Raw genomic sequence first — 144,179 nt, forward strand, 5'->3', positions numbered from 1 at the left:
CAATTTAGAGAGAAGAAAACTCTTCTTTGTTCAGCAGCATTGATTCACATCGAATTTTCAAATTCTATTAGCTAAACTAGAAGTGTATGAAACAACTATTTATTAAGCTGTTTCCTGTTCAACACTAACAAGATGAAAGGGTACCTTTAAAAAATATATTTTAGGCGTTTTTTACTGTCTCCTTAGTGGTTTAAGCAATGATATACAGCCCCCCATGTGGGGGCTGTATATTATTGGTTTAAGTACTTGGAGCTTTTAAAAAATTAAACACTAGTATAACAAATTGGTGTAAAATTTAGTGATCGTAGTAGTATAGATTACTGGATGATGACAGAAAACTACAATATTCGAAAACTGATTGATCGAAACTAATGTGTGTGAGAATATCTATTGGACTTTTAAAGCACACACGAAAGTGAAATATTTTGCCTTTTGTTAGAGTATAAGTTCTGTTCAAAAGCATAATGTAAGCCTATAGGTAGGCTAAGTACTAAGTCATAGCTTGGTATGTGGTATATATTTGGTACACCGTGAAGTTTTCTGCTTTTAAAGTTTATAAATGATTCACAAAGTACATATGTTATTTCAAAGATACAAATCAAATCTTATGCCTCATATCGACACAACAAGGTACAAAAATTCTATAAAGACATTTGCAGTTTTATTATTTATGAACGGCAAAAACTGCGAATATGTGACAGCTACATCACGACAACGCGCACATTGTGCTATAGAATTTAAGTGCTTGGACAACAGCTGTACTTGCCTACGTTAATGTCTAACAGAAACTGTTTTCCGATGAATAAGTTGTCAAAGAAGTGGTGACTATTTAGAACCTTCTAAAAACCTTTTTGATAACACATCCTTATTCATCCCGTCCGCTTGGTGAAGGTAAACACTGCAATCTCTAACGAAATGTCTATTATACGCGCCTCAAAATTGGCGGTCTTAAACGGAATCTTCCGCGCATCACTCTTGTCAGATGATCAAGATAGACTTGTTTATATTTCCGGCTCTTACATTACGCGTACGGGTTTCGTTTTGAACTGTATTTTATTTGTTTGGCGTGTTATAGATTAAAACCCTTTGTTATTCTAAGGCAAAAAACATGCTTATCTGGAGTTTATGTAAGTTAATGAAATTTTTATGTACATCTATTGATAGATAGTTCAAGATTGATAGATAGTTCATTTTGCTACAACTCAACTTTGCCCGCCGCACTAAGTGTCGTTAAAACGGAAAAGTTGCGTTCAAACTTGTCAAGTGCAAGTCAAGACATGCTTGAAAAGTAATTGCAGGATGAAAGTCATCGTTAGTAAACTCGTCACTGCTCAGTTTAGTTTATCAACAGTAGTTGCATTTTTCAAGTTGTTTACGAAGCTTTTATTTTAGTTGATTTAGAAGATTTAGTAGGATTGATTGGCACATTCGATCATTGCACCCTATGAACTTGCCAGCTGTTTTGCGTATTGTTGATGGTTTTTGTTTGTAGTTAAGTGAACATGATGAGCTCTGATCAAGAGCTTCAATTGACAAACAAATTAAAAGAAGATGGTGTCGACTTGGAGAATTGTACTACGACTGAAAAGGTTTTATACGTTTGGAAGCTCTACTTAGCTTCTGAAGTTAGTAATACTCTATAACGTCATAGACATGTAGTTTGATATATATTATTCATTTATATACTTTTGTGTCATTTATAAGGCAGGTTGACACATAGAAGTGATCGGGATTATAAGCATTTGATATCTGTCAAGTGTAAGCAGATTTCACTTTGCGAAACAATGCAATTTATTTCACTTTGTAATTTAGGATGAGCTCAAAGGGGTCTTGCAACAGTTTGAAATTTGCAAGCGGCGGCACGCAGCAGAAGTACAGGAGATTGAAACTTACGTTGAGGAGATTAAGTCCCTTTCTGATGAGCGCGAAGCGCTGACATTGGAGTTTGAGCAAGAGAATGATTTGATTAAACATGAGGTCGCACAAGGTAAGATAGACATGTCTAATGTATGTGAAGTGTTCATAAAATTAAAAGCGCTTGAAGACTTATGCCTGCTCTTGAATGGAGCCTCATTGTTGTTACAACTCTCACACAAACCAAGTTTATCATCTTAATCAGCTTTCTGTTGCCATGTTTGAATAGTAGGTGAATGCCCTGCTTGTACTACTGTCATATAATGACCTGCCTATATCTGTGTCATATAATGACCTGCCTATATCTGTTTCATATAATGACCTGCCTATATCTGTGTCATATAATGACCTGCCTATATCTTTGTCATATAATGACCTGCCTATATCTGTGTCATATAATGACCTGCCTATATCTGTGTCATATAATGACCTGCCTATATCTGTGTCATATAATGACCTGCCTATATCTGTGTCATATAATGACCTGCCTATATCTGTGTCATATAATGACCTGCCTATATCTGTATTAAATTTGCCGTTAATATTGTTTGAGATTATAACCTGCTAAGAGCCACCGCTCCATATTATGATATTATTTCTTTCTGCGAATTGAATATTATACACTTTTTGCATTTTCAGTTCTCTAAAGCTTTAAGTAAATCATTTGGCTGTATTCGCAGTTTCAGTTTGAACTAATTGTTTGAAAGCATCATAGTTTGCAAATAACAAACTCCACAAATAAGTAAAGTGTTTGTTGGCATGGTAACAATGATTATAAGACTTACCTGACTATCTTGTTGACTGTTGAGAATAGAACATTCCGTGAAATGAAAACTGATTAACGAGGCAAGTCTTTTAGACACCGTCATGTCTGTATACCTTGGGGCGGAGAGGAGGAATTATTGTTTGCATCATGAGATAACTTGTTGCTATAGAAGTATTGTGCGTGTTGTTACCTTTATTTTATCTGTTGATTTGTTTTGTTTGTTCACACTCCATTTAGTGATTTGTTTAAAGTTTTGTCTTGAAATATCCAAATGAGCTATCTTTCAGCGGAAGCTTTCATATAACTCTATGATTTTCTAGAATATCCTTTGAAAAATTCATCAAATTGTTATTTTTGCATCTGACTTGGATATTTTTAAATGCAGTGGAATTTGTATGTAATGCTAGTAGAATGGACTAGCTTTAATTCAAGTGCATTCATGCTTCTTAGCTGAACAATAGTTTTAGTGTTTGTTTTACACTTCATTATTTGAATAAATAATTCATTTCCTATTATTATAATGAACTAGTCATAGCTAATACGCATTAGAGCTGTTGTAGTGAAGGAATGGTTAGACCGGAGATCAAATGATCAATATTACATGTTCTTAAGTCACCTATTGTGAGCAATATAATATCTCCTATATCTATTGGCATATACCGAAGTGGTCAACCGCTAGCTGAAGCCCTAGTTTAACTTCTCTCTTTTATTTCAGTTCAAATCAGTATAATAAGAGAATTGCAGGAGCAGCTGCTGCCAGCCTGGCTGATTGGATTCACTAGCAATCTTTTAATATTGCCTGTAATAAAATGCTACAGTTTTTGGGTATATTCCATGTTTGACAGAGCGGGAAGAGGTCGCTGATATGTTTCGACAGCAAAGCTTAGAAGAGCTGGCATCGTCTTCTGTTCCTGAGCAAGTGGCCTTCTTATTGGTGGAGCGAGCAAAGCTTCTGGATGCTTTGGACCTGGAGGTATGTTTCTGCGTCGTTGTTAGGTCAGCTCTCTCATAAAACAAAACACTTACGAATATCAAAGCTCAAATCGTATTTTGCTGCAAAATTGCATTATTTATTATCTATTCTGTCTGTGTTTGGCCGGTCACTATAGCCAACATGTTTTTAAAGGTTCACTGTAATCACTGTGTACTTGCTGTAAGAATTATAGGCTTCATTTGTGTTATAGCGGAGTGTCAGGCAGGAAAGAATTCTATGCAATAAACAAGATAATCAGACACAAACAGCTTTCACACAAGACCAACCCAAAGGTGTGTTTTTAGCCTTTCTTTCAGATTTTGGCTGTATATTTAGTGCATTTATGTTAAGAACTGAAGGCTACAGTCGTGCCTTGACATACGAAGTCGATTAGGAGTATATTGGAGCAAGTTTTTATTTTTATAAAAATACAACGTATTTGGTTTAATTCATTCCACAGCTATCAAAACTTAATGATGAATACGTGAGACAGTTACATGTAGCTTTCAATCGAATACATTATATCAAACCAAATGCAAAAATAAATTGGGTGTTAGAAGTTAAACAAAGTACTTATTACTTGGTAGTTTCTGTAAACACTTGGGAATACAAATGTAGCCTTAACAATACAAGAGGTAGATGGCGCCTTGATAGCAGTAATGATAGAGGTATGACACCAACCTCTCCACTTTCTCTCATCTCAAACTATTTTTATATCACTTTCACGTTTGCTATATCTACAAAAATGTACTAAAAGGTTTTTAAGATTTCTTAAATAAATTATCTGAAGTTGTTTGCTCATGTTTTTCATCATTTTATATTTTAATTCTAAAGGAAGTATTGTCTCTTTTTTACTACCACTACTTGCACTAGTCTTGCTTGGATCTAGGACTTTATGGATGGAGCACTAGTTAATGTTGTCTGAGTTCTAGAGATTTTGTTTAATTATTTTGTGCATTGCAACACCTGTTGCCATTATTTAAGCATAGAGACGATTTGGTAGCATACTTTGAAAAGAAAAGGTAAAATTTCTTTGCATTGAATTTAAATCATAAAAATGAATCTTTTTAACTATGACATTTTTACTAAATACAGTGGTCTGAGATATGATACTCTCTAAGGTGTTGGAAAACCCATTAGTCTTATGAACTAGTATAGTTATTAAAACAACATATTTTGAAGTTTTTTGGGAATGTTTTCCATTGTAAACTAGTGACCAGGGTGGCAGCGGTTTACGATCAGTTGGTCGGTGTTCTGAGTAACACAGGAGCTAATGGTGGTGTTAGGCAGGGCATCCAACAACAGTCGTTCCTGTACTACATCAGTTTAAAGTCTGTAGATCTAGCAAAAGAAGCACCAGGTGTCTATCTCGTAGAGAAGACATTTCCTTGTAAAGAATTGTCATGTAATTGCTATCAGAATAATGGTTTGCTGATGTGCATTGCATGGCACCCAGTTCTCATCGTATGAACTTACTTCTGCTCAGTTTATTGCTTCACAAAATGCTTAAATCCCTTTTTGCTTTTACATGGTTTTAGTTAAAAACTAGTAGCGTATAAGGTATTTAGTTTCTAGAAAGTCATTCACCTGATGCGCACAACTCAAATCCTAAATCACTAAAAATTCATTTGGAAAGTTAGGACAAGTCATTGAGTACAATAGTAAATGACTGAAATGTCTAGCAGATGTTGAAGATAGGCTATGTCATCAACAGTTCCTCTTGTCAGGGGGTCAAGATGAGTAATTATGTTCTTATATTACCTCTATTATTATCTGGCAGTGTGCCAATAAAGCGCAGAGCAGAACTATATGGAACAATAATTGTAGACTTCTGTAGAGCAAGGAGTAGCGCAGATGGTTAGTGTTCCTGGTGGCAATGCCTAATGCTTGGGTTCCAATCCCGTATGAAATAGTCTTTTTCCTAATCTCCAACAGTGGCTTCAAACAAAACTACTCTTATTATAGTAAAATTCAAGCATTTAGTTACCGTATATATTAACGGAAATCATCATATGAAAAAGTCAAAATTAGTGAAAGCTACGGATGGCAAATGGTTAAATGCAGATATACTCCTACTTGATTTTCCTAGGATTACTGTTTCTCATGTTTCAATTGATTGTCAGTCAGTGATGTGTCTACTTGCTTAATAATATCATTAACAGTGCACTGGACTTGGTAGTTCTAGGGCAAACATTTTACTTGATTATGATAAACCCACTATATATGGACTAACCAATTGAACTAACTTTTACTTACATTTTATTACCGATAAATTGTATACAAGGGCCACTTATTAATTTTATTTGTTAGTCAAATCCAAATCTTAAATGTGTTTATTTGTCTTTCCCATCAAATCGCAAATAAAATGAAAATTACAAAAAGCTTTCTCAAATACAGTATTAAAGTTTCAAGTAGTTTAGCCGCTACCGATTTGGGCTCAGCTATGTTAACTTACTGAAAATTGGTACCACTCTCTTATTAAAGACTTCAAGAAAACAAGCCATGAGCTCTCTGTTAATTTTTAGTGCTATTCATAAAACCTTGTATGCATATGATAATCAAAGCGATATTAACAAATTAAATATAAATCTAATATAAATCTAATATATTAAAATATTAAATACAAATCAAAGATATTAACAAATTTTAAAGTAATAAAATGTCCCAGTTACCAATGCATACAATTAATTTGGAGTTGTCTACTCTATGTCAGCTGACAAACTGGATTTTTCATAGATATATAAACCATAAATATATATAAGGTTTATATATCTATGTAATTTTTACATACAGAGTTTCCTTTCATGATTTTAAATTATATTTTATTGGGTTTCTTGGTTATAGAAAGTTTTCTATTTTCTAAATAAAATGTCTTTCTCGATTTTATTTTAGAATAATTAGTTAGGAATTGTGTGTTACAGTAGATTTGAAGTTACATGTAGTCAGTCCTTATTATCGTCAACTGCTATCATCTTACACTTACTACAACTAAAGATGTTTCAATTGAGAATACAAGAGTAAATCTAGATGATTGATTCAGATACTTATGCAGTTCTGTACGTTTCTCGGTTGATTATTTTTCAATTGCAAAAGTCTTTAGCGTTTAAAAGAAAACAAGCTTAAAATGTTATGTAATTATACAATAGAAGTATTACACCGCATTTTTAGCCAATGATTAGCTTTAATAATGTTGGTCGTCGTAAATGAAAATTGCAACAAGAGTTAATTATACCTTAACTGAAACAATAAAAATAATTTTTTCATTTTTCACTCACGCTACTTTCTCATGAACAAAGTTAATTTTTCAGTCACACAGAACATTGAAAATTTATATCTCCGTGATAAAAACTTGCAGTTTATTTTATCTCTCGATTGCCGATTGGTTCAAATATTATTGTCGCTATCAATTTTAAAGTTGCAGAATATGTTTAAGTTTTCAATTAGATTAAGGAAAAATAGTGACTCAGGCACTTACCCTCCATATTAGTGCTGATGTCGATACGAGGATCAGTGCTTCTCTAGTTTACACTTGTTATGTGGTTAACATTCCATAATTGACTGGTATTGCTGCAGTTTACACTTGTTATGTGGTTAACATTCTATAATTGACTGATATTGCTGCAGTTTACACTAGTTATGTGGTTAACATTCCATAATTGACTGGTATTGCTGCAGGAAACTGTGATGATCACTCTGTATCTGAAGACCTTACCAATGTCAGCGAACAGATGGAGAACGCCTCTACCCACTCTCAATCAACAGTGAGTTTTTGATATATTCTACAAGATGATATTATTCAATAGATTCAAAGTATCACAAGTTTGTGGCTGAAAAATCCAAGAATGGTTAAAATCCATGAATATTTAGGGTTGTTGGCTTTTTTGTCAAAAGGGGAGAATAACTGCTACCTAAAATTGAAAACTAGTTGCCAGGGGTAATCAGTGAACATAGCTGAGTTTTAAACCTTTTTGTAACCATCGTCGAGGTGTGGAATGACGCCCTTTGTCAATGCATAACAATTCTTTACTAAATCATTCAAGCTTGGTGCAGTTATCTTACTCTGCCCGACTTCTGTTTACATCAGTCATGTATAGCAGTCATGTTCCACTTATCACTGATCAGCATACATGCTACGCAAATAGGAGAAGCACTGTAATATTGTGTCATATGCTTTAAAATGTTAACATCCTGGAATGCTTAGATCTCTGCCATATGCACTTCCGTTCGCTGCCGAAGTTTAAGACTTCAATTATTTACCCGTCTGCTTGCTGCCTTCCGCTAAAAGTGTTTTTCTTATTGCTGCTAAGGCACTAAGCATTATATTTTGAAGTCACTCGGTGCTGGTCAATATGGGGTATGAGGTCGATAACTTCAGTGAACAATTGTGTATGTTTCAACTTTTTACTAGAGTAAACATTGGAATATCATATGTTGGCAAGTGCCTTTTATTTATTGTATTCACACAATTTAGGCAACAGCAACACTCGCCTTTATAGGAATCAAGACAAGTGTTTTGCTTTGAGTAATTGTGGAAAAAATAATTTGTCTTCTGCATCCTAATGTAATAGCTGACTAGCCTACAAGGGAATATAACTAGTCATTGCTTTATATTTCATACCCGCTATATGGTTTCTTTTATGTCCGGTCAATGTACGATGACAGAGGCTGTGTGTAATGACAGAGGCTGCGTGCGATATCAAACACGCTGATTTTTATTTGAGTTGATCTCAATTTTATTTCACTGCCCAATGCTGACGAAAGCAAATCAGGCTGTGTGGAAAAATAATGGCACGGGAATTCAATAGAATTTAAGCTATATGGGTGGTCCCTATAGGACAGGCACGATATTTATATCTGGTGTGCTCAGTAGTTTTGGTTTACGGCATAGGAATTTTTTGTTAATAGCTTTTCTGTCATTAACACACAATTTTAAAGTTTTTATTTTATTTCCTTATTATTTTAAAACTTATTAATTGTGATATTTTTTGTTGCTGATGAAGTGGTAAGACTGCTGCCTAAAGCAGCATAAGTCCTGCAACCCTGTCGGTGGTAACTCAGCCTTTTTTTTAAAATGATGTCTGATTGTGTCCAGTAATGATAGCCAAGCATGGGTTAAACTGCAACATTGTTCGATGTTTTATGCGCCTTTGTTGTCAAGAGAAGTTGACAAGGATGGGCAAGTAATTTATCTAGAAAGTTTTGCAGTTATCTAAAGGGCGGGTCAGCGGTCTATGAAATGGCAGCATACTTGAAACTTATCAACATCCGTCTGGAAACGCTGACTGCATTAGAATAATATTACGTAACAAATAATGTTCAACTGTTTGTCTCTATGCAATCACACCTCACCTCAAAAGCATTAACCGTGAAGCCTTTCTGTTCCCTCCGTCTCAACAATAACCCTAATGGGCGAGCGGTATGTTCCAAGTATTCAATTTTTTAAAAGAGCGCCTTTGATTCCTATCCAAAACAAACAAGCAATTACTCTTGTGCAGAGTGTATTTGCTTAGAGAGCGCATGAGGGCAGCTCCCCCACTCTCTTGTGTCCCGAGCTGCTTATCAGAGGCGTTGGCAAGCGACTGTAGAGCTTTGTAAATAATTTCAAATCAGTGGCATTTGCTCACTATAAGTAGGTGTTTATTACTTGACGAATATGGTTGACTAGCAACTCACTCACAAGATTATATTGCCAGACTGTATGGTTGACTAGCAACTCACTGGCTGGACTGTATTGCTAGACTGTATGGTTGACTAGCAACTCACTGACAAGATGCCTGTAAGTATGAGTTCCTGAAGAACTGAGAAGACGCTAATTGAAATAGGGCAGAATTCATATAAGTAAGGAAGATTTTAAAATTTCTTTATTTTGTGTCACATTCTTTTCTGAAATGTTAAACATGAACTATCATCTTATTGCCATATATTAGAACACTAGATATTTTACCTGATTGATGCGCGCATGTGTCTAATACTGTGTAATATAGCAGGTGTGTAAATATCGCCATGCGAAAGGTTATATCAGTTGTAAAGTCGAAGTGTAGGTAAGATTGACTTAGCAATGAGATGATTGACGTATGAGAGTACAAGTTGTAACAATCCTTATAACTGTGGATAAAAACCAAGCAGATTATTTTGGCAGGAATAAGATATTATAGAAAGGATTTATATTCTGCCTACATATTGTCAGTGCGGTTTTTGAGCAGTTTAAATTCTTTCCAAGCAGCTGGAGCTGATATTCTATAGTTCACATCAATTAATATCATGGTGAAAAGCAGTCCAATCAGACAGGAATGCGTATAGACACGGTTGAGTTGCTAAAATACCCACAGCATTAGTAGAAGTGCAAGTAGTATGTTGTGGGAAGACAAATGAGAGGAATTACTAATGAATTATGGGATGGGATTTAGAAACCCACATTCATAAAGGTAAAGATGGTAATAAATAAATTATAGTTTGCCGGACAGTCTAAATTTATGAATAAAAGTTGGATGGAAAGGCAGACAAAGGTAAAGTTAAGACACTCTCAGTGTCAGTTAATCTCTTTACCTTCTATAATCACTGTTTCCATGACGCGCATGATTCACAAATTTGAGCCAATCCGCAAGTTATCCGCGTCATGGAAACTGCATAAATCCGCAGGCTAAGCGAGTTTTGCGATTCGCGAAACTTTATCGAATCCGCCATGCTTGTGAATAAGGGAAACAGCACTTGCGAATAATGCACATCAAAATACCGCGCCAGCTATTCAATTTAAAACATTTTCAATACTTCTGTTGTCCTTTCTCGATCGAGTTTCACGCGTTCGCGTTGCTAACACGTGTGTCACTAGCTGCATTGCTAATTATTAACTTGTAGTGTACAATTCCTTACCTTTTTTCAACAAGGCGCCGGACTCAATCCACATCATGCGAGTGTCCATAGAAACACTTAATTCGCACGGTAATGCAACTCCAAATCCGCATGATGTGCGTCATGGATGTCATGGAAACCGTGATAGTGAAGCAAATAGAGGTACATGAAGTAGTATTGGAAAATATCGCCATTTGGATAACGATTATTAGGCTACTCAATAGGCTTCCATCGCTACAAAAATTAGCTTGGAGAGACGCTGTTTGAGCCGGTCAATACTGGATTGGTGGGCTAAAGAGTTTGTGTTCTGTATTAGACTTAGTCACTACACTGACAGCATATGGTAACAAATTAACATGAACTAAGTTTTCAAGCTAACAAATAGAAAGAGGTTATCACCTGCAAGTTTGTCTTTCTATACATCACTCATTCATCATATCTTGGCCGCTTGTTCACTCAGGTTGCATACCATATATTATCTTGGTTATAACAGAACAAATATATATTTAACACAACGTATCTGTTATCTGAAATTGTGTGAGTCAAACTGACACACTTGACTAGATACAGAAAGTAATTATCAGCATACTACGCTAAGTATTAGTGATTACAATGGGCAGAAAGACCATCCTATATTATAAGAAGGTAGAAATGACACCAGAGGGAGTGAGGTCTAGTAAGGTCTAGACTGATCAATAGAAATTTATTGAATAGCTCAGCGCTAGATGCCTGCCATTTAATTTTGGATATAACGCAGTATTGAAAGTCATACATCAGGCATCCATTTATTCGTCTGTTTATGTCTTCATCTGCCTTTCCTAGCAATTTATTTGATTAAAACTGGAAACCAATGTTCAACAGCCTTGAAGATCGCCAGCGGATCGCTATGGTTGCCAACAGGCGACGAAAATATTGATGTTTGCATTCAGTTGAAAAACGGGAGAGATGGTCGATTGCAACATTGTAGACGTGTTTGTTAGTTTCACTAAGGCTGATGTCTAAGGTACCAATGGTATAATGTTCAACTATATCAAAAGCTATTCCTAATTCTGTAACTCCCGCAATGGTGAACTTTTGAATTCGTCTGCTAATTTTCACATTGTTGATTTTAGCAGTTTGACAAATTATTTTCTGCGTTTCCAAATCTTAGTGGACACAGTATTTGCTATCTTGCTTGCAAATTGAAGCTTGGTCCTCTCTTCATTTTATATTGCTTCTACATGTGACTAACAGAAGCCTCAGTGGATAACTAATCATCTCCGAACTTGTCACAAGTTTGTCTGATTACAAGAACAATCTATTCGACCCTTCTATTCTCTCCAAATATCATTCATGTATCTTTTGCCCTAATTCTGGATTATATGAGAATGGCGAGCAACTTCTGCCATATCTTTTCAGTTATGCAAAGCAATGCTCATTAGAATTTTTTCTGTATGTATATTTGAAAATATTACTCCCTAATGGTGGACCAGACTACAAGCATGTTTATTATCTTACTAGCTAAGCTACCAGGCATTGTTGGGTATTAAAATTCAGCTTATAAACAATAAAAGGTAATGAGAGTTGCCTGCCACTTGCTATTAGCCTGGCACATTGCCAATGAATAATTTGAGTAAGCTGACTAATAAGAGCTATCCAAGCCATTGCGCCGTCACATAACGTCGTAACGGAAAGCGGTAGCGTATTTGCTCCCATATAGTCACATATATCGCCCAAAGAACAAATCAAGTTCGTGTGGCTGAATTGGTAAGGTGTCGGAGGGTCCAAGATCAAATCTGCTGTGATGCAACTGCTTTATTCCAAGATTTTATTACCTATAGCTGGAACTACATACATAGTCACATGCATACACACAAACTTTGAGAAATATTATATATAGATTATTACTGTCTATTTTCTCATTTCCTAGTTTTACAAGGATGAACTGTCAAATCCACTGTCCTTTTTTGTTATTGCTTTTATATTTGTTTATGAGATGTTATGGCCGATTGTATTTCAGTGCTCCACATAAGTCCTTTATTTGCATTTCGTTGCAAATAATTTGTGAATTACGTAGTCTGAATGCGGTCTATCCACGATGTATTAAAATTCTAACACATTGATCATCCTAGTAGAATCTTGTAATATATCAAAAGATTTGATCTCCAGAAAAGAGCCGCCTTAGAATCATCGACATGCTAAAATGGCTGCCAGCGGCGGGTACTTGTTCGAGCCAATAGATGTGTGCCATCAAGTAATAAGATATACCATAGGTGTTTCCACTTGTATGGGTTTGCAGTTATAAACGAGTAGTCTGTTTACAGGTTGTTAAAAGGTATTTACTAGCTGGAGTGTGATTCACTTTTAGTGAAAGCGTTTGTCACCATTTACCATCATCTACATACTTTGCCATAGTTCATAGACTACACACAGGCAAGCATGCATTTCGCAGATACAGGAGAGTTCACTTGAGGGACATATATATAGTTGTATTAGAACATTTTACCCAGCACTCCTGTATTCAAATTTTAAAAAAAATCTTGCCCGACTTGAAATAAGAATGTTACCGTACAAAGCCATCGCAGATCTATTTGCAATTCTTCCAAAAAAGCAACACATAGCCCTATGAACTAAGTTAAAAAGCTAGCTTTTAAAGTGACCTCCTACAGAACTGCAACCGGTGTTTCAGGCATCCATTCCGATAGGTTGTGGTGATATGAAGCTACTGTGTTTAAGCTCTTGCATAATGTAAAATTAATTGTTGAGGAGTTTTGGCAGGAAATCTTTTAAAATTTGACTGATCGCAAACAAATTTAATGAATTTTTGCTGGCAGACGGCATTATAAATTGTGGTTTCACATTAGTACAAAGTTGCCTAAGCACCATGTTTTAGCACCATTTAAAGTCACAGTCGAGAGTTGAAAACCTGCGTTACAAATGTTGGTCGGTCGCGTTTTTAAAACAAATTTTATATCGCCGCAATAGAAGAGAATAATCATATTGTTATAGATAATTTTGATGTAGAAATGTTTGATGTCTGTAATTCATTAAGTTTCTTAGTTTCTTTTGAAAAGTTCCATGACCAGCAATATTCCAGAGCACTGCCATCATGTAGATTGTAGTTGAGATACCAGCTACAAATCTGTGGCAATTCAGTCTTTCAAATCATTCTTATTGAAACAGCTAATCAACTAGTATGCGTGGGGGGTTGTTTATCATAGATGATCGCTAACTGGCGTCTATAATGTAACTGCAATCTAATGCTTGTAAACTGTACAAATACCAGCCAGCATGTCGTATTCTAGCCTCTACGCAATACTCTTCGAATGTACATATAAACAATTTGCTTCAACCTCAGCCTGTCAAAAACCTTGAATCAATAAAATTTAATATATTTCTGTATCAATAGTGATTAATTTACTTGGTTCTTTTAAGTTCTGTAGCAGTTCTCATGTCTTTTTTTTTTTGAATAGCGAGTATATTGGGAAGCATCAAGCTGGTACTAGGCCTAGTGCTACATGTAGCATCAGTACGTGTAGGTGTATGTACATGTAGGTACATGTGTGTATGCGCGTGAAGGCAGTCTCTTTACTCGCAGCTACAGTAGGTGCTCCTACAACGTAAATAATCAATTCCAGCAATGTTGACGTTATAGTTATAGGGAATTCACGTTATAAGAAGAGTGAATTACATGTCAATTGCCTGATCCGTCCCAAGATCTTTCCAAACTCACCCCTTTGGTCCTGCAAAAAGGAAAAACTTGACTCAACTCTTTTAATTTATAGGCTGTACTGTAACTGCAGTATTATTGGTTTGCATCGAAAACTTTTCTCCTTTTTATAATCAATCTCACTGGTTTTATAGACCAAAATTTTGTAACATATTGATGGAGACTGCACATTTTCGATGTTCATTTACAATGTTTGTAGTATTTTTTCTAAACAGCAGTCTATTCTGGAAAGTAAAACTAATAACTGATATTTTATGCGCCTACAATAAAGCAAAACAAAAATATGTTTTACGATAAAGAGCGATGTATATTTGATCGTCATCTATCTGTATCTAGGGGTCAAGGTTACGATAAAAGATAGCTTTCAGCGATACTCCAACTCATGACATTCAGATTGGTAGGCCGACGCTGTAACACCTGCACCAATCAATCGCATTCAAGTATTTATTAACAGTTGCGCATTTATCTTATTCTCTGTTTTGTCGACCCGTTTGACGATCTATTACGACGAACTAGGATGCTGCAAAAGTTATATATAATAGATATAACGCTGTACGCACACGTCGTTTTTTCTTCCGCAAGTGCAGCGAGATAAATTAAGATTTAAATCGAATTCGAAAACTCGCCCGACTAGACACTTTACGTTATATGGAATTTTTTACGTAGTATGAAGCAAAAACTTGACATACATCGTTTCCGTTATCTCGAATTTACGTTATAGGAGCGTCCACTGTATCTCATATTACAAACATCAAAACTTATGAGATGTTATATCTTATACTTATTATATGTTATTTATGAGCCTATGTTATATACATGTATGTATAATGTTAAATTAAAGCTAGTTTCCTTTTCTAGAGCTGGCAGGAAGAGTGTGACAACTGCAGACGCCTGCAGAAGGAGAGGAATGAGTTCTCAACAAAGTTTATAGTTGCTGACGAAAAGGTGAGTGAAATTCCAGTCTGTGTGTTGGTGAAGTTGTCTGGCATAAATGGTTTAGCCGTTGTGGAGGAATCCTTAGTTAGATAAAAACATTTGCTAGATAGCATTCTTTTTTTAGAACACGTTTGAAGGTTGTGTCAGTGTCCAAAGGAGTTTCGAGGTTGTTTTACACGTTTGTTGTGTACAATTTGATATCACAGATCCTCAGTTAGCCCAAAATTTAATATTTACTATAATAAGAGCCGTGTCTGTCCATCTGTCCCAAGAAATTAGACAGAGCTTTGAGCATTAGGAAAAAAGATTGCACTGCATAGGAATCAAACCCAGGCATTCAGTGTCCTAACCAAGCGCACTACCATCAGCACCACTCAACCAACTTTCCACATTTTGGAATAATTGTGAAGATACTCATTACACATGATGATCTCTCATAGTGCACGGGACTGTGATAAGTAAGTGTGCTATGAGAGATCATAGTGCACGGGACTGTGATAAGTCAGTGTGCTATGAGAGATCATAGTGCACGGGACTGTGATAAGTCAGTGCGCTATGAGAGATCATAGCGCACGGGACTGATAAGTAAGTGTGCTATGAGAGATCATAGTGCACGGGACTGTGATAAGTAAGTGTGCTATGAGAGATCATAGTGCACAGGACTGTGATAAGTAAGTGTGCTATGAGAGATCATAGTGCACGGGACTGTGATAAGTAAGTGTGCTATGAGAGATCATAGTGCACGGGACTGTGATAGGTCAGTGTGCTATGAGAGATCATAGTGCACGGGACTGTGATAAGTAAGTGTGCTATGAGCGATCATAGTGCACGGGACTGTGATAAGTCAGTGCGCTATGAGAAATCATAGGGCACTGACTTCTATACTAGTCTTAATAAAATGCTCGGCATTCTTTTTCTTTAATGTTATTGCTCAAGAAGCTGTCCAATGCCACACATTTGGCCTTGATGATTTTTGTCTAGAAATGTCGAGCTCCTCCAAAATAAAGAGGATCTCATGACTACATATATTTTCTGGTTGTCTCTAAATAGCTATAAGCATTCAGTACAGCAGTAACATCTGTCAAGCTTGCGCTATAAACATTCCTTGGAGCAGCAATAGCAATCCTCCTCTGCTAAGTCATTGTCTGGGGTTTAAAGAGAGGTTGGCTAGAAGTTGTCCTATCGCTTTCCTCTAAATGCTGTATAAACATATGAGTAGCCGGTGCTGATGAAACCGTATATTTATCTCTTACTAACCGAATGCCTGGTGTTGCATGGGTAACAGAATAATTACCTAATCAATTTGAGTAACTTACCTGGAAAGCTAGGTCTTTACTAAAATCTTTACTAAAACAATAAGCTGGCGTTTTGGGCCAGCTTAACAATTGTTACGCGTAAAAGTCAGCCATGCTAGTTATTAACCCCAAGCAAGTGAGTATCTTAACCAATGTAATGACTATTTGCCCAATCAATTCATTGTGTTCCGTGCAGCTTAATGGTTAAGTTGGTTTCCTATACATCTGGAGGCCCTGAGATTAAATCCAGTTCTGTGTAGATTTTTTACTGCTAGATTTTAATTCCAATAACTGGACAAGGTTTTTAGCTAAAAGACAAACAATGAGATTTATATACGGTATATAAATAAATGATATGCATGACTGTTGATGTCATTTTTAGTGTATGAGTACTTTTTCTGAGCGTTTTAACTGCAATCAAGTTTTGTCGATTGTAATCTTGAAACATCATGGCCGTCAGATCACCTAAAGCAACAACAAAAATCTCAAATGATATACTGTAAAACATCTATACTTTCTGATAAAATCTTTTAAAATTTGACATGAGTGACCCTTGAAGGACATTCTACGCATAGGCATTCCATGCTTCAGCTGATATCAGAGTCTGTGTTACTTTAACCTACATGAGTCTGAGCTCCCTTGCTGCAGGTCAAGTCATATGAGCGGCGAGTGGCCAGGTACAAGGTGCTGCTTGGGGAGGATGCAGTGCAGAAGGAAGACCTGATTGCTGATCTGCAGGAGGAGCTCAAGGAGTGTCAGGAGCAATTGACGGAGAAGACAGGAGAACTTAACTCCACAACGTCTGAACTCGGTCAGATGCAGCTGATGCTTAGCTCTCTTAATGACAGGTGATGAGTCGTGTGACACAGTATGTGGCAGACCATGTTTTGTGTAATGTGACAGGTTGAAGCAGGTCAATGAAGGGACTTGTCACTTGTACTGTGACGGATTAATAGAGTAAACCAGATGGTGTAACGGATCAGGTAGCTTGTACCGTTGGTTTGCTATAAGGTTAACTTATCTATCAAAAAGGCATTGAGTTATCAAAAGTGGATATTATTCTTCAGCTGTTTAAAACCTGTTTTAAACCTTAAAATTGTGAGAATTTTATTACAAAATATTAAAATTTTATTAAGGTTATTACAAAGTAGCATTAAGCAAAGCGATGTCTGGAATTTCATTCTATCATTTTCAATCAGATACTCGCAGGTTTAATGTGCTGGTTCTCATAAACCAGATGGAATTTTGAAACCAAAAATTTTTAATGACCTGGTAAAAGGTATGGAACTTGTGTTTGAAGTTTGGATGAAATCAGCCAAAAATGTTAAAACACGTGGCGTTTACACGGACAAACAGACAGACACAGACAAAGTGATGTTTATTAATATAGATACTGACATCTAGTTCTACTTCTTTGCTGCATTTATAATGCTGGGCTGAACTTTAATATGATTGCATTCATTCTTGCCGACTATCAAGTTATTTCATTGGTCAAACATAACAACGAGCATTAATCTCATATACTATTGCAGGTGCGAGACGTCTGACCAGTCATTTCAGCCTTTTGACTCGACACAGGGTTCCCTGAACATGCTGCAGTCAGGGGAGCAGCTAGCTCAACAGTGTCAGCTGAAGGCCGATGAACTCACCTCGCTGCAACGGCAACTCACAGAGGTCAAGGAGAACTCATCGGCAGAGCTCGAGCGAGTTATATTAGATTATGAGCAGAAGCTGGAAGCTTCATACGAATCTGTTGCCGATGCGAAAGATCTGCAGGCAAAAATAAAGCTTTTGTCTCAGGAGAACTCTGACCTGCAGTCAAAGCTTGAGTCCATAGAAAGTGTGAAGGAGAGGACATCGCACTTAGAGTCCGAGAGGCTGGAAATGAAAGCAAGGATTATGAGCTATGAGGAAGAGACATTGGCCTATCAGAACGAACTTGAACAATTATTAGCCAATCAGGAAGAAGAAATGGAGAGGAATGAACAACTGCAGCAACAACTACAGTATGCCAGTTCAACTATAGAAGATCTGAAGGTGGGGGTCTTGCTATTTAATTAGCTTAGACTCGCTTGGCCATGTCTTGTTTATAGTAGGAATGGAAAACCACTGACAGAAGTTTTATTTTTAAGGATTTTTGACAACTTTCGTCTATGATTGTTGATCGATCTCTCAATATAATATCGATTAGGCCATCATAACATAATCAGTTACATAATTGCTGTGCGGAAACTAGAAAAAAAAAGGAAAATAATAAAGCAACTTTTGAATTTAAAATCACATATTGCAATGGCAATTCCCTTAAATTTGACCAAATATTTTATAGTCATTGGAAATTTTTACTGCTCACACACTATAAGGCAACAGATGCATTTAACTGCTTGTAAATGGCCTCTTATTCCTTGGGTAGCGTTACAGACCATAGTTTTTGTTTGACGTCAAGCGATTCAAAACTTAGCATGCATCTATCATAGTTTATTTCTTATCATCATAAAATCAAAAATGTGTTATAAAAGTTGGGTGTATCATTAGACCTCTCAAGCTTGCTCTTACCGTGATTATAAATTGTGTTGAACCAATGCATAGGGTCAACTAGAGGGCAATGATCTCTCTAGTGAAGATGAATTGAAAAAGCTTAATGAGCAATACACACTCCTCGAGGATCAACATTCAGAGCTACTGGAGAAGTTGTCTTCTCTTACTACCTTGTATGAAGCGACGGTGGAAAAACTCAATGGTACATCCACAAAGCATCTACAGGTGAGCGTGGCCAACGGTGAAATGTTAAGTTTTTAAAAGTTGCTTTTTTTAATGAAAATTTAGCGATGATAGTCTGAAGTCGAGTAAACAACGAAATCTCTAACGGTTAGGATGAGGGAATGCTTACATTTTTGGGCTATATTTAGATTCTAAGGCTGTTCTAGAGCATTGATGGAATTACTGTAGAGCATTCATTTTGTTCCCATCAAGGCGGAGTCTAAATGATTATATAAACATCACGTTACCCCGAGATTATGTTTCAATTGGTGTTGTTATTATTCTCTTGCGCAATCAGGCCATACTGGAATTCTGTTACTGCGCTCTTGGATACAATTGTAACCGAGGCTGCTCTTCTGTCTGCAGGCTTACTCTCATTACACATATCATCTCGTCAACTATTAACTCTAGGGCTATGTTGCAGCTGAAGACTGATCACCAGAAGGTGTCAACTGACTACGCAGCGCTGCAGCAGATCCATGAGATACTCAGCGATGAGGTCGAACAGCTGATGGAGGAGAAAGAGACACTCTCTCGGACAAATTCTCAACTCAAACAAAAGGTAGACATAGGGCATCTACTTTGTTCTACAATTTTTTCTTACGAGAAAGCACCATCCACTATCTTTTATTTCTTAAACTTTGTCAAAACTAGTATTTTATCCATTTTAAAAGAAACCGCAAAAGCCTTTGTTTTGTTTATTGCACTTGATAAGTCGGGAAAAATAAAAGATCGATCTAATAAATCGAAACACTCAACCAGATAGCCAAAGACTTGTGATAGTTACACAAATCACAACACAGATAAAGGCAAACACGGCAGCCGTGAGTTCTCATTGTCCTCTGCAACCTCTTACGAGGCTTGTCACAGCGTCAATCATTGCCTCATCCATCTATGCTATTTGAGTCAGCTGTATAGGAAAATTCTGCTGCATGGCAGCAATCTCTCATCTCTTTCCTAGTCAGCTGCTATGAGTCTCTACTTGCAAATGCTGAACATCGTTGGCTGAACTTTAAGTGTAGTGACAAACACATGCATAACTAGTAATTGTCTGACCATTTTATTTTTACTATTAATAGGTTAGAGAAGACAATTTTAATATCTCCAACAGACTTGGTGACATTTATTGTAATGCTATATTAGTTATATCGCTTGTACTGATGACTATAATTGTCAAGTATTTTATACTCAAGTATGGCACAAGAGTCTACATTGAACTTGTAGATGAAGGTTGAAGAAGAGTTTCACGCTGAGGAGCTGGCCGATGGTGATCAGAAGTTGTCTACTCTCACTGTGGAGTTTTCAGATCTAGAAATTAGTAAGACTCGGTTAGAAGATGAGTGTGAAGATTTGAAAGCTCGACTTGAAAATTTGCAGGATCAGGTTGGCATTCACATTATATCTAAAGATTTTAAATGGTATTTATCTTGTTATTTTGTTGTATTATTTATTAAAATTATTTTCTTTAGTCTTTGTCAACTTATGTTGGGTAGTTTGTTTCCTTTTAGTTGTTTGTGTTTGTTTTAGACACTGTTTTTAAGCTAGTTTGAATTCTAAATTCGTTAATAATGACTAAAAACTGTACTTGCCTTGAAATCAGACAATCATATGCTCATTTTGCAGTTGAAGCTCCTAGCAGAGGCTGAAGAAGAAATTGAGCAATTGAAGGTAAGAACAAAGAAATACAATGCTTGATTTTCATTTTTTTAACAAAGCAAGGTTATGACGTTGACTCTGAACTGAGCACATCTTATAGTAACTATTATCATATCATTATTAACCTTTATTATTGTTATATTAGCTATTATTATTGTTAACCATTATTATTGTTATAGTAACTATTATCATTGTTCAACTTTTGATGTTTTTTAAATATCTGCCAGTCAAGTGTGTATTTAGTTAGGAAAACTAAACGCTATAAAGACACAGTAAAACTGACTGAAAACCTTAATTATGGTAAAGTAAAAGCTTTCATTTGCTAAATTTTTTAAAGTTTTCAAGAATGTGATTTGCATAAATCACAAGCACTTGCATGGTTTATGATTTTGTGACATATTTTTTGTTCTTGTCAGGAATGATTAAACGTTTAACGAAAATTTAGTTTGAGTTAGTTATCTTAAACAGATAACGAGGTGTTGACAACAATTGTTTACATGAAAGCCTGAATCTAAGTTTGTATCCAGTTCATGTAGGAAGGTAATGGATCTTATCAGCCTACAAAGTTTGCATCAAAGTATGTTCAGGTTTGTTAAGGTTTTTTTTAGATTTGTTTTGGTTTTACTTTAGTCGCAGGTTTTGGAGCTTGAGAAAGATAACTTTCAACTAGCTGAGAGCGTCCGCTGTCTGACAGCTCAGATGGATGCAAAGACCGAGGAAGTTAAAACAGCCGCTGAGGAAAAAGAGAACCTACGCGAACAACTAGACAAGATGTCTGCTGAATTGAACCAGAAGTCAAGTGACAGCGAACAGGGGAATAGGCGATCGGAAAAACGATATAACAAAGTGATTGCTGACTATGATAGGCTGAATAATCATCATCAATTGCTATTGGCTGAACACAATGACCTTGACAATAAATTTAATCGGCTGAAGCAAGAGCGTAAGTCTCTCGACGAGGAATATCGTGACATGCAGCTCGATTTTGACCTGCTGAATGAGCAACTACAAACAGTTCAGTCATCCAATGAGAAGATTGCACAGCAGAATACTGAACTTTCTATGGACTGTGATAGGCTGAGGGAAGAATTAACTGAATCACAATCAGCTTACGAGACTCTCAAAGAGAGTCAAGGAAAAGAACAATTGTCTGAGTTGGAAGAAGAAAAGGTAGGCTGCTCTTTTCTCTTATTTGCTAATAGTAATACTTTTTTAACATCATTAGGAATGTTATAAAGATCTAAATGCAGTATTTTACGAAGATGCTCTACCTCCCGGTTAGTTGACAGGCTTTGGTACTGTCATTCTGGCAGAGCATTTTCTGTGTCAGCAGGTAGAGTTGAGTATGTCATTGTGTATATCACCGGTTCCAATTTTGCAAATATGCACAAGAGACAACCTGAACACAGGCTTTTGTTGTGTCAGGATATTCGGAGTAATCTTATCCCTCCTAGAGCAAGCTTCTCTAGCAAGGGTTAGCAAACTCCATATCTATTTTACACGGTATTTACAGTAGGAGATGATGATAAGTACTCGCAAACTTTAGATATCTAATTCTGGCATCAGATCCCTGTGTAGTGTGTTTGAGTATGAAATAGGTGTAGAGCCTTTCAATGATTTCAATTGCATCATACCCCTGTAAAAGAATTATGGTATGAAAAATATTATTATGGAATTTTTTTCGAACGCATCTACATGCTAAAGCTATTATCTTGGTGATTGTATGTCATTGAAATTGGTGTGTTGGGGATAACTCCAAGTTTCTTATTGCCTTAGCCTCAATGTTCACTCATTGCTACCCCTATTCAATAGCAGATATTTTCTATGTGTACTCTGGAGAGTTATGCGAAGGGAGACCAAACCCTCCTGAGTTTGATAATGAAAGACATGGCTGTTTGACCTTGCATTCACTCACACTATATTTTGGTGCTGAACACTTGCTATATAGCGTACTACTTGGTTGTTGCCAGACTTCTCCTGCCTTTTTTATCTGGTTGAGATGCCTTTCTTGGTTTCTTTCATATCATGCTCACGAGTTATGTTCTCAATGTATCATTATCTTATTCACACTAAATCGTCACTTGCTTTTGCTTGTCGCATCATTTCTTTAGCTGACATCTGTCAATCTATCATTCACTTCTCGCTGGGTATCAGCTACCTGTCTCTATTTGACATCAGGCTATCCGTCTACATTTGTCATGTCATTTGCGTCGTCTCATGACCTTTCCGACTATTTTTTACAACTAGTAAAGCGAATTGTCTAAGAGAAATGAATGAGATGGCCTGTATTTGGAAGAAACTTTTCACAATAATCTCTCTCCCTGTGAACGAGTGACTGACATCTCATTTATATCTGCCTGTAGAATGGATTTTCCGGTCTCACATTGAATCTAGCCAACAATAAAACTGATCGCCGTCAAAGGATTATATGCCAAGCAATTATTTACGAACATGAGCCATAGACCTTATTGATTATTAGTGTCTCTTGCTTTTCACTGCAATGCAGTGTAAAACCACCTTCTATTCCGCCTATATCCCTCGCCGCTGAATAATCAATCACTCTTATGTAATCCGTCGATTTACCTGGCGTGGCCTAAGGACTGGCTAGCTAAGACAGCGTGTACACAGAACTTGCATAATCAGCCTTGACCAGGTGGCAGGTTTGTGTTGGAATTACGAATAAAGTAGGTGGTTGTGAGTGTCAAGTCTACGCTCCGTTGGTTGACTTGCTTGTCCAAGGCAGTTCTTTGTCTCATCTTCTGCATTTTCAATCATCCATAGAAGTCTGCTAAAATATACCGAGGTTCCTCATTAGTGTCGATGAAGGAACATGATTAGTGATATGGTGTGGATCACAGGCTTTAGCGGTTTGGTGGTAACATAATGGTTGGTGAGTTGTAGAGGGTGACAGAAGAAGCTCTCGAGCAGTCACTGACGCAGTTGCAAAACTCCGAAGAAGCGTTAACAAAACAACATCAACTCTACATTTCTCAGAAGGTGCGTAGCGTGTGATTTCCGCTATAAACTATAATCAGTTTACTTCTACTTTTCCTAATATACCAAAAGTGGAAGACAATCTGTATGCAGAAAGAACTTGAAAGAATACAGCAGTTTAATCCAAATCACATAAGGCAACGGCGGAGCATTTTAACCCCAATATTACAGAGATATTCTCACCCAGACCAGTGCTTCTAAATTATGTTTTTTATGCCCTTCTCCACCTCCTCCTTTGAGAAAAAAACATCTCACGCCCCTTACCATGATTATAAATAGTATCACATGTCTATAAAGTTGTTATAAGTAAATATAATATGTACATAACACTGTATCCGTAATACCATAAAAAGAAGAATGAAGTATGGATCAACTTATAACAAATAATAACTTTATTAACTGTAAAAGAAAGGAATTAATACTTCATACTCCTGTTTGACGCAAACAAAACCCTCATATCTCAGAGTGAATGCTTCTGACTATGAAAGCACTGCTAGTAGTTAGTACTAGTGCTATTAGCAACACCAGCCGTAGTTAGTGGAGGTGCAATTATGTTTTATTCTGGGACAATAAAAACAAGTTCCCCAAGGTCAAATGCACCCGTCTTGATAGCGCCTGATGCCCCCCCCCCCAGGGAGAGGGGGGATGCCCACTATTTGAGAATCATTGCTGTAGTTCAACTCCGCGAAGCTTTGAAATATCACAGCATTGCAAACTGAAGTAATAACATTGCGGAATCATAGGCATTTTGAGGGCACTTCATAGAGAACTAGAATTTGGCTGCGACAAATATACAATAAGCTAAGATTCTGCTGTCACCATAGTGTGCTGCTCAGTCAGTTGGTATTTATCAATGACCTTGAACTAATTGTCTATCGTTAGGCCCAGTGGCAGGTGGAAATGGAAGACGCCACAAACAAAACCATTGACCTGACAGAACGAATTATTTTGCTGGAGAAGGCAGCCAATCAGCTGGAGGGTGACAACAGAGAGTTGGCTAAAAAGTTGCAGGATAGCCTTAGCACTTGTTCCAACAACGAGACGTCGTATAACTTAGAACTAGCAAGACTTAGAGGTTAGTATTAAAGCAACTATATCATTTTTATATCATATTTTAAGTTTTATGATGATAAGAAATAAGCTAAGATATATAAAATGCTCAGTTTAGAATTGCTTGATTTCAAACAAAGAATATAGTGTGTAAGTATAAACAAGAAACAAGAAGTCATTTTCAAGTAGTTAGATGCAACTGCTGCCTTATATTTTGCGAATAGTAAAAGAATTTCAACAGTTTCCTGTAAATAATTGGTTAGATTTAAGGGAATTACATATTTCAATTTTTCAAATTTACAAGTTGCTCTGTTATTTTCCTTTTACTGGTTTCAACACTGCAGTTATTTAAATGAATAGTAACTACAACTATCATTGCTGTCTCTGCTGTCAGGTTCCAATGCTGAGTTGGAGGAGGAAGTTGATAGACTCAGGTCTCATAGTGAGACTCTAGAGAGACAGTTGCAGTCCCTTCAGGTGATGAACACAGCTGAGTCGTCTAGCATTCCCCAGGCTAGTAGAGCTTTTCCTTTTGTATCCGTCGGTAATAATTAAATAAAAGGTAATGCTCAAAAGTCATTTGAATTATAAGTAATATAGAACCTGCTAGCACTTGCTACTTTTTTAGCTATTTGTCAATTAATTGTACTTGAAATGCCTGAGCTGTGTGTGAGAGTAACATGTAGAGGAGGCAATATTGGAGTTGTCAAACTACACTGTTCATTACCTAGCAACAAATGTTGGTGTGTCTGACAGGGCTTGTTATTTCTGGACTTATCAGTTGTTACCAATTAATCAGGTATGTCGGGCCACCTCAGCTTTCATGTAGACATCGTATTATTGACTTGATGTTTAGAGCTAGTTGGTTTGTTTACTACTCTTTCGTCAATATGTTTTACTAAATAATTGAATGTTCTCTCCCAGCCTGTTAGTTAGCACAAAGTTTGACTGCAGTTCATCATCCTCAACATACAGATAACATACATATACATACACATATATCATAGTTCAACATATAGATAACATTTGTTTAAAACAGGATGGACTGTGTGCGGTCTTTGAAAAAGTCAGGACACTGCAAACTCAGTACAGCAAAGTACTTTACAGTACTGAACAGTACGTTACAGTGCTGTGAGACCGAATATTTTAACACGTTCTGACACTGGTTCTGACACTAGTGAGCTATCTGTTTGAAAATAAAAGAAATCTCAGCATCACCAGGCTTAAAGCTAGTTTGGAATATAGATTAGTTGGTTTTATTGTTTTACTTAGCATTTGACTGAAAAGCTAAATTTAGATACAAAACCATTTGGTAGAATATATTTTGTTAGCTTAGATTTGACTTGTAGTAAAAGACAAAAGACTAATTTTTAATTCAAGTGCGCATATTGCACCCTGTTATTAGCTACTTATCATACTCAATTACTTGACTTGAAAATAAGTGTATTATTTACTGAACTACCCCGTTTAGGACCTGGATGAGATAGCTTCTCTAAAATCTGAGATCACACGATTAAACTCAGCTCACACCCTTCTTACTGATTCACTGGAGCTGAGGCTGAGACAGAGTAACTCTGACTCCATGGTTATCAAGGAGAGCTATGACTCCAAATCTGAGGTATTATCAATTATAGAGATATCTCTACCAGCATCTGTAATAGTTATACTCTAATAGCTGCAGTGATAAGGGAATTTTCTCACCAAAATTTATGATAACGTGATTTTTAAAGTAATAAGTTTTGACAAGGGTTTAGCAAACAGCAAGGTAATAGGACTGTGTCACCAAGGGTTGTCTGCTCTTTTCTTGATGAGGTTACCAATATGAAAATTAAACGTCTTAATCTTACATTATGTAGATAGTAATGGACAACTGCCTGCGATATGTTTATGACTAGTTCATCAGACTACTTAAGTTTGCTAAATAAGTAATTGCTAAAAGTTTGGTGTACACGAAGGACTCTAATGTCAACAGTATTTAACTCAGAAGTTATTTCCACATAATATAATTACTTCAAAAAGCAATTGGCTATATATTTATAAGGAAACATTCTATGGAAATGTAGTAAGCATTTTGATTCAAAGATATGTATTTAATTATATACTTTTTCCCAGAAAAATGTGCTTCTGATGATATAACGTTTGTACACCTTTCACAACAATTTTTTGAAATAAGGTCATGTTTATCACAGACCAAGTTCTACCTGTTTTATTAGAGTAATAAACATTTGATGCAATGCTTAAAAATATCAGATGATAAAATATGATTACGCTGTTGTTGCAAAAGTGTAATAATCGGCTTCCCAATATTAGTTGTCATGTGAAGCACTCAGTTTTGACTCTTCAACTGGTATAAACTGAGTACATGTTATTCATTATGGAAGTGGAAGTCATATTTGGTTATTACCTTAGTGAATGCACTATCCCAAGTATTTTCTTTTGCTATGACTATACAAGCAGGTGCTGATGTGATGTTTCATTTAATTATCACTACTTCACAATTTATCTGATTAACAAGCAGTTGTTTCCTCTTGTTTGCTTTGGCAATTTGTCAAACACAGACCTATTAGACTGCATATGCTTGTAGAGTTGAAAATTCTACTAAACCTTCGAAAAAGATTATAGATGTCTGCACATCGGTAGACAAAGTGAATTTTTGTTTAATTTTACGTGATGAGATTTGTTTGCACACAGATTGATCTTTTAAGATATTTATTAGATTGTTTATTGCGCATGAATCGATCAATCTGAAATCCTAACATAACTAATTATGTGGTGTGGACGAAATGCAGTGTCAATAATTCTCCAGACAGCTAATCAGCACATGAGTAGTTGACAGTATTCGATCTTTTTTAATTGTCAATCATGCAAAGTATCCAGTTTAGGAAGCACTTGCACTATTTAAAACGGTAGCTGTGCGCGTTGTAATTGTCAATCATAGTATTTAGTTGACAATGGTGGACTGTCGACGAATAAGTTGCAAAATACTCAGCAATAATCTCTGTCAGTCCAGTTGAAATATTTTTGCCAGATCAACAAGTCACTGATGACCAGATTAGATTGTTGAGTGTATCGCTTAGTATTGAGTTATGAAAGCGTTATTCACAAGCTAACATTACTAGCGAAAGATCTTATAGTCGTACAAGTCAGTCGTGAATTAATTTAATTCATCGTCGTTGGCTCTTGGGTTTATCTAGGAGTGAAAGCTTAGCTGCTGTCCAAGCCTATAAATTCGGAATAGGCTGTATAGCTGAGGTTTGACAAGCTTCAGATAAAGTAAAAGCGAATTATTTGTGAAGGCATAGCAGCATTTTTTCTACTGGCCATTGTCACTGCTCTCTATTGTCCCCCTCCGGTCTAAAGTTTGTTAATTTTCAGAGTTGTCTTTTCTATCAGGTATACCGGTTATTCGCTATTGAGGCAAAGCCTTTTTCTTACTACTGCAAATTTTTGTGTTATGACTTTCTAACATCTACTCAAGTGTTGACTCTGCTAATTGCAGGAGTTATCTGTTCTACAAAGCAAGCTACAGAATGTGCAAGCCGAGCTTGAGGAAGAAGTCTACAAAAACAAACAATTGGAGAACCGGTGCAATATATTAGACTCTGAGGCTAGTCAGGTTAGTCTTAGTCACACAGTGTCTCATTTTATGAAAATAACTTTTTTTACGATTATACCTTTGTATTATTGTAGTGGACTTACGAGCGCATAGCGCTTGCTTGTCAGTATAATTGCTGGGATCTAAATGTATACACAAAGTATGGCTTATTTTATTGGGTAAGAACATGGGGAAAGGCTGATGGCATTGCTTTGACCTTTGCCGTGGTAACCAGCTAGTCAGTAGTAGCCTTGTTTCCTGTATCACTCTCCATACTGTATACCATGCATGTGATTCAAGACCAACAGGTTTATGGTATCATCGGTGAGTCGAGTTATTTTGGATATTGTAGGTCATAAAGTTTTGGCAGGTTGGCAAGGTTTTGAACTCAGTATTTTTCCATGAAAAATTGGATTTAGCAAACCTTCTGTCTGTTATCGTTAGCTTTTTCAAATAGAGGGGTAGACCAAAGGGGAGTTCTGTACATGTATATTGGAAGTTTTGAAATGTTATTGTTGATTGAAAGCAGCTGATTGTCATAATCACAATTTTTAGCAGATATTCAAGAAATTTGACATTGTGCTGAGGAAAATATGCTATATGACCTCCTTGAACAGATTGTTTACTTCTTAAAACAGACAGATAATCTGACACGGACTGACAAACACAATTATCACTTTAGTTTACAGGTTAAGTAAATCATGATCACCGCACAAGTACTGAAAATATGTGTGATTTGTTTTTAAGATGATAAGTTCAAGTGAAACTTCTCAATAGCTGAAGTTGCAGTTTGTTGGTTACTGAGGTAGAGCTGGTTGGTCAAGTCTGAATATCATACACAGTGTGATATGGGCTTGTTATAGATGCTTCAAAGAGTCATGGTCTTACAAAACTGTCCACTTGCTAGACTGACCTGAACTTCCATTGTGTGCATGTCTGTACCTCGTGTCTGTACCTCGTGTCTGTACCTCGTGTCTGTACCTCGTGTCTGTACCTCGTGTCTGTACCTCGTGTCTGTACCTCGTGTCTGTACCTCGTGTCTGTACCTCGTGTCTGCACCTCGTGTCTGCACCTCGTGTCTGCACCTCGTGTCTGCACCTCGTGTCTGCACCTCGTGTCTGCACCTCGTGTCTGCACCTCGTGTCTGCACCTCGTGTCTGCACCTCGTGTCTGCACCTCGTGTCTGCACCTCGTGTCTGCACCTCGTGTCTGCACCTCGTGTCTGCACCTCGTGTCTGCACCTCGTGTCTGCACCTCGTGTCTGCACCTCGTGTCTGCACCTCGTGTCTGCACCTCGTGTCTGCACCTCGTGTCTGCACCTCGTGTCTGCACCTCGTGTCTGCACCTCGTGTCTGCACCTCGTGTCTGCACCTCGTGTCTGCACCTCGTGTCTGCACCTCGTGTCTGCACCTCGTGTCTGCACCTCGTGTCTGCACCTCGTGTCTGCACCTCGTGTCTGCACCTCGTGTCTGCACCTCGTGTCTGCACCTCGTGTCTGCACCTCGTGTCTGCACCTCGTGTCTGCACCTCGTGTCTGCACCTCGTGTCTGCACCTCGTGTCTGCACCTCGTGTCTGCACCTCGTGTCTGCACCTCGTGTCTGCACCTCGTGTCTGCACCTCGTGTCTGCACCTCGTGTCTGCACCTCGTGTCTGTACCGCATGTCTGTACCGCATGTCTGTACCGCATGTCTGTACCGCATGTCTGTACCGCATGTCTGTACCGCATGTCTGTACCGCATGTCTGTACCGCATGTCTGTACCGCATGTCTGTACCGCATGTCTGTACCGCATGTCTGTACCGCATGTCTGTACCGCATGTCTGCACCTCATATCTGCACCTCATATCTGTACCTCATGTCTGTACCTCATGTCTGTACCGCATGTCTGTACCGCATGTCTGTACCGCATGTCTGTACCTCATATCTGTACCTCATGTCTGTACCTCATGTCTTTCTAGTATTAGTAGCATAATAGTCATTTTTCAGGGCATTTTAGTGAGAGTTCTAGAGGTATCAAATGAGAAATGTATAGCTGCTTTAAACTCAAATCATAAAGTTGTTTATGCAAAAAGTATTACCAGTTGGACCTCTAAAGATACAAATCGTGATGCCTTTCAATATTCTAACAAATGTAGATGTACATGTAGATGTATGAGGCATGAAACATGAGACTCGAATAAAGGTGAAGCTTTTTTATAGAATTTAAAACTACTGAGGGAAGCCAATGAGAGAAGAAACATAGCAGAAAGTGAAATGCAGCAGCTGGCAGCGGAGTTAAGTGAGCACTTGGCTAGCAAGAGTGACTTGCTTCTGCATGAAACTGACTCTAACAAGGCTGTAGAGCTTGCAGAGTCAAGGATAGCTGCTCTGGAACAACAGGTGAGTAGTCTCTGCAAATCATTAGCAACAAGAAGGCAATATTGGTAGCTCTCGAGCCACAGATTGATGGTCTTAGTTGATCTCTAGCAACAAACAAGTGGGTGGTCTGGGTTGACATTGATCAACAGGTGGCTGGTCTCTGTTGACCTTGAGCAACAGTTAAGCTGTTTTTGTCTACCTTGAGTAGCAGTGCCCAGTCGCTGTGCAACAGATAGGTGGTCTCAGTTGGCTATTTGAGACAGTTTGGTGGTTTTAGCTGACCATGAGCTACAGGTAGTGACTTCTGTTGCACTTGAGAAGCGGCTAGGTAGTCTCAGTTCACCTGCAGCAACATGTGGGTGGCCTCTGTTTGTTGAGGATGTAGTTGGTATAGGTAGTTAACTCCACCTGTAAGTTTTATGGTAAAAATGATAGAACCTTGTTATTAAGTTGTTTGGAATGGTTTTGGTTGTTATTGCTCAGGACTAGATAGGACTCTACCAGCACTAGAAACAATTAAATGACTTGATCATTGTGAACTTGATGTATGCAGACTGTCATAATTAAAACTCCGCACACTGCACATTCTCATGGTACTATGCAAAGCAAGCTTTTGGTGTAAATAAATATTGTTTCCGTCAAAAAGTAATTTAGTAAAATCTGAGTTTGATATATACTGCATATTCATAAACCGTTTAGGTAAAGACTGGTTGGTTGATGTGCATTTGATATTCTTACACAGAAAAGCCTGACAATGATATACATGTATGTCAGAAACAAAAACAAGAAATATATATATTTTTTCTACTCTTATTACATAACTCCAAAGATCATTTTTCTCATTCAATGTTGAATTTTTACTGTTAGGCACGAAAGAGTCAAAACATGATGGTAATGCATTTTTCATATGCTTCTAATACAGCGCTGGTGTGTTTCTTTTGTCATATAAATAGATGTTAGAATGGATTGCTCAGCTGGCTCCCTAAATGCTAACAGTTTCTATGGTAACTTATCAAACATTACGGTCATATGTTAGGTTATCAGCATACCCATTACTTCACCACTACTCAGTTTGATTGTTACCTTGAATTGCTCTGTAGTTGTATGACAGGGTGGAGTCAGTCTAAGGTCACTAACTGGTAGAGTGGTCAGGTTGACTCGAGAATAATTACTAAAGCTTACCGTTTGTTGTTCCAACAAAAATTAAAATTTAAACAAACTTTCAGAACTTGTCAATTTTTTAATGTTTATTGGCTACAAACACATAAGCGATGTTAATGAATATAATATTCAATATATAGTGTAGTATATGATATAAATGAATGGGTATCGATTCACTTCATTCTACAAATGCTTCCTACAGAAAAATATTCCTTTTTGTAATTGAAAATATCATGTTGGTTCCCAAAATGCTTGCTCATGGATGAATTTAGCTTAGGCTATGTGCAGTACTGGGCTAGTAGCTAGTAAATAAACTGTCACCATTAGTTTTTGAGAAGGTTTCATAATGCATCTTCATTTGTATGTGTGTAGAAGGACGAGCTCAGGGCTTCGCTACAGCAAGTTAGATCTGAGTTGAAGCATGCCAATCAGACTATCAAGGAGTTGTCTGCACTCAAGTTGCAGCTGCAGTCAAAGAGGGACGAGATCATATTTATTCAGTCCAAGCTTAATGAGGAGCAAATGCAAAGGTCTGTAATAGAGTTATATCTAGGTATTGTGATAGAGCTATTTCTATATATTGTAATAGAGCTATATCTATATATTGTAATAGAGCTATTTCTATGTACTGTAATAGAGCTATTTCTAAGTATTGTGATAGAGCTATTTTTATGCATTGCAGTAGCTAAACTCATCACAAGCTTTTAATATAGTAAATACGGTCTGTTAGCAAAAACTAGGCCTTATTTTAAGAGAATTTTTTTGGTGCATAGAATTAGTCTCAAGTTGTTTTATGGGCCTTGAAAGGTGATCTTGTGTTTGTTTTCAGAAAAGGCCTTATGCTAAACTGACTTATTATTATATTATACTGACATTATTGAATTTTTTAATTCTACTAGAATTATTTCTGATGCGCCTCTACCAAATTGGCTCAATGAGACGTTCTGTACATTTAGGTAGTAAATCTATTGGAGGTCGTACAGTGATTTAGGAAGTAACTCTATTGTAGGTCGTACAGTGATTTAGGAAGTAACTCTATTGTAGGTCGTACAGTGATTCAGGAAGTAATGCTATTGTATGTCGTACTGTGATTTAGGAAGTAACTCTATTGTAGGTCGTACAGTGATTCAGGAAGTAATGCTATTGTATGTCGTACTGTGATTTAGGAAGTAACTCTATTGTAGGTCGTACAGTGATTTAGGAAGTAACTCTATTGTAGGTCGTACAGTGATTCAGGAAGTAATGCTATTGTATGTCGTACTGTGATTTAGGAAGTAACTCTATTGTAGGTCGTACAGTGATTTAGGAGGTAACTCTATTGTAGGTCGTACAGTGATAAGAAATTGGAAGAGTTGAAGCATAGTCTATCGGCAGCCAATCAGAGAGAGCTCTCACTTCAGGACCAGAACAGTGAGGTTAGACAGAGGCTGTTAGACTTGGACTCGAAACTCTCCAAGATCCAGTCTGAGAAGGCTCATGTCCAGCAAGAGGTATGAGACATGTTATAAACTTGTGACCATATGATGGCTATGACTGCTGCCTCATCCCACGCATGACCTTGTGATCAGCGAGTGATGGCAAGGTTCACAGCTCATATAAGCAAAAGCAGCTCATATTAGTTGAAAATGTGGCAGGTTTGGGAGGACTCTTGATGAAGTCGTAGTTGTGTGTGCGCGGAGTGGTTTATTGTATATCATTTATAAGTAAAACATAGAAAATAAAAGAAATACCTTCTATTGCTTTTGTATTTTTACCAAAGCTAGACAACATTGTTGGTTTGTACTGCTTTATTTGAGCATTTGTATCAACAATATTTGTTCCTTTCTTATGATGAGCTTGCACCAAATTTTTCGTACTTTGTATCAGAAAGTATCGGTACGCTTCTATCATGTGCGATTGTTTTTGATGTTTGAGGTGATCTGATTGCCAGGATGTTTCAACATTACAAACGATAAAACTTCGTCGGGATTGAAAAAATGATTTAATCGCGATTAGCCAACGTTCATCAATAACCACAATGTATCAAACCGCTGTAGGCCAATAAAAACTCACAAACCACGTCATAATTGCACAGAGCTATCACTTCATGGGTTGGTCGTTGCGGGGTTATAGTTATATTATGCTGATGAGGCGGAACATTTTAAAAACCTGCTTAATCGATTGAAAGTTGCTAATACCCTTTAAAATTTATAGAGCAAATGCAGCTCCCTAAATAGCTTGCGGTTTAATATACTGCTGTTCTGCACCTTGGCATGCTATTGGAGCTTCTCTAGTGCGTACCTGATGTCCTATTTGCAAGTCAAATGTAGCTAGGCTGGTGGAATTTTCTAGAAGCCTTTGAATCTCATGCCATACTTCAACCGTTTCCTGTCATTTTTTTACAGTGAAGCGTACATTAGATAAACTGACTCGTGTTTGTCTTTCCCAGTTGGACTCTGTTGAGGTGAAAACTCTGTCAGCAACACAAAAGATGCGAGACCTCGCTGATGAGAAGGAGACTCTTGAACTGGAGCTACTGGCAGCGAATGAAAAACTTCAGTTACAAAGTCAGCGATATGAAGAGAGAAAAATTCGACATCGAAGCCGAATTAGAAATTTCAGGTGCTGTAGTGCCTTCAGTGCAGTAGTCTCTTTATTCCTATAGCACTTATAAATATATATAGCATTTCTAAAAAAATAATTGCGTTGTTATTTTGTGTTGTATTTAGCCCAGTTTTTGTTGTGCGATAACTCATTCTAATCCTTTTTAAAAATTTTATGTTTGAAGTTCGGAGTTGGTTTCTCTTGGTAACATAGGGTTTGACAACTCTCATACAAAATAGTATGTCAATTATGTAAAAGTCCTGTAGCTGAGTGTTATGTTTACTCTGTTCTTTGACGCAGACTGATGCATGACACGGAGATCGCTAAGCTGAAAGACAAGATGGAATATCTGGATAGAGATGTTACGATACTCAAACAGGCCTTAAAACGGGAAAAAGATGAGAAGGTCGAGGTTGAGAACAAGTGCTCCACTCTCACCTCAAACCATAGAAATCTCCTGTCCAGGTACATCACACGTTAAAATCTTGGATATGCTTTTCCTCTATATTGATTTTTGAGAGACTGTTGTGTCAGCAGTATCAGAATTGTCCCCCCTTTAAAAAGCTGAAAGTATATAATCGTTACATTAGCCATTAGATATGGTCTATTTTACCCATTAGTTTTACCTTTTTTTACCCAAAGGTTTTTAGAGATTTAAATACTCCTTGTTCCTCTAGATAGAGTATATATACTTCTGATTTTAATTTACTTATATAGTGGCGTCGTGGGCTGTTCCTTCCCAGTTTTTAATAAAACATCTTATAGATTTCTTTTTGTACACCGAGTTATTTTGGCTTTTGCCGATTAGTTTGGGAGAGAGAAGTTGTTAACTCGTGCAGTAGGACACCCAATTGTTGAGGTTTAAACTGATAGAAAAATGATGAAGGAAATGAGATCATTGGAGCTAAGTAATAAAGGCTATTAGATGTTGTTTCACATAGCAAACACTAAAATAATTGTATATATTGCTGATTATCGTATATATTTGGGAATAGGCTGATTGTCTCATGCGTCTCTACTCTGTTTGCTATGATTAGTTTATGCTGAATTAGTAATTTTCTATTCTAGACTCTTCTAATGTTTTTGGTTCAATAATGATGGACTCCAGTCATCTAGATCAACCTTTGCTAAATATTTACCAATACTCAATATCAGACAGAAATAATACAAGTACTTACCTTAATTTGGTATTTAGCTCGTAGACTCCTTTTAACACGATATTGTCACCATTTATTTGCAGACAAGTAGACTTGGAGGATGAAATCAGAGAATGTAATAGAGGTATTGCTCTACTGCAAACAAAGCTGCGTTACACGGAGCAGGATAACAAACAACTCACGGAGTTGTGCAGTCGGCTCAAATCTCAGCCTCTACACCGCACAGATTTACTTGACTCGATTGATAGCGAACTAGTGAGTTTGTTTTTACATGGTTTATGTAGCCACACTGATTTATAGGTAATATTTGGAGCTATCTACTCTTTTATGTAATAGCTTTCTTTATTCAATTTGCTGATTGGCAAAAGAAGTGCCATCATGATGGACTTTAAACACATGCACTAAAATTCAGTATTGGTAAATAATTAGGAGACAATAAAAAAGTTTAGATGCCGCTGATCCTGCTAGCGCCAATCTTGTTACAAAACCATCAGGGAAAAATTGAGGTCAAGAAATTTTTTAACCGAAGACTCACTGCAGGATACATGAGTGATGTAGCAACATGGAAGTCAATTTGACCGATTAACATCAATAATTATTGAACTCTTATTTTTTATTAGTAAAACTTTGCACTCGAGTTTTCAATCGATTTCATATCACCAAAACATCTTTCATTCTTTCTTACACATTTAATTGCTTGGAAACAATAGGTTTTACAAAAGTTAACATGCGTGCCATAATTTATATAACTATTCTACTTTATATTCATTTATTAATATAAATTTAAAGTTTAGTAAATGTCATGTTTTTATTTTTTGTATAATCATATTTTTATTACAATATTATTGCCAACTAATTTAGTTGTCGCAGGGCTGATGCTAAGTTTTATCATAGCATCTTGATCTTTTTGTACAACCCTGACAGTGGCATGGTTATAAGGAGTTGTCACATTTCGTGTAGGTCTATTGCGAGACCTTATACTGAACCCTATGTCAATGTTAAGATCTTTAGCTAGCCACCATGGATACATAGACAAAAATAAACTCATTTTAAAATACACCAGTTACTAAACAGGACTGATATTACTATAATATCATAGACACAGTACACAATAGTGCGTGAATGTTATTATGGAAAGACAACTCCTAATTTATATGTACATACATGTACATATATTAAAATAAATATGTGTGTAAAACTAGATCATAAAATATGATTAATTACGTATGCATATCTATTAAAACTTAAATATTAATTCAGAAAAATTTATTTTAAGAATAAGTAGGTTATAAACATCTTTAAATAAATAACCACATGATAAAAAGTGTAAAACTTCATGCATTCCGTAACAGGATAACTAACTTGCTTAATGACATAACCTACATGAGGTTTGTAGAACTGTGACAATTGCCAACTTAACTCAACACATTTGTGCGGCATAGTTACTATCATAGTTACTACCATAAATACTATCACAGTTACTATCATAGCTACTATCATAGTTATGATCATAGTTACTATCATAATTACTGTCATAGTTACTATCATAGCCACTATCACAGTCACTATCATAGTTACTATCATTGTTACTATCATAGCCACCATCATAGTTACTATCATAGTTGCTGTCACAAAACAGTATCTGTTTTAGTTTATAAAAGTACCTGATAAATACAGCATAAAATAATGTAATTATTTCGATCATGAAAAGTTTGTGTAGAAAATTAACTTAGAATCTTGTTTAAATTCTATGACTCGGTTCTTTTAGTAACTGTGACTTAGGCACTTGTAGCATCGGGCTCTTCAGTTAATGTTGGTGACTCCAGTAAGAAGTAGTGAATACTGCAAAGGTCTAGCAAGGAATTACGGCGGCATTTCATATCTACATTGGCAATTTCCAGATAATCATCTGTCAGGCACAATTTCATTGCAGGCTCTAAAAGGTACATTCTCCACTTTGAAGGAGTCTATGGCACTCATGGACAGGTAGCCTACTTACATATGGCCAAAGCGGATTGTGTCACATTTGCCACCATCTTTTGATAATACTTTCGTTCATGACAAGCAAATGTATGCGGCAATGAACTCTGTTTTCCTTTCTCTGATTTATTGGCCTATTTTTATATAATCGTTTTAAAGACTTGTCCCCGTCCACTTGTTTCTCGTCAACTCAATTGTACATAGTTTACGCACTTTTTTTATTTGAATATTGAAGTTTTAAATATTATGCAAATTTATTTATAGAAAGATATTGTGTGAATTGGTTCAACTCGTTTATTGATTTTAAAATATATCAACTTTAGTTCATGAACTTTGTTCGAAGTTATTGTTTGATTTGACAAAATAGTTTTAAAGTATTCGAGGGATTTTGCTGAAATAGAAGAGACATTGAGTTTAACACAAACTGTATTAGTTAACAAGTTGAAATTATTACAGCTCTATTTATGAGTAACAAGAAAAAACATTTAAATAAGTATTCAGTTTATTGAACTTTTTGAATTTTGTTACATTAACGAAATTAAAAGTAGAAGTTTTATCAGTTAGTAGCGTGTCATCTCAGGTGCACTGTGAGTTTTATTTATAGATGGTTTAGCAGGGTAGATACCCACGTCCTTCTTTTCATCCTCTCCGGCTAGCTCATTGTTAAACCTCTCCTCAAACAGTTTGAAGTCTTTTTCCAGCTGACGTTTTCTACAGCATGTCAGTTATTGAGTATCAGAGTACATATGACATGGTATTCTACTGAGTAGGTCTTAAGGAATAGAAATAGTGTTGAGAGGTAAAGAATATACTGCATATATATATATATATATATATACATATATATATGTATATATATATATATGTATATATATATATATATTGAATGTATAATACTTAGAACTAAAATCAGAGTGCTCAACATAAGATGGAGCAGTATAAATTTAATAGCAGTATAAATTTAAAAGATAAGTGAACTACTTAATTTTCCAATATATATATATATTCTTAAATATATTCTTAGATATATTTATAATATATATATATATATATTTGTATATGGCTTAAACATTCAACTATTTTAACGAAAAAAAATTTTTCAAGGTCATTATATAGTAGTTTTACTGACATATCAACATTATCAAAGCAAAATGGTTAATGCATATGGCAACCTTATAGATCGAAAACCACAAGAGACATTCCATCTTTGCCTTGTTTAGCCTAGTGAGGCTTTGATCAATAGGCATAAAACTGCAAGCTGATGAACAGCAAATAAAAAATCAATGCAGAATCATGTATGTCAACATAAACATAAACATAAAGAATGGTGAAATTTTTCGCCTTAGTTTACTTAAAGACACAGAAATATTAGATAATCTCTATTAACTCTAATCTCAACTAAGCAATCTTTAACACGATTTCCTTTTACTCTACACACTAGTTATCAGCAGCTAAGTAAGAGCTGACAACTCATGCTCTCCAAACCCGAGGTTGGAATACCTCAATGTTGTGGATTGGTCATCCCTGTGTTATACTCAACTAAACCACAAATAAATTGTAGAATACTCTTAGTGCATTGTTAATGCGAACATTTCAAAGTTTTTATTAGGAGCTTCAAGTTATATGATTCGAGCAGCAAGTATGCTCAGGGTGGCATTATGGACTATGTAAAACAGAGATAGTAAATCTTATTCATATTGCTCTCGCTCTGTCTACACAAATTCCAGAGTCATATAATTCCAAACTAGTAAACAACTCTTACTAACTCAAAACTCATATTGAATTCCTGCTGACGGCTGTCATGGATTAACTCTGCTTGATTAACTCGTACCTTTGATGGCAAGCATTCAATATAACACTTCGCATTGGCAACAGAAATTAGCAAATTTATTTTCACTAATATGAAAATAATCGAGACTAGGCCAGCTCGCTGCTATTAACAATTTATAAAAAGTGTAAGGTGACCCCCCAATATGTTTTTATCATTTTTTATCTGGAAGTAGAACTCTGTGTTTCATTTACCACAATGGTAGCATGTGGCGCAGTGAAAATGCATGGCACAACATCTGTGGGAGACCCACAGTATATAATATAATTACTCCAACCTTTGAACGGCTCTGTACTTGTTTACATATTTATCCCAATAAACCTCTTTGGCTTTTTGCCGGAATGCTTTGTACAGTTTTATATAGCAAGCAAACGGAGCATAAGCTGCGTGAAGGGTAATCAAGGTCCTTGTCATGAGCTCAAAGACGGCGTCTACTTCAAAGTATCCACTACAACAGGTTGGACCATATTTATATTAAGGAACAGTTTATGTATTTGGTACAAAAGGTGTCACTGTTGTATTAGACAGGTTATGTATTTGGAACAAAAGGTGTCACTGTTGTAGTAGACAGGTTATGTATTTGGTACAAAAGGTGTAACTGTTGTATTAGACAGGTTATGTATTTGGTACAAAAGGTGTCACTGTTGTAGTAGACAGGTTATGTATTTAGTACAAAAGGTGGCACTGTTCTATTAGACAGGTTATGTATTTGGAACAAAAGGTGTCACTGTTGTAGTAGACAGGTTATGTATTTGGTACAAAAGGTGTAACTGTTGTATTAGACAGGTTATGTATTTGGTACAAAAGGTGTCACTGTTGTAGTAGACAGGTTATGTATTTGGTACAAAAGGTGTAACTGTTGTATTAGACAGGTTATGTATTTGGTACAAAAGGTGTAACTGTTGTAGTAGACAGTTTATGTATTTGGTACAAAAGGTGTCACTGTTGTAGTAGACAGGTTATGTATTTGGTACAAAAGTTGTCACTGTTGTAGTAGACAGGTTATGTATTTGGTACAAAAGGTGTCACTGTTGTATTAGACAGTTTATGTATTTGGTACAAAAGGTGTCACTGTTGTATTAGACAGGTTATGAATTTGGTACAAAAGGTGTCGCTGTTGAAGAATGTTCCAGGTTAGAATATCTTCTACACATATTAGAGGATTATACTGCTGTTATCTTATAAACCTCAAAAGTGCAGATTCTTCAAAATGGATAATGTTATTAATAGTTTTCTCTTTATCGTTGTTTTGCTAAATAGTAAAGATTTCTGATGCCCAGTTTCAGTGAGACATTTTTAATTATTTGACTACAGGTGTTTTTACACTAGCAACAACATCTCTAACATTTGCCGATATTTCTGGTATCCTTGAAAGGCCAATAGTTGGCGAACTAGTTGGCGGTGAGCCAACTAACTTTTGTTACTGAAATGCCTACATTGTATTTACATGATTTATTTGGTAGTGGGAAATCAAATGAACTAACTTTGAACAACAAATGCTCATTGCAATGATAAAAACAAGATATAGAAATATTATATAAAAAAATAAATAAACTCATTACTACATAGCAGGGATTACGTGTTTGTCACAATTTCCATTTCCATAACATTTCCATAATTCATTTCCATATTATTTCCATTTCCATAACATTACCATAATTCATTTCCATATTATTTCCATTTCCATAACATTTCCATAATTCATTTCCATATTATTTCCATTTCCATAACATTTCCATAATTCATTTCCATATTATTTCCTTAACATTTCCATAATTTATTTCTATATTATTTCCATTTTCATAACATTTCCATAAATCATTTCCATAGTTTTTTCCATTTCCATAATATTTCCATAATTCATTTCCATATTATTTCCATTTCCATAACATTTCCATAATTTATTTCCATATTATTTCCATTTCCATAATATTTCCATAATTCATTTCCATATTATTTCTATTTCCATAACATTTCCATATTTCTAAAATAAAATTTCCATATCCATTTCCATAAAATTATGGAAATATTTATGTTTATGGAAATGGATATGGAAAAAGTAAACATTTCCATAATATGTTTAGCGATCCCTGCTTGATAGTCAACAGAATGGGTACATTATATCAATATAGCTTCTTGATAGTCAACAGAATGGGTGCATTATATCAATATAGCTTCTTGCTAGTCAACAGAATGTGTGCATTATATCAAGTAGATGGGCAATAAGGTTGGTATTTATTTCAAGGCTATCATATTTAATAACAAAGCTTCTCCCCGTAGGAGCAGCAAACACACCCATTTGCTTTCATAAATATATAAATCTAACAAAGTTCTCAATGGCTGGTATGAATCCACCCACATATGTATGAGCACGAGCTAAAACAGGCCACGCTGTCAGCCTTATATGATGACAGATCAGATCGATTCTGATGACAAAATGAGTCATAACTTGGCTTACAGCAGCCCCGCCTAGATGTTGATTATATGATTTGTGGCAGTGTTGTGTAATGTAGGACCTTCGTGGCAGCGCTGTGTAATGTAGGACCTTTGCTCAAAGCTCTGCAGATTTACCTCTCGACTAGCTAATCTGCTGCCTGTATTAAAAAAATGTAAAAGTGTAGTTCTGACGCTGCTCTTGCATAAATGCTGACTTTATTACCTCTCACACGACCTGCTCTAATCTGCCGTTCATGCAGTCAGCCTAGTGCGCTCACTTTGCCCACTTGCTTGCAATAAATTGCGCAGTTTTGGTCATAAAACAACAAATCTCCGGAATTTTAGCCTGCTAATTGCTTTATTACATAAAAATGGCTGTTAATTTTGTATTATGTTTATGAACTCGTTAATTGCGGTCTAGTGCTGTCGAGAGCTGATGCTGCCAGCTTTAATGAGCTTTAGATGGCGGTGGAATTCAATTCTAGCAAAGTTGTTTAGCTGGTAGCTGAGCATGAGGAGGAATGGTAGCTCATCCGCGTTACTGGGCCGCGCTATCGTTTATTGTATCACCTGTTGAGTGACTTCAATAGATGATGACTCACACATTGATACCGTCATGTCTGGCCTAAAGTAGTTGTCGATATTATAGTAAGCATGAAATCTTATTGCATTAGCCACTCTTTTAAGTGACCATTGTTTCTAATAAAATCTTTATACTTTTCATTAAGGTGTAATTATTTATCTATATATTTGTTCATTTATGCTTATGCCTACCAAAGATTTCTCAATAATTTTATTTATTAAATAAGTCAAATTTTATGAACATCAAACCTTCAGAGGTATTCAGACGCAACACTAAATATTTCACAGAGTCTTGGTGTATACAAGGAGCGCTTAGTATTTTTTATTTGGAACAGAGAAATTCCCGACAGTATTTCAGCACGTATTTATAGTAACTTTATTGGGATAAATGTCATTCAGGAATAATTTTTTAAGATAGATACATAACTAAGTAATTACCTAATTACAAATAATAATATATATTTTATTCAGTTGTTGCTTTCAGCCAGTAAAATGCTGAACTCAAACATCTCACAGCATTGTATAGGACTATAGGGGAATGTATAATATATGTATCACTAGGCTAAGAAATGTACAATAGATGTATCATTATGCTGGGGAGTATTTAATAGATGTATCACTATGCAAGGGAGTGTACAATAGATGTATCACTGTGTACGTATGTCTGCGCGCTTGCGTGTCAAATGAGCGTGTGTGTGCAATCGTCAACTCTTCCCGAACATGTGATTAATTTATACATAATATGAATATGATATTTGCTTGCTAATATACTTTATTTAGGGTCCAGGCAACATCAAAGCTGTATGCTACCATTGCCTATAACTAAGCCAGAGACGATTTGAGATAGTTTCTTTCAGACTCCCTTAATAGTTTCTGTAATATCACTGATGTTAGCTGGGTTTGTGTGTTACCATTGTCTGTACACGTAGCCAAGTCCAGAGACAATTTGAGTTAATTTCTTCCAGATCCCTTTAATAGTTTCTGTAATACCACTGATCTTAGCTGTTTGTGTATTACCATTGTCTATACATGTAGCCTAGTCTATACAATATAACTCCCCTCTGTTTATATCTCGGATTACGTGTATGTTACAATTTCCATAATTCATTTCTATATTATTTCCATTTCCATAGCATTTTCATAATTCATTTCCATATTATTTCCATTTCCATAACATTTCCATAATTCATTTCCATAGTTTTTTCCATTTCCATAACATTTCCATAATTTATTTCCATATTATTTCCATTTCCATAACATTTCCAAAATTTATTTTTATATTATTTCCATTTCCGTAATATTTCCATAATTCATTTCCATATTATTTCCATTTCCATAACATTTCCATAATTCATTTCCATAGTTTTTTCCATTTCCATAACATTTCCATAATTCATTTCCATATTATTTCCATTTCCATAACATTTCCATATTTCTAAAATAAAATTTTCATATCCATTTCCATAAAATTATGGAAATATTTATGTTTATGGAAATGGATATGGAAAAGTAAACATTTCCATAATATGTTTAGCGATCCCTGCTACATAGATGATTGGTTCTCATGAGCTCATCTGTCAGTGCATCTGGTCGTGGCTATGTTGTTGCTAATTTATTCTCTTAAAGATAACAACCGATTCTTATTGACTATTTGTGATGTCAGCAGTTTTCTAATGTTTCAGCATTCACATTACAATGAGTTCTGTCATCCTTGTGCAAAATAAGGTTTTCGTCCAAAATCAAGGTAGTGTTTCTTGTGCAGAAAACAATGGCATTCAATTGAGCTGTTTATTTCAACTTTGGATCTTTTTCATGAACAGCTATCCATGAGTGGCTTGCTGTGATTTGTCAGCTTTTTGTAGAATAGTCATGAACCATCATAGTAAAAAGTTTAATGGAATCACATTTCAGAAAAAATGGCCTCAAACAAATCACATGACTTTTCACATCACACACAATTAATATTAGTAGATAGAATATATTTTAGTAGCTTACTGTAGCACAGACTAACTGTCCACCCATGTGACTCGCGTGTCATCACATTATGTTTGATGAAAGTATTACAGCCTTGAAGATACCATCAAACCTTTGCACTCAAATTTAACTCATTTTAAAATTTGCTTCCTATGTTAAAATAGTATTCCTTTTAAGCACTAAGCCTAAAAGAAAAACATTAAATTAAAAGTTTACATTTTAAAGTTTTCAGAAATTAAAACTTTAAAACTTGAAAGTTTTTTAACTTATAAATTTTTTAAAATGTTTTAAAGTTATATTCTTGTAAGAATACGCTGTACATAGTGGTTTTTGTACACAGCTAAAAAGTCTTCGACAAAAACTCAATAACTCAGGTAATTGCAATAAATGCATTATATAAGACTAGTTGTATCTGATCTCTTTTGGCAAAGAAATATTTAAATGACTTCCTTTACTTTAAATATAACTCAGCCTTCACATATTACCTCTAGTTACAAAACGCATGCACAATATTTTTGTATAAATAATAATTTGTATCTACGGTAGGTTCTCCGGTTTGTCTTTAGTAATATTGAAGGTAAACTTATTTAGCCTCACTTACACTGTAATTTTGGTCTTTTATTACTGAGAAAATCTGAAAATCAAACTCTGTCACAAAAAACAAAAATTTTATTTTCAAGACAATTGAAACACAACTCTAAAATTAAGCTCTATATCTTTTGTTGGCTAATAGTGTGTGAGGGTTAATGTATACAATAATAGCGTATGCCATAATGCAGGGTAATTACTTACTGGTTGTTCGTAGGCACTATGTACTGTATATATATAGCCATCTTGTAAAACATGTATGGTACATAACATACACAGAAGAACAAAACCCTCCAGTCCAGCTCAACTGTCAGGCCATCATCTGTCCTTGACCTGTATAAAATGATATCATAGTATTGATGCAGTTTTTCATAATTGGCCAAACTTTAAACTGTTGCTGTAAATATGAAAGAACAAAGCTATGTTATTTGATATTTTGATAAAATATGCTTAAAAATTAATAAAAAGAACAGCATTTTTTAATTATGTATATTATTGAGAAAAAAATTTTGTATGTATATAATGTCATTTTACATTTAATGCTATTATATTACATCAAATATTTTACAAAATAAACCAGAATTTCGTATGAGATATGAGTGAAAAGCAGCAGTGTAAGATCCGCATATAATCTACTATATAAATGGTAAAACGTCTGTCCGTATATTTGTGTGTGAGTGTTTGTCCACCTTATAGAATAGCCTTTCTTTTTTCGATTCGGTCGTACAAAGCTAACTGAATTAATATGAGTAGTGAACAAATTATAGAGCGGTCTTTTTTCCATTCGGTCGTACGAAGCCAACTGAATTAATATGAGTAGTAAATACTGTACTTTCGGATTAGTAGCCGCTATAGTCTGGTGGCCACAGCACATTATCGTGTCAACAGGTGGCAGAAGATGGGGTCTATGGTAGCTTAATAAGTTTAGCATGTTTTAACCTGCAGTCTTTCCTTTTTTGATTCAGTCGTACGAAGCGAACTGAATTAATATGACTAAGTAGTAAAACTAAATGAGTAGTAAATTAAATAAAATTTACTACTCATTAAATAAATTAATGAGTAGCAAATTACATGTAATTAATATTTATTGCCAACGAGTACCGGAGAGGTCACGTCAACGTTTGTTTCTTGCGGCCACTTGAAAAAAAGTTCTCGCCTACTAAATTTCTACTTCTAAAAGGTAAGGACTTCCCATTCAATGCTGTATTGTTTATGAATTGCCACACCTTCTCTACTTAACCCTTTCATTGCCATTCATGTACAAATTCAGCTATTGGACCACTGCCAGCCATTTTGCTGATATTGCTTATGTATCTGCCTATGTATTGCTGATGTATTGCTTATGTATTTGCCTATGTATTGCTTATGTATTGCTTATGTATTTGCCGATATTGCTTATACGTATACAATATTTTTTCAATTTCAAACTCTACATGTATCTAGAACATTTTGGTTATATATTTTATTTTGCCAACATGTTAACAAACACTGCTATGCAAAAAGTTCATCGTATGTATAAAAAAATATATATATACAAAAAATGTTGTTTATCCGCAAGTGTTGCGTTGAATCATAGACCTATTAACTATACCTACTGACTATTGACTATTAACTATAGTATAGTTAATAGGTCTATGCGTTGAATTGACATTGTGTTATTCTTATGTCATGCTTGCATTGAATTAACGTTATGTTATTGTTATGTCATGCTATGTCCTTAATGTTCTGCTATACCTACATATTATCCACATGCAGCATTTTTCAACATATTTTTCAGTATATACATGCATACATTTTCATGCATTCGTTTTCCTTATTGTATCTCATAAAAAGGCTATCATGTTGGCGTTGTTTTATTATTGTAAGGTGCGAATGCTGTATCTGCCTTGACTTCATACTGTCTGTGGTGTTATACATGTAAATTTTATTGATAGTAAATTTTATCAACACAACCACATTACTGGTACACTTTTTGTATATACCATGTCAGAACACAGGCAATAGACGAAGCACTGGTGAGCCCTTATTAGTGTTTTAAGCATGTAGGAGTTTCTATTCAATAAATGCTGGTGATAGCAAAATATTTTGTAGAATTTCTTAAAACATGCAAAATCTTTCAATACTGCCAGTTTGAAGAACTTCAGTTTGCCTAGCAATGTCAATTTTATTATCAGCTTTCTGTACAAAAAAAAGGACAACTCCGGTTTGGCTGGTTCGAGACTGATGCATTGTAGACTAGCTGTCAAACGCATTGCAGATTTCCATTATTCTCCCCAACATAATTGACATGTATGACTGCATATGTGTATGCAGTCTGATCAGGGCAACAATCTCAGTAGACTGCATTTTTTAGAGTTGTTTTACAGTATGAAAGACAACTCTCAATAAACCTCTTTCTGTATGTGAATCTATTCTCGTAAACGGGTAATGCAGCTAAGAAATTTATATGTAGTAACGTGTGGAACTTGTGCCAGCCGTTTCACTGGTATTAAAAATCAGCTTATAAACAGTGATAACAATACCACACTTATAAACTCAACTTATAAACAATGCTACTAGCTATTAACCTGGCATATTGCCAATAGCTAAATTGAGTAATATTACTAATAAGAGCGCCGTTACATTGCGTCATAACAGAAAGTGGTAGCTGTTTTCACTCACATAGTGACCTATAGTAGAGCAAGATCATAAATTTATCTTTTAGCCTTTTCCTTCAGAGGGTGGGCTATTCAAACAAAGGTGTTTCATAGTCAGAAATTTATGCTGAATTCAATTATAATGTTTCTACACTTATATGTTCACACATTTCTGAGCTAGAAAGCACTTTCGAAATGGGAGGGGGCAACTCCAAGTTTGCTTGGAAAATCTTACATATCGGACAAAGAAAACTATTTTATAATCTCGAAAATTAATAAATGCTTTTATTTGAGATTTGGTGGGTCAACCTAAGCATTTCTTAACCCATGCCAAGGATGCAGCTGGACTACTTGTTTCACTGTCTTGATCAGTCTGTGAATGAAACCCTAGTCAGAGTGACTAAACTTCATTATGAGACAGCCAAACATTACTCAAACAGATGGTTGATATTGGAAGAGGAGAGCATTCCATGTGAAATTGCTCAGAAAGTGTTAAGCATTGAAAACTTTGATGAGAGTTCAGACTTGTTATGTCATTATGCCTGTTATAAAAAGTATTGTAACAAACTTGTTATGGAAAGAGCTGAGAAAAGACATGAAAAGAGACAGAAAGAATGTGACAAATCAGAAGAAGTGAGACTAGATATTTATTACTTTACAAATTCATGATGGTTACTCCATGATGATGGTACTTTGGTGGGAGAAAAAGAAAACATTTTCATTTTTGTCTGCACATTTTGTAAGAAGCAAAACTAACACCTTGCAGTTTACATGACGTGTTATAGCCTACAATTTGGGCATAAATGAATAGATAATTACATGTATGATCCTTCTTTGGTTTTTTTTGCATATGACCACACAAACTACGCTAGATATGGCACGTTGTTCTATGCAGAGATGACTAATCTGAAAGTATCGCATGGCAAGGCGTATGAAGCTCTTATGAAGAAGGGGTATTTTACTTATCAATCACGACATCACTGTCCATTCAGCTCTATTGCTTGTGATCAATCTATTTAGCAAACAGTTAAAATAGACTCAAAGTCTCACGGTGGAATCATAGGGTTTACCAGGAAATCATCGGCCTCTCAACGCTTGACTCTATCTCACCCAGAACGAACAGCTGTACATACAAACATGAAGAAGATGCTAGTGCTTGGTGATTCGGATACAGCAAGTTATGAGATGCATGAAAAGGCATGGAAGGCTGATGAGGAAATGGGAGAAGCCATGAAAGACTCATGACAGCAAGAATAAATCCGTTTGCGTTTCAAACCACCAAGCTAGTACATATTACCAGTGGCGCAAAATCCTCCATTGAAGTAAAGCAGGATCTTGAAATGGCAAATGTGATAGGAGAGAAACAGCTTTCAGAATTTGTCCAGAAGAGGTTAAGCATCCAAGAAATTGATTTCAATACATCCATCAAGTCAAACAAGCTCAAAACCTTCACCACATTACCATTAGCTAAGAAAAAATCAAAAGAAAAAGTCCTAGAGTGTTCCCACAGACTGCTTGAGAATTTGTTAGTGATTAGCCAATAGCATAACTTGGATTTGAGAAAAGTGTTATCATTCTCTTTTGGCAACATCAGCTGGTCCCTGGCTAACTCTGATGGCTCTATATTGAAGACTGATAAGTCGGCTCTGATGGCTGCTGTTTAGAAAGATGCTGATGATCAACCATCAATCTATGTTAACCAGGATCAGCTATCAGTCTTTGACACTGTTGTGGTTGATGCTATGGCCGAAATTCAGACCCTGAAATCTCCTCCAACTTTTGACATGGTGGCAAGTCAGCTTTTGCAACAGATAGTTAGTATTGCAAGCGTGCATCACACATGTCGTGTGGATTTTGTTTGTGACACACACCCTGATATCAGCATTAATGGAGGTGAGAGAAGTCGTAAATATGTGAAAGGAAGGCAGAAGGTTGCTGTGTTTAGTCCGAACTAATCAGTGCCAAAATGGTCTAAATTTTTAGCAGATGGATCAAACAAGACTGCCCTAGTGAAATATTTGAAGGATACATGGAGCAAGTCAACTGTGAGGCAGAAAGTAGATCTTGTAACAGCTTTTCTTCAAAAATGCCACATGATCAGCTATGACCTTGATAGATCAATTGCTGTAAGCCAAATAGATAGTTTGTCATCAGACCATGAGGAGGCAGATACGCATGTTATCACATATCGCAAAGATAATGGAAGACAAACCCAGCTCACAAGTTCTAGTCAAGTGCCAGGACACAGATGTTTTCCTAAGATGTCTATCTTTAGTGGATGAGCTGCCATCACAGAAACTCATTTACTGCTGTGGTAAGGAGCAGTTGAGATATGTAAACATAGGCTGTCTGTCTACCGTCCTCACACCCGAACGATGAAAAGCCCTGCTCGGGCTCCATGCTCTAAGTGGATGCGACAGTGTAAGCGTATTCTATTCCAAAGGGAAGATAACTTTCTTCAAGCTGCTAAAGAACAATCCTGAATTCTGTAACACACTGAAATCATTCGGAACAGATTTGAAGTTGATAGTGCAATAATAGAATCTATTGAGACATTCATATGCAGATTATATGGTGAAGAGACAAATTCCATCAATGAAGCACGGTATAAATTTTCTGCTGACCGTCTCGCACATCACGATCAAACCTACCACTCACACTAGATGAGTTAAATCTCTATATATCTAGGGCTGCCTACCAGGCCGTGATATGGAGAAAAGCCAAGCAAATCATCTTCAATGCCCGATCCCCCAGCAACATGGATGGTTTATGGAAGATGGAGAGCTTAAAGCTAGATGGATGACACAACAACCAGCACCTCCTGATGTGCTCATAACATGTTTTGTCGATGTAAAACTGGGTGCCAGTCTCGTCACTGTCAGTGCAACAATACAGATCTCAAGTGTACAGACGTGTGCAGATGCAGCTGCTGTAGCAATAAAAATAAAGAGGATGGAGATGAAAGTAGTGATGCAGAAAACTCAAATGACTATGAATTAGAAGGTTAGTATTAGAGTGGTATTGTAACCAGAGGTGTGCTTCATGTTTGATTGGAATACGTATGTGTCATACCGTACAAAAGACTAATTGCTATTTCACTTGCATAATAAAGTACACGGTTCAACATAATAAACATTAATGATGAATATATGTATACTAAAATATTATATATACATGGTCTGAGTCTTTAAAAATACTTTTCATTTTGTTTTGCAGATCTGTAATGATATAGGAGTTGCGGAATAACAAGGACAAACTGTAAAGCTGCCATGATATCAACCAACCAAACTGAGAATACATAATATTATATAATACAATTATAGTAATATTCTAATATTTGAATAATAAATATTTTAGTGTTATCAGAATTAATTCCAACTTAGGTTATTGCTAATTATTTAGTATTTATATGCCATTTTCATTATCACATTGTTAGTAGAAGCACATAAAGCACTATGGACATTTATTTAATTAAAATAATATATTAAGTATATTGCTCAAAAATGAACAATCTGAGAGGTGTAGAAACCAGATATTTGAAATCAACTCAAAATTCTGATCTAGATGCCACTCTTATTACATAGCCCACCTTCAAAAGGAATAAATCACTTTTTTTGACAGCTTTTTGATGCCCTCCTGCTCTACTACTATATCGCCTATGGAATTCATCAAGCTCCTGTGGCTTAACTAGTAAGAAATTGGGCTGGTGAACGGGAGGTTCTGAGTTCAAACCTTCTGCGACACGGGTTCTTTGTTCCAAGATTTTAACAGCTTTAGCTGAACATACCAAACTACACTTCTGCGAGCATTCACACACAAGTGTGTACGTGCACAAAATCATAACCACTAAATATACTTAAGCTATTGCAGGTAACTACATGTATAGTTTTTACAATTAGCATCCTATTTTGTTACTAATCTTTAATATGTACAGTACTGGTATAAAATTTTGATGATTTTCACCAGGGTCGCTTGCATTATATAATTACTATGGTTTCTATACCACACCATACGATTTTTTCACCATATGATGCTAACCCTAAAATGGATTAAAATCGTATCCTTAGGGTGCACAGTATACAGATTAATTTTTGTATTGATGTTATGTCCTACATGTACTTTCTGTTTTCATATTTTCAGTAGTTCAAAAACGCCTGAACAAGTCGGTAGACTTATGGAAATGCTCGAGATTTTTACAACGATTAAATACTAAAGTTCAACATGCATGACATAAAATAAGAAATAGTCTCATAAAACATTAACTAAAAGAAACTCGACTCACTTTTCTCTAAGAACTTTTTCTTTGCTGTCTCCGTCTGGTCTTTCACTGGGCCTCAAGGCTCTGTGAGTGGCGTATGTGAAGTAGATGAGAAATCCCAGAGGAAGAAGATACTGGCAAGTGCAGAGTGCTATCAGCTTGTACATCAAAATATAGTATGTGTTTTGACCTGAATAATTGACTTGAATAATTGTGCAAACTTAAAATTATTTTGTCAAGTCTCAATTTTGAATAATCCTTGCTTTTAAATTCAGTTTTTTTAAATAGACTGCTAAAATTATCTTCTCTCTAACAATATTTTAATCTTGATTTTATTTCACCAAAAGAACATGAAGTCAGATTAGTTTAAACACTTTGATACAGTCATAATAAAACAGCTGAGGCAATAGCATAGTTCACAAGCCAAGAGCTACCATATAAAACTGCTCATTGGCAGTAAAATGGTTAACAAGCTAAGAGCTGCCATATAAAACTGTCCCCTTGCAGTAGCAGAGCTCACAAGCTAAGAGCTGTCATATAAAAATGTTCTCTCGCAGTAGCATGGTTCACAAGCTAAAAACTGCCATATAAAACTGTTCCCTGGCTATGGCATGATTGACAAGCTAAGAACTGTCAAATAAAATTGTGCCCTGGCAATATTATGTTTTACAAACTAAGAGTTGCCATATGAAACTGTTCCTTGGCATTAACATGGTCAACCAGCCAAGCCATGAACTGCCATTTAAAATGTTTACACGGAATGATCAGCTAGTAGGTTCTCCTGTCATATGCTAAATGTTTGCATCTTTTCTTGCAACCAATATACAAAAATAGCAGGTAATACAGCTTTCATTCTCCCTTTTTAAAAACAGACACTTCTAGTCATATAAACTTGATATCAATAAATCTTCCATCAGGATATTTGAAAGTGATCGTTAAAATGTTGAGCATATTGTTATATCTCGTTTTGTCAGTTTCTGCTTACCGAAAAGGAGTTGTCTCCTCATTGCTGGGAAATTCGACCTTTGCATTATCTAAGTCGGAACTGCGTAGGAAATTGCATTATGGTTTGGATCCGCCATCTTGTAGTCCACGTTGACATTTCGTTATAGTGTATTAGGCGCGATTAGTACGACCAATAATATTGCGTAGCTGGCCTACGTCACATTGGTATAGCGTGAGTTATTTCTCTTAATAGGGGCAGCACTGATAACCTCCCCCTGTCACAGTCCTTGCACTCGTTGGTCTTCAGATGTAACATCTAACCGGGAGATTTAAACTATCCTTCTTTCTTTTTGGGATGGACTCTCGACCGGTGAAGGCCGCTTCCACGAGACGGTGATCGTCCTATATCTTACTATCAAAATCCGTGCCTGGTCACGGCAGGCTGTGGACATCCAAGAAGGAGTGACCAGTCTGCAGTGGGCGATCACAAATAAAACGGTAAATTACAGTTATAAGATATTTTCATAATTAAAGCCATATTTATATTGAATCACGCCGTCCCACAGTGTAATAGCTATAAGGTTCACACCGTAATATTATTAAGCTCTGCTTAATAATATTATGTAATAATAATAACAGCCAACGGCTATCTTTCTCTCGCATGCTCAGCGAGCTGTGGAATATTGTGATATGTAGAGAATTTTAAACACCGATTAATTTCAGTTACGGATAACTAATAATTACCGAATTCTTTCATATCAATATTGCAATTATGCAAAGTTAAATGTAAAATGTTTCAGTATGTATTTCTTTGTTTCTAAACGCTTGAAGTATGCATTACTGTTTAAATTTAATTCAACTTTATTGATTTAAAAAAGTTTCATGAGAAGTTTCTGTTGAATACTTATAACCTGTATTTGTTATATGCCAAGTCTACGCCTTATATATGACAAGTAATATGACCACACATCGTCACCCCAGGTATTAGCCCATGACCAAACACGAGCGAAGCGATTGGTTTGGGAGATTTATGATAATGCACATGTGCACACAACTCCCGAAAAATTATCCGTTAACGGCCGTCACCAAACCCTTGTAACGAAATCCTATCAACAAATTTGACTATTTTTCAGTAAAGTCGTTTAAGTATAATAATGATACAAAACGCATATAAACCTATTTAAATATGTTACCAAGCCTTTGAAAGGTTACCGCAAATTCCTAAAACTAACCCATCTGATCGGATTATACATAAATAGACAGATTTCTTTGGCCGAAAATCGTTATTAAAACTTGCTAAGCCTCACTTTTATCAAAGTTAAGACCGGAAATTAAAACGCTGAGCGACAGAGAATAGAACGATTAAGTCATGCGCATTTCACGAAAAAAATAACGTGCACGTTTCACCAGTCTATAGCATTGTTGAATTGCTGAAGGTTTCTGTAATTAAACCATAACTGTCACGAACAACTTTTATTGTATTTTCTAGGTAAATCAGACACGCTGATTCCGATTTTGTACTCAAAATAAAGATTAGTCCACTAACCTTCATAGTCATTTAGGCTTTTTTAAAGCGTTTCAATATCCGTTGCGAAAACAACACAATCGGCATTACAAGCTCCGCCCATAAATATATGACGAAACCTAGCTTTTTCAGAAACGGAAGTTAGGAAAGTTTAGTCCGATTTAAAATAATAGAGATGGGTGTCTTAAAACCCATTATTATCTATATCCAGCCTGTAAAATAATTTCAGTTTTTTATGAAAGGGATATAAACTATTTAAAGTTGCTCGCAGCTTGTTACATGACGTTTAAATGGGCTGGACGCCGAGAAAAATGAGCTCAAAAAGCGCGGTTTTATCACGAGCTAGCGTTGTTATCGCGCTTTTTAAATATGCAATGCTAAATAGCTTATCTACCTTTCAGAAAAGACTGATATTATTTTTAAAGCTGGATTCAGATATTAATAGATTTTAAATCACCCATCTCTATTATTCTAAATCGGTCTAAACATCTCTACGTAACTTCTGTTCCTAAAAAGCTAGGTTACGTCAAGTATTTATGGGCGGAGCTTGTTATGCCGATCGTGTTGTTTTCGAGACCGATATTAAAACGCTATAAAAAATCCTTTATTACTCTGAAAGTTAGTGGCCTAATCTTTATTTTGATTACAAAATCGGAATCAGCATGTCTGATTTACCTAGTAAATACGATAAAAGTTGTTCGTGGCAGTTATGGCTTAAGTTAGGAGTACTAAAATCGTTTCATTTTTGCCGATTTAAAAGTAACTGACATTTTAGACAATTTGGAGTACTTTGGTATTCTAACTGATGTCCAACGCAGTGTAAGTAAAGAAAATGACGATGATATTGTTTCTAACGGTTCTTATGAGATTATTACAATAACTAATTATAAGTTTGGATGACTACAGAACAATGACTACGTGGTACAGAATTTCTAAAAATCTATATAAATATCACAACTTCGTGATATTGTTAGCTATGACATTTTGAAATGTAAACAAAATTGTGCATTGGTTTTATATTATTGCTATGTTAATAATATTGGTTATTTTAATAATATCAGTGCATTTTACTTCTAATATTGGCCAATATTGCATTTCTCCTATTGCAGGGGAGAGATATAAACATATAATCTTTTCCTTTCATTATTGCTATTTGTTGTATATAATAACATCCACACCCAGTACATTACAGCTACCATTGCAGTTATCCTATTGCACTGCAGTGCCATTTGACTGCTAATATTGCATTTCTCAACCATCAGTACCCTTTCTTTTTTTTCCAATATCACTTTGGCCGTGGGCTGTATGACAGGGGAATTTCTAGTATATGTACATGTATAATAGTAATACGGGTAAGAAGACAACAAACTCAGCTACATTAATAGTCAATACAACTCCCATCTGAAAGGCGCTGTTACGCGAAACAGATTAAAAGTGACCTTTAGCTGAGTATATACACTGTAGAGCATATTTAGCAAGGTTTTCTTGATTTAAAAATAATTGATTGGCTGTTTAAATGGTTTCTTACCAAGTGTGTTTGGGACCCTCAAGACAACTGTAGATTCAGGGTTGCACGGATCATTGTCTACCTGAACAGTTGAGTCAAAAAACTTGGGCAGATGTATAATGACACAAGTGACGACAGCCAGTCTGATCTCATCTCTTACTGAAGTGCTTACATAACTACAAATACACAGGCAAATTGTATCCTATAAAATGCATAAATTTTATTTGTATGTTTACTCATCTGTCTATATAAATCTTAATGTTTGTCTGTCATCCGTCTGTCCAGTTATAGCGATGTAGTTTTAGCAACGAAAAATCACCTGCGTATTGGATTTGAACTTGCGACATTCAAATCACATGTCTACTAATTTGCGCACCTAACAAGGCTAAGCCATTCTTATCACTCACGTCACTCTTAACATATACTGTACATATATCCTTTTCGTGATCTCAATTCTTAATCGCACATCGTAGCACGAGTATCTTAATCAAGGTATTTGCCCAATGAATCTATTGTATTCTATTTAGCTTTGTGGCTCAGTTTGCCTCCATTAGAGCTGGAGGTCCTGAGATCAAATCTAGTTCCATGCGGATGTTTCATAACTAGATTTTTCATTGCTATAACTGGACACAGAGTTTAACAAAAAGATAAACACTGAGATTTATATATATCTAGATAGAAGTAATCTGTAATATAAGGTTGACTACTCTATGATTAGCTAATTTATGCTCATCTGACTTACGATTATCTAATCTATGGTTATCTAAATCTATGATTATTCAATCGATGATTATCTAATCTATGATTATTTAGTCTATGATTACCTAGCTTAAGATTAATGTTAATCTTTCTTAATTTTAGATCAAGGCAGATCAGATTAATCTGATCTTTGACTAGCTTAAGATTAATTAATCTAGTATCAACTAACCATAGACAGCCTAAGCTCAGAATAATCTTCTAATATTACTTTCAAACATGAATAATCTGAGAGTAATTAATGTTAGACTAATTATTTAACAAGTCTGGTTAATCGTGATTATCTTTCTCATCAAGTGAACAGCACTAATAATCAGTGCAGTTATAGTAATTGTACAAAGTTATTAATTAATAAATATTATTATATGGTAATAATTCAGATGCTGTTTCTGAATGCCAATGGTGAAGTTGCAGTTTATCCGCTTAGCAAGGCTGTCACTGTCTACTCCCCACTTTTGCTGATTGATTAATGTTTTTACTAACCTTTCCAGTCTTTCTGTATCAGTTTTGATTTTCTCTTTTACGTCTTCTGGTTTTACACGCCAGAGGCTTGGTGGAGCGATGAACCTTTTGCGCACTCTATTTAGCCACACAAATGTCCATATCATGAGAAATTCGGTTATTTCTAGGCACGCCATGAAGAATGTTTTTACATATGGTTTTGCATATTCGTACTGTTTGAAGTGACCTAAAACAGCAAATGATATAAATCTCTAATTGAGATGTCATCACTACATATACGTAGGAACAAAAACCAACCTCTTCCTGCTTATAAACCTCCCAAATTAGTTGGTAATGAAAATAGTACAGATATATAAAAATAAATAGATTTTTAAATAGGTGATAAGGTGATATGCTTAGTATGTGTGCATTTATATTTGATAACAGCCAAATTATAATAGCTTGGTAATGCTTTTTGACTTGCATATGAGAAAGCTTCATATTATTTGTTTTTAATTTTCCCCTTTCTGTTCAGCTACGCTATTAGTTACATGGAAATATAGTTCTGTCTTGATAATCTAAGATATCTACTTATTATAACAGGAAATTAAAGGCAGACCTTCTGTACAATGCTATTATTAGCAAGTTTAGTTAACAATAGTACTTAACTAGAATATGTTGGGTTAACCTTGATATTCATATACTGTATTGTTATTACTATACTATTTTGTTATTATTATACTAAATTGTTATTGCTATACTATTTTGTTATTATTATATTATATCACTATTATTATATTATATTGTTATTATTATACTATACTGTTATTATTATACTATATTATTATTATACTATATTGTAAACATTATACTGTATTGTTATTATTACACTATACTGTTGTTATTATTATATTATATCGTTATTATTATACTATATTGTTATTGCTATACTATAGTGTTACTATACTATATGGTTGTAATTATTATACTATATTGCCATTATTATTCTGTATTGTTTTACTGTATTGTTATTAATATACTATATTGTCATTAATATTCTATACTGTGCCTTCCATCACATATGAAAGATTTTGGGTGTTCCAGTGTAAACATGAGATAAGTGAAATTAACATGTATTTTTTCAATCATATTTTATTGTTGGTTTACATCATTTACTATCTATATATCTATCTATATCTATATCTATCTATATCTATATCTATCTATATTTATATATTGTCATATTGTGTGTAGTCATAGCGATTAAATCTAGGAACACAAAATCCGCATCACAATGGAATTGAATTCGAAACCACCAGTTTTACAGACAGGCAAGCTGACCACTATGCTACACGGTCCTTACCATACTATAAAATAATTGTACACATGCTTGTGCAGTGCTTGCAAAACCACCATTAGTTACTACTAGTACGCTTGAAGATCATGATTGAGTGAGAGATCATGACGTGTAACATAACAATTACAATCACAGTTATAAGCACGAGCTGGCTTCAGATGGAAGGACATGGCTCTTATTATAGTAAATATTTGACTAGTTTAAGTTACTCAACCTCATTGGGTTATTATTTTAATACCTGTGCAATGCTGGGCATTCAATTAGTAAAATACAATTGAACAGTGACTTTCTCTTATTCTAGATAAATAAGATTGTTCTTTGTCTCTGCTAACTCATTGTATTATCTGAACCCTTTTTGCTAAATGTAAAACCATATCTACAGAGTGTGAAAGTACATGCTAAACTGTTTACGAATTTCATAGCATGGACATCAACTTCTTAAATAATTTTAGTGAGACGAGTCATTGTTAATATGACAGAAATGGCTACGTTATGATCAAAATCTAACATGCATAACATTTCACTTCAGGACACTAATGAACAGTGATTTATATTGAAAGGGCTGCTGAAAGAACAGACAACTATGATGAAAGCATATCATGCTGTTTGTTCACAGTTGACCCTACCATAGACTAGTATTATATTTTATATAAAAACATGTACATGTATTTTTGAGTTGTCTAATCAAGATTTTGGAGAGATTAGTTCTTATAAGTTGGGATGCAAAGATGTATAAGATGGGCGCCAATCATTTAATAATAATTGTTAATAATTGCAAAATGATGAACCAAAACAGAAAGAGCTAATGTATGTACATGTACTTGTACCTAGTTTGATTTCCTAATACACGTTTCAGAAGATAGAGACAAAAAAGGGTCCCTTGAAACTAGTCTTTAATTATGCTAAAAACAACATCACATGGCACGGTTCAAATACAGAGGTCATAACAAAGGCTTTCGATCTGAATGATTGTAGTGGCTATAATTTTAACTATAATATAATAATAACCATAACATAATTATAATTTATAAATGAAATGACTACTGCTAACATTTGTGTTATATGCTTTTTTAGATAAAACAAGTTTTAATAAATCTTTTTACTTTTTTGAATAATTTAGGTTTCACATATTTATTCGCATTCCTCGAGGTAACCAAATAAAGATATTTTGTTTTTATATCACTTCAGTCATATTTGTTGAAGTAACAAAAACTATTGTAAATGTTTATCAAATGACCAAGATGATGGCAAACAAATTATAACAAGTGACTGAGAAGTTGTCTTCTCCCCTAACATATCCATACATTTCCAAAGTATACAGCTCTTGTTGAAGGTTTTACGATGTGACATACACATATTGTAAGTAAGGCAATGGAGAACTTGGTAGTACATGCTTTTAGAATACTAACCGGTGTAGGCGTATGTATTAGCCACAGGGTAGAGGGGAATAAGGGTGAATAGATAGGCGCAACAAGCTACTATTTCAGCTTTGGTAGCCATTGCCATGGGACACATCTGCAGCAGTTTAACATAATACGAGAGGATAGATGTATATTTAATAAAATGTAATTACATAGATATTACATGTAGGTTAAGATATGAATGCATATTTACACGTAAGTCAAGGCATGACTGCATATTTACATGTGAGTCAAGGTATGAATGCATATTTACATGTAAGTCAAGGCATGAGTGCATATTTACATGTAAGTCAAGGCATGAATGCATATTTACATGTAAGTCAGGGCATGAGTGCATACTTAGATGTAAGTCAAGGCATGAATGCATATTTACATGTAAGTCAAAGCATGAATGCATATTTACACGTAAGTCAAGGCATGAATGCATATTTACATGTAAGTCAAGGCATATTTACATGTAAGTCAAGGTATGAATGCACATTTACATGTAAGTCAAGGCATGAGTGCATACTTACATGTAAGTCAAGGCATGAGTGCATACTTACATGTAAGTCAAGGAATGAATGCATATTTACATGTAAGTGAGACGTGGTACTTACTAGTAAATGCTGAAGTACAGAGAGCAGGAAGAAGTTAGCTAGCAAACCTGTAGTTATTATTACTGAAAAGACACAAGTGTTTATAATGAAGTTTACTTTAATATGCTCTGCTTCATCGTGAATTGTCTCCTTCTGAACTATAAGCAAAAGCAGCATACAGGGTCATACAACTGCTGAACAACTGAAGTCATGTTTAGGTAACAGTTGGTAATGATGACACGTATCTAAACATGCAATCCATTTGATTCAGTCTGTAGGAAATATGGAGTATTAATGACTTATCTTTTTGTGGCAGTTGCTTTTGTTAGTTGATGACAATCATTTCATGATATCACTGGGTGTTTACAAAAAGTTGATGTTTGTGTGGCATTAGTTAAGTGTGAAAATATAAACAAATAAAAATGCATAAAGCAAAAATATTTCAAAAAAGGGTTAGTTTTTGTATGTACAAGTGAGTGAAGGTATGAATGCACTTACATTTACACGTAAGTCAAGGTGTGACTGCTCATGTATTTACATGTGTGTAAGTCAAGGTATGACGGCACATTTATATTTGGGGCATGTAAAATCTTTTTATAAAATTACACCATCAAATAATAGAAAAAGTCTAAGACAACCTAAATTACAAATTTGAAGTTGGCTGCTCTTTTAGCTCGGCCTGTTATTGAAATCATATGACTTACCATTAGAGCCAGGAGGGCAATGGAGAATACGATTATCTAAATCAAGAGTCTCATGCTCATAGGGCACCTGGTCTAGTTGAGCAAACTTTACTTCTGTATCGTCAGCATCCCAAACATCCTCCGCCACACCGGCAGCTAGCACACAGCTTGCGATTGCCAGGAGTTGGCAAAGCATTGACTTTGTCTGATCTTCTTCTGCTGAACAGTCTGTGTGAACAATGTGACCATAGTTTCATTACTTAACACATGGCGCATCATGCATAGAATATGACATTATATAATACATAGAAAATTTTATTAATTATAAGGGACACTCTTTATGCATATTTTAAATGCTGTTATGTCTGACAATAGTATACGAAATGGCATCTAATACCACTGGTTATAAAAATGCGTTAGTATCAAGCTTGGTTTGAAAATTACATCTTTCTAATTTGAATTCTTTAAAATATTATTATAATTGTTTTTTGAAAATGAATAAATTAACAATGAATGAAAATATTTGTCACTTTTGTATGTATAACTTTTTATTAGCATCAGTAATCACTAATCAATAAAATAATGTTTTTCATTAAATACCAAAACAAAAACGATAAGGCAAAAATAAAAAATTATTGAGAGTTGAACAAAAGTGTTTTGAAAGTTCTCATAGTTTTGAAAATCTAATAGTATTGCGGGAGAGTCAAGATAGTGAATTGTAGGTTGTAGTGAAAGAACGTTCATGAATTGAAACATACGATGGACCAAATATATTTACAAACATATTTGGTCTGCAAATATCTCATTTTGAAACCAAATATGTTGGACTAATGAATTGTAAATGTTTAAAGTCATAACTATTGATTGAATTTGCTTCATAGTTGTTTATTTCTATAAAAATCATTAAACATATACAGACACGTTGTAATTAATATTCATTCCTCTGTCATCTCAACTCTTTATTTGCCATCAAAACAGGATGTTTTTACAAAAAGCTTCACCCCTTTTTATTCATGCTGAGAAAATGAAAGCCAAAATGTAATAATTTAGTGCCACTCAATAAAAATGCTAGATATAAAAACAGTTTGTAGTTTCATTGAAATTTTTTTTATAAATTTGCAGCTATCTACTTTTGTTAGGTTTTTGTTATCAGTAATAAATACTACTTATTTTCAAGTTCCATATCTGTGTAAAATCTACTAAATATATCGAGAAATGTGAAAAGATGTTTGTTTTTCTCTCTATAGTCAGTTTTTAATCATCTTTGCTTTATGTGATTATTTATACAGCAACAAAATATTTCATGCTGTTAAACATGGACTTGCACATAATCTTAATAGATTCTATTAAAAATTATTGGTACTTTTTTATCAAGTGCAATTATTTTTAATGTTTGAGGTGATTTGATTTCCTGGATGTTTCAAAATTGAAATTAACAAATCTTGATCGTAGCTCAAATGCTTAGAAGAGAAATACATGCAAGATGATGTCACCAGTTGTTATTGTTGCTATAGTTCATATCGGCTATTGCGCTCAAGTTGTAACGTTATGCCTCTCTATTCTGTCAGTCTCCTTGCAACTATAGACATAATCGCACTTTCACTTGATCTGAGCTTTTCAACCGCATTAAGTTTTGTCAATTTTAATCTTGAAACAATTTTGCAGTCAGATCACCTCAAAAATTAAAAGCAATCGCAAATAATAGAAAAATATTAATACATTCTGATAAATCTACTAAAATCTTGCGTAAGTTTATTTTTCATTAACAAGGAATATTTACAAGTTAGTACAATGAACCTCTATTGTGTGTGTTGATTAGAGTGAAATATTGCACTCTGGTACTATTGTGTTTGTTGACTAGAGTGAAATATGACACTCTGGTAGTATTGTGTGTGTTGATTAGAATGAAATATTACACTCTGGTACTATTGTGTTTGTTGACTAGCGTGAAATATGACACTCTGGTACTATTGAGTGCGTTGATTAGAGTGAAATATGGCACCCTGGTACTATAGTGTGTGTTGACTAAAGTGAAATATGACACCCTGGTATTATAGAGTGCATTGACTAGAGTGAAATATGGCACTCTGGTACAATAGTATGTGTTGACTAGAGTGAAATATGACACTCTGGTACAATAGTATGTGTTGACTAGAGTGGAATATGACACTCTGGTACTATAGTATGTGTTGACTAGAGTGAAATATGACACTTTGGTACTATAGTGTGTGTGTTGACTAGAGTGAAACCCAAAAAGGTTTTTGAAAAGTAAAGCAGAACAATAATACCTCCTTTTAAGTATAAATAATACTTAAAAACTGGCTTGTGGGCTAGATGCCCATTAGTCTTCAATATCTACTGTGATATCATAAAAACACATTTTAAAGTCGGGGCTTATTTTTTATCACTTAAATCTTGTCTTTTAAGTTGGCAAACCCTAAACCAAGAAAGGTCGATGACGAATGATTTGGGAGTTTCTAGTTTTGATAAATATCTTTTGTCAACTCTCACACCCTTTTGGCAGCCTGCTAGTATATACGTGTAGGCGTAAAAGCGCTGATATCATCTATGCTTGCTACTAGGCGCTACCAATATAACAGCTAAAATCTCTAGCTCAATGCACGTATAAATATAAAAGTTAGATTTGAGTCTAGAACATTTAGCTGATAACATATTTGGATAAATTAAAAGTATTTACATCCGTATTCCAAAAGATGTTGTCTATTAGTCACAGGATATTGAGTCTTGTGTTAGCCGAGACTGGCACAGAGACTGCCATAGAGACTGGCACAGAAACTGGCACAGTGACTGGCACAGAGACTGGCACAGAAACTGGCTCGGAAACTGGCACAGAGACTGGCACAGAGATACCTGCTACGCAACTGTATTTCATGTTAATACTTATTACCTTGCAAATTAACCACATTGTTAGCATTGCTGATAGTCAACTTGACTCTTAACTATCAACTCTGGTCTAACATATATTTGAAGTTTGAATTATTTTGGTTTGCCCTAAAAATATTATTTATTATTTCTCCAAGTAAAATTTTATTTCATTGAAAATGCTTATCTGGTATGCTAGATAGCTATTAGTGTGCTAAATTAGAAACTATATGATTTGAGCAGATGAAAATCTGCGCAAATCTGGATCTGCAAAATCAAAATCTGCGCACAGCTAATCCACATGCTTAATATTTATACTCGCAAAAAATTAAAACTCTCTATTAAGGAAACTCCCTTAAATCAGCTGAATATCAACCAGCAGGCAGATAGGTTGTCACTTACCTAAAAGACTTACCAGTAAAAGACGGAGAAGTTCAGTTAATGCTGCAAGTTCATCCTGAAGTTCATGCTTTAAGCTGCTTAATTGTTGGCTCGATGCCAAATATTTTAGTAATTTTATGAGCTGCATTATCACTAGCTGGTGAATGAAAATATTTTCCATATTATAGTTTTTATAAGCAATTATTCCATAATATTTAGTGAAATTGTTTTGCTATTGAAATGCAGCTACATTTCGCATTTCAACATCGACTCCTTGGTACTACATCTATCAAAGATATCACTGGTTTATCCCTATACAATAACCATCTTTAATACTAAAAATCATGCTTTAAGGTTATGTTACCTTATATGGGCAGCTATGACTAGCGTCTAGGTGTCTTAAATGCTGAGGAGCTGAATGTGTTTTTAGATGTTTTTAGATGTTTTTTTTTGCTGTTTAAAATATTCAAATTGTATTTCCAATCAGACTGACCATCCATTATATCCCTACATCCCCAGAAAAACCGCTACACCTCATACCAGACACCAACACCTTGCCAATTTATATTATAAAACAGAGTTAAGCAAAAAGCTTTTTTTTTCAATACATTTAATTTACTTTACTATTTTCTGTTTTTATCTCATAGTCTAATTTGCTCTGAACGACCTTGACTCACGTCAATAAAGATAATAACTATCAGCTCCTTATATGTATATGATATGTATTTCATTGCAGTCTCTCCTCTACTCATAATATCGTGAAACTCCTGATTAAAATATCATCAAGTATTGCTCATTGTTATGAGCAATCATATTTTGTACTAAAGACCGATATATAGCCAGCAGGTAAGCTAGTGATGAACAATTTGTTTGGACTATTGCTGAATGTTCAGTGAACGTCACAGAGTTAATGAGTATAAAATGAGCTGCAGTGGAAAGTGAGGCCATGTAATCTGATATGACAGCCAGTGACAGATCCTCCTGACTGTATGCTCTGACGTGCTTCCAACAGTCTGGCACTTTCCGGCGCAAACTTTCTCACACAAGCCTTTTTGGGGCCAAACTTTCTAGCACTTTTATTTTTACACCGAAGACATTATTTACGTCTATATACAGTAAATAAATAGCATGATGATAATACCAAAAAATGCAAAAAACATATAATTTTACTAATAAAACTTTACACATTAAGAATAAACATATACATAAGAAATACATAAGAAAATATAAACTGAAATTTATTTCTGTTCAGCGTATTTTACTCGTTCAGTATTTCACTCGGTGTTTTATGCACAGCTTCAGTTGATGCAGCTGATGATGCGCAGCCGTGCCGGTTTATTTCATTAATCACTTTTTCAGTTTTAATCTTTTAATCCCTATTTCGTTAATTACATGAATGTCTACATTCACATTGCTAAATTAGATTAAAGGATCTAACGAACTATATTTGTCAAATGCGTGATTATGTAATTGTGTTCCTTTTTCGCTTTGTTTAAAATTTGTTGAGTTGTCATAAGTCACAATGAAAGATAGATAAGTTTTGAACTCTGTAACCTGTGCTCGAATGTCTGTGCCAAAAAGCCCCGCGCCAGAACGTCTGCGCCAGAAATCGTCTGCACCAAAAAGTCCCATACCGAGTCAGATGACATGTGATATGATAATCCACGGTATTATTGTAATGACATTTGATAAAAATGTCAACTGCGATGACATTTGACAAAGATCACCAAATTTTATAAATTTGATCGCATGTACAGGGGTGGGATGAAATACAATTAATTTGTGAATGTATTTAATGAGATGCAATAAATATATAAGAATATATGGAACCCAGTGAAATGGTGGGACAGGACGTCATGTAGTCAAACGTGGTGCGATGGGATATGGTTTGGTACCATGAGATAATAGAAAATGTAGTGTAAAATATTTTAATTTTCAGCAATATATTGTTCAAGAATTGTTTTGTGGGTGCTAAAAATAGTGAGATATGGATGTAATTAATTCAATGGTGTGAGACCTTATGAAACCGTTTTAAAAAGGTTATACATGCACACAATTGGTTGCAAACAAGATGTTAGTAGATCCAGCCAACAGCGACATGTATTATACTGTAAGTTAAAGCTGATACATCAGATGACCCAGAATATTATATAAATAGCAATTAGAAAATATCACAGTTTGGCTGGTTGAGCCGAAAAATTTGCGCAAACATATAAACATATTATATGCATGTGTACCTGTACACATACGCATATATATACATATGCACCTTTTGCGTATACATAAATATCCATATAAATATATACTTAAACATGCAGTGATCATTTTTTTAGCAGCTTCTCATAGTGATTAATATAAATGTATATAAAAATCAAACATTTTTAAATAACATACACTAGATAATAACAAAATATTCCAAAGTTCTTACCAATTAAATTAAATCTTGAATAATTTTAGTTGATCAACTGATAAATCAGGAAACTCTCAGAAAAACTCTCAATAGAAGCAATAATCTCCTTTCTGAGGCTGTGGAACCTTATTAAAGTTTGATCAAGGGCTGAAAACTGTCTCGCCAGCAAGATTTCAGTAAGCTCAGCTTTAGTGGAAAGTTATGACAATCTAATTTAGTCGAGGAACCATGTACCGCGCTCGGGCTGGATTACACGGATTATCATCTTTAATTACATCTAGGCAAGCAGTAATCTCTCAGAAAATATTAGCTTAATATTCATTAGCGAACCAACAAAGATCTATTTTCTGAGAAAAGGAAGCCTTTCGCAATCACCATTTTATCTAAAATAACGTTGTTCTTTTTCTCTGCCGGTTTAAAATGATAAAAAACAAAATTTTTGTAAAATAAACTAGATTTTGAGCACTAAGTCATAAATGATTGTCGTAGCTAGTAGAATTATAGTTCTAAAGTTCTCTTCTGGCGTCATGGGGCAAATAGCGGAAAAGGTCTCAGGCACTCTCGGCCGAATTGTGAGCAGGGCTGTGTGAAATATTGGTCATTTCTGCTTGTGAGAAAGTTATCACGCGTCAGGGTTGAATCGGGGCATCGGTGTTGAGTAGCTTTAAGGGCGTTACGACCAGCCGGTGAGCACTGGTAAAAGTGACAGCGACTAAAGCTGTCAGCGAAATACTCTCCTACCATCTGACAGCCATCATCTAAAAACAATCCAATGAGTTGATATAAAGCAGTTGGTAAACTTTCTCACAGTTGATCACAGTAGATCACAGTTGCTTACACTTGCTTATACTTGCTTACACTTGCCTATGCTTACAATTTCACTATCATGATACAAAGAATACACAATAACTCGCAATAACTAATAGGCCTACTCAATAATATACAATAGTTTAACTAACAATAACAAATGCTCACAATAACACTGTAAGAGCTTTACAGCTTAGATAACAGAATAATATATATACCAGTAATCAACTCCTGCAGTTCCATCAAATTCTTTCAAAAAATTTTATTTCATGTTTTTAATAAGTTTTTTGCAGATATGTATGTATAGATCGGCACATTAAACTGCATGTCATTGCAGTCGTCACTATAAGACTTTCTGCTAAACATAGACAGGTGCCATTGGTCTCTTAATCTTCTGTAAAATCAACTCGTAGACTTTTATTAGGAAATGTCTGTGTAAGTATGTTGTTCATTTCAAAAGTGTTTCAAACAAAATCAAAGCATGATAGCTGAACTCAAATTTTAATCGTTTCGGTTACCTGATTTAAATCTGACGTCAGCTTTCTAACGAACCGTTTTGTATGATTTACTTTAAAAGAAAACAGTTTTGATGTGTAAACCAACCAACTTATACATTAATCTTGACAAGCAAAGGTTCACGTCATCATGAAAGCGAGGAATGACACAAAATATTGCTATAAATAATAAGATTGGTGGATGCTAAGCCTTGTGTTCTTGTAAGCCAGCTAAACCGAGCTAAGACACTGATGCTGACTTATGACTTTTTAGCGTATTTCTTTGCTTTTTTATCTTTTGAAGCCAGTACGTTGACTTTCATCTTTTATTTATGTAGGTTTACACTATGAATTTAATTTGTATAGCAAGTTTTGTTGCAGTGTGAACACCTAAAACATAGTTAGGACAGCCTCGGGCATCATCATTACATTTTTTTTATTATTATCATTGTTATCATTATTTATAGATTATCATCATTATTGTATATTTTGAGCACAACCTTTGAGGTTAGTTGTAAGTAAACCACGACCTATCTAAGGGTCAAAGGGTACCTTTGAGGTTAGTTGTAAGTAAACTACGACCTATCTAAGGGTCAAAGGGTTATTACTGTTGTTTTACTGTAGAGCCTTTCCCAAAATTTGTGCTGTATTATTATTATTACTTAAGAGTGTTGATAATATTATTATTACTAATTATCAACACTGTTAATATTGTTATATTATTGCTATTTTTATTACAACTAATATTAATTTCACATTTAATATTTTATTAGTATTGTTATTATGCTCATATATTTCTTTTCATAGTTTTAGCTGTTTCACCTTCTGCTTCTTTAGTTCAAATGTTAACAGCAATAAACTGAGAGGACAAATCTAAAAAACCTCAATGCCTTCTGTTAGCTCTTAAAACCTTTTATTGCAAAAAAGCATTTTCTCCAATAAGCGGTTGCGAGCTGTTTTAAAACATGAAATGTAAAATATTTGATGAATCACACTGATAATTTTGTATATGAAAGAACAATATATAAGCACATAAATGTAAATGTAATTTATGCACTTAATTGTCACTGTTTATATGTTTACTTGGGGCCGCAAACACACAGGATCCACTGAAATTGCTTGCTAGGGACCTATGCTGATAATTTGTGACCATATCTTTTCAACCATATTTATACCCAGTAACTATAATGAAGTAATGATACTAACTACATATATAAATAAGATATTGTATGTAATTACTGCATGTAAAATATTAGTAGCCAGGTCAATACTGCGAAGTTACTGGTTTGTACACAATAATATAAAAAGAATAACAGTAAATTTCGTGATATCTATAAAAGTATTGTTTTTATATTTATAGAAACCAATATCCTTAATTGACGTTATGAAATAATAACATATTGGCCGTTTTCAACAGCTCAAGTATGTGGCTCGCATCCTAGTGTAAACCTATATTGCATTAAGTCTTTTTACCCGCTGTATTTGGAATGCGCCAACAGTGAAACCAGTTGTTCTCATAAAGCTTTAACTAGAACTGATAAAAAGGCGCCGCAGTTGCTAACCATGCTGGAATGCTCACGGAGACGATCTCGCTAGCTGGAATGCTCATGGAGACGATCTCGCTAGCTGGAATGCTCATGGAGACGATCTCGCTAGCTGGAATGCTCATGGAGACGATCTCGCTAAGTGGAATGCTCATGGAGACGATCTCGCTAGCTAATGATGCGCGCTGCCGGTGAATAGCGTAGAGCAAAAAAGCTAATGAGCTAGAAAGACATGCAGGGAATTATTGAAATTGAAGACTTACTAGGCAGGCAGACTCTGGGTACCTCTAAGAATGGATTATCGAATGCCTTGTTTGTATCAAACTCATTCGTATGTTTGGCTAATAGGCAGACAAACGGGTAGATGAAGGCCACAAACCGGCACTGGAATTCCTGATGAGTTAAACAGATATACCTGTATGAGATAGAATGAAAGTGATAGACGATCTTAAACCCTAACAACATATCATACAGATCATAAGACGACTGTCATACAGAATGATGAAGCAGAATGCCTTTTTTACATTTGGCAGCACCTCGACAGTTACCGATTACTTGGTTTAGCACCATATACATATGTGGAAATGACTAGAATATAGTATCACTAATTGCAATTGCTTACAACCTACATATGAAAAGTCGAAATAGGATGAACTTAAGTGTTGCTATCTCGAATAGTGCAGGAAGTTTCGGTATTTAAAATTTTTCAACAATGTATTATGAATAAGGCTGGGTTTAAACTGAGAGCAGACTATATTTACAGTTTTTTTCTTAAAACTAGACTCGGTTCTAAATTTTTAGACAAACATATAGGCTATCGATCATATTCGTAAATAACAGTGGTTTTTTAACAAATCTGATGCTCATGTGGCAAAATATTAGATCTAATTTAAGCATATTTTTAATGAGCTAAAACCTATCAGATCGGGCCTAAGGCTAAAGATCATGGCTATTACCTAATTTGACATCTAGGCTGCAAATATATCAAATGCTAATTTTTATACTTGATCAAAAGAACAGTGACTTACTATTTTGTTTAGTAGTTCAACAAGTACAGTCGAAATAGTGGAGTGGCAATTAACAGCAGCTATCATACAATTAGTGACACTTGACCGCACGTACCATACAACCAGTGACAATTGGCAACAAGTACAATACAATTAGTGACAATTGACAGCACGTACCATACAACTAGTGACAATTGACAGCACATACCATACAACTAGTGACAACTGACAACAAGTACAATACAATTAGTGACAATTGACAACAAGTACCATACAACTAGTGACAATTGACAACAAGTACACTACAATTAGTGACAATTGACAGCACTTACCATACAACTAGTGACCATTGACAGCACGTACCATACAACTAGTGACAACTGACAACAAGCACAATACAATTAGTGACAATTGACAGCAAGTACCATACAACTATTGGCAATTGACAACAAGTGTTACTCGATTGGTGACAATTGTCTGCAAGTGTCATGCAACTGTTGACAGTTAACAGCAAGTATCACAAAATTAGTGACAAATATGGCAAGTGTCATGCAATTTTGACTAGTAACAACAATTGTTAAGCAATTATTGACCATCTACAGCTGTTACTACACAATTATTGATACAAAAATATTGACAGGTTACAGGATGTGCTTGAAAGATACTTACGCACACTTCTCCCTGTATATTCTCTCATATTCTGGAATGCCCTCAGGTTGTGAGGTGTTGCTCGGGCCAGGAGTGGTACGATAAAGGTGGGGATACTCATCCGATACATATATGATATGATTCTCTTCTGGCATCACTGAGTGTTCTGCTACGTACCTCCATTTAGTGCTGTCTCTGCATATTGGCTTATCTACATGGTAAAGTAACAATGATAATAAAGCACTAGTGATTAATTCACTAGTTAGTTTTAGGTATGTATTAATACTTGTCATCACGAGGTCGTTTCCATTTCTATCGTAGAGCACTAAGGGTATAAATAACCATGAACTTTTAAGGTTAGCAATTTCAATAATACGATATATATTATATACACCGTATATATATATATGTACAGAAGATAGCAATGTGTATTTATTATGCATGTATGTACAGGAGATAGCAATGCCGTATATATTATTCATATATGTACAGAAGATAGCAATGCGGGTTATATTATACATATTTATATGTACAGGAGATAGCAATACCATATATATTATACATGTATGTACAGGAGATAGCAATACCATATATATTATACATATATGTACAGGAGATAGCAATACCATATATATTATACATATATGTACAGGAGATAGCAATACCATATATATTATACATATATGTACAGGAAATAGCAATATTTTATATATTATACGTACATGTACAGGAGACAGCAATACCATATATATTATTCATATATGTACAGGAGATAGCAATGTGGATTTATTATGCATGTATGTGCAGGAAATAGCAATGTCGTATAAATTATTCGTATATGTACAGGAGATAGCAATACCATAGGTGCAATGTGTAAAATTTATTGTTTTGTTAGAGAATACTCTTGTACAACTAAGCTATATATATATAAGAATTTATATAAATAAAAAAGGTGCAGGACGTACAGAACAGATCAGCGCAACCTTTGCCATTTTTAAAAAAGTTAAAATTTCTCAAAATGTTTTCAAAGAAAATTTTTTGAAAGTATCATTCAAAAGTAGCTGTCTAGGCAGCTTGTACAATGATGCATGATGAACTTTGTTATGTTTTTATAAAGTTACAGAAATAAGTGAAGATGAGGTGTTTTTAGTAATTGATGAACCGAGCACAGCCTAAATACTAACAAGAACAATCTTGCCCTAGTTTTTGATTTGCTAAAGAATTTAAGGAGATTTTTACTTGTTATTTTTTATCAAACTTTGTAAACATGCTTCGAGAAAACTATAATAAAGCTATTACTCACAGCTACTACTAGCTATAACAACCAGGCATGGTCTACGGCTAACGTTTCAGGCGTGTTAAACCTGCTGTACTAACTAACGAAACAATGTGCCAGGGATCTACTATCGAAGTCAATTGTGCAACTAACATGTGTCCGCTACCATAGGAAAGTTTTCTGGGGTGCAACTGTAGTGCATATATAGGACTACACTTTATTATACATGTATGTGTCAACAGAACTCTACAGCCATTTTATGGAAATACATTTTTGTCTTTGTTAACACGTCTTAGCGCAAATTTCTACCATAAATATGGAAACACTAATTTTGTCTGGTCTTCTTTTTTATTATTTGACTGGGTGCATCTGAGAACAAGAATAGAATTAGAGTTATGCACTCATGAACTCATTGAAAAGAACAATGGATGAGAAGTGGTGGAGAACCATGATCACCCACATTTTCACAGGACACGGCACTTAGAGGGAGAACCATGGACTTGGTAAAATCTTTATCATTTTAATTATATGAGGACGGATCTTTTTACAACGTTGTTACATTGCAGATAAATATTATTACATAACTGGCTTTTCGTCGAGTGAGTCATAGATAGCTTTACCTATAACTTTTTGGCACTATGTAATTACGCCTGCATAACGAACAGGTGTGTAGGTATGTATTTATTCAGCTTTTAAGGAGAACATTGTTTTCATGTGACTCAGTCTACAATTACTTTTATCACAAGCTCTAAATGCTTTCTACATCATAAATATTGTCTTGTATAACCTGAAATCTGAATACCTTTAATGCTGGTAACAAAATAACAAATATTAATTGCTGCCATGAGGTCAGCAAAGTCTAAAAACAAAGCATATTAATTATCAGAGAAATGAAAGCTAAGCTTGGAACTTAGCTAACTTGTTCCGCATTTAAAGAACAAGCAAATGTTTTTATCACAATAAATAATATTTTCCCAAAAGTATTTGCTCTTTTATGCTCGTATGCCAGCAAAATCAACAGTTTGGGCAGTATAGTGATCATCACATATAGGTAAGTATATGAAATATAAATAGGATGCTCATCTGTGAGATTTGTTACTTATAGCTGTAGATGTGCCAGAAACTAAGGTTAACTTATGGATGCACATTTACCATTATTGCATTTGCTAAAAAATACAATAGAAAAAATGGGAAAAAAAACAGAGAAAACATACAATTGATATGAAAAACCAAAAAAGGTTGCAGGTGTATGTAAGAGTCATAGAGTGGAAAAGGAATAAAAAACAGAAATGGAAAAATAGGTGAGAAAACTTTCAATGAAACTTACTATGCATATGATTATGGAACAATGTAAGATAGGAATGAGAAAATGTAGGAAAATTTAACTTAATGTAAGAGATTTAACTTAACAGATGTGGTATGCAATTAACATCAAAAGATAATTTTTACTGTATCAAAGAAACCAAGGTTTTATCTTGACTTTTTAAAAAATTCATCTCACAGGTTCTGAAGTCTTTTAACACAAACAATGATATAATTATGTTTGCGTTCCATATTTTTAATAACCTAGCAACCTCGATGAAGTTAGCAAATTTACGAGGATGTTTATTTTAAACTTTGCTTAGTATTATATTTTCTGTCTTCTAAGAGGAAAAATATAAACCAAAACCATTCAGACATGAAAGTGTACCATTGAAGTACCTATACACACGTACCGTAGTACGGTGTTATAATTTCAATACCCAACATGGTTGAGAACTGTAAAAAACCTTTAATCTATGAAAGTTGAGTATCACAGGCATTTAGAAATAACACATCAGTTTTTTTAAGTACAGTAGACACCCAAAATCTTAAAATGACATATCGGTGTGACGTATACGCAGGTAGCATAAACAATTAATAAATAGTATGTATTAATGAGAATGAGAAGGCATGAACTAAGTTTTAATAAGCTGACAACTGACACCTGAAATGCAACATACAGATTGATAGAAGAGCTAGAATGGTTGTGGGGATATTGTAAAACCAAGGGTTATGATGTTAACAATACCATCACCTGTGTCAGCTTTAAAATCAGCTAGTACCAAAATGAAAGGTATGAACAACCCTTGTGGAGTGAGTTTACTGCTGCTGGCCAGCTAAAAGGTTCAGTGAACTGACAAAAGAGTACATAGAAGAGACATCTCCTCTTCTTTGCCTCGCTTAGCAACCCAAGGCACAAAAATCTTCTCAATTAGAATCATTGCTGAGATTTGTAGCCTGGGGCCCCATACCAGGTTGAGTGAAAAAGTAACTTAAAGGAAAAGTTTTAAATTTTTAACCTTGGCTCTAAGTTTTCAGCTCACCAGTATAGAAATATTGAGCACTTTCTAAATTGCTTTTAATACCTCAGTACAGTGATGTAGTGCTACCCTAACTCTCCCTAACTAAGTTATGGTTAGAAGATTTGTGTGTTTTTTAAGTATAACTATAGTTAGGGTTAAACAATTTTAAACTTTGCTAATTCTCAAGGTATATTATAGCTTTATTTCATTTATTCAAGTACACCAATGTCATTATAGTCCACATTCAATAGCCATTCAATATAAAAGCAGCATACAGTACAATACAGTGATGTACTGTACTGTGATCTTGTCATGTTCATGTAACATGACAAGATTGTGATCCTAATTGGTTGTCTACAACAAAGGCTAAGATCAGATTACAGCAACCAATGGCAGTCAGCATTTGTACTGAAGGACAAAGTAATTGATTTTTATTATTTTCTCAACTTGTTTATTACTACAGATGTGCTTATTTCTCATATCATATACATGATTTTAAAGTCCTGTAAGTTTTGGCAGCCGGGGCTTCGCCCTGGACCCCACTGGGGGCTTACTGCTCCCCCCAGGCTCCTAGCTGTTCCAACTGCCATGAAACCCCCACTACGTGGCGGTTAAGTCGCGTTGCAACTCTTGGTTGCTTGCATCCACCTATCTCAACTTTACAGTTATGGTTAAAAAAGGGTTAGCACTACATCACTGCCTCAGTATATCTTGAGGAATGTTTGATTTTTAATAGAAAGGTTAGAGATTGACGCTTTACAAGATTTTGAGTAGATCTAGACAAAATGTACCATTCAACTGTAATTTTAAGTAAACTTCACTGTCATCTGGTTCTCCGTCATGCTCCTTTACTGTTTGAGATAATTGCAAACTATAAAAACTCTCATATTTAGATAAGGTTTCTCATAGACAGCCTTCTATAATACGCAAGCAGAGATTATACCATTTTAATATATTAATTATCTTTTGAACATAAATAATTAGCTTTTTTTATTGCACCGCATTACCAGAAGCAACCTAGAGTTTAAAGACTTTTGATGACTGCAATGAGATTAGCATAGCTCCTGTTTGGAAAAGGATCTCTGCCATCAGAAGCATGTCCTTCAAGTCGTTTTGTGAATGATTGCACAATAGGTTGGGTAGTCTCAATGTTTGCTGTACGCAGTTTGTTTGAGGCAGATATTACTCTACTCAGAGGCTGGTACCGATCTCTGATAATCCGACATTTAATTTTACCTCTAGCTATTAATCAGTGGATAATCGTACAAGCAGAGCTGCAACCTCACTGAAAGCTATATAGCGCTCCCATCATACCATGACATAACTAGACTGTGGTGGCTGTGGTAGAGCCGTGTCACTCTGGTGATATTATGGGTGGTGCGCATCCCTCGCATGTTCTGGCTGGTTCCTTGAATTTCCCTTCTTTGATTCACCAGTTTTAACCAAAATATTTTGTTTTAGTAATAAAACATCTAAGAATTTGACGATGATTAAAAATTGATCACAAGCCAAATTTTTGATCTTAGCCTTTTATACAGATGAAGCAGTTGATGCAGTTTCTTGTTCATCAGTGATCTAATGCAGATAAATTCGGACCACATTTGTATACTACAGGGTTAATTAACTCTATTTATATGCATTGAAATAAATAGTTTGAGCATTTTTATTAAATTTAATCAAAACAACTTTTTCATTAAAAATTTGGTCTAGTTTAAACGGTCTAGTCAAAATAGAACTTTAGAGTATATAGAATCATAAACTACAAGAATACATGTACATACGAATATCAGCATAACTCTTTCTACTAATTGTTGTTTTAGAAACTATGTGTGATATGTTAACCTGGTAATGTGATATGTTAACCTGTTAATGTGATATATTAAACTGTTAATGTGATATGTTAAACTGTCAATGTGATATGTTAACCTGGTAATGTGATATGTTAACCTGGTAATGTGATATGTTAAACTGTCAATGTGATATGTTAACCTGGTAATGTGATATGTTAACCTGTTAATGTGATATATTAACCTGGTAATGTGATATGTTAATCTGGTAATGTGATATGTTAACCTGTTAATGGGATATGTTAACCTGGTAATGTGATATGTTGACCTGGTAATGTGATATGTTAACCTGTTAATGTGATATGTTAACCTGGTAATGTGATATGTTAACCTGGTAATGTTATATGTTAACATGTTAATGTGATATGTTAACCTGGTAATGTGATATGTTTACCTCCAAACTTTTTTTTAATTACTACTGTTTGTCAGTCTCATTGTCTTAAAATTTCTCATTTACACTGTTTAAAGATTAACTTTTGCTTGTCATTTGAAGGTATAGCTAGATGTTTCTTTAACATATATAGTTTATAGTTCTTCCCATGCCTGTTATACTAACTTTGTTACAACTAAAAGAAACTAGCATTTATTAGATGAGTACAGACTTCCAGCATAATAATTTAGCTGATAGCTTGCTCATAAAAAAGCTCAAAAGCAATTTATCTTCACTAAAAGCCCGTAATGCGAGTGACATGTTGGTATCTATAATGAGATATACCTACTCTCATAATGTAATCAGCCTTCCTTTGCTTCTATTTATGCAAGGAAACAGAAATTATCTTTGCTATGTATGAATAAGTATGTTAAATTTAAATACATATTGTATAGAAATATTCATCAAGTTCAGAAGCTTCATATTGTTATTCCATTTTAGTTAGCGTTTTTAGATAACTAGCTGGCATCAAAAATGAAAGAATGTTAGGTTTTGTGCTGACAAAACTCAATAATAGAAGAGAGAGGAGAACCACTATAATTTCTATCAGAACTATGCCAGTTACTATTGATACTCTGTGTGGTGAAAGCATAGCAGTAAGGTAGGTTTTAAGTAGTGCGTATGACTCTTCACCTCAGTTATAACTGGCTACTTCCGTTTCCTCTAAGATCAAGTGTAACGTTCTGCTTAGCTTACAGCAAGCAGAGGCTGTGCATGGCTATGCATGTTGCAGAAACAACAGCTCCATGATCTCGGCTGGACATATCTGAGTTCGGTGGCAAAGAAACTTCGACAACTGGAGACATGCCCAATTGCAGAGAACAGTTTAAGGTTAGACGTCATTCCTGTTGTCTGCCATTTTTGGGAATTCAACCCAACCTGTTGTTTGCATGTTAGGCTGTTTACATAACATGCAACATGACATGTTAGCATTTCATGTCTAGACCCCTAGGCCACCTCTGCTCTTCTAGAGCACACTGTGTGCAGTGGTTCACTAATCATGACTTTACAAGTCCTTCAGGAACTTGAACTTCAGTGAACCTGAACTTTGCTCTTTAGTAGTGGGAATCTGTCCTTTTCTACCTGTTGTATGTTTTAATAACTGAATTTAATGCTTTAAATTTTGCTCTTGGAAGCAACCTTTTTTGGTATGCTAGTCAGTATACTGTTTTAGAGCAAACGTGTTACTAAAGATTGACAGAAACTTTCAACCAGCACTCTACTCTTCTACTCTTACACTCTACTCTTTTTCTTGCTGAGCCGAAATAGTACACTCTTTTGTTAGTTAAATAAAAGTAATCACGGAGCTGGCTTATCCAATCAATGATGGCGAGAAAAAAATTGTTAGTTTGACCTAGCTATATCAATGTCACATGTATTTACAGATTGCTACAGAATTTTAACTTATTTTAAAGTGCAAAAAATCATAAAAAAAAATTAATCTAGATTACCAAGGTCAAATAAAGTTGAAAAAGCATATATTCTCACCTAAGTGACTGAGATCAGGATTGCGGTGCCGAGACGCCAGCGCCATTGTAGTTATCATGCTTAGGTAAATAACTTCCAGAGCTAGCATTTTGTCTGAAGTCAGTATTCTACAAAGGAAACAACTGTACTTAAATGACACGGGTGGAAGAAAAAAGCAATACATCCTGTTCTTCAAGCTTTTAGCCACGACTCATCAACTTAAACCACTTAACACTGTACTTAATCCAGCTGGTGCCAAAAATATCAGGTGGAATGACTAGCAGCCGCAGAAACAGTGAAAGTTTATTGGAAAGTTACCCAACTCAGAATCAATTAAAGTCTAACAATTTTAGTGTCAGCCAGAGACACCCCAACGTTGTGCCAATAGAATAAAGAAGCCTCTATAGTACGGCTGGTAGTAGAGATATAGAAGAAAGTTTACTAGTTAGTGTGTATCAGGTTACTGCTTAACTCTGACACTGGCATAACATGAAGAGTGACACCAGTGACTTTCTGGCAGCTCTTTTAATTCTCTCAAGCAACAGCGCAATATGTAAACCATAAGACTATAAGTAAATTCTATGCTGTCACAGAGCATATAGCTGACTTGAAAATAGGGTGCACCAAACATTTCTGAAATGGTTTAATTGCCGTTAAATAGTTCTCTCATCTAGTATTCTATTCCATCTAAACTATCTTTCGGTCAATTGCACTGTTATAATATACCACTTGAACAGACCTACTATTTCTTTCCCAATTGTATGGTGATACTACACAAAGCTTCCAAATGCTAGTACTATGTACATCAAATTGGTTAAGATTAGATATATTTTAGAATCATTCAATGCAAGAGTTTGTTGGCACGCATTATTATGTCACAAATAATAAGCTTTCAAAGTTTTATAGTCTGGTTGGAGATACTGTTTGACCAATTATGATGCATGCTGAGCAACTGTTTACCTTGGCTTGCTAAAACTAACCTCTGTTACTAAGTGCTTTAATTTCATTGTGAACATTTGCACCATGTTTTTTGCATTTTAAAAGCTACACTCAGTCAAATGATTTGTCATTGTACAATATATGGTTAACATGACTTGAATGAAACCGAGAGATTCTTATCTTTATACAATTGAAACAGACTAGAAAGAAACTTTCTAGTCTAATCGCATAGTAGAAGGTCTTGGCTTTTTTGGGTACAGATGCTATCCTTAGTTGTTCCTACTACCTGTGCTACCATGATGCAATAAAGTGTCTGTTATGACTCAATGCGACACTCAAAGGTACTCATAACTACAATCAGAATACGCTGGTAGCTACACTCAAAGTGACTCATAACTACAATCAGAATACGCTGGTAGCTACACTCAAAGTGACTCATAACTACAACCAGAATACGCTGGTAGCTACACTCAAAGTGACTCATAACTACAATCAGAATACGCTGGTAGCTACACTCATTTACTTATTAAACCGTCTAGCAAGTTTTTTCACTCCATTCTTTAATGCATCGAGGTTTACCTGTCTGCAAAGTTAAAAATGCTTATACATATTAATGGTTGGTTATGTTGACAGTACTGTATATAACCTTGTAATTAGTGTTTTTGATAAATCGTGTAATCTTGTAATCTATTTAAAACGGAAGCCAGTAAGCCGTACCTAGCTGATATACACGTAGTATACTGACTCATCAGGCTAAAAGAGCTAACACCTAAGTTTTAACACTAACTAGAATAACAGCTTACAGAACTAACAACAGATACATGTATAAGAGCGAGTAGGGCGTGGAAATAAGAAAAAAGAAAAACGTAGAGCAAATAAAATGGAACAAGGAAAGGATTTATAGCACAACATAAAGAAGAATTGTAACGGTAAGTTGATTAGCTTTGACTAAAACCCAGGGCTTACGTATTGAGAAAATGATTTCAAAGCAAACTACTCTTTACAAAATGATTTCAAAGTAAACTGCACTTTATACATACAAAGCATTCATTAGCAATTAGGTCTCTTTATGTTATGGGGGCATAAACAAATGCTCCTTTCTTGTAAGTATGAAAATCATCAGAAACGAAAGCCAATTTAATCTTTTCTATTAATTGAGATACATTCTATCATACAGAACTTGATTTATATTATTATAAAATTAATTTTTGTAGGTTAAAACGTTTTAATACCTTAAAAACTATATCTTAAAAACTGGTCTAAAAACAGGTATTACAGGCTACTGCGAGTAGTAGGTGATATTATTCTTACCTTGCTTATTGGCGAATTTTGTGATTTAATTCCCACTTTTGTCACAGACTATTTAGAGCACCTTGCAGATGTAACTGAAAAGCGATCCAATATCCAAGCATTAGACAGCACTCACTTCTTCTACTCTCGGTGGTTACGCAACCACAAGATGTGAAAAGCCACTAAACAAGAGCGCACTTGCGCGTCAATTAGTGTCTAGAAAGCCAGTGAGTCTTATTACTTTGATCACTGGCTCTATGTTTGCCATCCTTGATAGGATGTGGATGTGTCTACCAATCAGAAATTATATTAGCGTAACTAAGGCATATGACTGGTTGAAGTAATTCTATTAGCATTAGAGCTAATCCTAATGACTTTGTGGGATTAATAAACTCTATGAGGTCGTAGGAAAGTTAGATTCATCGAAACAATCTAAACAGAATTTTTACTTCATGTGCATTTCCCAGATGTTTGTTACTTTAGTTTGGTCACCATATTCAGGCTAATTTGATGTTTATTTACTGCAGTTTGTTTACTGTATTCAGGCTAGTCTGATGTTTGTTACTGCAGTTTGTTTACTGTATTCAGGCTAGTCTGATGTTTGTTACTGCAGTTTGTTTACTGTATTCAGGCTAGTCTGATATTTGTTACTGGTGTTTGTTACTGTATTCAAGCTAGTCTGATGTGTGTTACTGTAGTTTGTTCACTGTATTCATGCTAATCAGATGTTTGTTACTGTAGTTTTTTCAATGTATTCAGGCTAGTTTGATATTTGTTACTGTAGTTTGTTCACTGTATTCAGGCTAGTCAGATGTTTGTTGCTGTAGTTTTTTCAATGTATTCAGGCTACTTTGATGTTTGTTACTGTAGTTTGTTCACTGTATTCATGTTAATCAGATGTTTGTTACTGTAGTTTGTTCACTGTATTCAGGCCAGTCTGATGTTTGTTACTGTAGTTTTTTCAATGTATTCAGACTAGTCTGATGTTTGTTACTGTATTCAGACTAATCTGATGATCATCATTGCAAATTTAAAAAGAGCGACAACATTCTTTAGATTACAATTCTTTTTGAAATGTTTAACCAAGTTTAATAAATAGTAAGATGATAAATTATCAGTTTTACATTGTACTATATCATGACAAATACGCAAAAATCTATCGAAACTCTCAAAACTTTCAAAATGATTTTTTTTCAAACTGATTATAATTATGTGATCATATAGTATGGCAGAGTAACTGAAAGACTAGTTCAGATACGACAAAGTAAAGCTGGTGAATACAGACTTTCTAATATGAAAAATCATGCTTCTGATTGGTTTATCCTACATGTACTGCAAAAAATGGCTGTAGCCCTAAAGGTGCACCATACTATCGCTATACTTTTATGGTATGTTGTTTGATTGCTGTTATGTTCGATAAACATCATAAGAGATGACTAGCACAATTGTTGTTATTATATTATATACATATATATATATATATGTATATAATATAATAACAACAATTGTCATTGACCAAATTCATTGACCAAATTCCTCATATGAGAATACGAACGATCTTTGTGGTAAAGTTAGCAGAAGTATGTAGCGGATGTTTTTAACATTGACGTCAAGATTGCTTAGCCCTGAACTAGAATGCATGAACCAACCCATCTAGCATATGTCTAGAAAGAGTACATAAGCTAAAGAAATATGCTAATCTCTATGGATGAACATTAAAATGCATAGTAAATGGTAGTACCAATCAACATTGTGTTTCACTTACCGGTATATACATATATATATATATGTATATACCGGTAAGTGAAACACAATGTTGATTGGTACTACCATTTACTATGCATTTTAATGTTCATCCATAGAGATTAGCATATTTCTTTAGCTTATGTACTCTTTCTAGACATATGCTAGATGGGTTGGTTCATGCATTCTAGTTCAGGGCTAAGCAATCTTGACGTCAATGTTAAAAACATCCGCTACATACTTCTGCTAACTTTACCGCAAAGATCGTTCGTATTCTCATTGGAGGAAGTTGGTCAATGAATTTGTGAATTTGGTCAAACAGAGATAAATTCTCATTTCAATATTATTTTGGTTGCTTATGACTTCATCAGAATAATAATTGCCCTATCTTAACTAAACTCATCTTTGAAAAGTAACCTTCATGTTGAGTAAAGATAAACCCAATAAAAATTAAAATTAAATTAATTAACTTAATGAAAAAACAGTTTTAAAATAATAGTTTTGCAGACTCTGTGATTATTTTCGCAGCCTACGAAGTTTTACACTGTTTACACCTTCTCTGTTTTAAGTTTTTGCTGTCATAAATCACTTTTAGTTGAGTCTGATTGTTAGTCTAATTTAGCAACCAAGTTTAATAACTGGAAAAAGTTAGTATTTACTATAACTTGAAATTATAGCGTGTTATGGCAAGCTACATCACAATTTCAGATAAAACTAACCCATATTAGAAACACAACTCAAGTGAAGAAAGCAAAATACTGTCTGCATTGCGCTGCGGTATGATGCTTTATGAACTACCTAAAAAGACATAACATCTTGCTTGAAAGAAGTTTTGGTGGGCAGGTTGAATATTCTGCTATGCCTCAGTTAACACCTGTCCACCCTTTTCCAATTAATTTTAAAGGGTTGGAAAAGTGAGCCCAAAGTCAACCAGTAACCACAACGAGGTGTGGTTATTCGACAATACCAGAAAGACAATGCGTCAGACATATAGCTCAGGCATGTTTAGCTATCAAGTTTGCACACAGTTGAAACTAAAAGATGGCTAATAAAATGTATGAAATAATGTCGCCCTTATTCAAGTACTTAACCTGCCTTAGTTTGCGTAACTAGCAAAAAAATACTTTCCTGGCCAAAATTGCTATTATGCAGTGGATATGCAAAAAACGAAGTGTATAATATTTGTCATTGGCATATGACACTTTCTGACATCTGGCACTGAGACAAAACTTTATGTCTGAGCTGTCTGACCCAAAAATAAATTTTATTTGAATTGATTTTAGGAAGGGAAAGTTTAGAGAGTATCGGGAAAACAAGATATGTCAATCGTTTTCCCATAAATCATTGCAGTGGTTTGAGAAGAATACCATTGTAGTGTAACGGACAGGTGTATGAGCTGATAGGTGTTAATTGGAGCAAACTCACGCTGTGTATAAAGACATCAGTAGCCTAGTTGTAATAACCACACCTTTGCTACTGACAGATTAATTTATCTTCACTATCTCCGTATTGGAAACTTGCAAGAGGAAGTAAGGGCGGCGTATGTTTGTAGAAATAGTTCACTAGCTTGTTCTTGGATTTAATAGTTAGTCTTCAGCAGTTGTGAAACTGGTGTGAAGTAAACAGATAAAACAAATAAACAAAAAAGTGTAAATAAAAATAAATATTTAATGAACCGAGTAATATCTTAACTTTGAGCTTTTGTATTTTAATTTATAACAATCAAAATGTGTGACATTTATGTTTCATACTTCCTTGCCTCTAAGTTTCAGACACGCAAAATGTAGCTTTCAACTCTGCGGTTTCCTTGTTTATAAGATGTTTGTGATGATGAAAAATGAGATAAACAACACCAGGTTTCCAAGCTATATATATTCTTATTCAACTATAGCCTGCAATAATTCTACTTGGAACCAGAATATAAGTGAAAAACTAAAAAAATCGAAGAAGAATTCTTTCAAAATGTTTTTATCACACAATTTAAACCAATTCTCATTTTGGGTAAAAGTTAGGACTTCTATGGATTATTCCTAAATATATAGTGACAGTAACATACTACAGCCATTGTACGCTTCAGTTTTAAATTTTATGTTACTACATTACCCACAATTCCCTATCCAGTCTCCGGCAGCAAAGCTATGAGATTATCAACTTTTAAAACACTTTTGTTTGACTCTCTCAGTAATTACTGATTTCTATCTTCTCATTTTTGTTTTGGCCCGTAACGAAAAACATCCTTATGTTGATGACTACCAGTGCCAATAAAAGTTAGTCATATATACAATATTCAGTAACAACATACAAAATGCTATAAATCACCCAAAGCTTATTGCACTCTGCCTGGGGCTGCAGTAACTGTGGAACATATAAAAATTATTTATTAGAAGCAAAAAGAATAGATGGCGATGCAGAGCTAGGAATAACTAGCCGGTAATTGAATGGAAAAAAATTGGATTGAAAAAGCCCTTTTTTAAATCAACAGAAATTTTTACAAGCCATTTAAAACATAAAAAACTGTCTGACATACAAAACATTAAATTGCTCTTTCGTCACACTGTCTCAACTCATTAATTATATTACACTCACATGCGCCCAGTTCTATTTTTAGATTGTTGCAATTTCTCTTTAGAAAATGCAGATAGTATGCGAGTATTTCTAAATATGTCGCTACGCCTTTGTCCGCTTTCCGTCGAAGGACGTCACGAAGACTTTCACCTTGCGGTAGTGATAATTAGTGATAATTGATGTAAGTGATTATTATGGGGCTAATTTCCTACCTGTCGCCCTTTTGTAGTCCTTTTGTCGCCCTTTCATCGTCTGCTCTGAATGATAATGCCTCAGAGCTAAACTAAGTTCTCACTATATTGACGTTGCAATATTGTTTCACTTTTTTTCATCCCAGATGACTTTTATGAAAATTTGAATTGCTAAATTATGAGTGCCAAGGCATGCTGTCATATCATCAGATATCTGTTTGCAAGATTCATAAGAGGTCAAATACGCCATCAGTCTTTTAGTGTAAGATAAACTGCTTCACATAAGTGTGCTGTCGGCACCCGAACTCTAAAAAAAGTTGTAAATGAAAAAGCAGTCTTTCGAATTTGTTATAGCTATGAGTTCTGTCAGCTAAAATGACAAATAATTTACATGCAAACAAATTTCTACGAGAACATACCGCATGTGTGAATGAATACAGTGCCGGATTTCGATTTGACCAGCTAAGTATGTAATCTCAGGATTATGTAATTAAATTAATTGTAATTTATTTTCTAGTTATACCACCACTTCACATTTAGTTTGATGGTTTGTGGTAGAAAACTTGCTCAATAGCAAAAGATCCTCAACTTTGTGGCTGATACTTTCTGCATTTGCATGAGCGAGCGCTGTTAGCTTCTAAGCTTCTACATCCAACACAAACTGCTGTCAATGTACTCCTTTAATCCTCGTAAGTACATGTATTTGTGATTCTTTCTAGACAATATTGACTTAAAAAGAAGATGTCAGTGTTAGGGCAAATCTATCCAAGACACATAGTCAAAAAGAGGTCTTCCTAAAGCTAGTATGACGCTATTTACTACAAATGTGAAAGTCAAGTGGCAACAGCTGTGAGATTTTCCATTTGTTGTAAAATCTAAGCATTCTAATAAATAAATGATTTTCTAACATAATGAGAAAAAAGTGTAAAAAACACACAGGAAATTTTAAACCTTTCCCAACAAAGCATTTGTGCGTATAAGAATGTAAAAAGGTTGCACAAGAGATCACTTTTCGCCACTGGAGTTGTGTTCATAACTATTATGCTAGATAGTTTTATTTCTGGCACAATTTATTAAAAAGATAACAATTATTTATTTTGATAGCAGAAAACTTGCCTGTTGGAGTGCATCATGGCCCTCTTTGGGAATGCTAGTCAGTGGTAACTCCTCTCAGTTACCATAGAGAGGAGTTATCAGACCATGTGTGACTGTCTAAACCTAGGACTTCATTTTTACAAGCGTTGAAAAAATCTACTCACTATACTATTTGTAAGCTGGTACTCTCCGCACAAATGCCAGTTCATTATAGCTACTTGGCTGGTGAAATAGAGAAGCAGATGCACGCACAAGCTGAAGTAATACGGGACATTAATCACGGATAATCCGTAAGCGATACGAGTAGTATCAAGGCTTTGTTACCTGCAGTTCATCCACTTAGCTGACAGCCTAGCGTAAGCATTGCACACTTGACTAGCATCAGACAGATGGGCATCAGGTCTCCACATTACGCTATAGTACAGTAGACCAAGGTGACACCCTCTAGCACTGTCCTTCCTCTGCCGCTAATCCATTTAGTAAGAATATGATGGAACAGTTTTCACTCTAGCAGAAAATCTTCTTTTGTGAGATTAAATATTCGAACAGCGGTTGAGGTCTGATCTTATTAGCTCGCAGCACTAAAGCTCACGATATGAAAGATAATAGGTTTTATACTATATGCTTTTCTGGTTTTGGTGAAATGATCTGACATAAAACTGGTGCTTACCCCTACCAACAAGCTCCTTAAGACGAAGGTTATATGAATTAATTTATACAATTCATATGTCAAGGGGGCTGCTAGAAGTACTTCCATCAACTGCTGTCATGGCTAGTGGAGCGGATGCAGTGAAATCAAAGTGATTCGGTAAAGCAAAGAAAGTAGATTTAATATATTATGTACAAAATAAATAAAGAACAGAATAAATAAGATGATATGAAGAAGACAGGGATAGCAATAACAATCTATGACAAACACAAAGTGGATAGTACAATGGTAGCCATTAAAGTGAGTGTAAATACACATGGCAGCATGATTTGCTGCCACAAAAATGTAACGATACCGTTAATAGCTGCAAAACATGAAAACCTCAGATGTTCATGAATGGCTTTAGCAAAACATACAAATTATCTTTCTGTATCATATTTCAACCGCAGGTGTTGAGGGAAGATAAATCCAAGTAATCCTTCAGTTGAGAAAGCTGAGAATGGCATCAGACCCATTACCTACAAATAAAGGTATCAATGACAAAACACTATCAGATATGCTTCTATTCTAGTTACCATTCATTTAGGGTTTTACATAATTTGTCATATGAATATGAAAACATCGCATGTGGTTAAAGGCCACATACGATGTTTGTCATATTCATATGACAAACACCGTATGTGGTTAAATGCCACATACGATGTTTGTCATATTCATATGACAAACATCGTATGTGGTTAAAGGCCACATACGATGTTTGTCATATTCATATGACAAACATCGTATGTGGTTAAAGACCACATACGATGTTTGTCATATGAATATGACAAACATCGTATGTGGTTAAAGGCCACATACGATGTTTGTCATATGAATATGACAAACATCGTATGTGGTCTTTAACCACATACGATGTTTGTCATATGAATATGACAAACATCGTATGTGGCCTTTAACCACATACGATGTTTGTCATATGAATATGACAAACATCGTATGTGGTTAAAGGCCACATACGATGTTTGTCATATGAATATGAAAACATCGCAATTGGTTAAAGACCACATACGATGTTTGTCATATGAATATGAAAACATCGTATGTGGTTAAAGGCCACATATGATGTTTGTCATATGAATATAAAAACATCGTATGTGGTTAAAGGCCACATATGATGTTTGTCATATGAATATAAAAACATCGTATGTGGTTGAAAGCCACTGCAAAGAAATAATCTTATAGTAGCTTTTTGAAGAACCAAAAGCTTTGAGAAAATGAGATGCACCTAGTGTGACAGCACGAAATTCATAAAGTAGACTCTTTAGCTGTGTCATCGCGAGTCTATATAAACAAATATTTGTACATCACCGTAATCACTGAGCACACAACTAACAATTTGCAGAAGTTCTTTTGGCCAACTGAGCACAAAACACAAGTATTTGATTTCTACTACAAGTTAGGCTGTTCTTTTCCTTCAACAACCCCTGACATATATATAATAGACACCAGCAAGCTACAGATCACCAGCATTGAGACCACCAGTATACAGACCACCAGCATACAGACCACTAGCATACAGACCACCAGCGTACGGATCACCTGCGTACAGATCACCAAAGTACAGATCGCCAGCAAACAGATCGCCAGTGCGGTAGAGAGCACTCACATACAGACCACTGGCGTACAGACCACCAGATTGGATATCACCAGAGTTTAGATCGCCAGCGTACGAACCATCAGCCCACAGACCACCAGCTCACGGACCACCAGCTTAGGAACCACCAGCGCACAGACCACCGGTAAACAAACTACTACAGACCACCAGTGAACAGACCGCCAGCAAACAGATCACCCGCATAGAGACTACCAGCGTAGAGACCGTCGGCGTATAGACCAACAGCGAACAGATCATCAGAGCAGAGGCCACTAGTATATAAAAGCGAGGTTTCATGGAACAAAACTATTATCATATCCGTTTAGTTATAAATAAGTGTTTTTTTAGAAGATGTCCCAGCACCGACATCAGTTTTAAGCTGCTGACTTTACCTGTAGTTAAATATTCTAGATGATAGTGGGAACACAAACAATGTTTATGTTGGAGACTAACATTGTATTAGCAACCGTCTACACAAAGTTGATCTGGTAAATAAAGGCAGCAAATTTACAAAATACTGTCATTATGTAATCAAATATGAAACAGTTGGAAGGTTTACACTTACTGGCTACTTTTAAATCCTTGCGTGGCCTCACAATACCGTAATCATTAGGAGGTTTGTCAGTCACAATTTGCACACCAGGCTGTCTGCCACCCCTGGGCAGGTCAACAGCTGTCCTGTGAATTCATAAACACAATTAACATCAAATACATAGCTGTAGGTCATCAGTGAGATCTAAGAAATGCGCCCGCTGTGGGTTGTGCTATGATCTCAGAAGTCAACACAATTGACAAAAACTTCATTACTTTCTCTGCTGTCGGTGTATCTTTTAAATTAAAGAACTGTCAAGGCTGACAAGGTAAATATGGTGAAGCTAGCTTTTCACTAGATGGCAAAGTAAAGGTTCACTGACAGCTTTTGGAAAAAGTTTTTCATTGAATGCACGCGTACCAGCACTGGTATTAGGAAAACCCTAAAACAATGGGTAAATGATAAACCAGTGTTGCTAATAACAGAATGGGTGAAGGTTATCTGTGCCTGTTGCATTTCTGTTCCCCGTATGCCGTAGTTAAAAAGACCCCATAAGCTGTTGATATTTGAACAAATGATGCTAATAGGTGCTGAAAAAAATACCTACTAACAATGCAATTACATTTAGTAATATTTCCTGCAATCAAAAAAGATGTTTACATACTTTTTAGATAAAAAGTCAGCATCAAACCTGACTGAATGCTGCATTCTTATGAGAGACAAATAGCTGACAACTTACAGTATACAAATCTCAAATATTATAACACTGACGCATGAACACACAAGACGCTTTCAAGAAAGCATAAAGCCCTTTGCCAGACTGAAGATAAATGGCATAAGTTAATGATTTCCCAAGTCTAGTGATTGGACCGGAGGCTCATTCTTTGTTTATAAAAGACAAACCATGAAGTGTACGTACTTATCATATTCATCAGCTGTGAGAACATTGGCTCTAACGGGCAGATAGATGAGGTCTGTTTCCGTGCATATTTCAAGGTCATGTGAGAGGAACCCGGTACCTGAGTCTCCTATTACGCCGATAGCAATAGCATACAGCTCTAGCTTTAGTTCAGCTTTCATTCCAGCAGCGATCTTAAAATAGGAATGGAATGCATTGTTGTAGCTATACATTGGCAGCGCCGTACTTTAAATACTTAAAAAACAAGATTTTCAAAAACTCAATTTTCAAGTCATTTAAATTTAAACTGTTTAAATAATTAAATACTTGAAAAAGAGATTTTGTAAAACAAGATTTTCATAAAAAGCAAGTCTGTGATGCTGAAGGATAAGATTAATACACTGTTATTCTAAGCGTCGAATGAGTTTAGAGTTGCCCGGTTGCGACGGATTTCCACCCTATCGTTTCACGATTTGGAGTCACACTATATATATCTTTCCAAAATTTGTAACGTATCACAGCAAATAAAACTTGTTAAAGTGGACTCACTTTAGAGTCAAGGTCGCTTTCAATTTATACCAAGTCAACTAGTTGCACTAAAAAGTAATTATTTCATCATCCTTAAATGAGCAATCAAATTTTGGCATATAAATGTTCATGTAAAGGCAAGAAGTCAAGTAGAAGCAGTAGTGAGTAGCAGTAGAATGTTTTCGTAGCAGAAACTCGTGTGGCTGATGCTGAAATTTTGTCACCTCTTCTGGGAGAGTTTGGCCGAGTACTATTCATTCGGATCCATCAGCAGTGAGTGTTTCTATGATGTCCAAGTACTCTCGCAGCGAATGCCTCAGAACTAAGTAAACGAATGATTACGTTCAGATTTTACCGGTTTGATTCGGAGTGGAAGCAACTCCAAACCCATTTGGAGCATGAAAACGCGGAGATGCAATGTATAGCAAAAACTGCAAAAAGCTACATAGTTGATATCTGTACAAGTTGTGAATCATTTGCAAACTGACGATTTTAAAACAAGGTTATAAAAACATTTTTCCAACCTGATAAAAAGGCAGCGGTTTATATCGAAATAATGAAATAACTAACCGGTCCAGGTACAAATACTAGCCTGAGGCCAGTACTTGGTGGTGGAGGGCGTATCTTGTATCGACACGAATCGATTCCAACATTCTTTATAGCTACAGTGAAGGAATAGGTGATGCCTTCCTTGAGTGTACCAAAGTCTACATGATCAGGCATAACCTGAATTCCTCGAATCTTGGAATGCGCCACAGAACTAGTCTTTACTTGGCGTCGTACATTCTCTTCCACTAGTGCGAACTGCAATCAATGATCTCAGGCTATAACATCTAAAAACTGATCACAGAATCTGTAGAGTTGGTAACCTACTTGTCTGGAAATGATTCGATAAGCCTTATGAAGAAAGTAATTCGACTAATTTTCTCAAAGAAACCCATGTACCAGGTCGAGTGAAAACATGAAGTGAATCAAACCCAAATAAGCAAGCCACAAATGAGCGCCTTACGTAGTAAATAAACTCAAAAAAGGCTTTCAAAACTTTAGCATGCATACTCTACCATTCGCCGACAAGGCGTAAGACGGTCAACAGACACGAATTGCTCCTGAATATTCAGTAACAACATACAAAATGCTATAAATCACACTAAGCTCTCTGTACTCTGCCTGGGTGCTGCAGTAACTGTGGAATAACACATAGAAAAGCTTTGGCAGAAACAAAGAGGGTGGGTAACAAGACAGAGCTGGGGATAACTAGTCAGTAATCCTGGAGATTACCAGAGGCCAGGCGGTGTTAATCTACTGTCGCTCGGTGTAATATAACAAAAAATCATTTTGGCAAAATCACCGAGGTCAAGCGCCGATAGAAAGCTCGTACCAGATGAGAAACGGATCACTTTTCCTGTCGACGCCAAGTATCGTAACCAAAGGTGATTGTCTTAATATCTCTGGCGCTAATTACAGGTGCACTGATTACTCATTCACACATTCACCGTTATTCGTGATTGAAACGATATTTTTAACCTCATAAATTTTGACAAATAAGGAAATGGTTAACACGATGATATAATGGTTTTTAATAGTTACTTCAGCCTTTGTTCCTTGATGACTCGACTCGGTACAATCCAGTTACCGTCTAACTCGACAGTAATAACTCGGTCTATAATCCAATTTTATAATTTTCCAGAATATTGAAGCAAATATTCTTCTAAATTCACATTGTAATTTGTTTAGTTTGCTCTAAGTTTGATGAAGGAGTTCGTGACAGAAACTTGCTATCACGAACTATCCCTATTAGTGACTAACTTTTTAAACTCAACTTTAAAAAGTTAAAGTTAAAAATGTTTAAACTTACTTGGGTTTTAACTTACTAGAGTTAATACTTTCTATTTTCATTATTTGTATATTTTTCACACTTTGGTTTTAATTTTGCCTTTTCATTTTCACTTAGCAAACCGCAATGTTTTGAGAATGACGTATGACGTATAAAACACTCCGAGGGCAGAGTCAAATAATAGGCCAAATTTTACATTTCACAAAATTCATTAGTCAAAGTGATTGTGAGTACAGAGGTTAGACTGTGACCATCAGTTCATGATTGGTATCATTATTCACACATTTTACTATAATAATATACATATAACAGCTACGCAAGCAAGACGTGTAGAAATAAACAAAACTAGATAAAAGTATTCCCGCATACATACATATATGCGGTATTATGTAACTAATACCTATCCATAAAAATAATAGGTATTAGTTACAGTCCAACATGAACAATGGCAGTGATGGCACTGCCTTAGGTTCAATTACATACTTAGGTTCAATTATATACAGCCATATACATGTATGAGTGCCATATACAAAATTCACACGCATCTGGTAAGGTTTAGGATATTGTCTACAAATTTCACAGACTTAGTAACATATTGAAATATGTTTATATGTGTTTTGTATCATTATTATACTTAAACGACTCCATTGAAAAATGGTTAAATTTGAGATTTCGGTACAAGGGTTTGCGACGGTGTTGATGAATAATTTTCGTGAGTTATGTGCACATATGCATTTATCATAAAGCTCCCAAACAATCGCTTCGTTTGTGTTTGGTCGTTGGATTAGCTATTTTATACAAAAAATAGTGCTTCAAGATGCAAGTAAATTGATGTACGAGCTCAGTCCTAAAACGCATTAAGCTCGTATGCCGAGGTATGACCATAACCCACAACTACCAACTACCAAGTGATCGTTCTATATAGCTAGTGATATTCTTGCACCAACCTGTTGGTTAGGGTATGAGTTGAAGTTACTACTTTTGGTTAAATAGTCAGGGACATGAACAGGCTGACTGCGAGGAACTCCTGTCACGTCGTATCTCAGGCTATTTGATATTGGAGCCAGAAGAGATTTCGGAGTTGTTACTCCCTGTCTCCTAAATACCTCCAGCTCCCCTAAACATCACAGGCAAGTGCACATGATAAGCACTACTAGCTAGCAATTACTAGAAACTTTTTATTCAGGACACTTAGAAATACACACTAGTAAATAACAGTTCTCAAAGTACATGGAAAAAGACTCAATCCTAAAAACAAAATTATCACTTAAAAATTTAAATCAATAAAAGGTTTTATAGTCAAGCTCATCGCATTAAAAATGATGCAATACACTAATAAAATATATCATATGCTAATCACTTACATGATACACTAGTTACTTACATGATACACTAGTCACATGATACACTAGTTATTTACATGATACACTAGTTACTTACATGGTACACTAGTTACTTACATGATACACTAGTTACCTACATGATACACTAGTCACTTACATGGTACACTAGTTACTTACATGATACACTAGTTACTTATATGATACACTAGTTACTTAGACGATACACTAGTTACTTACATGATACACTAGTTACTTAGACGATACACTAGTTACTTACATGATACATTAGTTACTTACATGATACATTAGTTACATGATACATTAGTTACTTACATGATGCATTAGTAACTTGCATGCAAAAGTCCTAATCTAAGAAATTGAACTCGAGGTTGAAAAATTAAGTCTTCAAAAAGCTCTCTTTTTTGAATACATACACTACACTGTGACCACTTCAACTGTGAGAATAACTATGAAGCTAACGACTGATTAAGTAAATGAAAGCTGAGGCTACCTACTCTCACTAGGAAGAGAAGGCAACTCCGGCTGTGAGTATGGTGCAGCTGCTAGAGTAGGCAAAACGGAACCAAGATCAGGATTCTGTCTGGCACCACTGGCTCTAAGAGGAGTTGGACCATGTGGTCTAGATTTAGTTACTGAAGGCGCTTCGGGTAGAGAAGTCATTGTATCCTCTTCATTCAATTGTTCTACCGAGGTCTCTCGTAAAATAGTAGAAACATTTGCGTTTGGATCTTCTGCGAGCTTTTCCATCATGGCTGCAGGATCTGTGCAGGATCATAAAACGGTTGCATGTGAAACACATTCTTATAGTAATAGTTGCCTCAGGTTACAACTGATTGGCTGATTCCTCTGAACATGCTCAAACTGAAATTAAACTCTTGGTAATGAAATAGAAGTTGTCATTCTACGTAAGGATTTCTCTAGTTGCAGAGTAAAACTAACAGCCATACTAGACTCTCAAAATGAAAGAACGTTTTTATTTAATGCTGTTGCAGGGCAGCCATGTTAAATAGTTCTAAAGTTAGCGAACTACAATCTAGTTTTGTTTCTAGTTAGCACACTTTTAATAATTTGTTAATATTAATAATTTGTTATTATTAATATTACTAGCCGAATGCCCGGTGTTGCACAGGTAATAGAATAATTACCTAAAGAATTTGAGTAACTTATCTGGAAATCTAGATATTTACTAAAATCTTTAATGAAATAATACCCACGTTTTGGGCCAACTTAACAATTGTTAACAGTCAACAGTGCTAGCTATTAACCCCAAGCAAACGCATTTAGCATGAGTATTTTAACCAGTGTAATGACTATTAGCCTAATAGATACATTGTATTCCATGTAGCTTAATGAGTTTGCTGCCTCTAGATCGGGAGGTCCCAATATCGAATCCAGTGCCGTGCGAATTTTTCATAACTAGTTTTTAATTGCTGCAACTAGACACGTAGTTTAACAATAAGACAAAAATTCAGATTTATGTACATAGATTTGAAATTTGACCACAAACAATGAAAACATAAAGTATTTTATCTATGGCTAACGTCTAGCATTTTAGATGGAGACAATGATAGCATGCATTTTGTGTGTATAGACCCTATATTAGAAAAACTACAAAGTCACCCATCTCACCCACAATTCTACCTACCCCAAATTCCACCCATTTATCTACCTACCCCACATTCTACCCGCTTATCTACCGACCCACTCTGACCCACTCTGCCGTGCACCTAATGGTCTAACACCTAAACGCAGACAGAAGCCTTGGCTACAGTACAGCTTCCCATTTAATGCACCAGTAATGGGCCAATAAAACGATTTCTGCAAATTTTTTTCATAACTCAAATAACAACGACAAAACTAAGATGAAAAAATGATCTTTATTAAACGGTAAAAAGACGTCATAAAAGTGCAGAATCAGATTATTCCGCATTCCTATAGTTATACTGCGAGTGAATTCAATGATTTATAGTCCTATCAAGTGATGAATGCACGAGATTTCAGTTTGTGTTGAGTAATCCCTCTTAATTCCATATTTTGGCACTATTCCAACAAATACATATGTAGACACAGAAAGTGAAGACGGATGAAAGTTTTGTCGCAACATCATAAGGGGTAATAATAACAAATACTCGATGGCGTAATATTTGAACTTGACTAACACAAGTGTAAGAAAATGGTAAACACTATAAAACAATGATGGTATTATTCAAATTAAGAGATCAAATTAGGTTAAGCATTCTGAATTTTTGCACAGCCAAAGTTGATTAGCTTCGAGGTTTCTCAAAATCGTCACATGTTGGAGCAAATCTTCTCATAATTTATTTTAAAAATAGAAACCTAACAGTAAATACTTCAGAAAATTACATATGGCAATGAAAAATTCCTCATGGAAAACTATATTGAAAATCAAAATAATTCTATGCAAAAAGCAAATTAATAAAGCGATAATGTTTTCATTGTGGTTTTAGCAAGTAGACACAAAAGAATAAAAGGTTTGAGAGTGAAATTGGCAATGGAAGAGATATATGGAACAGGAAGAGATATATGGAACAGGAAGAGATATATGGAACAGGAAGAGATATATGGAACAGGAAGAGATATATGGAAGAGGAAGAGATATATGGAACAGGAAGAGATATATGGAACAGGAAGAGATATATGGAAGAGGAAGAGATATATGGAACAGGAAGAGATATATGGAACAGGAAGAGATATATGGAACACGAAGAGATATATGGAAGAGGAAGAGATATATGGAACAGGAAGAGATATATGGAACAGGAAGAGATATATGGAAGAGGAAGAGATATATGGAACAGGAAGAGATATATGGAACAGGAAGAGATATATGGAAGAGGAAGAGATATATGGAACAGGAAGAGATATATGGAACAGGAAGAGATATATGGAAGAGGAAGAGATATATGGAACAGGAAGAGATATATGGAACAGGAAGAGATATATGGAACAGGAAGAGATATATGGAACAGGAAGAGATATATGGAACAGGAAGAGATATATGGAACAGGAAGAGATATATGGAACAGGAAGAGATATATGGAACAGGAAGAGATATATGGAGCAGCTTACTCTAACTTAAGGTTAAGTTTATCCTAAATGACATGACTTTTTTAGAATTTTGTTGTCATTTTTATGTCTTTCTGTTAATTTTCACCTTCAACCTCTTCACTTTCACTTCTAGAAACTTTATATAAATGCATGTTGAAAATTATACACAATGTAAAGTAAAACATTTGCACAAATTTTATTAGTATGTCGAAACATTAATATGTTAACAATGAATTTGCACAAAGTTTTAGTAGACTTTATTCGACAATATCTGTATATTGTCATCATTTGCGGTTGTTTTTGATGTTTGAGATGATCTGACTGCCAGGATGTTTCTAGATTAAAATCGAGAAAACCTGATCGCAGTTAAAACACTCAGAAGAACATGACGTATATGAATTACTTTTAAGCTACGGTCTTACATGACAAAAAATGGAAAAAAATCACATTATTGTCTTTCGGATGTCTTTGAGGAAAATGACTTACAGCTGTATATATTTTGAGACATACAAAAAATCTATGCCTATTTATTATCTTTGTCAGTGATGTCAAAAAACAAACTTACTCGCTGCCTGAGATATAAGAAAAGCTCGGCCTAGTTCGCTGTCAAAGTAGTTCGGAATCTCTTTTTTCTTCAAAACTTGTCTATGGTTTTTCTCTTCTTGCCTTTCCCTTCTGTCTCGCTCTATGTCTGCCTGAGTTCTCCGTGGTGCCGGAGTGCCTGGAGTGCTGGGTATTTTGGGGGCCGTCACAGTTTCATACAAGGACTTTAGATCAGCTATCAAATAACACCGAAATATCACTAGCTAGTTAATAGGTTTAAGAATTTTTCATGGCCGACATGGCAGAAAACATCATTCTAGAATCTAGCCAAAACAAGAAAGCATGCTTGATTAGTTCTTGCATTGACGATGAGCTTCTCTCTCTAGAGCTCTCTCTTGGCCAAGGGAAAAGAGAGAGTTTAATGAAATGTCTAAGAAAAGACACGAGTTGAAAGATCACCACACGAAAAATCGGTGATCAACTAAAATACTTTAAATCAGGCGCTGACCCCTTATATTGGGAAAACAAGCACATTCCGCCACCACTAACAGGCTTATCAGAACATTAAATTTTTAACCAGTTAAGTGCTATTCAGCCAAAAAGACTACTAAGCATGGCTAGATACCTCTACAGACATGCTAGAACACAGACTAGAACACAGGCTAAAACACGGGCTAGAACACATGCTAAAATACATGCTAGAACACAGGCTAGAACACATGCTAGAACACATGCTAAAACACGTGCTAAAACACATGCTAAATCACATGCTAGAACACATGCTAGAACACATGCTAGAACACAGACTAGAACACAGGCTAGAACACATGCTAGAACACAGGCTAGAAAACATGCTATAACACATGCTAGAACACTTGCTAGAACACTTGCTAGAACACATACTAGAACACATGCTAAAAAACATGCTAGAACACATGCTAAAACACATGCTAAAACAAAATCTAGAACACATGCTAGAACACAAGATAGAACACAGGCTAGAACACATGCTAGAACACATCCCAGAGCAAATCCTAGAACACAGGCTAGAACACAGGCTAGAACACATGCTAGAACACATGCTAGAACACAGGCTAGAACACATGCTAGAACAGATGCTAGAAAACATCCTAAAAAAACATGCTAGAAAACATGCTAGAACACAGGCTAAAACACAGGCTAAAACACATGATAGAACACAGGCTAGAACATAAGCCAGAACAATGTTATAACTATTAATTAAAATTTAAAGAATATCAAACATGAGCAAAAACTACCGTGCTCAAAATCCTTAGCCCGATGCTGAACATAGCCCAAAGTTGAGAGTTGGGAAACCAAAATTGGAGATCGATATGAGAAGACGACTCCTTAAAATTGTAAGCACTAATTACGAAGTCTAATAAATAGAGAGGTGAAATTAATAGACAGTTAGACCGAGATTAACATTACGACCTCACTAATCCGGGCTAGATCATATATTTCTTGGTCAGTAGCCTAAGGTTTGCTTGCCACACGGGGCATTAACAAGGGATTACTGCTCGAGGAAAAACATGGCGAGTTAATCTTTCTTCTAGATGCCAACAGACTAAAACCCTTCAACATCATGAATCAAAAGTCAAACTTGAAAGAATTTTTTAAAAATCTATAACGATAAAATTTCGCATTTCCATAGTAATCTTCAAAAAAAGTCAAAAGTAAGCATTTTTTATTGCTCATACAAATCACCAGAGAAGAAAACCGAAAAAATCAAAACAGCTTATTTGAAAATAAGCTTTTTCATAAAGAACTAGTACCCATAGAGTCTAGTGTACCAGGAGAGATAGAGAGCGCAGAGAATAAGTGTGTGCACAACCATTCCGTGTTAGTGCCAGGCTGCTAAGCCTAATGCCGTAAATTTGCATTCCGTACAGTGATGTTTTATGCCTCTAATCGTGGGTTCGGACAGACGAACAGACAAACAGACACGGCTGTTACCATAGTAAAGATTGTAATAAAGCTTCGAATAAACCAGACGCCTTGCCATGAGATGATTGCTTTTGATTGACCAGATATTTTGATAGTTAATATTTAGAATTGATCAGATATTTTGATTGTTAATATTTAGAATTGATCAGATATTTTGATTATTAAGACCTGATGATTGTAGTTTAAAACTGATCACCAGCTTTAGTAACTCAGTCCATCCTATTACTCACTAAAAATGTGTAAACAAAAATAATGCAAGTCATTCAGACTTCTGCTGAGGTTTTCATAAATCCACTGTGTATACGGTATATACAAAAATGAAATTCCGTGTATGTGTGCATATGTATGTTCTATATAGAAACCAAGTTTCCCGTAACAGAATGTTCGGAAATTTTGCATGAGATGTTTTTTCTTGATACTTTCTCAATGACCTAAAAAAATTTTGGGGTCACACCTATAATTGCCGTTAGGATTGAAAAAGACGTTTGTGTGAATAAAAATGACGTTAAATACAATTTTGTAATAGCATGGGCTGCCGAGAATAGATGGAAGATATAATGATATGTATATTCACGGAACTAGAATTCAATTTGACGGGAATTGATCACAGCTAAAGATTTTTATGCAATGCGTGGTCATACATCATCCTCCTTTTTATTTACTGTATAAGTATATTAAAATATTAATAATATATGTAGGATGCTCAAGTGTAGAGCATCCAAAAACTTATTTATGTTCAGCTTCAGCTGGAGAAACAAAACAGTGTCTACAAGGAAGTTCTATCCTCAATATTTGATGCATCAACAACAGCATTTATAATTCTTGACTATGTTTATTTCTATGAGAAGAGGTTGATAGGTTAAAAAAACTTGTTTGATTTGGTTGTCTTATTCATATCTTTGTTTTATTTATTTATTGGTTGGGTTTGTTTGAAAACTACCAGAATAAAACAATAAAAATTAGAAATTCAAGTTGTATATTTTACTCGGGCAATGCTAGGTAGGTCTGCTTGTTAATAACAGACTTTTGCTTCTGTTTCAAGTGTCTTCAACTTGAAACTGCACATTGTGTTAAATTGAGAATTTAACAAAATGAAGCCAGCTTCAAGTACAACGAATAAGAGCCATATAAAACTGGTTTTTAAAGCTAGGTTTGTATGCGACGTGAGGAACGTGAGGAAGTCTAGCAGTGTTGTCCTCTGGCAGTGTTTCAGACAAGTCTGTTACCATCTCCTTATAGTCTGAGGGCAAGCAAAATATTAAAAAAACATGTTTTAATTACACATTGCCAATGTTATAATGGAATTTTTTTAAGTTAGTTTGATAATTATATAACCTGTCTGATGTTTTTCCAGAAGTTTTCAATCAATCTTATTATCCTTAGAAAATATTCCAACACTGGCACAAGTTTCCCAAACAGAAAAATAAACCTAAATTGTTTAAAAACTGCTGCCAAGCAATCGGCTAACAAACTGCTTGAATCTTACAAAATTGTCATCCCCTACAATAATGCCTGCAGTGACAAAGTGACAAAAAATGAAGTTCACCTTGTTTTATCTTCTCAAAGTTCTCTTGAAGCAGTTGACAGGCCATTTTATCTTCTTCACTTCGAGGATCTCTTGGCATCAGCTCCTCAGCCTGTTCTTCTCGAGCACACACATGATCACCGTATCTCTTCAGACTCGTGTACAGCCTAGCAATAACATTAGTTAATAACAGATCTCAGCTAACTTATACACAACAGCATGAGGAAACAACTTCTACATGCACATTTGTATGAAATTGATGAGTTCAATAGTTAACTTCCTACGAGTAAATAAATATAAGATGTACCAAGCGTGTGACTGTAATTTAGAGATTATCCACCGGTGTGCTAGTAATACGGCACTACTAATAGCTTTGAGAAAAATTATCGGAGTAAAATTTTCAAATAAAGTAATAATATGTTTCTGTTGTGAATTTAATGTGGAGAAACAAAAAAAGAGTTTGAAAGTGAGCATGGCAAGTGATATACAGTACATATCACAACTTACTCTAATTTAACCTACAATTAGGTGAAGTTAGCCTAAGTTATGTGATGTATTCTGAAGTATTTTATCCTTTTTGTCTTTTTTCAATTATCACCATCAGCTTTTCTACTTGTCAAACTGAGATGCTTCTAGAAAACTCCAAGAAGCATATTGAAAATTACTTTGGATGTGAAGTAAGACATTTGAGCCAATTTTAATTGGAAGTCAAAAAATTGTTATGTTAAGGCAATGGGCAGTATAGATTTGACCGATATTGCAAATTAAGTAGGATTCACAGTTTCTAACTTATTGCAAACTTAGCAAATCAGTCTCCATTCTATTATCTAAAATCACTTACAAAAAACTTTTACAAGGGCAAAAAATGAATTTAAGCATTGTAGACATTTATTAATGTTTTCATATAATTAAGAATTTGTTTTTGTTTCTGTTTTAACCGATTTTTCAAGTCGAAATGCTACGACGCTCACTTCAAATACTAAAAAAATGAAGCCATTTCAAATATCACGCATAGCGGCATCGAATTAAATTTTTAAGCTACGTTCTTGCATGACAAAGAAATTGAGGAAAAATAGCATCTTTCGGCTGTCATTGAGGCAAATGCCTCACAGCTCTATATATTTCGGAGCAGCAAAGATAATATATTCCTACATCAAAGCGGATTCTCAAAAGAAATGACCTCAAATCTATGCTCTTTCATACAAGGTCTTCAGATCCATGTACAGTCAAACATGGATAACTCGCCCTCAGATAGCTCAAACACATGGTTAACTCGAATGGTTTCTTTGGTCCGTTCTCACGTAATGATAAATTGCTATAGATAACTCGAACTCAACACTGTCAACTCGAACTGTTTTTTGCCCAACGGCTACCGAAACGGTTGTTATCGCTTTAGAAAATCACTTTATTCCAAGCCATAGAGGTAAACCTCAACTTTTCGTAATTCATAAGCGTCGTTATTACCACCATCGGCAAAACATTTTTGTCAACAACTTTTCTAAAGGTTTGGTGAAATTTGATTTATACCAAACATCCGCTTAGCGATCGCATTTCGGAAGCATGGAAAAGTGAGGTAATCTTCGCATAAACTTCAAGAAAAGTCAGCAAAATTGATCTTGGTTAAAACGCTCAAAAGAAAAAGATGTCTTTTCTTCTGAGCATTTCAACAACGATCAAGTTTTGCCAATTTTAATCTAAAAATGTCATGGCAATAACATCACCTTAAACAACAAACCAATCTTAAGTGATAGAAAAATCTCTATACATTTTGATAAAAAAGGTTTTAAACTTTAAATTAGAAGCATTTAATATGAAACAAGCCATTTATGCTTTTGATTTATATTATAGTTTGTATATGTACATGTATCTACTAATAAATAAGTAAATGGACGTGTGACAGTGCTCTGATAACTTGAACGCTCTGATAACTTGAACACTTTCGCTCGGTCCCGTGAAGTTCGAGTTATCCATGTTTGACTGTATATGCATTAATTTTAAGGTTTGTTTTTAACGGTAGCTTTAGAACCAACAAAAGTAAACACTATGTGAAACGATTAGCAGCCCCGACTACACACCTCATGCAGTGCCGTACTCTTTTCTCCACTACTATTATCAATGTATTTAAAGCAATCAGCTTTGTACTTACTTCTGTCTACAGCTTTCGCTCACAGGCATATATCGTATAATTTGCCTGATTTCCAGCATCTTAGGACATTCTATTACGGGAGGTTTGCTCGGAGTTCGCACCGCTGACCCAATCGCTAAACCTTTGCCTACATTGGTTCCAAACTTTGGTCCTGCAGTAAACAAAAGCAATATAAAGGAAAGGCTTGACTACTCATAGTGCCATGTAGACTAGCAATAGAGATTATACAAACCAGGAGTAACGATCTCTCTTGGAGGGAGTGTTTTGAGATCTCTCGACTTGAGGCCAGGAGGAGTAATGTTCTGGTTAGAAAAGTTTCCAAGCCAAACTTGAGAAGAGTTTTGTGTGTAAGGCTTTAGGACGGTGATAGCTGTGACCCCTAGACATATATGACCACATGACATGAGTAATACAAAAAGTCTCGAGTAATCCTTTAAGAGGCAAAAAGCCTTCTATAGGCTATCAGAGTTACACTTAACGATATAGTCGAGTTTGTAGCTTTGCATTTCGATTGACTGAAAGTATAATATGTGTTTATTGCAGTTAAATCAGAAAAAATAGTTGAGAATGCACTGAGAATATTTTAAAAGGAGAAGAATTCACATCATATACTGTGAAATAATCACATGAGTGTACGCTATGGATTTTAAACTAAGATCTAAACAACTTTGCTCAACTCTCCACCATGTCTCCAACTTACTGGTTACTAGTTTGTCAATAGCTCTTTATGCTTATAGCCAGTTTGCTAACAGTGAGTTTGCTAATTGTACTTGCTAATTGCTGGTTGCTCATTGCTATCTGCTAATCGGTACTAATTGCTAATTTCCAATTGCTAGTTGCTCATTAATAACTGCTATCTGCTATCAGCTAATTGCTATCTGGTAGCTTCTGACTAAACAGTTGAATCATCAATGTTCAGCTTTCTTCTGGCTGCGATGGCACAATGACGTAAACAGAAACTGTTGCTCCACACACCTGGATGCTCGATGACGGGTTCCTTGATGATGGCCGCTGTTGAATCCTGTTCAGCAGATGTGAGAAAGTCAGAGATATCTTGATACCGGAGTAGCTCCGTGCCAGTCAGGTTAGGGTGTACGACAAAGAATCGAGGGGCATGCTACAAATGGTGTCTGGGTATATATGTATATGTATATATATGTACATGTATATTCACGGATGTGTGTATACATGCATGTGTGTGTATATATGTGTATGTATATATGTACATGTATATACACGGATGTGTGTATACCTGTATGCAAATATACATGTGTGCATATACGTATTTGTATGTGTATATACAAGAGTGTATATATGAGTATAAGAGTGTTTGTGTACACGCATGTATATACAAAAACATATTTATACCTATATACACGAAAGTTTTGTAGCCTGCTAATCAACTAGCTACAAGACGATGACTTGCAATGATGCTATCACACAACTGATGACATCATTTCATTTCAATGAATGTATAAGTTTTAACAGTGTATGTTATCACAATACCTTATTATAAACTGCTGGAGCGCCAGAGTTCTTTATCTGTTCCTGGTACTGTTCAGAGAGAGTGACATTATTTGTACCATCATTATAGACTGAGAACCTGTTTCCATCTGGGTCCTCAGTCTCAACGGTTGTGAAGTCACAATGACTCATTCGGTATGAATGTTCGTGAGCTCCAGGATCAGTCTGCATAACCATAGTGGTAGAATTTATAGAAGATCATAACAGTGAATCCATAATTGTACAATACATACAGCAATGAAAATAACAGTTTTAATTAGTAAAGCTACTAATTAAACTATATAATGAAAAGCAAACATATTTTTAGAGGAAATTTCTTAAAACACATTCAATGGCAAAAACCTTTAATAGCAAGTAATGCTTTTGCTGGTCTTCAGATTTCAGAAGTAAACTTAGCTATGCCAAAATTTCACACATTTGTGTTGATTAAATTTTCAAAAATTGAACAATATCCCAAAACCTGAAAATAATGACCAAGTTGTAAATACTGGAAACCATGATTTCGTCTGCTAAAAAATTAGAAATACTAAATTTGTTGCATGTCAAAGGTTGAGTGAACTATGCATATGAGATATCTAGCTAATAATATGTGAGGTTTATTTTAAAGCTAAAAATAAAAAATTACTTTTTTTACAAATTCAAAAATTCAGAACAACTGGGTTGTAATTGTTGATCTAAAGTGGTCTTCTGTGAATCTGTTAATACATCATTTGTTAACAATTGAATGTTAACAAAACTTAACGCTAAGGTTACTAATAAATTAACCGTAAAATGAAAAAAAATTACTGTCAAGATAGTGAGAGATATATAAAACAATAAGGAGTAACGCAGCTCAATAGCGTGCATTAGGTAAGCTTACTTGCGTGGTATGAGTTGGAATTGTCGCCCCTGCCTTAGCCGCCACTAGCTGTTAATGGAAACACACAAACACTTGTAATTAGTATGAGTGCTCACTCAGAAACTTTATAGAAAATAGTAGCAGTGAGCCAACAGAAAGTCATTGTAATAGAGAAGATATGAGTGACGTGAAACATTAGAAATATTAAATAGATAGCCATCAATCGTAACAGGTATGGATATCACATTGATGTCTTGGGTGTTTGCTCACCGTCTCGTACAGAAGCTGATTTGTAATGTACATATAAGGCAATATAGTTATCATTGATATTTCACAATTATAAAAGTACATTAAAAAACTTAACAATATCATAATATACTTTCGCAAACTTGCAGAATTTAATGGCACTGTTTGTTTTATTTAGATAGATACACACATAAAACTCTTTTGGGAGTTATGAGATCAACTGGTGTTTATAACTAAAAAATAAACACAAGATGCAATGTAATAAAACTGTCCACCATAAGCGCAAAACAGGTGATAACAACTTTATAGCAGAAAATATCACTCGTAGCAGTTTTAAAATGTTGTACATAAAATTTCAAAAACCAACCTGAAACTTTGGATTTGGAACAAAAGTTACCCTGCTTTTTTCATCAATGTCCAAGTTAAATCCACTGTTGTGGCAGATATGATAACTCCCTACAGAACAAATAGATGATATCTCCTTAAAGAACAAATAAATGACAACTCCCTGAAGAACCAATGTATGATAACTCCCTAAAACTAAATAGATGGTAACTCCTAAAAAACAAGCAAAGACGATGAAAATCTTTGGCTTGTTGCTGAAACCATAACTCAGAGCAATACACTGAGATGTTATAATAGAATCTCTCAACTCTAAAGAGTACTGAATAGCAGACAACCAATGATTCGTTGAAAATTCTGATATGACAACTTCCAGAATAGCAAACAAAGTTGATACGGTAACTCTTGCAAAAGATTATGCAAAGATGATAACTCTTTGAATAATAAACAACACAGATATAATAAACTTCTGCATAATACACAGACTAATGATGGCAACCTGCCTAAAGTACAAACAGATCTGTGAGATCACAACTCTCCAAATAGATGAGATTGAACGGTAACTCAGGGAATAATATATATATATACCTATATAGATGCAGCTGAGATAATCACGCTTTAAACAAGATGAAATAATCAAACAATAATGGTACTTAATAACTTTATATACAATTTTATTTGACTGTTTTTGAGGGTCAAAAAACCAATAGATCAATATAAAAACCAAAAGCAAACACAAAAAAATCCAAATTAATTGAGTTACTCAAACAATGAGCTCTGTAAAAGTTGACATAAATAAAAGTATGCAAAACAACAGCATGACATAGATCTTAAGCTAATGGTTAGACCATCAAACTAAGTATTATTCAGAGTTAATTTATGAAGCACTTGTACGTCGTGTGAATACAAACAAGTCTAAGCGTGTACATCTGAACCAGTCTGATCATGTACAAGTACACTTAAATAGTTCTTAACATAAACATGTACATCTAAACCAGTTTAAAAATGTATGTTTTCATCAAACCGGTCTAAATATGTACATCTAAACCAGTTTAAACATGTATGTGTACATCTAAATTAGTCTAAACATGTACAAGTACATCTAAACCAGTCCACACATGTACATCTAAACCAGTCTAAACATGTACATCTAAACCAATCTAAACATGTACAAGTACATCTAAACCAGTCTAAACATGTACCTGTACATATAAACCAGTCTGTACATTTATATGTACATCTAAATCAGTCTGGACATGTACATGTATATCTAAATCAGACTGTACATGTACATCTAAACTAGTCTGTACACGTATGTGTATTGTGTACATTTAAACCAGTCTAAACATGTACATGTACATCTAAACGATGCATTTTCTGTAGTGAAAGTGTAAGTAGAACTATCAATCAAGATATATATGACTCACCATTCGGCTGGACAGAAAGGAGTGTGCCAGTTCCAAACTGAACCACACAGTGTGATGTAAAGCAATTAAACTCTACGGCAGCATATCCTGGACACTCGACAAACACACACTGCTGCCTAATAGATGAAGTATCATCTATAAATAAAAAATATTTCAGTTATTATTGGCTGCTCTGTATAGACCACATGTTAAAATTGTCAGTTTTTATGAGAATTAAATGCTTCCATATTTACTGACACAAATTGTACAATGATCTTATTAGTACCTTGTTTCTCTTCATCAGAGTCTATGGCTCTAAGATCCTTAAGGAAGGTGGTGATACGCGTCCCGTCCTCATGTTCCACAATTTTCATGTCTGATGGATGTGTGACAATTTTTACATGATCTTCTCTGGTAAGCAGCAGCTGTGAATTAGAAAAGATAAAGGAATAGCTTTGGAGCAGTTTGAGCAGTAAGCCTACTCAAAATAACCTCGTTATGTGTGTTTATATTCACAACACAGCATAGAGTTGGTTTAATCATTAATAACATGTTATCATTGCTCGTGGAACTACTGTAATATCATGAACTTTCTAGTTCAGCTACTGTAATGTTCTTAACTTGATGGTAAAACTACTGTAATATCCTGAACTTGCTAGTATAACTACTGTAATATTCTGAATTTGTTAATATAACTACTGTAATATCCTTAGCTGGCTAGTATAACTACTGTAATGTTCTGAACTCGCTAGTCCAACTACTGTAATATTCTAAACCTGCTACTGCAGTTACTGTAGTATCCTGCACTTGTAACTGCAGATACTGTAATATCCTGCACAACAACTATTGTTTGATATATAGAAAAGTTCTTAAAAAGAATGAGTGTATATCCTGCTACAACTATCAACAACTCAATTACTAAAGGTGCTAGATATTATCTGCAGAAGGACTTGAGCCTACTGCCATACAAGTATGTTTTACGAAGAATTGCCATATTAGGCAGTTTTATAGGCATCCTTCAGAAATCAATAATCCCAGTGGTAACAGGAGATTATTAATAATAGAAAAACCCTTAGTTGAGTTCTGTTAAAAAGCTCAATGTTTGAATTGAATTTTTCTCCACTGACTCAACAAACCGATCAAGATAGAAAGGGATTACCCGCCCTCACATTTTTCCATGCAAACCACCGGGATCGCGTTAAATTTCCATGTCTCATTTGTGTCCAAACTTTGGCAATGTGATTAATGAGGAGACAACAAACAAATACTTGCATATAACAAAAAAAACTTTGTTGAAAGTACAACTTATCAGGTGGTGTACAATCTGTATACAACTTCCTAAGCCCATATAACAACTATACTGAAAGTGTGAACGTGAAAAGACAACCAAACTACCTGGCGAGACTCTGGATCACTGGCATAGCTGGTCAATGCATTCTCCATTTGTACGGCAGTTCCATCCAGCTTCAAACCAACCCGCTCCCCAGTTGGCGCTGTCGTGATCCACTGACCTTTTCTCTCTACTGGAGCTTCTAGTGCATCCAACTCTTCTTGGGATATCAGAGCTTTTTGGTCTTTTCCTTTTTTACCTTAAGAATAATATGAAACTATCTAGTACTGTAGTCATTCAGTAGAACAAAGAGCCAATTTCAAAGTTTTTATAAACAGTTGAACTTCAATATTTTTATACTTATAGTTAAGTCTGAAAAGTTTTGTAACTTTACAGAGCTGCTCGCATAATTCTTCAACTAATCAAGTATAAGAAATTGAAAAAGTTTACTGAACTCGCCATAAATCTAACTGAGTAGGTCAAAGACTCCGAATGTTGACCATGAACTATTAAAGAAGCCTTTGAACTTTTCATATGTTATTAGCTTGCCTTTGCAAACGACATTACACTAGTAACCATGGCAACCATTATAACTACTAGTAACGGGTGATGCATGAAAACAGCCAGTAGAGGTACAACAGAGCCAAGGATGCATGCGGTAAAGAGAGCGTGCGTGTGATATTAAGTTAATATTAGAGTTGTCGTATTTCTCCAAAAAATTAGACAGCTAGCGCATAAGAGCTCACAGCTGAGATCAAACAGTTGCTACAACAGTTAAGATCATCCAAGACTGGCTATGAGAGCCACTAGGCACAAAACCCCAATAACTAGGTCATATAATTAGGTCAAATAACTAGGTCAAATAACTATGCCAAATAGCTAGGCAATGTATTAGTCATATGTGACCAATCATACATTCCATTTAGATCAAAAAATTGTTTTTAATTAATCAAAGTTCTCTTAACCTATCATCATATACCAAATATATTTAAATAAAATAAATGTTTTCTGCTATTGACTATATGCAGTTTTGTACATAATATAATGTTTTGGCTATTTTATTTTCCGGTAAAAAGCTGTGCATCTTATAAGTAAGAAATGGCTTCAATTTTATCAGCATTTTGGGAGCATACATCACCAAAGAGCAAACTTTCAGTGATAAATTGGTTGAGAGTTTGATCAGAACACATGCAGATGGAACGCAGGTAACTTTCCAACATGCATGTTGCAGCAAAACTATTTCACGATTACTCTGTGACCTCTTTAATGTCTCTACTCTTTACTGTAGGAGGAATAAAACTGCAACGCATGTACTTGTCAGAGTTCTACTTGCATCGCAAATCAAACTAGATACAGTACATACATTTGTACTATATGTTTCTGCTAATCATTTTACTATATAAGAACTTGATTGTATGTAATAAAAAACAATTAAAAAATTAAATTACTTACTAAAAATATTTCTCAAGAGCAACCTTTTAGAATTTCATTGTTTAATGTGCTACAACTTGCAACCTACTATTATTGAATTTTTATAATGCCAAATTATAATTTATTTGAACTAATTAAAAAAAATTATAAGTGCATGCGACAGCGATGAAAGCCTTGTAGAAACCACTGAGATAGAAGAAAAAAGCTGCACATACATGTATGTAGCAAGAAGAAAGTTGCGTGGGACTCAACTTGAAGATGAACAAGAGAAGACAATTAGCTATCTCTATGAAAGAGTCTGACACAATCATCGGCAGCAGAAGTTGAGAAAGCCACAAGACAGCTGAGTAAGTGTACAGTATAAGTTGATGTTAGTATGTTAATGCGCACACTACTAGTACAGCAAATACCTACTTGAGCCTACAAGCATACAAGCATGAGATATATGAATGAGGGTCGATAAGGATTTGCTCTGATTAACTAAAGTTAAAAAGATGGGAAAATAAGCTAACAAGAAAATGGCTACTCTCAATGGTCTGTTTGAGGGAACAAAACCATCAGCCAGGTCATCAGGCTGGCCTTGGTATATGCAGACTCCACAAATGTAGCCTTTGGACCTTAAACTAGACTCATAGTTTTGTTGTTGATTTTTTCCTGTGCAGGGTGATAATTTAACATACAGAGGGGATGGAAATCTCACTGCAGAACTTGTTACAATGACAAATAGTAACATAATTTTTATTTTAGTGAAACTTGAAGCACACAAACAAATCTTTGTAAGAAACATTTCACACTCAAAGGAGTCTACAGAGAAGCTATTTTTCAGATGTAAGTCTCACAGCTAAATATACTTGGGAAATGTGTGCTGGCCTTTTACGACTTCGTATATAGTCAAACCTCAACATAGGAAGTTAATCCAGTGTCCACCGTATGTTTTGACAAATCTTTATACATATCAGTCTCAAAATCAGTCATTTGGTCTGTCTAACTTTAGCTATTAAAATCTAGGAATAAAAGACCCGCTTCGTGCTGGATTTGATCATAGAACCTTCCATTCACCAGGCAATAGCCTAACCAATTAAGTTACGCGAGATGCAAAGGATTCATTAGGCGGTGTGAGTTCTTATTTCAGTTAAAATATGCATAGCGCTCTGCGTTACGAACCATCACTAAAGGTTGCTCTCACGGCTCTTATTAGTAAGTTTATCAATATGGATAGTAGCGTACTCAAATTAGTCATTGACAATGTGCCGGGCTAATAGCAAGTGGCAGGCGACTACATTACCTGCCACTGTTTATAAGCTGTTTTTCAATACCCGTGCAACACCAGGCATTCGGCTAGTATTTTTATAAGAATCCATTTAGTTTGTTTAGTTAGGTTCAGAGGTCAATACTAATAAAAATACTCGCAGTAGTTACATATCACATTAAAAAAATTGTGTGTCAGAAGCTAAATTTTTAAGATCAAGTTTAATATAAAAACAAATTAATAAAGAAATAATTAGCAAAATTAAGTTCTTATTGTTACTTTGCTTTATTGAGACGTGACCAGAAGTCTTGGAATATGTAATGTAACATATTCTACCTTATATAGTATAGCATATAGGTTAAATCAACTTAATTTGTACATTTTCTATTATAAATTAATGTAACCTTTTATCATTTTTACATGTTTGTTGAACTCAATGAACTTTTTTACTTTTACTTAAAAATTGTGCAATCTTTTGAGAAATTTTGGACACAGTATAAAAAATTACTTTGAGTGTTAAAACCAATATTTACTCAAATCTTACATCACGTCAATAAATTTATACATAGAATTGCTCATATGTTGAGGTTTGACTGCAGTATGAAAACATGAAAGTTATAATTTACTAAATGTTTGCTTGCTCTGCTAGTAAACAGGGTAAACACAGCATTTGCTTATGACTCGATAAACGAATGTAAAAGCCTACCTTTCCTTGTGGGAGTGGTCACCTGCTGATCTCTGCCACTACGAGCACTGGCAGCCCTGACAGGTGAGTCGGGTCTTTGCAAAATACTCTGGCCTGCTGGCACACCAGTCATTTTACTTACTGCCCCATCAGAATAGAGTATCGTACAGTCACCATTTGACATGTTCTTTATAACCGTGCCGTCTGAACGGATTACTCTAGAAGTTTCCTGCATGGCAGGTACAGCCCGTGCCTCCTCGCACCTGCAACGATAAACTTTAGCTATATTTTTATAGAATGAAAATAACAACAGAGCATACAATGACTCTTATTCCATTACCATGAACTCATGTATGCAAATAATACTGCTACAATTGATGTGTGCTGGCAGTGCAAAGACTCTATCAAGGTGTCAATTAAGGGTTTGGCTGGCACATCCGGTATGGCTAGATTTTTCAACCACAAATGCAAGAGCCTGAACGCCTGGTTATACTTGATGATTTGGAGTTGCTCCCTTTTTTAAGCAGATAAGTGCACAGCATAAACACTGTTTTCATTATAAATTGAAAAGCTTTTGTTTTAATACACTGTGTTATATCTATGTTTTTACCTATTTTAATACACTGTGTTTCATCTATGTTTTTACCTATTTTAATTCACTGTGTTTCATCTATGTTTTTAACTATATTAGTACACTGTGTTATATCTATGTTTTTACTTATTTTTCATTTAGTTTCCTCTACATTATGACCTACTTTACATTGTGTTTAATCTACCGTATGTTAAGACCTACTTCACACTGTGTTTAATCTATGCTATAACTTACTTTCATCTACATTATGACTTCCTTTCAAAACAAACTAACGTATTTAAACCAGTTATTCACAACTTTGGTTCTTTAAGTTTCCTATAACTTTTAATATTATATTTACAGTAATTATAATAAAACATAATATACATGAGTCTGAAGGTAGTAGCTCATCAAGATAAAGTTTGAATTCTTTTAGAATCTTAGAAAAAATTATGTACTATATATTATTATATGATGCACTTACAGATAGTTTTACATTTAACATATTATTTGTGGAGTATCATGCAGATACTTTAAAGAACACATAACCAGAAGTGTTCAGACACATAAAGCTAATCCATCCAGTCAATCATCACTTCCTGTGATGAATAAATAATCTCTGTAAATTTCGAGCTATAATCAAGAGATGATGGTCTGATGTTGGTCTGATGTTGGTCTGATGTTGGTCTGATGTTGGTCTGATGTTGGTCTGATGTTGGTCTGATGTTGGTCTGATGTTGGTCTGATGTTGGTCTGATGTTGGTCTGATGTTGGTCTGATGTTGGTCTGATGTTGGTCTGATGTTTGTCTGATGTTTGTCTGATGTTGGTCTGATGTTTGTCTGATGTTGGTCTGATGACGAAAGAACTTTGTTCATTTATACCAAACAATTGATCAGGCGACCAGTTAGAGTGTCATATCAGATTTTAAAAATTCTGTATAGGAAAAAAAGTGCATCTTAAAAATCTCAGTTTGAAGGATGATTCACTAAGAAACAGCAGTGAGCTAGTAAGTTTCATATTGAGTAAAGTGCATTTAAAAATCTCTCCACAACTTGAAACAGTGCGCAGCATTGACTTTTCCTCAATAGTAATGCACAGCATCAGTCATACTTAAAATTTGTTGTTCAAATGACTGAGACTTTGAAAATTAAATTAACGTTATCTTTATCTAATAATAAACAAGGCATTTCCACTAAAATGAGACTAACTGGTGTTTGCCGAGGGTCTTGTATGGATAACTTTGCTTGACGAGTAATTTTCTTGTTTCTCCCTTAGACTTGGTGACAGATTCCTCTGTATTGAAACTGACGGTGAGACCGTCGGGACAGGTGAGATTTATCTGCTGGAAAGGAGGCTCTGTTGCTGTTTCGAGAACATCTACCACCTCGGTTACAATGGTTTCTTCTTCCTAGACAACCGCAAGAAGGTCGATACAATGCTACAACCCGTAGTAATTAGGTTGTAAAATCATTCATATTTGCCAAGAAATGTGACTAGAATACTCCTAGACATAGATAAGTACTCTGCAATAACTTGTTGTAATGTCAACTCTATTAGATGTAAAAAAAATGCATGAGATCTTTGGGTAAATGCTGTTTCCTGTGCATGTACAACGGCCCATGTACAGTAGCAACTCGACTAACGGAAGACCCTAAATGTGAAATTTTCAGGTTTCGAAACAACTTTTTGTAGAAATATTGCTCTGATTAACGAAAGATGTTTTTTAATACCAAAGGCCAAAAACCAGAAAATTAACAACAAGCTTCTGGTTGTTTAAGAAGGCAAAAAGTGGCAATCCTGCATTGTTCCGCTATTGGCTGACATCCAGCAACTTCCTCCTTCCTTTCTAGACAGCCAACGCCAAACCTAAACAAACAGTGTTCAGTTTTTACTCGCTATTTCTCTGTTCTTTCTTCTTTCCATATAAACTTTCTCTATTTATTATGCAGTAATACATGTATATTTCTAACATGTATTTTGTACAGGTTTTAATCATTGTTTGAATTTAAAAAATCAGTGCTGATAAGACAACTTCAGCAAATACAATAACAAAGCGGGATTGATACTGTTAGCCTCATTGATGCACACTTTAACAAATTAAAAACGCCTCAAGGTGACTTTAGCCAACATTCATGTATTGTATTATTATATATTATATTATTATATTTGTATATTATGCAGATGGGCATATCAGGCTGTATAAAATTAGAGCCTTCAGTTTGTAGAGTTTTTCACGTAATCAAGCATGTAAAATTTTACAGCTTCATTTAATCTAAATCTAAGTTGAATCTAAATAACATTTTGACAAGCAAAGACATAAGAAAACATGCTTTAGGTTGAAAAAGACAAATTGTATTCCTTCATTTATTCTTATTAGTTGATATTTTCTAAAGTTCTGTAACCACAAAGACTCTCAAAAACAGTTTTGACCTTGACAGCTATTAACCCACATGAACCACGGTGAGCTGGTCTGTATTAAGGATGAGGACAAATATGAAAAGCATTGGAGACTGAACGGGTGACACATAGAGCGGAAGCTTACATAAAAAGCTATGAGCATTTTACCTGCATATTCATGAAGTGCAAAAGGGGTGACAGTTTCCCCAACGCACTGACATTAGATACACGACTAGCTCTGAACCCAGATTCAGAGCGAATAGAAAACCGATCAGTGCGTAAGAGAGACTTTTTGCGCTACAATAGTCATCAATAGTTATCAATAGTTATCAATAGTCATCAATTATACCCTCAGTAATGTTAGAGATCGGCAGCGATGCTGCTGGTCTACAGAAAGTAAATGTGCTTGTTAAAAGTATAGAAAACAGTGAAACAGTAAACGAGATAACCGAATACTAACAGTTAAGACTCTGTACCTTGAATGAGTGTTTGAAGACATTCCCTTTGAACCTTATCTTGAGAAAATCAGATATCCAACAATTGCAAGGAAAGACAAATTCAAATAGTAAGTGCAACCCTTGCATTATTATTTGTGTGAAAGATGTTTGCAGAGAAATACTTGTTATAAAAAAGTAACTAGTGTAAAGATAGAAGCACCCAGGCCCTGAATGCGAACTGCTGTCTATCCCCAAATACAATGAAAACCTCAATATTTATTAAACTATTGCGAGAAACACTGGTTCCATACAGAATATTAATGAAGAGCACTCAAAACACTAAGTGTAAAGTGAATTCTACTATAATATAAAATATAAAGAGTACTTAGCTGTTGATTATCGCACTACAAAATTAATTTCAAACATATATAGACCAGTTCTGATTAAATTATCATCTGATCATCTATATTTGTTTAAAAAACACTTGTAGTGAATCGACTCACAACTAACAATTAAATACTTTTTATATTTTATATTATAGTACATATATGAGTTACAAGTTTAACATTGTAGTTATAGATGAGTCAATTATATATTTGACCAATCGCAATTAAGAATGTCCCGATCCAGCTATGAATATCAGGTAGAGCACAGATACAGTGGTGAAGTATCTCGATAGGTATTGACTATTTTTTCTAAAATAAGTCTGAAACTTTCAATACTTCTTTCTACTTTATATTGATCTATAGTAATTGTAGCTTAGTTTAATTGAATAACTAATATTATAAACAACAAATTCTTAGCACTCACATATAAATAGTTAATAAATCTCGACACAGAAAATTATTGTTATTCATACAGGAGCAACTTTTATTAAGTAACAGTTTTACAGTTTAACAGAGTAACAGTTTTTTTATTTTATTAAATATAATAATATAATACTCTAAATTTCTTTTTATTATGATTACATTTATCACAACTAATCACAGGTTGAGAAAACAATGTAATGTTTTCACTTAATAGCATTTCAAAATAAAACTATATTTTATATGATATTTCTTTCTTAAATTTACAGCGACTTACTGCTTATGAAAAAAAGCTTAGTTATTTCACCAACAAAATGTTTGATGGAATTTGTAAATTTAAATGCAAAACGAACACAGAACTGCTATAAAGTTTTTCCCTTCTATTATCTCAGAATGAGTAACATTGCTCTGTGAATAACAGATTTGATTATGTCTAAAAAGGCTCAGTGCAAGGAGAGCTAATTGTCCTGCACCAATACGAAACAAATGATACCGGTATCAGCTAAAAATGATTTTCAGTTTTAATTTAGAAGCAAATAGATACGGGGTACACTTCTATATAATAACAACAATAATTTAGATGGATTCAGTAGACCGTCTTCAGCACAGCATGTTGACCAAACGATTTACTTTTAGACAGCTTGACACACATACAATGTTAAAAATTTCAAATAAGCTGATAATCTATCAAAGTTTGTTAGCTAAACATATTCTTCAACAAAATGATAACCCTTACTGATGTAGGTTCAGGAGTAGCTGCTGCTGTTTTATCCTTGCCCTTTGATTTCTTAGTTGGACTAGCCTTTGCTCCGGTATCTGGTGCAGGACTGGGGCTCAGAGCAGCAGGAGCGATGTATGGAGCTGGCTCATATTTCTTGTAGTTATCGGGCTGACCCTTTTTAACAAACCACAAAATATTTACCTTTGGATTCAACCAAAACAATAGCCTTAAAAATACTACCTTTTGAATTTTTTTTTATAAAATCTGAGCAATGGTGTTGTGAGAAAAGGTTTCTGTTTGCCATATATACATGTAGTTACTACCCGCTTATTTTGCAAGACGGAGTAACGCATCAGTGAGTAAACCGTTCTGGAGGTTTGGGGGCTGTCACTCACCGAGGATGAAACATCAAAAAACTTTTAGCATGTAAACTTTCAGACAAAGCAAAAGGAAAGAAAATATGTTAAGCCAAACAACATTAACAATAAAAATGATTATGTGCCAGGGTCAGGCAATTTCAATTTACTGTTACCTGAAAAACATAAATATGGAAACTATCTTTCTGTAAAAGTAGCCTCAGAGAATGTACCAGAGTCAGTCTCAACCTCAAACAATTCAATGCCTCTCAGACTTTCTCAACTCCTTGCAAAATTTTATAAAAACGAGCAATACTCTAAAAAGATAAATGCATCTGGAAATCTCAAAATCTCCACTTAGAAACCAATCACAACCAGGCACCAAACAACCAGCAACCAATCAAATTCAGCAACCAATCAAAACTTACCTGAAGACCATAAGTGCTGAAGGCCATACTCATGCCATCCTTGAAGTTAGCAGTGAAGCTTCCATGCTTGCCAATGGCTGTTTTCTCTATAGAATAAGGTAGAGAGTATAGTTATTCATGATCAGTGGCTAGGAGGTTATACTCGCGTTGAGCTACTGGTGAATAGCAGAGCTTACTTTAAATGAGGACTTCAGTAACCACACGAAGTTTTTTTAATCGTTTATTTTGAAATTTGACTAAATTTTACCATAGAAAGTAGAGTACATAATATCCCAGGTCAAGGTCACATTGTTATGAGAGTAATATACTTTGTATTGGTAAGAAAATGGTTACAATAACTATATAAAAAGAAAGAGATATGTTATCGCGTGGATTACAGTATAATATGTTATATATAATTATACACACATTATAGCATGCGAGATAGTATGAATATAGGATGACAGACTAGTGAAGCCTTCATCAAGAGCTTGATTCAGTTCAAATGATGCAATAGGTAGCACTGAGGCTTCAACACAACATTGCTACTGTTGTATGTTGCTGAAGCATACAAGAGCATGCTGCTGCTTGAGAAGCCTAATTTTATAATTTATTCATGCTCTTTAAATTAAGCTAATTTGTTTTATATAAATATTGGTGCAAAATACTAAATAAAAATTCTTTTTTAAATAGACAAAACAAAATGGTAAACCAGAGAATATTAGCCTCACCACATTGTTTGGTGCGGTTAATATTAGTTCTACATTTAGAAATGTACATGTTTATAGTTGCCTCTCATTAGAAATACTGATTTTTATAGTTATGTTGAAACAATCTTTTCACTAAACTGTTACATGATAAAAACGTAATTTGTTGTACATCTGTTACTATTTGTTATTTAAATTTATTATTATTCAACATTAAATGTATAACAGATTTAATAAATCAAATTTAATATACATTTGATACTACAAAATTTTTTATTCATCCGTTATTTATTATTTACTACTGCAAAGTAAATACATACGAGCGAGACTCACATTTATATAAATATTTATCATGATTGAATCAATCTTTGATTTAATTTCGTCTTTTCAATAGCAAAAACATACTTTCCCAAAGTAGTGGATGAATGGGAATTTATAATCGCAAGTTTATTGACAAGGGGACAAGCATAAACAAAACAGCAATAGTGAATACACAGTATATTTTATCCAGGTCTAAGAATGATATGCATTTCATAGATGATATATCTACCTTCCTTCTTCTCCTTTTCTGACTCTTCTGTTTCCGACTTTTCTACCGACTCGTCGACAGTCTCAGGTTTAACCGGATCAACAACATGAACCATGAAAACATTTCCATCTTTCACTACTGACGTTTTCACAGAGCTCGTGCCTGTTGAAGAGAGATGACAACTTCATCAGTGATAGCTCATTTATTATAAAACTAGCTGTGCCTCCCGGCGTTGCCCAGGTATTACAAATCAGCTTATAAACAATGAGAAGTGATGAGATTTGCTTACCAGTTGCTGGCAAGCAACTCTCCAGCAAGTGACAGGCCATTGCCAAATGGCCTGGCACATTGCCAATGGAAAATTCCACTAACCTAGTTAGTAAGCTTCAAATGCCGGTAGGCAATGATATTGCGTGAGCCTAGTTGCCCAGCTAGGCTATTCTAATAAAAGCTATAGCTGGAATGCAGACAGACATACGACACACAAACATACTTTGAAAAATATATATATAGATAGAAGATAGATATCTCAAAAACCAATCTTACTTGTCTGCAACCCTTCATGGCTTTGAATTGTTTTGCAAAATTCAGAGATTCTTCTTAGCAATTTCAATGAAAAGAAAAAAAACATGAAAATCTGCAAATGCTCTGTAAACAATTTGTCATAAAAACTGCTCAAACAGATTCAATTTTTTGCTATTTTATTATAATTTTTCACTAAAAGCTACATAAAACTCAGTTTATTGAAAATGAAAACTCAGCAGTCTATGACATGCAATTATAAACCTTTTAAGCAGTCAAATATTAGTTTTGTTTGGAAAACTAAAAGCATTGTGTTTATTTCTGATCAAATTTTAACCAAAACTAGAACCATGGGCCAGTATAAACTCAGCAATTGGTAGTTGCCAGCATAAAAACCTCTATCAATATTTGCCCCAAAGTAAAAACTTGAATATATTTAGGAAATGAACTTGGAAGAATAACTGTTTTAAATTACTATTGCTATTGTAGCATTTGTAAGGGTGGCAAAATGAAAACACAAAACCTAGCACTCACCGCTAACCAATCACAACAAAGAATCAAGAGCATTTAACCAATCACAACAAAGAATCAAGAGCGGTTAACCAATCATAATCAAGAATAAGAAGCAGCTAACCACACTATAGATGATGAGTATAAAACTATGGAAATGAACCTTTTATACAAACAGCCTAGCTAGATATCCTTTGTTAACTGACAGATAACCAACCTTGTACGAAATCAATTTTCTCTGATCTGATAATGGCTCCATCTGTAGGAAATAGAGTGCTAACTTTTCCACTGACATGCATAAGCTTACTTGTGCCCAGGTCATATCCTGTGAACTGCAAACATTAGAAAATTCAAGGATTTAGCTCATTGTACACAATAAGCTAGATTAGTGTGATTGGGCAACAGAACACCACACGTGGAAACTATTCAGACGCATAGTACAAACAAATGTTTATAAAATCTCAAGCTCTGTGAGACTTCAATTATGTTTGTGTGACCTCTGACGAGCTAAGTGACATTTGACAGGCTGCCTGTGATGTGAGAGAAACTTTATGTTGTGACATTTGACAAACGCTGAATGACATTTGATAAGGTCTAAGTGACATCTAGCAAACTCCTAGTGACACTTGACAGGCTCTGAGTCAAATTTGAGAAGCTAAGTCACGTTTGACAAGCTGGCTGTGATGTGAGAGAAGCTTTATGTTGTGACATTTGACAAAAGGTAAATGGCATTTGATAAGATCTGAGTGACCTCTATCAAGCTCCTATCGACTTTGACAATTTCGGAGTGACGCTTGACACTTCCTAGAAAGCTGCAAGCGTGTAACCTACTGGCATGTATGGCTCTTCTGGTTCCTCCTTTGGAGGTTCTGGTTCTGCTGGTGGCTCCTCCTTTGAACCTTTCTGCTTGGATCCAGATCTCGATGGTTTTCTATCTTCATCTTTTTTCTAAAAACCAAACTTACAATTTAAGAAACAGCAACTCTTAGATATTTCTAAGAAGTCAAACACTGACAAGTCATGTAGATGGGGGCTGATGACACTGGCAGATTAATATACAAACACTTGACACAAGCTGGCAAGTGGACATACTAAAAACAAGCCATAATATCTAGACATAGATACCTGTCAGACACATGCATAAAAAACCATGCTATTAAACTTTGTCATAGAATTATGGGAAGACATGAATACGAAAGTTGACACACGTTGAAGGGTGAACAGGCATGCACATGTCGGTATGCCTACTGAGTGCAAAATATGAAGAGGAAGTTTTTATGTTAGTTGAAAATACTAGCTTATTGTGGTTATATTGGCAGCTAGTAGCAGTGGAAGTAATTCAGTAGCAGCTTGTTGAAAGAACTACTAATTAATATGACAGGCTACAATTAATATGTAGTTAGTCCATCACACAATGTATACGATTGCTAGCATTTAGTCAAAGCTGACCACCATTTTTAGCAGTTTTTTGTAATTTTGTGCAGTCTTACGCAGCGCTACCGGTTACAATAATCTAGGCTTTGGTGATTATCTACATACATGGCATCACCCTAACATGAGCCTTTTAAAAAACCTCATTGAGTGAGTTAAAAGCAGCGTAGAAAGAAAAATGAAAAATGTTAGATTCAGAAAGAGATTTTTATATGAAACCTGTAGTGAGTTAAACTGGTCAACACAAAACTTACCGCCAATTGCATTTTTAATGTGTTATACACTTTGTTTGGTTTTTTAGTAATGAAAAAATATAGCTTTTGTGCAGCAATCAAAGAGATGTGAAAGCGGCTGCGTAAAAACTGTTAAATTCCTCACAAGTTAGCGAGCCGTCTGGTTAACGAATGATTGCACCCCAAACGAGCTTGCACACACGTCAGTACGTTACCTTTCCTGGCTTGGATGTTGAGTCTGCTGTCTGTGTTAGCAAAATATATGACAATAGGATACAAGTTACCATAAAAATGAGCTACTCAATGACACTGAAACAAAACGTTTTCCTACAATGACCTTATGTAATTATTGGAAATGATAACTTGTTTTCTTACGAACACGTAGCTAAACAGCTATAGAACTTTACATTATGCTAGTTTAACAAGCTGTCCTGTATACCCAACCACCAACTTCATAGCTACAGCCCACAAATAAAAACGTCTGAGTACACCAGACACAAAAAATGTGTCTGTCTTATATCTAAAGCATCCTTATACCATAAAAATTGGTTTTTTAAATACTATTTAATTTCCGTACTATCATTATCATTATTATTATTTTATCTATTTGATTATTTTTCCACACCAACTGATTTGCTTTTGTCAGCATGATTTAATCTTAAATTTATTTCACAGGTGAATGCTGACAATGCTGACACAATGCTGACAAAAGCAAATCAGTCGGTGTGGAAAAAATGATCAACTAATAAGCCAACAGAAGCTGTGAGCCACTGAGATCATTTAACCTTGAGTACACCTCAATATATCAGTATGCTATCAATTGGAGTATTTAACAATGTAAAGTAATTAACAGTCAATTTTCTTTTCATTGCTCCACAAGGTCAGCTGGCATCAAAAAGGTCAACTCAGATTGAAACAAGAGGGTGAGGTAAGATAAATACACGCATAGCTATGGACCTTGGTTATTAATAAATAAAACCAATTCTGAATGCAAATTTAAGAAAAGATGCCTGACACTGTTTATCCATATTTTCACTTGAAATACCAGCATCGACACCATCCACAAAATTAGCTGATGCAAATAATATGAAAACCAGTGCCACTTGGAATAATGCCTGGATTTCATGAGCTTCCTTCACAATCATGCGGGGCGTATGGTGTCACCCCATTGAATGATATGCAAATGTCCTGAAGGAGCTCAACAACAACTGCTATTACAAATTTTGTTATGAGTTCTTTTTTTAAATTTAAAAAGTTTTCTAAACAATAACAAAAGCTAAACCCAAATCTATTAAAATACAAAGATAGTTGCTCCAGACATACATAAACATCTTCAACATGGTTCGGATAAAAAATAATAAGAAAAAATACAACCTTGTGAGACTAAAAGCTCATGACATCTGGTCCTAGCATTTCCATAGCAGGTAAAGCTAACATCTTCCATAGACATACATAGTAAGATTTAAAGGAATGTTTAGTAGATGAACTAGCATTGCTACTAACCTTGCGCCCTGATCGTGCTCTCTTGGTATCAGCCTTCTCAGCCTTGAGTCTCTCCTCCTCAGCCAGCTCTGCTGCGAGTTTTTCCTTCTCAGCTTTCTGAGCTTTAAGTGAACCGTCTCTGACATAGCTGTCTGTGATGTAGTTCTCTACTCCGACTTCACTTGGTTTGGGACTCTGACTCTTAGCTAAGAAACAACTAATTGTGTTGAAATTGGCTAATTGTATTAAAAGGCGATGTGTACGCGTGTGTTTGTCTATATATTTGATTAACAGGAAAAGTTAACAAACATTTTTATGCATGTACAATGCAGAAATACAAAGCTACAGAAATGCTCATGATAAACATGACCACATGTGTGCCAGAGTTCTGTAGCTAGTCGGAACACTAGGCCAAAAATAATTAACAAAGCTGAATACCTTTCAATCAGTTCTTGCATAGTAAAACACTTATTCGATTATAACTGTGCTATCTGTAGCCTAATGAGTGCTTTTTCAAATTAATTTAAATTATTTTACTCATATTACTTTACAATGCATGCAACAACGTAAATGTAGCCAATAGCCAAACGCAATTAGCTCAATAATCTGATAGATCATAATTATTTGCTCTATAGATTTAGCCTGAGAGCATGCATCTGCTATTCTCTATGCAAATATGATGTGAAAGATGTTGGCGTGAGCTTGGCCCTAATGTTATAAAAACTCAGTTGTCAAGTGATATGTGACAACATTTACAAGTGATTGGCAGGTGAGTGACATGTAGCAGATCATTGGTGTATAAACTGCGTGAATGAGTCATCAGTGACAAACAATGAACCATGAAAATTTCCTACCTGAACCTTTCCTACCACCTTTAGGTGACTTGCTGGCAGCTCTTGTTCCTTTTTTCGTTTCTTTGGCAGCGGCAGCTGCTGCTTTTGCCATATCAGTAATATCTTGTTCAACATCATCTGAGAGCAGGTGAGCGTGATACGCTGCCTCTTCTGAGATTGTCCAATCAGTTATTAGCTCTGCAACGTGCTCCTGATAGTTTCTATAAATAGTTGCGAGTGAATAGATGACAGACATGAACAGGTGATGCTAAGAAATAGACTTCGAGGAACACTAACTAGCAAAAGAGCACCCTTTTCTCAGTAATTACACTAAGGCTAATGATGCCCCTGATCATGGTGTTGGTGTCAGCGCTGACATGAAGGTCAGATGTCTGTCTGCACAAGCCAAGCTTTTCGTAAATAAATTTGAAATATGAAATTTGGGATATTTTTTACAAATTCACCATTGCTCATAGTGATAGTATCTCAGCTTTGTATATTAGCAAATATCATAAGCTGCAAGATTTTATCACGCCGATATAAATACATAGATGTACATGTAAGTATACATATTAATCCATAAACATACACACATATATTTATATATACATGTTTAATATATATATATATATATATATATATACTGAAAACAATTACCACAAGTTACAAAAAATTGCGCCATTGGGAATAGCTAAGATCTTGAGGCAAATGCTCAAACTATCAGATCTCTGGTGGGAGATCCAAGCTTGAGTAGGCATTACCACCCACTTAAGTTGGCAGGGGTAATGAAACAAATATGGTATAAACATATATATGCATAATTATACAGTATATAAAAACACACAAATATAACCATAAATAAATATCTAATGAATTTTTATCATACCAAATTAATTTTATTCATAACAGGTCAACATAGCTAATAAATTTAGTTAAAAAGTGTCTTGCTGTAATCAAGACGACTGTCATACGTGTCGTGGCCTATTTCCTATAAGGCCATTTGAAAACTATTACAGCCAATCACAAGTGAGGAAAGCTGCATAATACTGCTATTTATTTATTAAATTAAGGTATTCAAATACATTGTTTGCATAAATATGAGCAAATTACTACATACACAATATATTTACATTGTCTTAAATAAAATCAACACTCAAGCATGCAACACAAAAGGTCCGCAGTAATAGTCTTTAATGATAATCAAAAACTCCAGATCTGGATGGGTGGTCTATTTGTAATCAGGTATCGCAGAATGTATCTGCCATGCTGCTAGACAAAAGATCAAATGATTTTTTGAGATGATGAAGCCAACTTGTACTCACACATATGAACTAAATAAAACTTCATATAATTATATAGAAAAATACGACAATAGATTCATATTTACTTAAAAAAGGTTGCACTCTTAGTAAAACTGCCAAACTAATCCACTATTTTACATGTATGTTTTCCACAAAAATTCAATGGCGTAGGCTGACTGACATCTTGTGCTGTAATCTAAAAATGTACCTGGTACCTGACACGTAAAACTACTATACAGAAACTCACCTGCCATATCATGCCACTTAATAAATGCAACGTAAAGCCTTTTGACATTATTCATTGCTACCTGGTATTTCCTGTCACCATTCTAAGCTTACCTGACACCAACATTAGAGTGAAGTTTTTTAGACCATGACATCTCATTCTGCAAGTGTCTGTTATGAGGATTGTGCATGACAACCAGCAGACAGTGGTCTCTCTTGTGATAGTATGTGTCAACGTATGGAAGTGTAAATGAAGCACTCTTCATGGTCTGCAAAAAAAACATGCAACTTTAAGATTCTAAATTCAAAGCTGGAAACGCATGAACACACCAGAAAATGAACCCGAAAACGTACCTGCAGAAGCACATGCCGGTCTAAATGCTCTGCAAAGCACCACTCATCAAGAGATCTCTTGTGTGTGGAAGGAATAAGTTCTTCCATAAGATTAGCAGATAGCATTGCATCTATTTGCTGCTCTGGCACCTCGTCTTCAGCCTCCTCAGCATCGGAGAAATGAACAGAATTGCCTGGACATACAAACAGCAGACAGTTGGAGTTATAGCTTTCAAATAAGAATTAAGTGGAATAACTGCAATAATTAAAATATAGCTATATACATGAAGTTTAAATGCTTCAAATATAAATGTGTAAATGGAATAATATAAATACAATAACAACTGAAATAACTAAAAATTAATTATTATGTAACTGCAATCAGCAAAAGATAGCAACGTAATTACAATAAATGGAATATAATCACATAATTTTCATAGATAGAATATAACAATACAACTAAAACAAATAACAATGCAAATGCAGTGAATAAAATATAACAGAATAATTGCAAGAAATAAATTGCGGTGCTAATAGAGTATTTCCTAAGCTGATAGCAAAATTTTTGAAATAAACACCTTTTTCTACTTTTAGAGATATATACATGTATTTAAAATACACTATATATTATGACTTGCATCTTTTTACGGCCATTAGATAGTAATGAGAAAGAAACTATCTATTGTTGCTGGAAAACTATGTGTACTAGTTTGAGAGGAAAGAAAAACAGCAAACCATAGAGCTAGTGTATAAAAATGCTTCACTCAGGGTTTTCTGGTATTCTAGTATGTAACTAGAGCGGATAGCACCAAACATGCAACTGAGCCTGATAGCTCTATTCTAACCGCAACTGTCCTAGCAGCTGTTTGTAGCTAATATACCATCTGCTGATGTGTTACTAAAGAGAGATGAGGTGATGAGAGCTGCCATAAACTAAAAGTCAACTCAAGGAGCTATGAACCTAGTTTATTACCAGACTTTCTATGAGCGGGACCTGAAAATAGACATAGAGTCATAGACATGGAGTCATATACATAAAGTCATATACATGGAGTCATATACATGGAGTCATAGACATGGAGTCATAGACATAGAGTCATAGATATAAACTCATAGACATGGAGTCATATACATGGAGTTCTAGACATAGAGTCATAGACATAGAGTCATAGACATAAACTCATAGACATGGAGTCATATACATGGAGTCATAGACATAAACATGCGTGTACTTGAACAGAACATCAAGCGAGTTGAACCATCTACAACACCTTGGTCAGGGTATTAATGGTTCATTTCTTCAATAATCAATTAGTGTTCTTGGATTTATTAAAAACTAAAAAAGTTTCAACGCTTTAAACATTTAGAAAAGTTTTATTGCTAGAATGTCTGTAGAGCATATCTACTTTGACTGAAAAGGATACAATCACGGATGACAAATGCTTTTAATGCAACGACATTATTAAGTATATCAACAAAATAGTTGAATATTCTAGTTTGTTTTACTTACGTGATCCTGATAGTGAGTTGCATCCAGTTTGTTTTTTAAGGATTCCCGGCGTAGGAGGACGACTGCCATTAGCGGAAGCGGGAACTGTGGGAGAGATAGTTACACCTGCTGGAACTGTTTTTGCAGGAGCTAGTCCATGGCAAGCTTTGTCCTCCCCTGTGATAGTGTATATTGGACATGTGACTAGCTAATTTAAACGTTGAAATAATTATGGAATGAAATGAGCAATATTAACAAGCTGGGGTATGTGTATACATGTAAGTTTCAATCATACACTAGTCATAAGCCCTCCGCATAGTACGTATATGCTGAGAGAGAAATCAGTTTAGCTGACTGCCAACCACTGCTCTCCTAGCACCACCTCAGCTGATATACAAAGTTAGTGTGTTAACAATTGCATTGATTCCTTATTAAAAATGTAGTTTAACAATTAGCGCTATTATTTGTACATTGCTTTCTGTTTTCTGTACAACGGTATAGTGAATTTACTGAGTATAATGAGTATATTGAGTATATTAATTACGTAAAATTAATTAAAAGTACGTAGTAGTTACAGAATTACACACCAGCAGCTTGACATGCAAACCTTGTATGGATTTTTATATACTGAGTACATTAAATATATTGAGTATACTGAGTACATTAAATATATTGAGTATACTGAGTACATTAAGTATATTGAGTATACGGAGTACATTAAGTATATTGAGTATACGGAGTACATTAAGTATATTGAGTATACGGAGTACATTAAGTATATTGAGTATACGGAGTACATTAAGTATATTGAATATACAGAGTACATTAAGTATATTGAGTATACTGAGTACATTAAGTATATTGAGTATACGGAGTACAATAAGTATATTGAGTATACGGAGTACATTAAGTATATTGAGTATACGGAGTACAATAAGTATATTGAGTATACTGAGTACATTAAGTATATTGAGTATACTGAGTACATTAAGTATATTGAGTATACGGAGTACATAAGTATATTGAGTATATGGAGTACATTAAGTATATTGAGTATACTGAGTACATTAAGTATATTGAGTATACGGAGTACATTAAGTATATTGAGTATACGGAGTACAATAAGTATATTGAGTATACTGAGTTCATTAAGTATATTGAGTATACGGAGTACATTAAGTATATTGAGTATATGGAGTACATTAAGTATATTGAGTATACTGAGTACATTAAGTATATTGAGTATATGGAGTACAATAAGTATATTGAGTATACTGAGTACATTAAGTATATTGAGTATACGGAGTACATTAAGTATATTGAGTATACGGAGTACATTAAGTATATTGAGTATACTGAGTTCATTAAGTATATTGAGTATACTGAATACATTAAGTATACTGATTAGATTGAGTATACAGACTATATCCCAAAACATATACTTAATGTAGTCTAAATAAAGTTAATACATGTATTTATTGATCGATTAAAAAGCATTAAAATTACTTTTAATGCTTGTAAAGTTGTAATTTAAAAATTAATAGATAGATAGATCAATAGATACATGTATTAACTTTATTTAGACTACATTAAGTATATGTTTTGGGATATATTCTGTATACTCAATCTAATCAGTATACTTAATGTACTCAGTATACTCAATATATTTAATGTACTCCATATACTCAATATACTTAATGTACTCAGTATACTCAATATACTTAATGTACTCAGTATACTCAATATACTTAATGTACTCAGCATACTCAATATATTTAATGTACTCCATATACTCAATATACTTAATGTACTCAGTATACTCAATATACTTAATGTACTCAGTATACTCAATATACTTAATGTACTCAGTATACTCAATATACTTAATGTACTCAGTATACTCAATATACTTAATGTACTCAGCATACTCAATATATTTAATGTACTCCATATACTCAATATACTTAATGTACTCAGTATACTCAATATACTTAATGTACTCAGTATACTCAATATACTTAATGTACTCAGCATACTCAATATATTTAATGTACTCCATATACTCAATATACTTAATGTACTCAGTATACTCAATATACTTAATGTACTCAGTATACTCAATATACTTAATGTACTTCATATACTCAATATCCTCATTGTCCTCAGTATATAAAAATCCATACAAGGTTTGCATATCAAGCTACCGATATGTAATTCCGTAATTAATACGTTCAATGTCTGTAAGACGAACAATGCTAAAAAACATTCCAACTTGAACTATGTCTTACTAATGTCAAATAAAAGGCAGTCATTTTAACTATACTGTTACTAAACATGGCATGAAAAAACAAATATTTGCAAACATATAACAGTGTTCATAACTAAAGAGGTAAATAAAAACAAACAGCATACCATTAGACACTCTGCTAGCCATAGACACACATTTGCATGATTAGTTTGCAATAATAGCCAACTATACGCAATAGATGTACTAAGCTGTTCTAACCTGCGCCTATTCAGCTATGCCAAACTCATTGGAAGTACTGAGTATGCCAACCCTATTGTATATACATTGAATTGTATGTTGGAAGAAACTGACAGGATTGTAGCAAATAGTCACTGTGACACTCCTAGCGATGGCAAGGATAGACAACTCTTGTTTTCACGCAGAGCAAAAATGAACAGTTCAACATTTAAAGCTATAACCATTTAATTCTGCTCCGTAATTGGATGATAACATGATTAAATAGTGAACCAAACAATAACAACGATCACATAATATAATGCCACTCATCAGCACAGAGCGTAATATTTCATAAAATAAATCTTTTCACATCTGATTTGGTATATGACCAGCCAAACATTCATTTTATCTTTTGCGCTGTTAAAGGTTTGTACCATCATATCACTGCATTAGGTAACACACCAAAGATTTCAGTTAGTAGGCATTCACACAATCTAGCGTGTAGCTTACTCGGACTGGGAGTGTTTGCAGACATGATGCTCGGGCTCGCGGAAAGCCCCGACAAGATTTCATCAGCTGTAGAGGAAAAGCATGCGGTGTGCATCAAGTCAGTTTAACTTATCTGACAAAAATTTTTACAATGTTGTATAAGGGGTTATCTCATCTGTAACAATTGGAAGAGAAAAAAACTCCAACATAAATTATACAAAGTTATCTGCTCGCATTTGTTTAAGTAAGTCTCTTTCTCAAAAGCCAATACACTAGCCTTGTTTACAAATAAAGTAAGTAGCACCTACAGTGATGTGAAAAATAAATGGATCACAAAACTTTATCATTGCTACTGTTCAGCACTCAAGGTGATTAAATTTCTTATTAAACACTTGTTGTTGAGCAGAACCCATACAAAGTATACATCAAAAGAAAGATTAAAATGAGCAGAAGGTAATAAAATAAATTATAACTTGAAACAACATGTTAGATAAGTTTTAGAGAAAGCCAAAGTTAGCAATTATTTTTGACATTTTCACTTATTTTGGCTAAAGGTAAACCTGTATTTTATTTGCTTTCAAACATTTAGCAGTGATGTCACTCAGATCAAAGATGTGTGAAACAATCCTCATGTCATTATGTTTAGCAAAGTAAAAAACTTCGTCTTTTGCCTAGCAACTGAAGTTGCTAAAAATTTAAACTATCGATTTTCAGTTTTTGTGCTCGCAAGCAGAACATGTTGGTATTTTAAGTGATAAACTGCTTCAGATGTTTTTTTAATAACATATCTGAATAGAAGAGACTCAGATCTTCATTTTGATATATAATAAGTGCAACTTTAAAAAACTGGCTAGTAACTACGACACCATATATATATATTGAAATTGGTCAAAGTTCTAATGCGGTCTGTTTATTTTTCACACCACAGTAAATTTTCATATCTATCTAGTGTAGCTTTTAACTATTCGCGAGACTTCTCACACAAATAGTTTCTCAGCAACTTAAGTTTGAATTATTGGTCTCATCTTACCATCAGGCATGGGAAAGGCATCCTCTATATCATCAATGACCTCTTCAGTTGGTATCATGCATTTATAGTAAGGGTAAGGGTCATCCCAGGGTATAGCTTGAGTTCCATAGGCCTTTTCCGAGTCTGGTAGAGAGGGTATTATTATCCCTGATTCATCGGTAGAATGTAAATCCATGGATTCAAAAACAAACTGTTTGAACACATGATCGATATCTGCAAAATGTGAAAAAGAGAAAATGTGAAAATTCAAAACCTGCCAAAAAAGCAAACTGTTACGCTGGTCAAGTTGCATAATGGGAATCTAATCTTACCTGCTGGTCTAAGTTCCTCACAAACACAGAAGTGCAAAAGTTCCTGCAATCGGGCGGCTCTTTCTAGTGACTTCTTCTCTGGCAGGTCGGGAGTCTCGAGTCCGCCGATAAGAGGTATATGCTCTAACATAGCCAGCTCCGCCTCCTGTAGTAACAGCAATACATTATCAGAAAGACATACAAATAGAAATACACAAGAGAATTATGATAACAACAGCAAATAGCTTTAGAACATTGATGCCCAGCCTTTTCTTATATGGGAGAGAGGGGGGAATATACTTGACATTTAGATAAATCACGAGGGCCAAATCGCCTGTAAAATTTTATGGCAACTATTTGCAATATAAGTCTGAGCTGTAACATGGCTCACAATGTCACACAAATAACCGGAAAAGCTTTTAATGTTTACTTGAATTTCAACTCATCTTACCCAGAGGAATCTGCCTCAGAGGTGCTTAGTGAAAGACAGCACAGCGGCTGAACGTAAGAGGGTTCGTTAGCGCGAGCGATAAAAAGGGGATCAAAACATTTGTGTCTGGTTTCTGAGAAATACTAAGAAGAGGGACCCTCTGTGGTGACAGTAAGCTACCTTGTTTCTATTTTAACAGTTATTATAATATTATAACTATAATTTGTCGTTTCATTGAACTGTATAGAAGCTGGGCACACGAGGCAGCTTCACGGGCTGGAGGTGGCCCACGGGCAGTAGGTTGGGGGCACAGCTGATCTAGAAGGTGCTGAGTTACCGAAATACAGTTGGCAAAAGAAGCAGAAGCTATGCTAGTAATTACAACTATGTATAAAGTGTGACTCCAAGACGGCACAAGGTCATAAGGTGAGGGTTAAGGCTGTAACACAGAAGTATTGCTCAATACACTATTATTTTTGTTATTCCTTCGTTTTAAGTCCTGATTTGGTAGAGCTCGAATGAGAATATGATAGATCAATGAGCTGACAATTCTGACAGACACAGTGAGCGATGCGTACGTACCTTAGTATCAAATCCATTGACTACAGAAAGGTGACCCGTCCTGAAAGCTATTTCATCATTCCTATTATGGAGCACAGGCTGTTTGAATGGAGTTTTGATGGGTGTTGCCTCATCAAAGATTGGTTTCAGACTCTACAGCATGAATACAATTCACCATAAAAGTTGTTTTTTCGATAAAAGTTCTGCAATCGAAACTAGCTGGATTATTATTACACAATCTTAAAGAAATAGCTGATTTTAAAGCATTTTTTCTTGTTCATATTTTATATAAAACATAAGTAAGGTCACCAGCAATGTGCTGCTAGTGGACAACCTGTGCTTACAGGTCCACTACTGCCACCATGTTGCATAAATGAACAAAATTGCATAAAAAATGCAAAATTGAACGAACAATAATGAGCATTCGGGCACCTCTTTTTCCGTTTCAGAGAGAGCGAGCTTGAATGCGAGAGCACCTATATGTTTTGATAGCCCGTGCTCTAATCCATCAGCTCTTGGGGTGGGCTGCACTTCTGATGGTGGCTCTTTTCCCAACTCGGAAGCCTCCACCTACAAAATTTATATGACTGTAAGAGAAAACAGCTACTGAATAAACATAACTAATCATGGCACATGCTATCAAACCCAGTTATTAACCAATCATAGTGCCCATAGAATGAGGATTGTAAAAAACAAACAGCGGTGAAAATAGGATTTGCTTTTTGAGAAAATTAAACTAAAGGTTGCACTTTGTAACGGCTCATAGAAGGAGCAAATCTTTACTATAATAAAAGTCGTGTCTATCCGTCTGTTTGAAGCCATGGTTTGACGCCGTGAAAAAAGATCGCATCATACAGGATTTGAACTCACAGCATTCGGTTTAATAGCTGGACACAGTAACCTTTCAGACATAATCAAATAGTTGTGCACATAGCTGCTCTTTATGCTTGGTCGGTACACCGAACGATCTGGTACAGTAAACGAGACTGCCAAGGTATTGATAATTAATAACAATTAATAGTAGTGATATGTAAAACAATACTTGCGAAAGAATTGACTAATTGGAATTTGTCTGCTCTATATGGGATTGAGCAAGACTTATAACCCTTGTGTGATATGCTGACCTATTAAATCATTCTTGCAAGTTTTAAAATCGTCATAACAACAAGCCGATAATATATTAGTAAGGAATTGACAAGAATTTAGGTGAAGCCTCTTGCATACAAATACATTAGTTATACTGCACTTCCCTGATGTGATCAGTTCTTATACACTTTGATTACAACTCTATTATCCATTGGTTTCTGTTTAATAGTGAAACAAATTTGTTTCTGTTACCAAAAATTCAAGCCACCTCTAAAACCTTCCGAAATGAATGCTTACCTAAAATTACATTCATAAATATGGTGTACAGTAAAATCATTGTATATTGTATGTTTTACATATTTTTGATATATCAGAATGACTACAAGCAATGACTAGCAGCCTCAAATAAATCCAATCAGACAATCTTTACTATAATAAGAGCCGTGTCTGTCTTTTCGAAACCACGGTTGAGGGTCGGGAAAAAATTTGAATTCCACTGGATTTGAGCTTCCAACATAAAAAAGGCAGACCAACACCCTAAGAATTAGGTTACTTGACTGCTCACTGGCTGGCATAAAAATTATACATATAGTTGTTCTACGTGATGATCTCTCAGGGCACACTAGACTGTTGGGACGCTAATAAACCAACCACTAACTACAAGCTATCAGTATATCATGGGACATGAGCACTTTCATTACTGTACTTCACAAGTATATTATCTGCAGAGATTAATAACAGAGCTGTTTGTAAATAAATGTGAAAAAGTGCATAATAATTGTACTTCTGCTCATGAAAAATTGAGATCAACAGAATCAACTCGGAGTTGTGATCTCATGCTTGCATCTCACTACTAGTCATAGACACTTTCTCAGTTTACCATTTTTTTGCTGCACGAATACCCTGCTAAACTAACAAACAATCCCATGCACTCACGCATGCACACACTCATGAACACACGCAAACATGCACACACACAACCATGTACACATCCATGCATGAATGCACGCACGCATGCACCCATAACTCAAGCATACATACAGGCACACACAAACATACAAGCAAAACACGACAACAACTTTTTGACCGTCATAAAAAATTGAATGCTACAGAGATATAACTACCTGCTCAAGCATGCAATGCATGATGAGGGGTACGCTGACAGACTCTTGGGGTATTGTGTTCATTAGGTCTCTATAGTAACGCATATCCACTTCTGGTGCAGAACTGTTTTCTCTTGCTGTAGAATGTATAAACCAAATATCAGACTATGGCCTTAGAAGTGGTTCAAAACTGAAGCGAAACACGCTAGCAAAGTTACTACTACTATGCTATTTGCTAATATTTGCCTTTATCTTAAGATCACAACTTCATTAGGGAGACTTATGGCCTGCCCACCGAATGCTCAAACCAAATGATTATTAGCGTATTGGTTTGGACCAAAGTTAGTTTGAGTATTGTTACTAGAATAGAGTAGTTACTAAAATATTTAAAATACAGAATTATTTGCATCTTGCATGAACAAATATTAAAAACTGCAGACGACCCCCATGTTGTATTTTATTGCAGTTCCTCAAACTGATATATCAATTTAGGTACTATTTCAATAGACAGTGTCATGAATCTATCACGAACAACTGCACATTCGGAGTTTCAAAGCACAAAATAAGGAATTATTTTCTCTTTCATTCCAACTCATCAAAAAGCAGACAACTTGATATCTTAGTTAATAAAAGCTCATAGAATGTAACAAATACACCTGCCTGAGCCAATGTATTAGTAGCCATACAGTTTGAGTTTTCCATGATTAGTTAATAAATGAACCATTGAAAACCATCGTCACAAAAATGGTTTAGAACCTTTGACTTAGCAGAAGCTGTAATCGAAGATAAATATTTCTAGCAGAACTAATAGAGAAAAGGAAGGACAACTGCTGCGATGAATCATGGTTTTATAATAATATTCATGAAGGAAGTATATAACTATATAGCTAAGCGAGCAGCAAGTCACCGGCTGACTCTTGCCATCGGTGGGATGGCAATGAATGTCGATAGCTAGATGAGGCCCTACGACTGCCCTTCTGCGACCTTGGGGTCGACGATACTGGAAAAGAATGAAACTGAACACATGAATCATTACTTATTTAAAAATGCATTAGGTTGAAGGACCTGGTTACATGACCGCAATCAAACTAAATAGTTTCCATATTTCCCTTTTGTCAATGCTCACAGATTTAATATTTACTAGGTTTCCATATAGCGAGAGTGTAGTAACACCTGGGTATGCCAGTACTGAAGAACTATGCTGGGCTGAAAGGCAGATTTTGTTTTCATAGGGCACTATAGCAAAGCGATGGTTGTGCGATGTCTTATGTCAAGGTTGCATATGAAGTAACAGAAAAGCAAGACTTATGCGCTTGCACAAGTGTGACCGCAGTTGGTCGCAGAGCCCGTTTTCATACCACAAAGATGGCTCACACACAGGTGTTTTACTGTCAAACACTGACACTGAATCCCAACAGAATGAAAGCAACCTGGTCATTTCCATGAATGCATTGCAGCACCATACAGAGGTGTGTCATTGCGCTATCGCCGTATGAAAACTTCATAAAAATCTGCAACCGATTTAACATTCGATTAGGCTTTAGCCGTTTTATAAGTGATATCTGCTACATGAAAAAACAAAAAAAGTGACTACAAGAATAATTAAGGAAACAATGTTGCAAGTAGGTTCTGCCAGTCATACCAGATGCCTGCTGATCTTCCCCATAAACAGGAACATGGATAAGACGAAGGTTCTTCAAGAAGTTCTTATGCTGTCGCTTCAGATCTAAAACGTCATACGCTTTGACTGCCACTTCCTCATAGACTTGCAAACCGTAAGCAAGCTGTAACAGTTGCCCAACATGATATAGCAATCGCTAATATACAAGAACATCGACAAAATAATATTTAAAATATGTACAGTACACGTTCTATGACTTGAAATATGCAAATAAAAATGTATGTGGTGGAACCGCATCCGCACAGATTGCTATTTTCAACCATTAAAACATGAAATGTCAGAATTTAGACTACATAATCACTCAAAGGCATAATTTTTCAGCTGTTTGGTTTACATATTTAAAATCAGGTCAAAATAGGGATAAATTTAATAGCCTACGTAATTTATGACTATTGACTAAACTCACAATGAGTAACAATGTTGTTAATGAGAATTTTAGTTTTCCAACAAAGGGGTCAAGGTTATTTTGAACACAGTTGTACAAGTGACACCAGAAAGAAAAAAGTTTCAATTGGTCTTAGTTTGATGTACACTTTGTCATCGTATTTGACCAGCCTTTTTATTATGCATATGAGACAAATAAATCTTAAGCCTTACCAAATATATATCACATTCTGTACAGCTTGCACATAAATACATATGTATGTATATATGTACATATATCCATATATATGTATATATGTACATTTATACGTATATATGTATACACGTATATACATATATACGTATATATGTATATATGTACATATATACATCTTTTAGCTAGCTGTAGATACTGGTTTATACAGTTTAAAGACTGATAACGTTTTTGTACCAGATCTAAGTAGTCATATGATATGAGGTACGATGAGATCATCCGCACATTCATACATATAATATAATATTCATACATATAATATTCATACATATAATATTTCATTGACGTAACATAAAACAACTTTGATTGAAATTGTCTTTAAATGAAAAAGTCAAGTTTATGGCTTCATTTGCACCAGCCACCTTTGTTATGGCATTTGAAAGGGAAAAAGAAAATTAAACTACCATGGGCTATGTTCGATGCTGCCTGCAGCCATGCAATAACTCAAACATCAAACAGCCCAGCAAGATTTACTTGTTACAAATAATTACTTTTTTCTCTCCATCTTTGTCATCCTCCAAATTTTCTGGAATCCATTCCGATTTGACAGTCACTTTGTCATAGGCTGTATCATGCAACCTTGAGCCCTCTGGTGAGCTGCCAATCAAGAGAGGATAATCTCTCCAGAATGCCTCTAACTCTGCAACCTCCTTCTCTTTTCGTAGCCTCTGTTCCTCTTCTATTGCTGTAAAAAGTTACAACGCCCTTCTTCATACGCATATCAGCAGGTTTTCCACAGCGCTCTACAGTGGAGATATATTCCTCTATTTTGTTAAATCACTTGTAATATATATCTCTGAAATATATGAAAATTTTAAAATAAATGATTTATAAATCAAGAAAAACATAAAAAGTTATTGAATAGTATATAATTGAGCCAACAACAAATATCCATGGTTTTTGGTTAAATTATTTATGAAGTATCAAGAATATTTTAATCATAATTCTAATCTAACCTTGTTAGAGTGTATATTTTAAAGAACAAGTTTAGCGATGGAATAGCTGTACTTGGCATTACCAAGTTGATTCAGCAGCTTTGAGCTCCCATATTCTCATCTCTAATCTGAGGTAAAAGCAGTAAATCTTAAGAGTTTATTGTCTTTTTATGATTTGCAAAACAATCATTTGTAAGTAGACATTATTATAGATATTATGGTAACTCTTGTGCCTGAATGTTGCACAAGTAAATGATTATTTAAAAATAGACAAATATTCATTTCTAAAACTACGAAAGAAAAAGACCAAACTCCTAGCTAGCTTTGTCAAAGCTAATAATTTGTAAGAAATTTTTTTTATGAATGCCAAACACGCTGCCTGGATTTTCCAGCAACGATAAGATGTTATGGTTTTATTTTGCACCAGCTACGTACTCATCTTGTCACAAACCCATACCCTGAGACTGTAGGAAATTAGAGAAAATATATTTTTGTCTCAACTTGAAGTCACCGAGATTTGAACATATAGCCTAATCCATAAAATGTGAATGTTTCATTAGAAATTACTTGGTATGAAACCAACGATTCAAAATCAGATAAAAAAGCTAAACAATAAATGCGGCATAATATTGGGCATAATCTGTCTATGACTTCAAATGGAAGTTTTATAGCATTTTATCAAAATTTGATATTACCCAACATATGACAACTCCAAATAATATTGATACAGCATCGCTAAGAGATGCGTGACAGGCTAGAAAGCTGGAGAGAACCTCTAAACCCTTAAACTATAATAAACTGACACTTAAAGAACAGAAGATGATTAGTTGAGTGACATGCAGTGTCAAGACACAACTGATCTTGACAAGATAGTACAAGTGCCCATACATGCGGGTGTAACAACTCGACACAGCTACTGCTATTCTATAAATGCGGGTGAGAACAAGGCATTCCAGATGCTGGAGGAACAAAGTTGGAACTGATAGAAAGGCAAACAACAAAAGGTCTGAGTAGCTACTACCGTCAGCTCTAGTCTTGGAGTCTTGCAGTTTAATTGTAGGTACACTGGAGACGAGAAGTCGACTAGCTGTAAGTATGTGATAAGGTGTAAACCATGAACAACCGTGCTGCTTGTTAAAGAGTAAAACAAGTGCTGTTCTTTTGACCGGATAAATTAGCTTACAGATGACATTGATGAATTGAGAACAAATCAGCAAGTTGAATTCAATATTGCAATAGAGTTTGTGTTGTAAGGCTGCCTCACTAGTTTCCATAAAGTGATTGCTCTGAGTCTAAATACCAGCGTGTCACAATCACTCACCTTTTATCTGCGGGACTAGCATGTTATAAGACTCGGAAAGTATTTTATAACAATCATACAGTTACACAAATTTTTATGTTTTTATTTGTTTAGAAACAGAACTAAAAAGTTAAAACTGTGATGGTCTGCTTCCAGATGATCAACTATATAATTTAGATATTTTATAACGATGATATAGTTTTAAAAACCCAAATCGTTAATTCAAGATTCATTTGAGATTAATCACTAAATGTATGTACGTATAGCTTTTAAATGAATACAAAGTAACACATTTGGTGAATTCTTCAGTGATCCTAGTCTATGGCACTTATTTGAAGTTAAATAAGAAAGGACCTTTTAAAACATGGTAAATCTTATATTGTCTACCAGCTCTTGTAACCCGAAATTTTATGTAGCTATATATTTAACGATCTTAGGAATCTGATTTTATGAAATGTATCTTTTCAGCAGAAACTGTTGAAAATTTTTAAGCAATCCACATTTTATTACTCTACCGCATAAGACTCAGCAATATTACTCTGTAAGATAGAACAGTTTTATTTCTATATTTTTCTGATATTGCATACAGCGATGAGAATAAAGTTTTAAGTTGAGTTAAAAAACCAATTCAGTGATGAACTTGCACCAAGTTTAGTAAGTTTTATCAGAAAATATTGATATTTTTCTATCATTTGTAATTGTTTTTGATGTTTGAGGTGATCTGACTGCCAGGATGTTTCAAAATTAAAATCTCAATCAAAAACCAAAATTTAAAAAATCAATCAAACTGAAAACGCTCAGACCAAAAAAAGTGCAATTATGACAGTTATAGTTGCAAAAAACCAACATAATAGAGATGCGTAGCGTTGCAACCTGAACACAAGAGCTGATATAAACTATGCTCAAGATAACAGCTAGAACTGTCATTTCGCACATATCTTTCTTCTGAGCATTTTTAACGTGATCAAGTTTTATCATTTTAATCTTGAAACATCCTGGCAATCAGATCACCTTAAACATCAAAAACAATCACAAATTATTGAAAAATACCGATACTTTCTGATAAAATCTACAAAAATTCTGTATAAGTTCATCTTAAATGCTTCATTTCAAAAAAGAAAACAATAAAAAAGATAAACAAAAACAGATACACCTCTGATTTCATCTCAAAGAGATTAGAAATATCTACCCACTAACTTCACACTCTATGTCAGCGCTGCTATCGTACATCTCAGATATCAGTCTGCCAGGAAACATAGCAAGAAAATGAGCTGCAATGGATTACTTACCCAGCGTTTTCTCATCCTTTGGTGGAGCATTTTCGTCAGCAAGGGGTGCGGCAACAGGTTGAGGGTACTCCTCAGAACCGACCTTGATAACGGAGTCAAGGTAGATGCCGACCTCGGCTAACTGAGTTATGAGGTGGGGGTGATTGAACCCGGCGATTATAACATAAAAGGAAGGTCCGTCATCTGGCTCATCATCTGTTAAAATGTAGTTTTTATGAATACCTGACGGCGTAAGAATAGTTCTTCAATGAAACCATACTATGAAACAAAACATTACAAAAAAACATGCTTTTACAGTCTCGGTAAATAGGCGTATAATAATCATGAAACCAACAGCTAACTGTACAATCTAAAGGAAAAGAGCTTAAGAAAACAATAACCTGTTTCTAAAACCACTAGTTTATAAATGGTAAAACTGCTAAACTCAAAATGCTGATAGTCGAAACAAACGAACCACCAGAGTGTAACTTAAAAAAATATACTTCCAACAAAAGTTAGCGGAATCTCTGACATGCGTGCATGTGAGGCGGCCATTTAAAATCAAATAAAATACGGCGTCCATCTTACGTAAATGAAGCAAAGTGTTAGAGTATTGAAGAGCCACCCTGATAGATGATAGTTTTTTTCTGAGGGTTAGTTGCTACCATAGTATACTACTAACACTATAGTGCAAAATATAAATTACCTATGGAGGTAAGCGCAGATGCATGTATTATATTTACTAGCCAAATGCCCGGCGTTGCACGGGTAATAGAATAATTACCTAAAAAATTTGAGTAACTTACCTGTAAAGCTAGATCTTTATTAAATTCTTTACTGAAATAATACCAGCGTTTTGGGTCGGCTTAACAATCGTTACACATATCAGTTAACAGTGCTAGTTATTAACCCCAAGCAAGTGCTCTAAGTGTGAGCATCTTAACCAATGTAATGACTATTTGCCCAATGAACCCATTGTATTCTGAGTAGCTTAATGGTTAAGTTCGCTGCCTCTAAATCTGAAGGTAACAAGAACAAATCCATTGCCGTGCAGTTTTTCATGGCTAGATTTTAATTTCTATAACTGGACACAGGGTTAAACAAAAAGACAAACACTGGGATTCACAGATATTAAGGTAAACTAGTCTAATCAGAATAAAGAATGGAAGTTAGGCGAACACCAGCCTCAGGGAGTGATTAAAACTGATTATAAATAAACGGATAACAAATCTGGAAGCTGACCAATGTAAGTTTTTTCATCTTCTTCTCCTCTTTTCTTAAGCTTAGTACCACCTTTAATAGATGGAGGTTCGGGTGTTTTACCACCCTTTCCTTTTTTGCCAGATTTTGGTTTATCTTTACCAGCCTTAGCACCTTTTCCTGCAGCTCCTCCTTTCTCTTTGTCAGCAGCTGCCTGCAAAACAACAATTGAACAAAGTTCCTAATAGACTATGACATTGTTGAAGAATTGGTTTAGCAGTCAAAGTTTTTGAACAAAAGCAAAGCATTGACCAATAAAAGCTCTAGTAGCCAATGATAAAACTGATGCAACTATAGTAATGAACCTCAGGCTACAAAACAACCTCTAAAAAAGAGCTGCACAATTAATGACATCCTGTTCAAGATATGCCGAGTTCTCTTCTTTTGAATGTAATACCCACACACGCATATAGCTGGTTTCATTGATCCACGAATGAAAAATCTCAGCTTTCTGCTTGTACAATAACATGCAGTACAGAATCAGACAGATGACAGACTGCCAGTAGAGACATACAAATACTAACAATTCCCATATGATTATCCGGGACAGTGCAATTACATGTGGTCTATAAACACAAGACAATAGCTAACGGACTAGATTTATAGATATACCGGTAGTTGATAATAGAGAGGTTCTATGTTGAGTTTAGATGCCTGTTTATGCATTACATGAGAAGGAAATGTCAGGATGCTTTGGATTACACTGCACCCTGACCAAAAGATACTGATTAGAAATCATAAAAAAGATATACATTTATACTTCAAACAGTAATATATCCCCTCTTAAAGACGAACTTACACAAAATTTTAATAGATCCTATCAAAAAGTATCAGTATTTTTCTATCCTTTGCAATTGTTTTTGATGTTTGAGGTGACCTGACTGCCAGGATGTTTCAAGATTAAAATCGATAAAATTTGATCACAATTAAAATACTCAGAAGGAAAGCACCTGTGAAATGACATCATTACTTGCTATCGTTGCTATAGTTGATATCGACTACAACGTTCAAGTTGAAATGTTATGCGAACTCATTCTGCCAGGCCCTTTGCATTTATAGATGCCATAATTGCCTTTTCAATTGATGTGAGAGTTTTAATTGCGATCGGGTTTTATTGATTTTAGTCTTGAAACACCTTGGCAATCAGATCACCTCAAAACTTTAAAAAACTGCAAATGATAGAAAAATACCGCTAGTTTCTGATAAAATCTACTAAAATTTAGTATAAATTCATCTTTAAGATATTAGAGTAGTAAACTGAAAAGAAAACAACTCCCACAATTTCAAAAATGCATCATACATTTACTTTAGAAATACAGTGTTCATAACACAGTTCTTGTTGTTGCTGGAATAACACATCATGAGATGTGTTGAATTTACAGACTGTCTATCGCGACACAACCACTGAGTGACTGTCATGACAGAATCTCTGAGTGATTGCCATGACAGAATCTCTGAGTGACTGTCACGACACAACCACTGAGTGACTGTCATGACAGAATCTCTGAGTGACTGTCACGACACAACCACTGAGTGACTGTCATGACAGAATCTCTGAGTGACTGTCACGACACAACCACTGAGTGACTGTCATGACAGAATCTCTGAGTGACTGTCATCACAGAACCTCTGAGTGACTGTCATCACAGAACCTCTGAGTGACTGTCATCACAGAACCAATCAGCAACCCAAACAAGTCCTGCATGCAATCAGTTCAAAGAGTTTAGCCAATGTTGCTAGGCTTCTGAAGGGCTATAATAACAATGATAACATGACAAATAATAATCAGTGACAAATAGACTACTAAAATAGTACAAAAGAAACATAACTCATAAGTGCTTATAGAATACAGGGTCACGTAGATGCGCTTTACCTCTCTGATTGTGCTCAACTTAGAGCCACGTGAAGTTGGAGTTTTTACACTAAATTTTAAATTCCTAGCACCACTTACAGCCCTAATATCATTTTGTAAAAGGGCTTCAAACGGTGTTGATAGGGCTGTTGCA

The 144,179-nt window shown here is 35.0% G+C and overlaps 3 protein-coding genes across 4 annotated transcripts in view; 1 reads left to right on the forward strand and 2 right to left on the reverse strand.

Annotated features, from left to right (window-relative positions):
* Nucleotides 1-1,030: 1,030 nt before the first annotated feature.
* LOC137403936 (myosin heavy chain, cardiac muscle isoform-like) lies at nucleotides 1,031-38,064 on the forward strand. 2 transcript variants are annotated; one of them, XM_068090062.1, is made up of 26 exons: nucleotides 1,031-1,127; nucleotides 1,493-1,625; nucleotides 1,813-1,987; nucleotides 3,526-3,653; nucleotides 3,865-3,946; nucleotides 7,329-7,414; nucleotides 15,070-15,156; nucleotides 17,091-17,290; nucleotides 17,975-18,479; nucleotides 19,029-19,202; nucleotides 19,624-19,761; nucleotides 20,424-20,582; nucleotides 20,823-20,867; nucleotides 21,486-22,025; nucleotides 23,757-23,852; nucleotides 24,732-24,924; nucleotides 25,294-25,376; nucleotides 26,371-26,517; nucleotides 28,399-28,515; nucleotides 30,694-30,873; nucleotides 32,386-32,543; nucleotides 33,338-33,503; nucleotides 34,442-34,614; nucleotides 34,897-35,061; nucleotides 35,837-36,008; nucleotides 37,687-38,064. In XM_068090062.1, the coding sequence occupies exons 2-26, from the start codon at nucleotides 1,503-1,505 to the stop codon at nucleotides 37,741-37,743; spliced, it is 4,149 nt and encodes a 1,382-aa protein (XP_067946163.1). In that variant the 5' UTR covers nucleotides 1,031-1,127; nucleotides 1,493-1,502; the 3' UTR covers nucleotides 37,744-38,064. The 2 variants fall into 2 exon arrangements, with proteins under 2 accessions (XP_067946163.1, XP_067946164.1); XM_068090063.1 differs by lacking the exon at nucleotides 23,757-23,852.
* Nucleotides 38,065-66,467: 28,403 nt separating this feature from the next.
* LOC137404425 (uncharacterized) lies at nucleotides 66,468-81,198 on the reverse strand. Its single transcript, XM_068090625.1, has 5 exons — nucleotides 81,017-81,198; nucleotides 78,788-78,894; nucleotides 71,444-71,633; nucleotides 70,031-70,182; nucleotides 66,468-67,680 (listed from the first exon to the last, which is right to left on the reverse strand). Exons 2-5 carry the CDS (start codon nucleotides 78,873-78,875, stop codon nucleotides 67,448-67,450), a joined length of 663 nt encoding a protein of 220 aa, XP_067946726.1. The 5' UTR covers nucleotides 78,876-78,894; nucleotides 81,017-81,198; the 3' UTR covers nucleotides 66,468-67,447.
* A 6,200-nt stretch (nucleotides 81,199-87,398) lies between these two features.
* LOC137405083 (sperm-associated antigen 17-like) overlaps nucleotides 87,399-144,179 on the reverse strand; it is a 58,513-nt gene continuing 1,732 nt past the window's right edge. Inside the window, exons 4-44 of the mRNA XM_068091309.1 lie at nucleotides 142,156-142,327; nucleotides 140,935-141,129; nucleotides 137,902-138,095; nucleotides 136,750-136,876; nucleotides 135,114-135,238; nucleotides 133,336-133,473; nucleotides 132,925-133,056; nucleotides 131,934-132,078; nucleotides 131,623-131,835; nucleotides 127,661-127,816; nucleotides 126,172-126,344; nucleotides 125,932-126,086; nucleotides 124,313-124,512; nucleotides 123,480-123,664; nucleotides 122,192-122,221; nucleotides 121,144-121,260; nucleotides 120,530-120,644; nucleotides 119,302-119,442; nucleotides 118,066-118,151; nucleotides 117,297-117,455; nucleotides 114,129-114,328; nucleotides 112,369-112,610; nucleotides 110,828-110,833; nucleotides 109,048-109,241; nucleotides 107,939-108,077; nucleotides 107,674-107,808; nucleotides 106,272-106,360; nucleotides 105,680-105,727; nucleotides 104,803-104,985; nucleotides 104,272-104,413; nucleotides 103,529-103,675; nucleotides 103,297-103,447; nucleotides 101,172-101,317; nucleotides 97,683-97,895; nucleotides 94,543-94,809; nucleotides 93,632-93,801; nucleotides 91,421-91,654; nucleotides 90,344-90,516; nucleotides 89,700-89,707; nucleotides 89,458-89,565; nucleotides 87,399-87,756 (exon numbers count right to left, since the gene is read on the reverse strand). Coding sequence (XP_067947410.1) covers nucleotides 87,719-87,756; nucleotides 89,458-89,565; nucleotides 89,700-89,707; nucleotides 90,344-90,516; nucleotides 91,421-91,654; nucleotides 93,632-93,801; nucleotides 94,543-94,809; nucleotides 97,683-97,895; nucleotides 101,172-101,317; nucleotides 103,297-103,447; nucleotides 103,529-103,675; nucleotides 104,272-104,413; nucleotides 104,803-104,985; nucleotides 105,680-105,727; nucleotides 106,272-106,360; nucleotides 107,674-107,808; nucleotides 107,939-108,077; nucleotides 109,048-109,241; nucleotides 110,828-110,833; nucleotides 112,369-112,610; nucleotides 114,129-114,328; nucleotides 117,297-117,455; nucleotides 118,066-118,151; nucleotides 119,302-119,442; nucleotides 120,530-120,644; nucleotides 121,144-121,260; nucleotides 122,192-122,221; nucleotides 123,480-123,664; nucleotides 124,313-124,512; nucleotides 125,932-126,086; nucleotides 126,172-126,344; nucleotides 127,661-127,816; nucleotides 131,623-131,835; nucleotides 131,934-132,078; nucleotides 132,925-133,056; nucleotides 133,336-133,473; nucleotides 135,114-135,238; nucleotides 136,750-136,876; nucleotides 137,902-138,095; nucleotides 140,935-141,129; nucleotides 142,156-142,327 — 5,991 coding nt within the window. The 3' untranslated portion in view covers nucleotides 87,399-87,718. The remainder of the gene's footprint in view (nucleotides 87,757-89,457; nucleotides 89,566-89,699; nucleotides 89,708-90,343; nucleotides 90,517-91,420; nucleotides 91,655-93,631; nucleotides 93,802-94,542; nucleotides 94,810-97,682; nucleotides 97,896-101,171; nucleotides 101,318-103,296; nucleotides 103,448-103,528; nucleotides 103,676-104,271; nucleotides 104,414-104,802; nucleotides 104,986-105,679; nucleotides 105,728-106,271; nucleotides 106,361-107,673; nucleotides 107,809-107,938; nucleotides 108,078-109,047; nucleotides 109,242-110,827; nucleotides 110,834-112,368; nucleotides 112,611-114,128; nucleotides 114,329-117,296; nucleotides 117,456-118,065; nucleotides 118,152-119,301; nucleotides 119,443-120,529; nucleotides 120,645-121,143; nucleotides 121,261-122,191; nucleotides 122,222-123,479; nucleotides 123,665-124,312; nucleotides 124,513-125,931; nucleotides 126,087-126,171; nucleotides 126,345-127,660; nucleotides 127,817-131,622; nucleotides 131,836-131,933; nucleotides 132,079-132,924; nucleotides 133,057-133,335; nucleotides 133,474-135,113; nucleotides 135,239-136,749; nucleotides 136,877-137,901; nucleotides 138,096-140,934; nucleotides 141,130-142,155; nucleotides 142,328-144,179) is intronic.

This window comes from Watersipora subatra, chromosome 9, assembly GCF_963576615.1.
Source record: "Watersipora subatra chromosome 9, tzWatSuba1.1, whole genome shotgun sequence".
NCBI classification, from domain to species: Eukaryota; Metazoa; Bryozoa; class Gymnolaemata; order Cheilostomatida; family Watersiporidae; genus Watersipora; species Watersipora subatra.

Coding starts and splice junctions, on each gene's coding strand:
- LOC137404425 (XM_068090625.1), bottom strand. CDS start 78,875: ATGCTAGCTCTGGAAGTTATTTACCTAAGCATGATAACTACAATGGCG. Junction 71,634..78,787: donor TCCTGATCTCAGTCACTTAG/GTGAGAATATAT, acceptor TTTACCATGTAG/ATAAGCCAATATGCAGAGAC. Junction 67,681..70,030: donor ACCCAGAGTCTGCCTGCCTA/GTAAGTCTTCAA, acceptor GATTGTTTTTAG/ATGATGGCTGTCAGATGGTA.
- LOC137403936 (XM_068090062.1), top strand. CDS start 1,503: ATGATGAGCTCTGATCAAGAGCTTCAATTGACAAACAAATTAAAAGAA. Junction 15,157..17,090: donor TTATAGTTGCTGACGAAAAG/GTGAGTGAAATT, acceptor CCCTTGCTGCAG/GTCAAGTCATATGAGCGGCG. Junction 26,518..28,398: donor GCTATGACTCCAAATCTGAG/GTATTATCAATT, acceptor TGCTAATTGCAG/GAGTTATCTGTTCTACAAAG.